Source organism: Heterodontus francisci, chromosome 7, assembly GCF_036365525.1.
Source record: "Heterodontus francisci isolate sHetFra1 chromosome 7, sHetFra1.hap1, whole genome shotgun sequence".
NCBI lineage: Eukaryota > Metazoa > Chordata > Chondrichthyes > Heterodontiformes > Heterodontidae > Heterodontus > Heterodontus francisci.
The window spans coordinates 40,537,932-40,682,110 of record NC_090377.1 but is presented as its reverse complement, the minus strand read 5'-3'; the positions used below and the strand labels follow the sequence as shown (position 1 = coordinate 40,682,110).

Genomic DNA, 144,179 nt, shown 5'->3' with positions numbered 1-144,179 from the left:
GAGAATTTGAGGCCGGAGCTCGAACCCTGTCACCTGGTCCCGCCCCACGAGCCGCTCTCCCCCCTAAGCCGCTTGCTCCAGACCTCGCTGCTCCCCCCCCACTCCCCTGGCTGATTGTTCCTCGCTTCGCGTCACCACACTCTCTGGCCGCTCGCTTCCCGGTTCCCCGTCGCCCCTCCTCCAGCCGCTAGCTCTGGGCTACGCCGCTTCCCTCCTCTCGGCCATTCGCTCCTACGTCGCCCTGTCACCCCTTGCGACCCGCCTTGTTTCTTCAGGAAGCGCGCGGAGACTGATCAAATATGGGAACGAGTGGTCGAGTGGAGGGAAGCAGCGCGATCTAGAGTTAGCGGCCGGAGGGGGCTGGGGAGTGGGGAACAATCGGCCAGGGAAGTGGGGGGAGCAGCAAGGTCTGGAGAGAGCGGCTGGGGTGGGGGGGGGAGAGCGGCCGGTGGGGAGCAGGGGTAGAAAGCGAGTTGTCGAAGTGGGAGAGCGGTCAGTGGGGCGGGAGCTAGTAGCTGCATTCGGGTGAAATCAGTCCTGGTCAGTCATATAAAAGAATCACAATAACGAATTGGCAGCACATTTTATACTCTGCCTGATTTTCTTTTCCATCAATCGGGGTGCCAATTCACTTCCAATGGAAATTCAATCATAAAATTCCTTTCTATTTAATAGGGTACTGGAATATTAAATGGATCTGATGATTACAGTTAGAATCCTATGGCTACATAGTAGCATATTATTGGGCTGCCATACAATTTAATGTAAGGTTAGTTTGCTAGAACAATCTAGCCATAAGCATTTCCTGTGATAATTGAGCAGTGGCATCTTTAATCCTGGCAGCTGCCTGAACGTTGCAGACACTGACGTTCCAGTTGCAAAGCCTCCATTTGCGCATGTGCAAGTACTAAGCCACATAGTGGTTGCGTTGTCAGCCAACGCAGCCTTTAAACAACCACCACCCCCCACACCCCCCCACCCCACTCCCCTGCTCTCATGCCCACATCTCTGTCCTGGGAAAGCTGCAGTGTTCCAGTGAACATCAACACAAGCTTGAGGAGCAGCACCTCATTTACCAATTAGGCATGCTACAGCCTACTGGACTAAACATTGAGTTCAATAATTTCAGAGCATGACTGACCGCTCTTTATTTTTTTTTTAGTTTTACTTTTTTTTTAGTCTTACTTTGTATTTTTTTTTTTATTTCATTTTATTTTAGTTTGTTTCATCATTACACTTTTTTTTAACCATGTGCCTGCCCACTTTTTTCATGTTTTGCTTTTGGCTAGGGCTTTCATTATTCAGTCATTTAACACCCTCTCTGCACTAACGCTTTGTATTTCAACACACCATTAACACATTCTTTGTCTTTGCCTTTGCCCCATGACCTCCTTGTCAGTTATTCTCTGTGCCCCTCTGTCCTATCAACACCTTCCCAATTGTTCTATTTTGCCCCACCTCCATTTCATTTGCTTAAAACCTGTTACATTTCTAACCTTTGCCAGTTCTGATGAAAGGTCACTGACCTGAAACGTTAACTTTGCTTCTCTCTCCACAGATGCTGCCAGACCTGCTGAGTATTTCCAGCACTTATTGGTTTTATTTCAGATTTTCAGCATCTACGGTATTTAGCTTTTATGTTGTTTCAAATAGGGAAATAGTTCAAAGATGTATAATTTTGTATAAAATAGCTGAATTGCAATTGAATCTGTTTGTTGGAGCAACAACCCATGAATAAAGGTGGAATATTTAACACTACTGAAATGTACAGGAGCTTTCTTGAACTAAAATAATTGGGAATAGGAAATTCTTTAGTAATTTGGCCACCTTAACCTTACCATAATGTAGGAGAGTGGGGAATTAACAAGCAATAGTGTAATGCAAAAGGGAATGGGAAGTATATTGCTACATATTCATATGAACCACCTTAAACTGGCAAAATGCACATCTCTACCTACAAATATGCGCACTCTCAATTCTCAGTCTCAGATGAGTCACCTGAAGGAAATACAAGCAGAATTGACAAATGAGGCATTCTTGAGACAGTGGAAGGTAGGAAAGTTAAGGAGATGAAACCGCATGGCCCTTGCACATGTCCTAGTGGGTCAATTAAGAACAGAATTGGCAGAACTGCAGTTACAGTTTCCATACAAGCAATTTTCCCTGTATCATGTGATACAGGGAACCTGAAGAATTGAAGAAACACTAGAAAATTGGATAGACATGTTATGACCAATAAGATCAAGGACGACAAGTGAGATGATAGATTGCTAGTGTGTTCCTCACTAGTCGATCTAACTGAATCTCAGCAGGTGATGGCAATCCAGAGTCTAATGGCATTGCACGAAGATGCAATAACACAACTTGGATATCTTGTCTGTTTTCCAAACACTTTTTGATCAGCGATTTGACTGTCCTGAGCATGCGTTCATCCATCCCATTCGAACGACTATATTGGGGTGATGATGTGACATAGTTGAGGGACCATCGTTCACACATATCCTGGAACGGTTTCCCATGTATTGTGGACCGTTGTCAAATACCACTTCTACCGGGGCATCAAAAAGACTAAAGAGAGCACAAACAGTATTGGCCACTGCTGTACTCAATATGTCTCAAAGCTCCTGCACAATAAGAAATTTGGAGTGATAGTCAGTCACCAGCAGATGGTCTTCTCTGCCCACAGAGCACAAATCTGTTGCTATCTTAGTCCATGATGATGACGATATGTTACGTGGTTGGAGAGGCTCTTTCTGTTCACTAGCTTGGCGTTCCTGACACGCATCACAAGATCTCACCAGCTGGTCAATGTCCTTGCTGATGACGGGCCAGAACATTTGTGATGGAATATAGGTATAATCGGCTTCTTTAAGTAGAATTTGGAAATAGTGTATTATGCCTTTAGAGTTAAAAATTGAATATATGGTTAGTTTTCAGAGCTCACTAAAGTGTCCCTTTAAGATGGTAGAGTTAAATATTTCAAGGTCTCTGTTTAAATAGAATCTCTATTGTCAGGGGCTTTGGAGATAAGCACACATTGAAATATCCTGTCAGTAAGAGGTAGAAACAAACTTAATTGCTTTGTTCAGGTTGGCTCTGGAGGTTGCTGTGGGTACTATGGAAAGGGTAATTAACAATAAATGGAATGTACTCACAGGAACAAGAGAGGTCAAGTAAATACAATTATAAACATTTTGACCAGATAAAAGCTCACTACTTCAAATTCCACTAAAACATTAAATTATCTCTCAGTAATATTTGATATTGTGATATACTTATCCACTTAAGAAGATTATTGCATGTTGAATTCTTTAATAAATATATAAAAGTTAATAAATTGTCTCATGTAGTATTCTGTATACAACTCTGTGTCTCTTTAAGTGGAAAGATACGCATTAAAGAGAGTTTCCCAGACCCTTATAATATCTGGGATATTTATAACTCAGCCATAAAATATTAGAAATAGGCTATCCGAAAGATAGTCAAATTCTCTGTTGGTTTTCTTTCTTTGAGGAAAAGTTAGTGCAATTCTTTGGATCCAAATTAGTGTCTGAGAATTTCTCTGGTTTGAACTTGATTAAAGGAGATTCGTGGGGATGTGCTCCTGATTTGGTTTAGTTCCTTCAAGGGGGTAAAGTCATAAATCACTTCAGTGACTTGCGAGCTATTCATTGTCCTTTCTATACCCATATGTCCTTGGTGGAGCTGTCCAAGTATGTCAGACCGAAGTGCTGCCGGAATAAGTACTTGGCATCCTTTGAATGGTACTCCATTGGGTATACCGATTTTGTCACGTTATGGCCAATACATTCGCAGATCCATAGGGATGTCCTGAGAATAGTCTTGGGCCAACCCTCTCCAACAATCTGCCACAGAGCTCAGAGTATGGGGTCTTGAGAAGTCTCCCTCTGGAGTTCCTCTCTCTTGTTTTGACTGAAGCACATGAGATCTACATTGTAGACATCCTCCAAGCTTGCACAGACTTCATCCACCTGGAAATTGAGTGGGAAGTCTCATGCTTTCCCAGGGTTGGGCAGTCTACTTAGAGTGTCTGATAGGATCAGCTGACTACCAGATTGGTATCTGACATCACAGTTGTAGCCCTGAATGTTGATGAGTAACCTCTGGAGTCGAGATAGTGCTCGCGTGAACGGTTTTCTCCAGATCATCTTCAATATCTTACAATCTGTCTCTACTGTGAACTCCTTCCCAAATAAGTATATGTGGAACCTAGTGATCCTAAAGACAAGAGCGAGAGTTTCTTGTTCGATATTGGAGTAATTTGCTTGTGCTGGTGACAGAATTTTTGAACCAAATGTTACAGGCTTGCCGTTTTGAAGAAGATATGCACCAAGACTTTTCTGTGATGTGTCCACAGCTAATGTCGTTGCCTTCCGAGAGTCATAATATTGAAGACATGGCTTGGCTGACAGTGCTTGTTTCAATGCATTGATTGCCTGTTGGTGATCATCCTGTCATAGGAATGGTATGTCTTTCTTCAGCAATTCTCTTAGTGGAGGTTCCTTCTCTGAGATGCTTGGTATGTACACAGCAAGGAAGTTGAATAGACCTTGACACCTTTGGAGGTTGTCCTTGTCCTGCGGTGTCAGCATTAACCGGATGTCTTTGATATTCCTAGGATCTGGGCGGAAACCTGAGCTTGAGTAAATGGCACCGAAAAAATTTATGTAATCTGTCTTAATGGAGCACTTTTTACTGTTGATAACCAAACCTTCATGTCTGGCAGTCTCCATTAACAACTGTAGGTTTCTGTCATGCTCTTCTTCCGTACGTCCTACTACAGCGATGCTGTTGGAAATACACACACAGTTTGGGACTCGTTCCATTATCTGGTCCATATGCTGTTGAAATATATTCTGGCTGACTGAGAGCCCAAATGGTAAACAGAGGAAACAGTACCTGCCAAAAGGAGTTCTGAACATTGTTAGCTCTTGCGACTTTCTTGACAAGTGCATGGACCAATATCCGTTTTTTACGTCAAATTTGGAAAAGAGTTTTGTTTCAGCCAATGTTGGGTTTAACTCTTCTAGCATTGGCATCTTATGAGGACATCTCTTTAAGGCTTTGTCCAGCCTCCTTGGGTCTAAACATAGTTGAATTGAACTGACCTTGATTGCAGTAGTGATGGAACTGCACCAGTCCATGTCATGTTGCACTTGTTGAATGATGCCTTGTTTTTTCATTCCATCTTCAACTTCTCTTGAACGAGAAAGCTGCATTTTCACAGTGGGTCAATTGACAGCGTTTTACCTTCTTTACAGTGTATTCCCCATGGGAATTCCCAGCTGTGTCAAACTGGTCTGGGTACAACCTCTGGGGGTCTTGTACCGATCCAATGGGTGTGCACCTGTTTTGACTGCTGTGGTTTTCTGACTGGGATAGCTCATGGATGATGACCATATTAAGTTCTTTGCATGCCAGCAGCCCTGCTTCTGCAATTCTGACACATCCGTTATATAGAATATCTGAGTAGACCACATTGACTCTTTGTACCTGCATTCCAGGCCTAGAGAACCCAGGCACTTTAATGTGTAGCCATTGTATGCCATAAGCTTCACACTTGTGGGTTGGACCACAGACGTCCATGCCTCATGATACGTGTCCTTGAGAATGCGGAAAGCTAGAGTGTTGCCACATTAAAGGCCTGCTCGGGTCTGCAAAAAAAATCCCAACCCGAGCCCAACAGAAACTCATCTGACCCGAGCCCAATCCGGCCCGAGTCCTTTCATTTTTTTTCCTGTGCCCGACTCGACCATCAGTTAACTTACCTTCCATTTTTCACTTTGGTGCTGATCTAACCAACAAAACCACCTTTCTAGTCCAAAAATTAAATTAACAGTGGAGCCACTTACCTGTGATAGAGCGAGTCCGACCCGACCCAACCCGAACCTGATAATAAAGGATCAGTTTACAGCAGAAATACAGAAGGCAATGCCATGTGTTTCTTCCAGAAATTTACAATAGCAGATCTACAATATGAAAATTTTTTGTTATTCATTCTGGGATGTGGGCTTTGCTGGCTAGGCTCTTTTTGCAAACAGAGCCTCAGCGACCTCCCTTATGCATCAGTAGCTGGAAAACTGGGAGATGTTGCAAATATTGTCTGCTCCAGCCTGGAAGGAGCCCAATGCATGTAAATTCATGACCACATTTACCTTCACAGGCACTGGCAATGCAATCCTCACCCCTTTCTGAGGCTGCAATTCTGGCTACATTTCTGGCAGATTTTAGTGAGCACTTCCTTAGTGAAGTGGAGACATTTAACACACAATTCCTCACTGAGGCTGAGGTTGGAGAATAACTCCTTGAAGTCCCTGGGCATTTATAACCTCCTGCTGAGAGCCCATCTCACCCTCCTTCTCCTCCCTATTTTAACAGCTTGACCTCTGCTCATTCTCCCTCTCATGCTCTAGTGCAAGGGGATGCAAACTAGTACACTCATGTCTGGGAGCAAGTGGTCTGAGCAGAACCCTTGAAGATAGGGCCAAGTTCTTCAGCATGTGCCACACCACGACCTGTAGACTACAGCAACTTTAAATAGCTGTGCAAACTACCAAACACTTCTACAAACTCAGTGACAGTCAGTAGAAAGCAATAATCAGCAGAAATCAATCAGCAACTAACCAGTGAGGTGCTCACTGAAATTTGCCACCTGTGGCAGCCAGAACTGCAGCCTCAGATCAAGTGGAGGACAGAGTTGCCAGTGTCTGTGAAGGTGATGTTGTCATGAAAGTAACTGATGTTCCCTTTAAATTGCAGTGGGGACAGTCATTCCTGCTGCTGAAAGCATATTCAGCTCTGAAAGGTTGAGAGAGGGCATTAGCTGCAGTGTTGAGGTCAAAAAAGGCTACACTGACATCAAATCAGCATTATATGCCAAATAGCATCATGATCTACCTACTCTGCATACTTTCAGTGTACAGTCCCTGAATCTGCAGTAACCTCTTCATCAAAAATGGTGTCTGGTATGGCCAGCATCAGAAGTGTGCATGCATCGCAGTTGCCATTTTGGAACTGAAATAGTGCCTTTGGCTCTGAAAATGCGGTCGCCACACAAACAAATTTTGCAGCCTCCATATCTTCCTAGAACACTGTACCAAACACCAGACTGTGCAGAAATTCATCAATGAGAACCTACCAGGCGTCAATACCAGGTATGTGAGGGATCTATTCCCATTGTTCAGGCTTGCTAGTTAAACCTAGAAAGACATCCAAGTCACAAACACTCTTACTTCACTGGCAGAAACTTATATTTAGTTAGTTAAAAATATTTTGCAGATGTCACCGATGTTATTGACATACTGGCAGCACTTATGCTCCAATTTAAAAGATTGTGAGTTGAAGTCTCATTTCAGAACTTGCTCACAAAGTCTTGGCTTACATTTCAGTATGATGCTCAGGGAGTGCTGCTTGGTCATTCAACAAGGCTGCATTTGCTGAAAACACAACCGCTAGGTGGTGCTGTACTAGCACATGCGCAAATGCAGCCTCATCGACTGTAACATTACTGTCTGCGACATTCAGGCAGCTGCCAGGATAAACGATGGCGCTGCTCAATTTATCACAGAAAATGGCAAATGGAATTTAATGCAGACAAGTGTGAAGTGATGCATTTTGGGAAGTTAAACCAGGGCAGGACATATACAGTGAATGGCAGGGCCCTGGGGAGTGTTGTTGAGCAGACAGACTTTGGGGTGCAAGTACATAGTTCCCTGAAAGTGGCAACACAGGTAGACAGGGTGGTGAAGAAGGCGTATGGCATGCTTGTCTTCATCGGCCGAGGCATTGAGTCCAAGAGTTGGGACGTCATGTTACAGTTGTACATAACGTTAGTTAGGCCACATTTGGAGTACTGCGTGCAGTTCTGGTCGCCGCACTAGGGGAAAGATGTGATTAAGCTAGAGAGGGTGCAGAAAAGATTCACAAGGATGTTGCCTGGTTTGGAGGGCTTGAGTTATCAAGAGAGATTGGATATGCTGGGTCTGTTTTCCCTGGAGCTAAGGAGGCTGAGAGGGGACATGATAGAGGTATGTAAAATTATGAGAGGCATAGATAGGGTAGATAGCCAGAGTCAGTTTCCCATGGTAGGGGTGACTAAAACTAGAGGGCATAGATTTAAGGTGAGAGGGAGGAAGTTTAAAGGGGATCAAAGGGGTAAATTTTTCACACAAAGAATAGTGGATATCTGGAATAAGCTGCCTGAGGAGGTGGTGGAGGCAGGAACAGCAGCGACATTTAAGAGGCATCTGGACAGGTACTTGAATGAGCAAGGCATAGAGGGATATGGAATTAATGCAGGCAGGTGGGATTAGTATAGATAGGCATTATGGTCGGCATGGACGCAGTGGGCCGAAGGGCCTGTTTCTATGCTGTACGACTCTATGACTCTAAAAACAACTTCAACCCATGGCAGCACACAATGGACATGTTTGATACACGGAGATCATTGCGCTGTTTAAAGTCTCATCAGAAGGACAGCAGAAGGGCAGTGCTGCACACCCTATGCAATTCTGTGAGATTTCAATGCCATCCCGCTCTCCCGCTGCTCACTCGCCACCCCCCCATTCCCGCTCTCCGTCCGCTTGCTCCCCGCTTCACCCCACCCCCCCCATCCTTCCGGACACTAAGGGCTGGATTTTAGGTTGGGCGGACGGGAGCTGGCCACCGACATAAAGATCACTGCCTAGCCTGGGGATCCATCCCTCATTTCTGGGTCCCCAGTCTTTAACTGTTCACGGCAGGACTTCCACCCGCTTGAGGGAGGAAGTCCCACCTCATTAAGCTGCTGGCCAAGCAGCGAGGACATGGAGCCAGGAGTCTAGGTAAGTTGGGGTTGCCTCGCCGGGGGTAATTGGTTGGACGCCGGCGAGGCAACGGTGGTCGGTTGGGTGGAAGGGGGGCATCTTGGGCCCTGGGGGTGGTTGGGGAAGCAGGGGTGGCCCTCAATTGGGCACCTTGTGCCTGATTGTCAGGGCCCACGTCAGGGCACTGAGAGGCCTCCAGCTTTTCCTGGGCGGCCTATCCTGGCTCCGGGACGTCTGCTTGCCACAAGTAAAATCTGCGTGGAGGTGGGTGAAGGCCCTTAAGTGGCTGTTAATTGCCAACTTAAGGGCCTTTATTGGCGTGGGGTGGGCAGCCCGTTCCCCACCCACCACCCCCCTCCCTGCCCTACGTAAAGTGGGGCGGAGGCGGTAGCGGGTTGGGAAGGCCTCCCACTCCATTTTACGCCACCATCCAGCTCGTTGGGGTGGCATAAAGTTCTGGCTTAGCTCTAGGCTGCTTCCCTCTTCTCGGCAACCCGCTCCTACATTGCCCCGTCACCCCTTGTGGACTGCTTTGCTTCTTCGGGCGCAGCAAGTGGCCAAGAGGAGGGAACCGACCCGTGGCCTAGAAATAGCATCTGAAGGGTTGGGAGGGAAAGCGGGGAGCGAGGTGCGGGAGAGTGGGGTGGGGAGGAGTAGCAAGGGGCCGGAGAGCGAAGGGGGAGTGAGGGACCAGACAGTGGGGGATGGGGGGGAAGCGAGAGGCTGGAGAGCGGCGGGGAGGAGGAACAGAGAAAGGGGAGTGGGGCAAGCGAGGGGCTGGGGAGTGGGGATAAGTGAGGGGCTGGGGCGTGGGGGCAAGCGAGGGGCTGGGGAGTGGGGGGAAGTGAAGGGCTGGGGAGTGGGGGGAAGCGAGGGGCTGGACGTGGGGGGATGTGAGGGGCTGGGGGGGAAGCAAGGGGGGGATGCAAGGGGGGAATGCAAGGGGCTGGGGCGTGGGGGGAAGCGAGGGGATGGGGAGGGAAGTGAGCAGCCAGAGAGTGGGAGGGAGTGGGGAGCGAGCGGCCTGAGAGCTGGTGGTGGACAGGTGGAGCAAGCAGCCGATGGTGGGGGTGAAGCGAGAAGTGAGTGGCCGAGGGCGGGGGGTGGGGTGGGTAGCGAGCGTGTTTTCCTGTGCATGCAAGTCCTAGAACCGCAAGATGTAGGCTGCGCATGCGCAGCATCTGAACACAAGAGACTGCGCATTTGCACAGCTTGGAGTGATGACGTCAGGGGCCCGTTGGATTGTCAGAAGTCATTTTATTAAAGGAATGACCCTTTCTGCCTGGTTAGATAGATGTTAAAAACCAATGCAATTAATGAAAAAGAGCTGGGAGTTTTCCCAGTTCCTGGGCAACACTATCTGATTAATTGGTTATTCACTTCTTTGCTGTTCTTTGGGATTTTGCTGTGTACAGAATGGTTGCTGTGCTTGCTAAGAGGACAACATCTCATAAAGTGGATGAAAAGCAACTGGGTCTTTCAACATGCTACTGGTAGAGGGAACCAAGATGAAGCACTGAGTGATGCTGGAACAAAGAAGAAAGAACAGTACAGCACAGGAACAGGCCATTCGGCCCTCCAAGCCTGCGCCGATCTTGATGCCTGCCTAAACTAAAACCTTCTGCACTTCCGGGGACCGTATCCATCTTTTCCCATCCTATTTATGCATTTGTCAAGATGCCTCTTAAACGTCGCCATCATACCTGCTTCCACCACCTCCCCCGTCAGCAAGTTCCAGGCACTCACCACCCTCTGTGTAAAGAACTTGCCTCGCACAGCCCCTCTAAACTTTGCCCCTCTCACCTTAAACCTATGTCCCCTAGTAACTGACTCTTACACCCTGGGAAAAAGCATCTGACTATCCACTCTGTCCATGCCGCTCATAACTTTGTAAACCTCTATCATGTCGCCCCTCCACCTCCGTCGTTCCAGTGAAAACAATCCGAGTTTATCCAACCTCTCCTCATAGCTAATGCCCTCCAGACCAGGCAACATACTGGTAAACCTCTTCTGTACCCTCTCCAAAGCCTCCACGTCCTTCTGGTAGTGTGGCGACCAGAATTGCACGCAATATTCTAAGTGTGGCCTAACTAAAGTTCTGTACAGCTGCAGCATGACTTGCCAATTTATATACTCTATGCCCCGACCGATGAAGGCAAGCATGCTGTATGCCTTCTTGACTACCTTATCCACCTGCGTTGCCAATTCAGTGACCTGTGGACCTGTACGCCCAGATCTCTCTGCCTGTCAATACTCCTAAGGGTTCTGCCATTTACTGTATACTTCCCACCTGCATTAGACCTTCCAAAATGCATGACCTCGCATTTGTCCAGATTAAACTCCATCTGCCATTTCTCCGCCCAAGTCTCCAACCGATCTATATCCTGCTGTATCCTCTGACAATCCTCATCACTATCCGCAACTCCACCAACCTTTGTGTCGTCCGCAAACTTACTAATCAGATGAGCTACATTTTCCTCAAAATCATTGATATATACTACAAACAGCAAAGGTCCCAGCACTGATCCCTGCGGAACACCACTAGTCACAGCCCTCCATTCAGAAAAGCACCCTTCCACTGCTACCCTCTGTCTTCTATGATCGAGACAGTTCTGTATCCATCTTGCCAGCTCACCTCTGATCCCGTGTGACTTCACCTTTTGTACCAGTCTGCCATGCGGGACCTTGTCAAAGGCTTTACTGAAGTCCATGTAGATAACATCCAATGCCCTTCCTTCATCAATCATCTTCGTCACTTCCTCATAAAACTCAATCAGGTTAGTGAGACACGACCTCCCCGTCACAAAACCATGCTGCCTCTCGCTAATAAGTCCATTTGTTTCCAAAATGGGAGTAAATCCTGTCCCGAAGAATCCTCTCTAATAATTTCCCTACCACTGATGTAAGGCTCACCGGCCTATAATTTCCTGGATTATCCTTGCTACCCTTCTTAAACAAAGGAACAACATTGGCTATTCTCCAGTCCTCTGGGACCTCACCTGTAGCCAATGAGGATGCAAAGATTTCTGTCAAGGCCCCAGCAATTTCTTCCCTTGCCTCCCTCAGTATCCTGGGGTAGATCCCATCAGGCCCTGGAGACTTATCCACCTTAATGCTTTGCAAGACACCCAACACCACCTCCTTTTTGATAACGATATGACCCAGACTATTTACATTCCCTTCCCTGGGCTCATCATCCACCAAGTCCTTCTCTTGGTGGATACTGATGCAAAGTACTCATTTAGTACCTTGCCCATTTCCTCTGGATCCACACATAGATTCCCTCCTCTGTCCTTGAGTGGGCCAACCCTTTCCCTGGTTACCCTCTTGCTCTTTATATACGGATAAAAAGCCTTGGGACTTTCCTTAATCCTGTTTGCCAATGACTTTTCATGACCCCTTTTAGCCCTCCTGACTCCTTGCTTAAGTTCCTTCCAACTGTCTTTATATTCCTCAAGGGATTCGTCTGTTCCTAGCCTTCCAGCCCTTACGAATGCTTCCTTTTTCTTTTTGACTAGGCTCACAATATCCCTCATTATCCAAGGTTCCCAAAACTTGCCAAACTTATCCTTCTTCCTCACAGGAACATGCTGGTCCTGGATTCTAATCAACTGACGTTTGAAAGACTCCCACGTCAGATGTTGATTCACCCTCAAACAGCCACCCCAATCTAAATTCTTCAGCTCCTGCCTAATATTGTTATAATTAGCCTTCCCCTAATTTAGCACCTTCACCCAAGGACGACTCTTATCCTTATCCACAAGTACTTAAAACTTATGGAATTATGGTCACTGTTCTCGAAATGCTCCCCTACTGAAACTTTGACCATCTGGCTGGGCTCATTCCCCAATACCAGGTCCAGTACGGCCCCATCCCTAGTTATACTATCTAAATATTGTTTCAAGAAGCCCTCCTGGATGCTCCTTACAAATTCTGCCCCATCCAAGCCCCTAGCACTAAGTGAGTCCCAGTCAATATCGGGGAAGTTAAAATCACCCACCACTACAACCCTGTTACCTTTACATCTTTCCAAAATCTGTCTACATATCTTCTCCTCTACCTCCCGCTGGCTGTTGGGAGGCTTGTAGTAAACCCCCAACATCGTGACTGCACCCTTCCTATTCCAGAGCTCCACCCATATTGCCTCGCTGCATGACCCCTCCGAGGTGTCCTTCCGCAGTACAGCTGTGATATTCTCCTTAACAAGTAATGCAACTCCCCCACCCCTTTTATATCCCGCTCTATCCCGCCTGAAGTTCTAAATCCTGGAACATTTAGCTGCCAATCCTGTCCTTCCCTCAACCAAGTCTCTGTGATAGCACCAACATCATAGTTCCAAGAACTAATCCAAGCTCTAAGTTCTTCTGCCTTACCTGTTATACTTCTCGCATTGAAACAAATTCACTTCAGCCCACCAGTGCCGCTGTGCTCCACAACATCTCCCTGGCTGCTCTTCCTCTTAGTCTTACTGGCCTTATTTACTATATCCCCCTCAGTTATTTCTCCTGCTGTCCTACTGTTCTCGTTCCCACCCCCCTACCACACTAGTTTAAACCCCCCGAGTGACGCTAGCAAACCTCGCAGCAAGGATATTTGTGCCCCTCCAGTTTAGATGCAACCCGTCCTTGTACAGGTCCCATCTGTTCCTGAAGAGATCCCAATGATCCAGATATCTGAAACCCTCCCTTCTACACCAGCTGTTCAGCCATGTCTTTAGCTGCACTATCTTCCTATTTCTAGCCTCACTGGCACGTGGCACAGGGAGTAATCCAGAGATTACAACCCTAGAGGCCCTGTCTTTTAACTTTCTACCTAACTGCCTAAACTCCCCCTGCAGGACCTCGTCACTCTTCCTGCCTATGTTGTTGGTACTGATATGTACCACAACCTCTGGCTGTTCACCTTCCCCCTTCAGAATACCCCCTGTCCGTTCAGAGACATCCTTGACCCTGGCACCAGGGAGGCAACATACCATCCTGGAGTCTCTTTCATGTCCATTGATGCGCCTATCTATGCCCCTGACTATAGAGTCCCCTATAACTATTGCTCTTCTGCGCTTTGTCCCTCCCTGCTGAACAACACTGCCAGCCATGGTGCCACTGCTCTGGCTACTGCTGTTGTGTTCCCCTGATAGGCCATCCCCCCCAACAGTATCCAAAACGGTATACTTGTTAGAAAGGGGGATAACCACAGGGGATTCCTGCACTGACTGCCTGCCCCTTCTAATGATCACCCATCTATCTGCCTGCACCTTGGGTGTAACCACTTCCCTAAAACTCCTGTCAATGACGCTTTCTGCCACCTGCATGCTCCTATGTGCATCCAGTTGCTGCTCCAATCGATCCATGCAGTCTGTGAGAAGCTGCAACTGGGTACACCTCCTGCAGGTGTAGTCGTCCGGAACGCTGGAAGCGCCACAGACCTCCCACATCTCACAGGTGAAGCACTTTACCCCTCTAACTGGCATTTCTAGCACTAATTAATAACATAATTTAAAATAAATAAATACTTATTAAATCCTAACTAAATTATGTTACAATTAACGATATGGTCCCTAGTGCTCACCTTGCTGCACACCAGGGAGTGGTCGGTGTCGCAGTCCGCACTGTGGAAGCTGCGTGTGATTTGAATACAATTTAAGGAGGCTCGCCTTGTGACGATGATGTCCAGCTGGTGCCAACAATGTGATCTTGGGTGCCTCAAAGAAGCCTGGTGACAGGGTTTAGTGTGAAAGAACACGTTGGTGATGCAGAAGTTATGATAGGTACACAACTCCAGCAGTCTCTGCCCGTTCTCATTCATCCTTCCAATGCCATAGCACCCAAGGTAGGAGGGCCATGAGACATGGTCGGCCCCAACCCTGGCATTAAAGTCCCCCAGCAGGAACAGATGTTTGGTATTGGGGATGCGACTAATGATATTATGGAGTTCCTCGTAGAACTGGTCTTTATCTTCAGGTGGGGAGCAGGGTGTTGGAGCATAGATGCTGAGTAGGTGTACTGGACCAGAGGCGGTGAGCAGTCGGATGGACAGTATGCGTTCTGAGCCATTTGAAGGTGGCTCCGCCCTCCGAGTCTTCTCCGTGGATGAAGGCCATGAATCCCCGAGGCAAGTTTTTTATACTTACAGGTCTGGAACTCCGCCCTCCGAGTCTTCTCCCAGGATGAGGAAAGGCACAGAGTGTGAAGAAGGGAGTTTGGTAAGTGAGGGAGGTCGATAAGGAGGGGAACTATAAATTAATTAAGAGAAAATAAATTAAATTACATATCATTTAATTAAATTAACACAATAAAGATGGCAGAACAGGTGATGTGTCGTGGCTGCAGTATGTGGGAGCTGCTGGATGCCACAGCAATCCATGGCAACCATGTCTGTAGGAAGTGTCTGCGGCTCTAGGAGCTTCGGCTCAGAGTGATTGAGCTGGATGCCGAGTTGCAGACATTGCGATGCATCAGGGAGGGGGCAAGTGACCTGGACACTTTGTTCCAGAAGTCAGTCACACCCCTTAGGTCTGTTTGGTCTGTGGTCAGGGACAGGAGGGCATGACTACAAGTCAGGCAGGTAAAGGGATCGAGAAGGTGGGAGTGGAGGAGACTCAGCCCTTGCAATTGAGCAACAAGTTCAAGGTTCTTGCAGCTTGTATGGACAAGAGTGAGGGCTGTAGTGTGGGTAAGCAGACTGACCATGGCACCTTGGTACAGGAAGCCATTCAAGTGGGGGGTGCCAAAAGGAAAGCAGTGGTAGTAAGGGACAGTATAGTGAGGGGGATTGACACTGTTCTCTGCAGCAAAGAGCGAGAGTCCAGAAGGTTGTGTTGCCTGTCCGGTGCCAGGGTTCGGAACATCTTCTTAGGGCTGGAGAGGAACTTACATTGGGAGGGGGAGGATCCAGTTGTTGTGACCCATGTAGGTACCAACAACATCGGCAGGACAAGGAAAGATGTTCTGCATCGTCAGTATGAGGAGCTAGGAACCAAATTAAGAAGCAGAACTCAAAGGTAATAAGCTCTAGATTATTACCTGAGCTATGTTCAAATTGAAGTAGGGCAAATAAGACTAGAGAAATGAATGCGTTGCTCAAAGATTGGTGTGGTAGAAGTGGGTTCCAGTTTGAGGGGCACTGGGACCAGTACTGGGAAAAGTGGGGGCTGTACCATTGGGAGTGTCTATACCTGAACCGTGCTGGCGGTAAAGCCGTGTTCTAGCGAGTCACAGAACTAAGGAAGTAGAGAGGTTTTAAACTAAATGGTGGGGGCAAGGGATCAAATTTGGGAGGATGTGGTAAATCAAAGAGTAGAGACAAGATAAGAGAGAAAGGTATGATTATGGGAAAATATAAACAAACTGTGACAGGAAGGGCCAGTGATTACAAATCCAAGAGTAAATCAGTAGACAAGGCTAGAGGTTACAAAAATAGTAGAAGAACAAAATTAAAGGCTCTGTTTCTGAATGCATGTAGCATTCAAAACAAAACAGATGAACTGATAGCACAAATAGAAATAAATAAGTATGATCTGATAGCCATTACAGAGACATGGCTGCAGGATAGCATAGATTGGGACCTGAATATTGAAGGGTACATGACATTTAGGAAGGACAGGAAGCTAGGAAAAGGTGGAGGGGTGGCTCTGTTAATTAATTATGGTATTAACACAAAAGAGAGGGATGACCTAAGTTCAGGAAACCAGGATGTAGAAGCAGTTTGGGTCAAGGTGAGAATTGATAATGGCAAGAAGTCACTTGTGGGAGTGGTGCACTGGCCCCCTAAGAGTAGCCACACAGTAGGGCGGGGTATAAAAGAAGAAGTAATGGGTGCTTGTCAGAAAGTTACAGCGATAATTATGGGGGATTTTAATCTACATATAAATTGGAAAAATCAGATAGGTAGCCTAGATGAGGAGTTCATAGGATGGTTTCTGAGAACATCATCTTCTGGAGCCAACCAGAGAGCAGGTTATACTAGACCTGGTATTGTGTAACAAGATAGGATTAATTCTTGACCTCATAATGAAGGGGCCCATAGGCAGCAGTGATCAAAATATGATTGAATTTTACATTCAATTTGAGGGAGAGAAGAGTGGGTCTAAAACTAGTATTTTAAACTTAAATAAGAGCAATTGTGAGGGCACAAAAGCAGAGCTAGCAAGAGTGAACGGGCAAAGTAGGTTAAAGGATAGGTCAATAGAGATGCAGTGGTGACATTTAAGGGGATATTTCAGAATATACAGAATGTTTACATTCCAATGAGAAAGAAAAATTTCAAGTGGAGGAACCATCATCCGTGGTTGACAGAAAAAGTTAAAGATAGTATCAAACTTAAAGAGAAAGCATATAATTGTGCAAAGATGGCTGGCAGGTGAGAAGATTGGACAGAATATAAAAAGAAGCAAAGAACGACTAAAAGATTAAGAAGGAGGGAAAATTAGAGTAGGAGAGAAATCTAGTGAGAAATATAAAGACAGATAGTAAGTTTCTATAGATATTTATAAAAGAAAAGAGTTAACAAAGTGAGTGTTTGCCTTATGGAAAGTGAGTCTGGGGAATTACTAAGGGAAGATAAGGAGATGAAAGATGATTTGAACAGGTATTTTGCATGTCTTCACCATAGAGGATACAAGTAACATCCCAGAAATAGCTGTAAATCAGGAAATGGAAGGGAGGAAGGAACTCAAGAAAATTGCAATTACCAGGCAAGTGGTACTGAGCAAATTGTTGGAGCTGCAGGCTGACAAGTCCCCAGGTCCTGATAGACTTCATCTAGGGTCTTAAAAGAAGTGGCTAGTGAGATAATTGATGCGTTGGTTTTGATTTTCCAAAATTCCCTAGATTTGGGGAAGGTTCCAATGGATTGGAAAATAGCCAATGTAACTCCTTTATTCAAAAAGGGTGGGAGACAGTAGGCAGGAAACTATAGGTCAGTTAGCTTAACATCTGCCATAGGGAAAATGTTAGAAGCTATTATTAAAGACGTTGTAGTCAGGCACTTAGAAAAGTTCAAGGTAATCAGGCAGAGTCAACATGGTTTTGTGAAAGGGAAATCATGTTTAATCAATTTATTGGAGTTCTTTGAGGGAGTTACATGTACTGTGGATCAAGGGGAACCAGTGGATGTACTGCATTTAGATTTCCAGAAGGCATTTGATAAGGTGCCACATCGAAGGTTATTGCGGAAAATAAAAGCTCATGGTGTAGGGGGTAACATATTGGCATGGATAGAAGATTGGCTTGCTAACAGGAAACAGAGAATAGACATAAATGAGTCATTTTCTGGTTGGCAAGCTGTAACGAGTGGTGTGCCATAGGAATCAGTGCTGGGGCCTCAAGTTTTACAATTTATATAAATGACTTGGATGAAGGCACCGAAGGTATGGTTGCTAAATTTGCTGATGACACAAAAATAGGTAGGAAAGTAAGATGTGAAGAGGACACAAGGAGGCTGCAAAGGGATATAGTTCGGTTACGTGAGTGGGCAAAGACCTGGCAAATGGAGCATAATGTGGGAAAATGTGAAATTGTCCATTTTAACTGGAAGAATAAAAAAGAAGCATATTATTTCAATGGTGAGAGATTGCAGAGCTCTGAGATGCAGAGGGATCTGGGTGTCCTAGTGCATGAATCACAAAATGTTAGTATGCAGGTACAGCAAGTAATTAGGAAAGCTAATAGGGTGGCGCAGTGGTTAGCACCGCAGCCTCACAGCTCCAGCGACCCGGGTTCAATTTTGGGTGCTGCCTGTGTGGAGTTTGCAAGTTCTCCCTGTGTCTGCGTGGGTTTCCTCCGGGTGCTCCGGTTTCCTCTCACATGCCAAAGACTTGCAGGTTGATAGGTTAATTGGCCATTATAAATTGCCCCTAGTATAGGTAGGTGGTAGGGAAATATAGGGACAGGTGGGGATGTGGTAGGAATATGGGATTAGTGTAGGATTAGTATAAATGGGTGGTTGATGGTCGGCACAGACTCGGTGGGCCGAAGGGCCTGTTTCAGTGCTGTATCTCTAAACTAAACTAAATGATATCATTTATTGCAAGGTGAATTAAATACAAAAGTAGGGAGGTCATGCTTCAGCTATACAGGGCACTGGTGAGACCACATCTGGAGTACTGTGTACAGTATTGGTCTCCTTATTTAAGGAAGGATGTAAATGCGTTGGAAGCAGTTCAGAGAAGGTTTACTAGACTAATACCTGGAATGGGCGGGTTGTTTTATGAGGAAAGCTTGGACAGGCTAGGCTTGTATCCACTGGAGTTTACAAGAGTAAGAGGTGACTTTAATTGTAACATATCAGATTCTGAGGGGTCTTGACAGGGTGGATGTGGAAAGGATATTTCCACTTGTGGGAGAATCTAGAACTAGGGGTCACTGTTTAAAAATAAGGGGTCACCCATTTAAGTCAGAGATGAGGAGAATTTTTTTCTGTCAGAGGGTCATGAGTCTTTGGAACTCTTTTCCTCAAAAGGCAGTGGAAGCAGAGTCTTTGAATATTTTTAAGGCAGAGCTGGATAGATTCTTGATAAGCAAGGGGGTGAAAGGTTATTGGGGATAGGTGGGAATGTGTAGTTGAGATTACAATCAGATCAGCCATGATCATATTGAATGGCGGAGCAGGCTCGAGGGGCCGAGTGGTCTACTCCTGCTCTTAATTTGTATGTTCATATCAGAGGAGAAACAATGTGCACAGAGGACTGGGAGAGACAAACAGCTTTAGAATAAAAAGTCATTCAGAAATAGGAGAGTTCAGACAGGCTGGAAATACAAAGCAGACTAAGGCAAGTTAGGAGTGCATGCTTGTCAATGCACAGACTGAGGCAAATAAAGTTGGTGAGCTGCAGGTACAAATTTGCACAGGAGCTTATGATATAGTAATGGCAATAACAGAGACCTGTTTCAACTAAGCAGAGGAACGACAATGTAATCAGGAGAAATTGGGAGAAAGAAAGACTGGGCTGTGATAGTATTGATCAACGATACTGTTGCAGCCCTTCAAAGGAGTGATGGCCCAGATTTTGAGGTACTAACAAAGGTGAGGCTATCAGAACTCACCAACTCACTTATGGGTTAAATCAGACAGCAACTTCTGGCATCTGCACATGCGCAGTTAAACATGGAAATGTGGAAGTTGCTGTCAGAGATACCCTGCTTCTCCATAGATGCAAGAAAGAGGTGACAGGTGCTCTTTGTGCTAAGAGAGGGGCCTTCATTGTGTTCTTTCTGAACATAGAGAAGCAGGTGGAGTGTGCATGTGGTTTTGCCAGGATAAAGGGTTTTCCCATGGTGCAGGGTGCCATTGACTGCACACACATGGTTTTCCGAGTGCTGCATCTAAATGCTGCGATGTATCACAACTGCAAATGTTACCGCTCTCTGAATGTGTGACCACGTTCAACACATCATGCTGGTAACTGCCTGCTTTCCTGGCAGCAGTCATGATGCATTCATTTTGTGACAGTTTGCTGTTCCCTCAGTATTTGAGCCACCACGTCGAACAAGAGGGTGGCTGCTAGGCAATAAGGTCTATCCATCTTACATCTGGCTCATGACTCAGCTCCATAAGTAAACCGCAAGCAATCAGCATGCGTACAATGAGAGCCATGCTGCCACACAAAGCGTCATATAGCAAATCATTGGGGTGCTGAAGGCACGGTTCCACTGCCCGGACTGCTCTGGAGGAGCACTTCTATACTTGTGGTGGTCTGTGGTCTGATTTATCCTCCACAACCTGGCCATCATGAGGGCACAGCCCTTGCCAGTAAAAGCTCAGGAGGAGGTGGAAGAGGAGAAGGAGGATAGGAGGAGTAAACCGACACATTCCCTTTCCAGCTGTCTGTCCGTGATCATTCACTCGACTACGGTTTCACTGAACACAATGCCAAATCTCCACTTACCAACAGTTTCACACCTCACTATTCCTCTTTTGCAGATCATCACAGTGTCTTCTTGGCCACAATCCTGAAATAAAAGCAGCCACAAAATAACCATTCTAAACCAAATTTATCCAACAAATCATTCAATATTCCATACCAAAGTCAACAAATTACCCTTGTGCATTCCCTTAGTGCCTGTCATGCTATTGCATTTGCCTGGCCTATTGCTCCTTGGCATTGTTTACCCCTATGGCTGCAGCATAGCTGGAGGAAAGTGGCTGACCTTCAGTGGGTGGGAAGATGCCCTCGAGCAGCTCTGGCCTGAGAAATCCTGGCTTTGGACTCCACCACCTCGACATGGGAAGCAGCAGTCTGGGCTGACTGACTGACAGGCAACAGCGGGGCAATGGCGGTGAGGTAGTGGTGGAAGCCAAAGTTCCCTCAAAGTTGTGCAAGTGTGCGGCAGTGCAACAATCCGAAACGTACCACTCAGGGAATAAATAGGTTGCGCACAGCCAATGTTCCCATTAAAGTACACGAATAGACAGCCACAGCAATCTTAAAAGGACCTCACAGTGCAACTAACAGACAATGCACAACAGAGAGAAATTAGAGGGAATGTTGGTGGGCGGATGAATGCTGTCACCCTGAAAGAGGAAAGAAGGCACCACGAACCGCTGGCACTCTCCCCAGGTGCTTCAGCAATCCCTGTAATCTGCTGGAGCACTTTGCTGGACTGCTGTGAGAGCCTGCATGTGCTATTCAGCGCTGGTATCCGCAGCCATGATGGCAGCAATCTGAACCTTCATGGCATCAAGCTGGGCTTGCATGACAAGAAAATAAAATGTCATGGCCTCAGTCTGAACTTCCACTGCAACACTTAGATATTGGGTTTCTTCTGTTTTCGCTACATTGGAAGCTGAGACATTGACCTTTAGATACTGCACCATAATCGGATCCGCCCCCAAGTGCTCTCATGGATTTGGTCACCACTTCCACTCTAGAAAGGATGGATTCCAAGCTCTTCCCAAAGTCCTGTGCCAAGTTCGAGTCAGACATCTCCATGCTCCTTGGCAGTGACAGCAGGCTTTCCGACAGTCCCGCCTCTCCACCAAGCATTTCTGCGTGCATGCCTGTCAGCCTTCTTCTGTATGCCAACCCATCAAAGTCCTCATCTGACGCCTCTGCAGCAGATGTTCTGTGCGGCCTCTCTCTTCAGGGAGCTGGCCTATCCTTTCCCCCAGCCTGGCTATAGCCCACTCACACCCGGCTGAATTTTGTACGACCAGAAAGAGTGGGAGTGGAGGCTTAGGGGCCCAAAAAACCTGAATGGACGCCTGAAAACCCAATGTCGGTTCCGGATCCTGTCAGCAGCAGGAAACTCCAAGGAGGCATGTGCCTTCTGATCCCTGGCTGTTTAAAGGTGGTGGCACTGAGGCAAAGCCTCAGTAATGCTATGAGAAGGCAGCCATGGGGAGCACTGGATAAGGGAAGGGAGGCAGCAGAGGCCATTGTTGGCCTGCAGTGCTGGGCACACTGCTTGGGTAGGCAAACTCTCGGGTGTAAGGATCAAGTGGGCTATATCAGGCTATCTGCAAGTATGGGCATTGAGGTCCATTAGGGCATATTTTGTGGGGATTAGCAAAGGGAAAGGTGTCAAGGCAACCATCTCTGCAAGGACAGCACTCTGGAGGGCTATTGATCAGATGGCACGAGTCTCATACATCCTGTCTTTGTGGACCCCTGTGCCATGCATGGCCCATGGGAGGGCCAGGATCTACCTGCACTACCCATGCCAGAGACTGTACCGGTCTTGACTCAGCTACCTCCAAATGTCCGAGCAGCAGTGTCAGCAAAGACTGAGGCACTCCAGGGAGGACCTCATCAACTTATGTGTTCTGCTGCAGGATGAACTGCAACCCATGGGCTTCAGTGGATACCCAATGTCTGTGGCCCTTAAGATCACTGTGGAACTGAACTTCTATGCCTCTGACTCTTTCCAAGGCTCCACTGAGGACATGTGTGGGGTCACCCAGGCAGCAGCCCACTGCTGCATCAAGGAGGTGACTAATGCTATGTTCAAGAGGGCTGGTGACTATGTGCGTTACCGGACCAATCATGACAGTCAGACTGAGAGGGCCATCACTGGATTCCCCCAGGTACAAGGTGGATGCATGCATGTGGCCGTCAAGGCTCCTGCACACCACCCAGCCACCTTTATCAACAGGAAGGGCTTCCATTCTACTAATGTTCAACTGGTCTGCTCACTGTCTTCTGCTTGTTGCCTCTTCTCTTTCTGGATTCCGTGCCTAGTGCCCAGCTTCACCACACACTTTGGCACATCTAAGATGCTTACCAAAGGTGACCTGTGCCTGTGCAATCCATTAAAAGAGTAAGGGTGAAGGCAGCTTTTCCCAAGTCAGGCATGGAAGAATGAGCATTTTACAACAATGAATGTGAACTCATAACAACAATTGCAGAAAATAATATAAAGGACAAATGTAATATACTCGTGAATCCCCAAGTGCATCCAGGTGCTCTTTATACGTTTCTGTGTGTTTCTACGAGGTGTGTTCACTGTCCTAGCAGCTGAGATGGAGGCAGGCTGCTGATCAGGCTGTCCCATGGCCTGAGGTGACTTTGGTGGCTGTCTTCTGGCTGCCTGAGGCCTGGAGGGCCCTGGCTGCCTGAGGGGTTGCTACTGGAGCTGGGCTCACTGGCGGAGGGGCTGAGGAGCTGCTGTCCACACTTAGAGTGTCCTGAGGGAAGCCCCCAGATGTGGAGAACAGCCTCTTCTCCTTTCCTTCAAGGCTCACTTGAATCTCTCTGCTGATCACAGATGGATGAAGACCTGGAGAAGACACCAGGTGCCTTGTACTTCTCTCGCATTGCCACTCTGAGTTGAGCTCATGGCCAAGGTGATGGTGTGCAGGTCTGCGCACATCTGTGGGATCTGGCTCTCCATGAGGGTCACCAACCTCTCGATGGAGGAAGCTATACACTCACATGTCTGAGACATGGCATCAGTCATGGCATAGATGGACTCCTCCATCGTCAGCTCATGGCCGCACATTGCCTCTGACAGTTCTGCCAGATGTTGCCTTACCTCTCTCTGCAACACCAGCATGCCCTGTGCTGTCAGTATCAGAGGCTCGAGATCAGCCTGGGGCTCAATATGGGCCTGGCCACCCACAATCATCCGACTGCCAGTGGCCTTGGCTACCTCAGCTTCCATCAGCTGCTCAGGCATGTATGTAGTGCTCTCACTAGTTTGTGACCCTGAATCTAATCCCAAGCACATACCCACTAAGATGAAAGTATTTGTGCTGGTGAAAGGTGCAGGAGAATAATGTGACGGTGCATCTTCTCACTGCTTCTCCTCCTTCTCAGAAGTTGATGGTAGGCTCCCTGTCGCAGAGGCTGCGCTTGCTTCTGGTGTTCGACAACTTGCATGAGAGGACACAAAGATTTGTGATTTAGGTTGTGCAGATCTCCTCATGCCATCCATGCATGATGTGGTTCTCCAGAAGTGTGGTGGAGGTCATATTAATAAAATCCTCATTCGCCTATGTGCACGTCTGCCCTGGGCCCCTGCTAGTTCCAGTGCCTCCTCCTCAGCCGATGTTGGAAGATGAAGATCAGGAATCCCTCCGCCAGTCTTCGAGATCTCGCTGGTGTTATGGGCCCATTTGTCCTGCAAGTGGAAAGACGGACATAGTAAGACTTTGCAGGAAGAACAACAGAGCAGTTATACTTGTGGCAGCCCCTCATCCGCTGATGGGGTTTCCAAAATGGCTCCTCCCCACAACCATTCTCAGGGGCGTGATGGGGCTGAGCTGTGAAAAAAAGTGGCGTGTCACCAAGAAGCACCAATGTATCTTCCAGGATGTGGTGATGCCTCACCCCCTTGCCAGTGCCTTTGTGGTCACTACTTCCCCATGCCATACTCCCTCCCACGTAGCCACATGCAAGCCCTAAAGAGGAAAAAGGTATGGAGGACTCACCTTGGCAGAATGAAGGTCATTGGCTGTCTTCTGATACTGGACCCAGATCTGGGGGTGACCCCATGACTGCAATCTTTATTCAGGCTGGCTTGGTCAGGTTTGTTTGTTTTTAGGATGTGGGCGTCGTTGGATTAGCCAGCATTCATTGCCCATCCCCAATTGCCCTTGAACTGAGTGGCTTGCTAGGCCATTTCAGAGGGCAGTTTTTTAAAGAGTCAAGCACATTGCTTTGGGTCTGGAGTCACATGTAGGCCAGACCAGGCAAGGATGGCAGATTCCCTTCCTTAAAGAATGATAGAGAGCCAGATGGGTTTTTATGACAATCAATGAGAGTTTCATGGCACCGTATTGAGACTTTTTTTATTCGTTAGTGGGATATGGGCATCGCTGACAAGGCCAGCATTTATTGCCCATCCCTAATTGCCCTTGAGAAAGTGGTGGTGAGCTGCCTTCTTGAACTGCTGCAGTCCATGTGGGGTAGGTATACCCCACAGTGCTGTTAGGAAGGGAGTCCCAGGATTTTGTCCCAGCTAGCTTTCAATTCCCCTGAACAAATAAAAAAAAATCACTTGTAGGCGAGACCAGGTAAGAATGGCAGATTTCCTTCCCTAAAGGACATTAGTGAATCAGATGGGCTTTTACAACAATTGACAATGATTTCACGGTCACCATTAGACTAGCATTTTAACTCTAGATTCATTATTTAAATTCAAATTTCACCATCTGCTGTGGTGGGATTCGAACCCAGAACATTAGCCTGGGCTCTGAATTTCTAGTCCAATGACATCACCACTACGCCAAAGCCCCCCCATTATCATGGCTTGGAAAGAGGACCAACCAGCCTTTCCCTTGCAGCCTGGAGGAGCATCTCCAGAGACGAATTGCTAAATCATACGACCACCCAGTAGCTTGCCTCGAAAATGGTCCCAGTTCAATCAAGGTCCATTCAGACGGTCGGCAGTCCTGGTGCAGCGGGGAGTCCAGGAGTTACAGTCCCAGCAAACAGCTACAGCTGTGGTGCAAGGGGTCCAGCAGTTCAAAATATCAGGCAGGTCCAGCAGAACTCCAGATTCACTGCCTCACTGAAAGGCAGCTGTACAAGCAGGGCTGGCAGTGCTTTAAAAATGGCACCAGTATCTACATTGGAGATATCTGATGCCACAATCAGCACCTCGGAGCCTATTCTGCTGTGTAATTGGATGGGCCCTGTGCCTCTATTATGTTAACTGGCTGGCCACTGAGTGATCACGGTTGGCCAGCCGTACACATGACTTGCAGCAACAACACCCGCTTCTGGGTCCGCCGCCAGGACCCAGAAGCGGGTGTCGTTGCTGCAAGTCATGTGTACGGCTGGCCAACCGTGGGACGACCAGAACAGTACACAGTACTCCAGCTGTGGCCTAACTAACGTTTTATACAGCACCATCCTAACCTCCCTGCTCTTATATTCTATGCCTCGGCTAATAAAGGCAAGTATCCTATATGCCTTCCTAACCACCTTATCTACCTATGCTGCTGCCTTCAGTGATCTATGGACAAGTAAACCAAAGTCTCTGTGACTCTCTGTACTTCCTAGGGTCCTACCATTCATTGTATATTCCCTTGCCTTGTTAGTCCTCCCAAATTGCATCACCTCACACTTCTCAGGATTAAATTCCATTTGCCACTGCTCCGCCCATCTTACCAGACCATCTATATCGTCATGTAATCTAAGGTTTTCCTCCTCACTATTTATGACACCACCAATTTTCGTGTCATCTGCGAACTTACTGATCATTCCTCCTATTTTCACATCTAAATCATTAATGTACAGTACAAACAGCAAGGATCCCAGCACTGATCCCTGCAGTACCCCACTGGTCACAGGCTACCAATCGCAAAAACAACCCTCGACCCCTGTATCCAAATTGCCAAATTGCCCTAGATCACATGGGCTCATACCTTCTTAACCAATCTCCCATACGGGACCTTATCAAAAGCTTTACTGAAGTCCATGTAGACTACATCAACTGCTTTACCCTCATCTACACACCTCGTCACCTCCTCGAAAAATTCAATCAAATTTGTTAGACATGATCTCCCCCTGATAAAGCCATGCTGACTATCTCCGATTAATCCATGCCTCTTCAAGTGGAGATTAATCCTGTCCCTCAGAATTTTTTTCAATAATTTCCCTACCACTGATGTCAGACTCAGTGGCCTATATTTACCTGGTTTTTCCCTACTACCGTTTTTGAATAATGGTACCACATTCGCTGTCCTCCAGTCCTCTGGTACTTTTCCTGTGGCCAGAGAGGATTTGAAAATTTGTGTCAGAGCCCCTGCTATCTCCTCCCTTGCCTCACATAGCAGCCTGGGATACATCTCATGTGGGCCTGGGGATTTATCCACTTTTAAGCCCACTAAAACCGCTAATATCTCCTCCCTTTCAATGCTAATTTGTTCAAGTATATAACAATCCCCCTCCCTGATCTCTACACCTACATCGTCCTTCTTCATCTTGAACACAGATGAAAAGTAATCATTTAAAACCTCACCGACCTCCTCCGGCTCCATACACAGATTGCCACCAATGGGCCCTACTCTTTCCCTGGTTATCCTCTTGCCCTTAATATAATTTATCTTGCCCGCCAGTGTTTTTTCATGCCCCCTCTTGCTTCTCCTAATTACTTTTTTAAATTACTTTTTGCCCTCCTACACTTTCTATACTCCTCTAGGGCCTCTGCTGTTTTCAGCCTTCTGAATCTGCCATAAACCTCCTTTTTTCCCTTATCCAATCCTCTATATCCCTTGACATCCAGGGTTCCCTGGACTTGTTGGCCCTGAACTCTCACTATTTCCTTTTTGAATGCCACCCACTGGTCTGATGTAGACTTTCCTATTGTCTACATCTACTGAGGTAGACTTTCCTATTGCTCCCAGTCCACTTTGGCCAGATCCTGTTTTATCATATTGAAATCTGCCTTCCCCCAATTCAGTACCTTCATTTCCGGTCCATCTTTGTCCTTTTCCATAACTACCTTAAATCTTACAGAGTTATGATCACTATCCCCGAAATGCTTCCCCACTGACACTTCTACCACTTGTCCGGCTTCATACCCTAAGATTAGGTCCAGTACTGCCCCTTCTCTTGTAGGACTTTCTACGTGCTGGCTCAAAAAGCTCTCCTGGGTGCACTTTAAGAATTCTGCCCCCTTTAAGCCTTTTGAACTAAGACTGTCCCAGTTAATATTGGGTAAGTTAAAATCCCCTACTATTATTACCCTATTATTTTTCCACCTTTCTACTTGTCACTTTTCTGTTCATCTGACCAGTCCATTGATATCTTCCTGCAGTGTACAGTTTCTTCCTCACTATCAACCACACGGCCAATTTTCATATCATCTGCAAACCTCTTAATCATGCCCTCTACATGTGAGTCTAGGTCATTGATATATACCTTGAACATCAAGGGACCCAGTACCGAGCCCTGTGGAACCTCACTGGAAAGTTCCTCGAGTCACAAAAATAGCCGTCGACCATAACTCTTTGCTTCTTGCCATTAAGCCAATTTTGTATCCAATTTGGTCACTTTTCCTTGGATCCTTGAGATTTTAATTTTCTGACTAATCTGACATGTGGGACCTCATCAAAAGCCTTGCTAAAATCCATGTAGACTACCCCAAATGCGTTACATTCATGACCTTCTTCATTACCGTTTAACTTGTTAATCTGTGCTGTACTGGGCGTTTCAAAATTTTACGATTAAAGTCCATCCAGAGCAAATATTGTTCAAGGCAAGGTCTACATCCTGCTTTTGATAGATAACAAAATTCAGAGTGAATGGAACTGTTAACCTTTCCTAACTGCAAGAAGACAGCAATGGAGCCACCCAAAAAAGACCTCTCCTCAGACCTCAGCCAATATGTGAAGTCTTTTAAACTCTTCTTAGAACGCTCCAATGAACATGAGTGCATGGAAAAATTCATTGATGAGAATCTGCCAGACATAGTAGCCAGGTATGGCATGTTTAGTGTCCTGTTTAAAACTGAGGAATCTGAAATAACTATGAGCTATGTAAACTCTTCCTTCATCAGCAGAAACTTATGTTCAGTTGTTTATCAATATTTTTCTGTTATTTACACATAGGCTCGTGACAGTTGGTAATGCTCCTGTTCTGAGTTTACAGTCTATAAATTCAGATATGCAATGCTTGTTTGTTGGGTGCTAACAGGGATGCTAACCCCTCAATATAACAGGCAGGAAGAGCACGCACATTTCCAGCTGAAAGTGCACTGCCTGCCACATTGGGAAAGAAAAAGAAATTGTTATAGAGTGCTGAAAGCCTGTTTGAGGCTCCCGACTACAAGACTGGTTTGCTCTGAGGCAGCTGACTGTAAAACCAGAGTTTAGGATCGCCTGCTACAAAAAGAAAAGGTTTGGAAATTTACTTACCTGAATGTGGAATCTCAAGGATTGAGGATGAGTCTAGTGGGAGCGAGGGATTCAATTTTCAGTTTCACCTCACACTTTTGAGCTACATTAATATTTAGACATTTTATCTCCCATGTCATGCAGGAAATTACCATCATCAGGTTGTCAGCTAACTAATATTTTAAGTTTTACTGTTATTAAACTTGTGAAGCAAAAATAATAGAGTAAATTGATATAAATTTTGTAGCAGCCTCATTTAACTTCTTCTTTTATTTAATGAATACATTTGCACATGTGCATTGCATCAAATTATCACAATTTTATTGAACAAAAAAATCATCAAACCAGTTCCATTAAATAACCATTCTTTCTATTTATTTTATGAATGCTGAGCAGAAACCCATTGCAATAAATGACCACTATTTTTAATTAATGTATCAATTTACAGGGCATATCTCCTTTCTTCCAACTTCCTCGTGGCAGCAGAGTGGATCCCAACGACATTTACTCCAGACCTCTCTTGTGGATCTGGTGTCAAGTGCAGGTTCCCACATTGCTATAGATGCCAGAGGAGGGAAATGTGGAAAATAACAGTGGAAAGTCACTCACTCATCTGTACCACCAGCCAGGAAGTTTTTTTTTGCAGTGGAATCTAATCAGCTTTGCAAGGCAGTCGATTTTACAGAACAAATGGGCAGTGTGATTGGGGCTCCAAGTGGGCCCTGCTTCTGCTACTAAGCAGAACTGTATGCCAATTTTCTCCGTGTCAGAGAAACCACAACTGAGGCGACGCCCACCATGGGATTACCCTCCCTCTTTCCCCAGCCATTCCCCCTCTGATGACATAGGGCACGTTAGGGGCAGATAGAGATAATACCTGAATAACTTCTCAACTCCTATTGATGCTCGTGCTGGAAACTTTTGAAAACTGTACATTCTCAGCTTATACAGATGTGTTTGAAACCTTTCACAGTTTTTGTGAGGTTTTTAAATCCTTCCTAAAATGCAACATCCAAAACTAAATGTAATATTTTATCTGTAACCTAATTAAAGTCTTCAATAAGTTTAAAATCTCTTAACTCTGTCAATGCACAATATGGTCCCTCTGCTTCTCTACTCCATTTCAAATGTTACCATTTAAGGCATATTTCGTTTTGCTGTTCTTTCTTCCTTGATGTATCACAGTCTCTGCCTGTAAATTCCAAGTCATTTTTCACACATGCTCCAGTGCTTTCCCTTTGTGAAATTCTGGGGTGAATAGAAGCAGGAAGTTCAATGTGGGAGAGAGACTGTTGATGCAATTTTTGGGGAACTGATGTTCTTATCAGACTGTTGAAAATCTAATTATCATGTTGCTTTTACTTCTCTTTAAGATTAAAATTTAATCAATTGGAAGTCTAAAAGTGCATAAAATTAACCAGAATAATTCAACTAACGTGTAAAATCTCTAAGAACACCCTCAGTTCCCCTTAGAAATGTACCATCTTCTGCCTTCAACACTGCATTTCACTGTTTAGGCTTTTAACTGCTGTTACGAACAGGTGAGAAGGGGGTCTAGGGGTTCCCTCTCAGCCTTTGTCTGGTTTCACCGAACAGGATTTAACTTTTAAAACACCGTGTTTTTAGCCCCCTCAGTGAATCCTTGTTCACTGCCTTCCAATTGTAAGGCAAAGAAATCAGACAAGTTTTCTTAGATTTAAATAAGAAAAGTTAACAACTGTGAATACGCAATGCGACCACGCTAGCATGCATATGTGATAAACACACACGCAGATAGAGACAGAAAAAGTAGAAGGAATAAAGGGAAAAAGTTTGAGGCAATATCTAGTAGTTATAGTCCCTTGAGTTTGATGTCGAATCTTTGGTTGCCGGTAGGTCTTGCTGTTTGTTGGGCCAAACTTTAACTTGTTTCAATGTCAGAGTTTTTTCTCTCTTGAGGTTTACATGTCTCCATGGCTTGGTAGAAAGCGAGAGAGAGAGAGAGACAGCCAGGAGAGAGGATTTCTTGTTCCAGCTTCAGTTGCAAACTCTGCCATCTCAGTTCAAACAGTCCTGTGTCTAGTTCAAAAGCCTGAATCAGCCAGTCAGTCATGTGACCAGCTGGTTTAACTTGTCCTGCTTTGTGTATTGTATCATCTTAGCAGACACTGGAATGCATGCTTCCTTACACCTTCAATGTCTGGTGATCAAAATCCATTTGGGTTAATTGGACCAGGGAGTAGTTCTTTGTTTCCACAAGCACCGTCTCTTAGCATGCAAATGTCCTACAGTCAAAGGTCTGGTGATCTCTGTAGCAATTCATTTCTTCACTCCAGCAACAGTTTAAAATTTCAAAGTGATTCCTGACAACGCAGCTGGCCACTGACGTCATCAGACTGTGCCAAGGTGCACACAGGCGCAGACGGTCTTCTGCTCTCTGCGTGTGCGCTGCATTCCAACTTGCCAGGACTGGTTAGCACATGCACTGACGACGTCATTGCGTGACGTGTGCATCTTCGGGCAACGCGCCTGGTTGGCCTCTGCGCATGCACTTTACGCATATAGCAATGCAACGCGAATGGGTATTCACCCATGCGTCAAGCTCCGCTGCCCGCTTGCTGCTCTCTCCGGCTGCTCCGCTCTTTCGGTCGCTCCGCTCCCCCCCCTCGCTGCTCTCTCTGGCTGCTCTGCTCTTTCTGGCCGCTCTGCTCCCTCCCACCCCACCCCCGTCCCCGGCCCACTTGCCCGCCTCCGACCCTGGCCCACTCCCCCACCACCACCCCCGTCCCCGGCCCGCTCACCGCCACCCCCGTCCCCGGCCAGCTCGCCCCCCCCCATCCACAAATGGTTTCAACTTGGTATGTCCATTTAAGGGAGGCACTCCACCAAAGTCATTCAATTAGGAATGTTCCAGAGGCTTGAGATACTTCTGAGTCTGGACCAAAATTTCAAAAGTCACCTGAGCCTCAGCAGTCATCTTATGACTTTTAATGTCCATTATAGTTCATTTAAAATGAAAATTCATCTCCAAAAGATTCAATGCTGAATACAGTCCATGTTTAAATATATGAATAGGACATGCCTCTACTGGAGATGAAAATGTTATCTACATCTGTTGCTTGAGTGCACAGACTTGAGTGAAGCTGGGAGTTTGGTGAGTGAGGAAGTTCGGTGAATAGGGGGACTATAAATTAATTAAGAAAAATACATTTAATTTAAGTAACACAATAAAGATGGCAGAACAAGTGATGTGACATGGCTGCAGCATGTGGGAGCACCTGGATGCCACTGCAATTCATGACAACCAAATCTGTAGCAAGCGTCTGTAGCTTGAGGCGTTTCGGCTCAGAGTTGAGGATCTTTAGGCCGAGCTGCAGATATTGTGATGCATCAGGAAGGGGGAAAGTTGCCTGGACACTTAGTTCCAGAAGGCAGTCACATCCCTTAGAATAGGGTCATCTGATTTGGTCAGTGGTCAGGGACAGAAGGGTATGACTGCGAGTCAGGCAGGTAAGGGGATCATGAAGGTGGGAGTGGAGGGGACACAGCCCTTGCAATTGAGCAACAAGTTCGTGGTTCTTGCAGCTTATATCAACATGAGTGAGGGCTGTAGTGTGTATGAGCAAACTGACCATGGCATTATGGTACAGGAAGCCATTCAAGCGGGGGGAATTAAAAGAAATGTAGTAGTAGTAGGGGGCAGTACAGTCAGGGGGATAGACACTATTCTCTGCATCCAAGAGTGAGCATCCAGAAGGCTGTCTTGCCTGCCTAGTGCCAGGGTTCAGGACATCTGCTCAGGGCTGGAGAGGAACTTGCGGTGGGAGGGGGAGGATCCAGAGGTCATAGTCCATGTAGGTACCAATGACATAGATAGGACTAGGAATGTGGTTCTGCATAGAGAGTATGAGGAGCTAGGCACTAAATTAAAGAGCAGAACCTCAAAGGTAATAATCTATGGATTATTACCTGAACCACATGTAAATTGGCATAGGGTAAATACGATTAGAGCAGGGCTGTCCAACATCCGGCCCATGGGCCAGGATCCTGCCCGCCAAAGGTTTCCATCCGACCCGCACACTCTCTGATGAAAGGTCACAGACCTGAAACATCAAATACATAAAATTAGATAACATCAAAATTATTTACATATGGATAGAGATTGCGAAATTTACAAATATAGATGCTCAACAATCCATAAATCGTCTCGATGGTTTGACAACTCTTGCTCGAGGAGTTTGCATCTCATCTGTTGATATTCTTTCTAAAGTTTCTCCCTCTCTGAATTCAGTTTCTGTTGCTTGGCCTTCAGCCTGCTAACATACTCTGTTGCTTTTCTCAAGATGATCACACTTTTGGGCCTTGTCATTCTTGCAAAGTTCTGGCACTTCATATCGACGATCCAATAGACAATGCTTTAGCTCATTCCACCTCTGCCTCTTAAGGACATTGTGTGTCCTTTGCCTCTCCTCATCCTCCTTGTCTGAAGGCTTGGGCTCAAGGTCGTGAACTTCTTGGGGGAAGAATACTTTTTCTCATGGAGGTACCTATTCGTTCTGGCTCGTAATGCCGGCGGTTCTCTATGGAGCAGAAGTGAAGGCGCGGCATAATTGTTCTGTTCCTGGGTTTGCAGACTGCACCGTTTGATGCTGGTCAGAGTCTGCGATGGGTTCCGGTCCTTGGAGATTTCCGCTTGGCAATGCTCTTTTGGATGGTGGTGATGTTGAGGAAATAAAGGTACTGAATTGGGGAAAGGCCGATTTCAGTATGATAAAACAGGATCTGGCCAAAGTGGACTGGGAGCAGTTACTTGTAGGAAAGTCTACATCAGACCAGTGGGAGTCATTCCAAAAGGAAATAGTGAGAGTTCAGGGGCAACATGTTCCTGTAAAGGTGAACGATAGGATCAACAAGTCCAGGGAATCCTGGATGTCAAGGGATATAGAGGATTGGATAAGGGAAAAAAAAGGAGGCTTATGGCAGATTCAGAGCGCTGAAAACAGCAGAGACCCTAGAGGAGTATAGAAAGTGTAGGAGGGTACTTAATAAAGTAATTAGGAGAGCGAGGAGGGGACATGAAAAAACACTGGCGGGCAAGATAAGGGAAAATCCCAAGGCGTTTTATAAGTATATTAAGGTCAAGAGGATAACCAAGGAAAGAGTAGGGTCCATTAGGGACCAAAGTGGCAATCTGTGTGTGGAGCCAGAGGACATAGGTGAGGTTTTAAATGATTACTTTTCATCTGTGTTTATTATGGAGAAGGACGAGATAGGTGTAGAGATCAGGGAGGGGGATTGTGATATATTTGAACAAATTAGCATTGAAAGGGAGGACGTATTAGCTGTATTAGTGGGCTTAAAACTGGATAAATCACCAGGCCCGGATGAGATGTATCCCAGGCTGCTATGTGAGGCAAGAGAGGTGATAGCAGGGGCTCTGACACAAATTTTCAAATCCTCTGTTGCTACAGGATAGGTACCAGAGGACTGGAGGACAGTGAATGTGGTACCATTATTCAAGAAGGGTAGCAGGGATAAACCAGGTAATTACAGGCCAGTGAGTCTAACATCAATGGTAGGGAAACTAGTGGAAAAAACTCGGAGGGACAGGATTAATCTCCACTTGGACAGGCAGGGATTAATCAAGGATAGTCAGTATGGTTTTGATAGGGGGCGATCGTGTCTAACAAACTTGATTGAATTTTTCGAGGAGGTGACTAGTTGTGTAGATGAGGATAAAGCAGTTGAAGTAGTCTACATGGACTTCAGTAAGGCTCCGCATGGGAGATTGGTTAAGAAGGCAAGAGCCCATGGGATCCAGGGCAATTTAACAAATTGGATCCAAAATTGGCTTAGTGGCAGGAGGCAGAGGGTGATGGTCGAGGGTTGTTTTTGCGGGTGGAAGCCTGTGACCAGTAGTGTTTCGCAAGGATCAGTGCTGGGATCCTTGCTGTTTGTACTGTACATTAATTATTTAGACGTGAAAATAGGAGGTATGATCAGTAAGTTCACAGATGACACGAAAATTGATGGTGACGTAAATAGTGAGGAGGAAAGCCTTAGATTACAAGAAAGATATAGATGGATTGGTAAGATGGGCGAAGCAATGACAAATGGAATTTAATCCTGAGAAGTGTGAGGTGATGCCTTGTTAGTCCTGCCAAAATGCCAGGGAATATACAATGGATGGTAGGACCATAAGAAGTACAGAGGGTCAGAGGAACCTTGGTATACTTGTCCATAGATCACTGAAGGCAGCAGCACAGGTAGATAAGGTGGTTAGGAAGGCATATGGGATACTTGCCTTTATTAGCCGAGGCATAGAATAAAAGAGCAGGGAGGTTATGATGGAGCTGTATAAAACGCTAGTTAGGCCACAGCTGGAGTACTGTGTACAGTTCTGGTCGTCCCACTATAGGAAGATTGCACTGGAGAGGGTGCAGAGGCGATTCACCAGGATGTTGCCTGGGCTGGAGCGTTTTAGCTATGAAGAGAGACTGGATAGGCTAGGGTTGTTTTCCTTAGAGCAAAGAAGGCTGAGGGGGGGACCTGATTGTGGTATACAAAATTATGAGGGGCATTGATAGGATAGATAGGAAGAAACTTTTACCCTTAGCGGAGGGTTCAATAACCGATGGGGAATAGATTTAAGGTAAGGGGCAGGACGTTTACAGGGGATTTGAGGGGAAAAAAATTCACCCAGAGGGTGGTTGGAATCTGAAACACAGTGCTTGAAGGGGTGGTAGAGGCAGGAACCCTCACAGCATTTAAGAAGTATTTAGATGAGCAGTTGAAATGGCATAGCATACAAGACTACAGGCCAAGTGCTGGAAATGGGATTAGAATAGATAGGTGCTTGATGGCCAGCACAGACACGATGGGCCATAGGGCCTGTTTCTGTGCTGTATAACTCTATGACATTATGACTCCTTACACGCTGGTAGTCCTGCCACTGCTGGTTCGCTTGTGCCTACAGGGTAAAATGTTTGTGGTTTCCAAGCCAACTTACCATAGCTGCATTGCATTATTAGTGTGCCACTGCAAGGGATGGGTGACCCATTATATGCAGATAGCTTGGTAGTTGTCGGTTGTATCATTGACTTCCAATGACTCCGGTACTCAGAGTATCGTTGGTCTGTGGAATTCTCTTCCCTGGAAAGCAGTGGAGTCAGGGTCATTGAATATTTTTAAGGCTGAGTTAGATAGATTCTTGATTGACAAGGGAGTCAAAGGGTATAGGGGGTAGACAGGAAAGTAGAGTTGAGGCCACAATAAGATCAGCCATGATCTTATCAAGTGGCAGAACAGGCTTGAGGGGATGAATGGCCTACTCCTGTTCTTAATCTGTATGTTCGTATGTATTAGGCTTACTGCTGAGTTGCCAGTTTGTAGGTAATGCTGCAGGTGTTGTGACACTGTTGGTCAGTGCCTGCCAGTTTTTCTGGTTTTGCATGTGTGTCCCTGATGTTGATGTGGCAAGGAAACAGTATAACCTGCGCAAGTGACACCAGAAAATATTCTGGGCCTTTGTCTCTAGCACTGAAAATAAAGCAAATATAAAATTTTGAAGAGAAGATATTGGATGCAACATAGTCATTCTCCAATATAAAAGCAAAATACTGCAGTTGCTGGAAATCTGAAACAGAAACAAGAAATGCTGGAAATACTCAGCAGGTCCAGCAGCATCTGTGGAGAGAGAAGCAGAGTTAACCTTTCAGGTCAGTGACCCTTCATCCGAACTGGCAAAGGTTAGAAATGTGATAGGTTTTAAGCAAATAAAGCGGGGGTGGGGCAAGAGATAACAAAAGGCAAGGTGTTGATGGGACAGGGTCACAGAGGATAACTGACCAGAAGATCATGGAGTAAAGGCAAACGGTATGTTAATGGTGTGTTGAAAGACAAAGCATTAGTGCAGAGAGGTTGTTAGTGGACAGAAAAATGAACAGCCCTGGCCCAAAGCACAAACATGAAAAAAACAGTGGGAAGGCACATGGTAAGAAAAATGAATGATGAAACAAACTAAAATAAAATAAAAAGAAAAAAATAACTGAAAATAAAAAGGTGGGGGGTGCTGTCATGCTCTGAAATTATTGAACTCAACTCCATTTTCCAACTGGCTACACAGGATGATGTTTCTTTAAAGATCTTTTTATAACAAGTTTATTGGCAGCCACATGGGTTACTGAAGAATTCCGAATGGAGCAGGATCAAAGGGCATCCTTCAGTAGGTACTCAGCCCCAATAGGTGTCCACCTGGGATGTCCAAAAAGTGAGTCCTATGAATTTAGCAGTGGGATCAATGCCTGAGCAAGTTGTGTGCAGGCAATCCCAGTACTAAACTGGTATACTTGAGACTTGTTTTACACCAGCACATTAAAATAAGCACATTACATCCCATTTTCTACCCAATACCAGTGCACGGCTGTCCTCAGACGTCATGGCTGCTGGAGCTGGACTTACCAGCTGAGGAGCCAGTGTCTACATTGGAATCATCCTGAGGGGGAACCCCAAATATGGAGCGCTGGCTTGCCTCCTCCCTCTCAAGGTTCATAGGAATCTCACTGCTTTCCTGCAAAGGACCTGCAGCAGAGACACTCTCCAGGCCCCTAGTCTCTCTCTTGCCTAGCCACTGCTGCGTCCAGCTCATGGCCAAGGCGAGAGTTTACAGGTCTGCGCGCATCTATTGAATGTGGTTCTCCATGAGGGTCTCTATCCTCTCTATGGAGGAAGCCATGCGCTCATATGCTTGGGACATGGCAGCTGTCATGGCCTGATGGACTCCCCCATCATCTGCTCAAGGCTGCGCATGGCCTGTGGTATCTCGGCCAGATGTTGCCATACCCCTTCCTGCAACTCCAGTATGCCCTGTGCTGTTGACACCAGAGGATCAGCATCAGCCTGGGGCTCAGCATTGGCCTGGTCACCCATTGTCCTCCGACTGTCAGAGGCATTGCCTCTCTCAGCCTCAGCCAGCTGTTCGAGCGGGTATGTGGTGCTCTCATCAGCTTGTGACCCATACTCTAAAGCCGAATGGATTCCCACTGAGTTGAGTATATCTGCACTGGTGGAAGGTATGGGAGTGTTATGGGACACTCGTCCTTTGAGTTTGTCTCTTCCTCTTGGTACTGGAAGTCTCCAGGGCCTCCAATGCCAAGTCTGAGTGTCGCCCTGCAAGATGCAATGTGAAGAGCACAGTTTTAGGTTTACTAGTGTACATATCATGAATATGACAGCATTGTGTCCAAAAATGAAGTGTTTCGAGTAATCATTGTGTTTGTCAAAGAGATGCATGTTTACCCGGGACCCCAAGCTTCACACCTGCAATGGCATGTCCTCCCTGGCTGCCACCTAGCTCGAGGGCCTCCTCCTCAGCCTGTAAAAGTTGTCTTATTTCTGGCACCCCTCCGCCAGTCCTGGAGGACTCCCTCACATTGTGCGCCCTCTTTGCCTGGAAGAGCAAGGATGCAGATGTATAATATTGCCAAACAACATGGCACATTTCACAACAGGGGCGCTGCGACAAAAGGTGGAGGACAATCAGTGTGTAATACAGACTCAGCCTGTCATGTAGATGCTATGTTCTGGGGTGCAAACGGGGGTGAGTTCTTTCACACATGCAGCCACTCATGTGGCATGAATCTTCCCCGCCTGACTTCCCTGTCTTTAACATGGCAGTGGCACCCATGTGCCACTCTGTGTGGGGACACCCAGGTCAAATTGAGCCATACAAAAAAGTGCCACTTACCTTTGCCGAGCGCATGAGATTATTTGTCCTCTTGCAGCACTGGACCCAGTCTAGGCAGGTAATCCCACGGCAGCTTACCTCCTCTGCAATCTCTGTCCAGGCTTGCTTGGTCATGCGGGTGGGCATCTTCTTACCATCACTGGGGAAAAGGACCTCCTGCCTTGCCCATGCAGCCTGGAGGAGAGTGAGCAGGGGGGCATCGGTGAACCTTAGGGCCACCCTTCCTCGCATCTCTGCCATCTCCTGTGCCTTGCAGGGGTACTTGTTTGGCAGCTGCAGCTGAATAACTTCAGTGCTGGCTGGTCTGCTCCAAGAATAATATTTTCCGAATGAATGCAGAGCTGGCTGCCGTTTAAATATGGCGGCAGCACCTGGTGACTTGTCAGTTGACGCCGCTCACGGCGTCGTGCAGTCTTCCCCCTCCACGTCATTGGCGGGTTTGGGTGGGGGGCCCAACCTGGGTATGCGAATGAGCTGCGGTACTTAGGATCGCAGTGGCTCCACGATGTGCGACCTGCCCATGCAGGCCGCCATTTTCTTCGCCCACTGCCAAAATCAGCGGCGGGCTCATAAAATTCAGCCCATTATATATGATTTCATGCAGAAATCTTCCAACAGCTTCTTACGCAATCTGAAGGATGAGTTGTTAAACCTCTGCAGGTGTCAACTGTCAGATGCACAAACTGAACATTAATGAACACTATCTGCATTAGAGTCATATGTCATTATGGCACAGAAGGTGGCCATTCAGCTCATCGAGTCCATGTCGGCTCTCTGTAGAGCAATCCAATCAGTCCCATTCCCCATTCTATCCCCGTAGCCCTGAAAGTTTACTTCCCTCAAGTACCATTGTTTTGCTTCGTACCCCAAACATGAAGAAACTGGACTCTCAATTTCTGTGTGTGTAGGCTTTATTCAGTTGGCTTCCTGGATCTGTCTTAGTTTCACTTTTGGAATCACACCCCCTTAGGGTTGACTACATGTTACAAACACAGCATAGAGCAATCAATCACTGAGCAATCAAACACAACATCCGTCCAATTTCCTTTTGAAATCATTCATTGTCTCTGCTTCCACCACCTGCGTTAGCAGCAAGTTCCAGGTCATTATCACTCGCTGCGTAAAAAGATTCTTCCTCACATTCCCCCTGCATCTCATGCACAAAACCTTAAATCTGTGTCCCCTCGTCCTTGTGCCATCAGATAATGGGAACAGCTTCGCTCCGTCCTTGACATAAATGTTTCTCTATATGATTGAAATAAATAAATGTTACTGTATAAGCGTATATAATGCACATTTTTGATATTTTTACCTTGATTGTATTACTATATCACATAACACTACTCATTGTGCAGTCATAACAATAATACAAAGGAAGCTGGAAGCAGTATGGCTGGTTATAGAACTGAAATGCTAATAGGGTCCACTCAATGTATCAGCAGGAGAGCAGTGTGATGCAGTTAAAATCAACATATTACAAATATAGTCCTGTGGAACAGTGCTCCAAAGTTCTGATCATCATAATTTCTGACATGTTTGGTCAAATATCGGTGAGAAGAAATGTTTCAATTGATTAGTTGAGAATCTTTTCTTAATGTTAAAAGTCACAAGCCTGAATTTTATTCTCCCGCTCCTGTAAATTTGACCTCTCCCCCTAAAAACTGCACAAAGTGCAGAGATCACCCTGTCCCCACACTAGAAATGCAGAGTTGGGCCACCACCGAGCCTCACTGCTGCCGGGAGATCAGGCCCGGCAATCCCAGAGTCGGGCTCCGTGGCATGCCGCTGCCACTGCGATCTTCCAGCACCACCCCGCCCCCCCCCCCCCCCCCCACCACCCCACCATGGAGCCCGAGGTCGGGAGCTCAACAAAACTCGGGCCACAATCTTTGCTGTTTGTAAATGTCACAATATAGTCCAAGTAATTAGTCTGAGTTTGGTGGTTTTGCAAGAACTGAGTTAACAAGCAAGTTAATGAGTTACACATTTATCATCTGTGTGTCCATGAAATCTTGCTCAGTGTTTGAATTATTGATCTGAAACTCAAAGGGAGCAATTTATCTGTCAGTTTAAATCTGAACACCAGGAGGGGATTTCACAGGTCCATTATGTACTGTTGTGTACTTGAACCAATTAATTTTAGGACCTTCTCATAGGTGTCCAGAGCACCTGCTTAAAATCAGATGGTGACTTTTTTATATGTGCAATTGAGGGTCCTGTGTTCGTTTAAGGCAACAAGAGCCATTTTCAACACCTTTAACATGCTATTCATCAGTTTTCCAACAAACTCACAATTTGTAGGTGGGAATTGTTTAGAAGGCACCATTTCCAGCATTAATTTTAGGGAGCATCACCTGCTCTTGGATAAATCACCAGTTTGTTCATATTGACTGCCAGTGTGCTGCTTTTATTGTTATATACTGGCTGTTTGAGCTGAACTCAAACTTTCCAAAAAGCTTGGCTGAATTGGCACTGGAATTTTGAACCATGGACTTCTGGCAAATATCACAATGCCATTGTGGCTAGAAGAGGAGGAGGAACAGGTGAAGTCTAGAAACCTCTAGCTCTGGAGAGAAGGGGCAGAAGGAGGGAAGCTCACGGAAGACCTTAGCCCATAGAGTTTCTAAGACAAACTATTACCCCAAAATTGGACAAAACACAATTGTCATTGTCTATTTTCAATTATTACAGCCATACATTTTTCATCTCTGTAATGGTGTTCATGCCAGAAAAATAATACGTTGGATTTTGCAGTCAGCGGTGAAGCAATGGCGCTCACCACTGACCTCAAAGAAAGAAGCTGTCCGCAAATTTCTATCGATTTCTATAGCACAGATTTCTTTTTTCCCAATGTCAGTTTGAATCTGGTGCTAAGTCAAGCAGATCTCCAGGTGTCCAGTAGTAGTGATGTCGTCAAGCGCAGTAAACAAGAAACCAGGAAGTAAAAACCATGAATCCCTTAACTTTTAAATTTTACGGGGAAATAAATCATTTGGACATACATATGGGATAAAGGTGAAAGCTAAAATATCATAAGCTTTAAAATATTACTTAAAATATTGGAAATTCTTATCATAGTAGAGAAATTTGGTATTCAATAAATATAGACTTAATCTTTAAGGGCCAATGAGGCTGTTTAGCAGTAATTATGAATTTAGTACTCGGTTAAAAAAAATCTAGTTATACCTCATTCAACAAGGTGTAAATTTTTCAAGGGTTTTAAGTGGAAGAGTAGAAAGTTCTATCAGTTCAATGATTTCTGATTGTTGTATTGTGGATTGAACTCAACTACAGCATATTCTCTGGACAAGTACAGAATCAATGACAGCTATTTCTGGATTTCTGCATTTAACTGTGCATGTGTGGACTCCAGAAGTTGCTGTCAGTTTCAGAGGAGTAACGATGGTGAATGCTGACAGTTTCACCTTCATAAATACTGCAAAATCCAGGCCATTTTCTTCTTATTAGTTAAAATAGTTCAAATGATTGGCAGATGAACAAATTAATTGCTAGGCTTGTGCATATTAAAATTAAGATATACATAGCTGTGGGTTAGTGAAGCAGTTTGTTACAATATCATTGCAGTTTGGTTCATGTCACTTCAAAGTAAAACTGTTCTTACTTTGCAGCATTGGGACAAAAGGAGTCTCCAGTCTTAATGTCCTGGGGGTAGGTAGTGGTTCAGGTAGGTCCTGCAGTGTCCATTGTTCTGTAACTAATGATTAAGAATTATATTCATGGTTCATGTATTTTGTCATCCTACACAGTGTATTTAATCAAATGCACTTTTGCTCCTACAAACTAAGAAAAGAGATCAAATATTGAATGTTGGTGGATCCTCTATATTTTATTCTGTAGCGAACACAAGAATAATGTCTGCTAGATGTCCAACGTGGGGTATTGTTACAAGAGAATAAGCAGAAAATTGCAAATAGAGTGTAAGATAATGATTGTACTGGAAAATCTTGCATTGCCGATCCGTTCACTTCAGGCTCATTGCTAATTTTGGGTTACGTCTCTCTCTAATTACTATTTTGCATCTCATTGGCATCGTGGTCGTGTCACTGGACTGGCAATCCAGAGGCATAGGCTAATGCTCTGGGCTCATGGGTTCAATTCCCACCAGGGAAACTAGTGGAATTTAAACTCAAATAATAATTCTGGAATTTAAAAAAAGTTAGTCTCAGTAATGGTGACCATGCAACTATTATTGATTGTTGTAAAAGCTCATCTGGTTCACTAATGTCCTTTAGGGAAGGAAATCTGCCCTCCTTACCTGGTCTGGTCTACATGTGACTCCAGACCTAGAGCAATGTGGTTGACTCTTCAATGTCCTCTGAAATGGCCTTGCAAACTACTCAGTTGTACCAAACCACGAGAGGAAAGTCTAAAAGGAATGAAACTGGACGGACCACCTGGCATCAACCTAGGCACCGGAGACAACACCGACAAACCCAGTCCTGTTAACCTGCAAAGTTTTCCTTATTAACATCTAGGGCTTGTGCCAAAATTGGGAGAGCTGTCCCACATGCTAGTCAACCAACAGCCTGACATAGTCATATCTTACAGACAATATCCCAGACACCACCAACACCATCCCCGGTATATCCTGTCCCACCAGCAGGAGAGACCCAGCAGAGGTGGCGGCACAGTGGTATACAGTTGAGAGGGAATTGGCGTGGGTGTTTTCAACATTGACATCGGACCCCATGAAGCCTCATGGCATCAGGTCAGACAGGGCATGGAAATATCCTGCTGATTACCACTTACCCCAAACCCCACCCCTCCAGCTGATGAATCAGTGCTTCTCCATGTTGAACACCAATTGGAAGAAGCACTAAGGGTGGCAAGGGCACAGAATGTACTCTGGGTGGGCGACGTCAATGTCCATCACCAAGAGTGGCTCGGTAGCACCACTACTGATCAAGCTGGCCATGTCCTAAAGGATATAACTGCTAGACTGGGTCTGTGGCAGGTGGTGAGGGAACCAACAAGAGGGAAAAATGTATTTGACATTTTGATCTCATTAATCTACCTGTCATAGATACATCTGCCCATGACATTATTGGTAGGAGTGACCATCGCACAGTCCTTGTGGAGACAAAGTCCTGTCTTCACATGGAGGATACCCTCCATTGTGTTGTGTGGCACTACCACGGTGCCAAATGGGATAGATTTCAAACATATCTCACAACTCAAAACTGGGCATCCATGAGGCACTGTGGGCCATCAGCAGCAGCAGAATTGTATTCAACCACAATCTGTAACCTCATGGCCTGGCATATCCCTCATTCTACCATTACCATCAAGCTGGGGGATCAATCCTAGTTCAATGAAGAATGTAGAAGGGAATGCCAGGAGTAGCACCAGGCATACCTAAAAATTAGGTGTCAACCTGGTGAAGCTACAACACAGGACTATATGCATGCCAAACAGTGGAAACAGCATGTGATAGACAGAGCTAAGCGATCCCACAATCAACGGATGAGATCAAGGCTCTGCAGTACTGCCACATCCATTCGTCAATGATGAGACAATTAACCAACTAACAGGAGGAGGAGGCTCCACAAATATCCCCATCCTCATTGATGGGGGAGCCCAGCACATCAGTGCAAAAGACAACCAGAAGTGCCAGGTGGATGCTCCATCTCGGCCTCCTCCTGAGGTCCCCAGCTGAAGGCACTGGATACTGCAAAGGCTATGGGTCCTGACACCATTCCGGCAAGAGCATTGAAGACTTGTACTCCAGAACTAACCGGGCCCCTAGCCAAGCTGTTCCAGTACAGCTACAACACTGGTATCCACCTGACAATGTGGAAAATTGTCCAGGTATGTCCTGTCTGCAAAAAGCAGGACGAATCCTACCTGGCCAATTCCCACCCTATCAGTCTACTCTTGATCATCAACAAAACGATGGAAGGGGTCATCGAGCGGCACTTACTCAGCAATACCTTGCTCACTGACTCTCAGTTTAGGTTCCACAGGGCCACTCAGCTCTGACCTCATTACAGCCTTGGTCCAAACATGGACAAAAGAGCTGAACTCAAGAGGTGAGGTGAGAGTGACTGCCCTTGACACCAAGGCAGCATTTGGCCGAGTATGGCATCAAGGAGCCGTAGGAAAAATGGAGTCAATAGTAATCAGGGAAAGCTCTCGACTGACTGGAGTCATAACTAGCACAAAGGAAGATGAAGGTTGTGGTTGTTGGAAGTTAATCATCTCAGTCCCAGGACATCGCTGCAGGAGTTCCTCAGGGTAGTGTCCTAGGCCCATCCATCTTCAGCTGCTTCATCAATGACCTTCCCTCCATCATAAGGTCAGAAATGAGGATGCTTGCTGGTGATTACACGATTTTCAGCACCATTCGTGACCCCTCAGATACAGAAGCAGTCCATGTGCTTATGCAGTAAAATCTGGACAACATTCAGGCCTGGACTGATAAGTGGCAAGTTACATTCACGCCACACAAGTGTCAGGCAATGACCATCTCCAACAAGAGAAAATCCAACCATCTCCCCTTGACATTGAATGGCATTACCATCACTGAATCCCCAACTATTAACATCCCGAGGGTTGCCATTGACCAGAAACGGAACTGGACCAGCCATGTAAGTACGGTGGCTAGATGAACAGGTCAGATCTGGGAATTCTGCAACGAGTAACTCACCTTCTCGCTCCCCAAAGCCAGTCCAACATCTAAAAGACACAAGTCAGGAGTGTGATGGAATACTCTCCACTTGCCTGGATGAGTGCAGCTCCAACAGTACACAGGAAGCTCAACACTAACCAGGACAAAGCAGCCCACTTGATTGGCATCCCATCCACCACCTTGAACCATCTACAAGGTACACTGCAGCAACTCACCAAGGCTCCTTTGACAGCACCTACCAAACCTGTGAATTCTACAACCTAGAAGGTCAGGGGCAGCAGATGCATGAGAACATCACTGCCTGCAAGTTCCCCTCCAAGCCACACACCATCCTGACTTGGAACCATGTCGCTGTTCCTTCATCGTTGCTGAATCAAAATCCTGGAACTCCCTTCCTAACAGGACTGTTAGTGTACCTAGACCCCAAGGACTGCATTAGTTCAAGAAGGCAGATCACCACCATCTTCTCAAGGGCAAATAGGGATGGGCAATAAATGCAGGCCTAGCCAGTGATACACACAGTTCATGAAAGAATAAATACATGAAAGGAATCCTGTCAATTAAACCGAGACTTGATATAAAACGTTGTTATCCATATTTTTTATAAAGTCCTTAATCAATGTTATATATACATAGCACAAAAAGCAACTCAATTTTGAGTTCTAAGCAGAAATCATTAAAAATGCACAGCAGATGAAATTTTCCTATTAACACTTGCACTCTTCCACTTCTGCAAATCTTCTCTTGATGAGTATTGACTCAAAACTGACTCTAAGCACAAAGTTTTATAGAAATGAACCCACTCGCAGCCGGGGAGTGGGTGTGCTGGTGGGGTTGTGTGTGTCTTCAGCGTGTTTGGACCCCATTTGCTTCATTTGCGGGCTTTGCCATGGCTCTGTAACTCAGCCGCAGCATTAGCATCTCACTTTTGGGTTTCCCAACCAATGAAAGAGTGCAGCCGTGATGACGATTCAGGGACCCCAGCAGGGGTCAGAATAGCTGCAGTCAACATTGCTGCTGAAGACAGAAGAAAGAAGGATGGCGGGAAGACATCATCAGCCAGGTCCTCAGAAAATAGCCCTTGTCTCCAAGGAGCCACCCACTCACTCTGCGGTGCAAAAAGCTGTGGCAGAATGAATGAATCATAGAAGCTTGCAGGATATCTTGCAGACATGCATGATAACCTTCTGGTGGTCACAAATGAGCTGAACATTGAGGGAGTGGAGTCCATTCCGAATGATTGATGAACACGCCAATCTGATCTGAGGGAGCTTTGATCACCACGTGTGTACACCTAATGACTCCCTGTACCTGTGGGAATCCAGGAAATTCGACAGACCCCTGTATCTGATTGGCCTCATCCAAGTTGAAGTGGACATAAGTGGCAGACTTAGTAGACAAGGCATCAGAGGGTGCACTTGTGCACAGCAGACTGTGAGATCCTGGAGATTCCACAAACAGATCCCTGGAAGGAGACGGAGGCAAAGAAATTCAGGGCCGTGGTTAACATCATGGCCACTGGCAATACGTGCCCACCTGGTATTCTTAGAAGGAGGTCTTGTTCCGTGACACTGCAGATGTCTGAAATGACCGCACCTAGTGTACTGCGTACAGTTTTGGTCTCCTTACTTAAGGAGGGATATACTTGCATTGGAGCAGTTCTGAGAAGGTACACTAGGTTGATTCCTGGGATGAAGGGGTTATCTTATGAGCAAAGGTTGGGCCTATACTCATTGGAGTTTCAAAGAATGAGAGATGATCTTATTGAAACATATAAGTTCTGAGGAGGCTTGACAGGGTAGATGCTGAGAGGATGTTTCCCCTCGTGGGGGAAACTAGAACTAAGGGCCATGATTTCAAAACAAGGGGTCTCCCTTTTAAGACAGAGGAGCCCTCAGAAGGTTGTTAATCTTTGGAATTCTGACGAGATCCATGGCAGTACCTACAATTGTCTTCAAACATATACAACCGGAATTCTCCCATCCGCATGGAGGCAGCTTTGGAGATGGGGGCGTGGGGAAATTCTGAATGAGTGCATCGGGCCAGCTGCCTGATGTGTTCCCTGCTCAGTGTGCTTTTCCCAGAAAGGGGGGTGGGGGGTGTGGCGTGGGTCCCAGCGGTAGCAGCTATCCACCTGGCAGTGGTGAGAAGCTAATCAAGTTTGTGGATGAGTCAGTGAAGGTGATTTATTTCCAGGCCATTCTAACTTTTCCTGGAGGTAACTGGGACCCCTTCTGGGTGCTTGGCTTGCCTGCTTCCAGGAGGTGAGTGCACAGTGGGAGGACCCAGAGGCTTGATCTTCACATGTGATCTGCAAAGTATATGATGAAAATGGGAAGGCTGCTTTCAACAGTAAACAGAGGCCTGCTATTGTAGCACGCTCCCATGGAGCCTGCTGCCACTGCATGTGCTGGGGCTTAAGAAAAGCCTTCCAGCTCCCTCATAGTCAGCTCCATTTCATTGTGGTGCTCCCTCTTGTGCCCCAGTCACTGTAGCTGCACTGCCACTACAGCCAGATTGCAGTCTGCTGGCCTCCTTCACACTCGGCTTCTGATTGGCCACCCCTTCTCCAAAGCCTGCCTGCTGCCCTGAATGGGCTGGTGAACGCAGATGCAGTTTGTTAATTGGTTGCCTCCCATAAGATCACATTGAAGGGCTGACCACTGACAAGAGCGGGGTCAGGACCTGAAAATGGTCCCAAAACTTCAGAATTTTATAAGTCTGGAAGATTCAGGCCTATGTTCCCACAGTCCAATCCTTCAGGATTGTTCTGGAAGGTAATGATTGGAAGATACAAAGCATTTCTGTCCCAATGTAAACAGGCTTTCTGCTGACTTCCTATGAAGTTACAGTAGCAGAGTAACAGCAGCTGTGAGGAAATTCCTGACTATATGTTCTAGTTCAGTGCTTACCATGATTGGGTTGAAGAGGAAAGCAATGCTGCAGAAACTCTATACCTCCAGCTGGTGAGATCACTGTTCACTGGGCTTGATGTACATCCTTGTGATGGCCAGGAAGTTGACGGAAATGTACTCACACTTTAAGTTGAGTTGCACTATTTAACGTGATGCTGTTGAGGATTTCCCAGTACCTGCTCTGCAGCTAGTGCCAACTCAAATTTATACTCAAAACCATGAGTAACTAATGGCAATCCTACTTGCGGGAAAATAAGCATATCCCTTTGGAGTTGAACAGGCACCAAAATGGCTGGCGAGGAAAGATTGGAAGCATGTCAACCATCTGTGGCAGGTCTAGCATATTCCATGTACAGTTGATGGACTGGAATCATATAACCTAATGATGTCACCTCAACTCCTTCATGTATTAACATTCAATATGTTTTATTCTAGATAACTGATGAACTGTGTAACTGAATATTTTAACTCACATTATAAACAAAATGCAAATAAAATGTTATTTCCTTGAATATTGTATTTAATCAGTGGTTGTTTCAAAATGTATGTTTCAAATAAAAACTACATTTTTTTTCTGCTATACAGAAACCTCTGTGATAAAATATTGATCTATTTTCTCCTGAATCTTTTAAATGAATTAAAAAACTGCGTGTGATAGAGTGTAAGAGATACGGCATAGAGGCTGTACTACTCTACAGAAAACAATTAATTAGCCAAATAATTAAGAACATGGTGTTATGTCCAAATGAATAATTAAATGTCGCTTTCCAATATGAAAAGCAGATGAACTGTGTCTCATCAGCACTGACGTGTTCATTGACTTCAGTTTGATTTAGAATGATTCCAGAGGACAAATTAAATTTGGATAAGGGTTTGGAAATCATTACACAATCTTTCCCTAGAAGAGAGCAGACTGCAAATAAACAATGGCAAATTCAAAGAATAATGATGGAATTATGTTTGACTACGAGAAAGGAACGTTGCTTATCTGCCTATCATTTCCCATGTCCAAGAACCTCACTGCAAGTTTGAGAAGAAGCAAAAGCAACCAGTTCAAGCAAAAGGATTTTGTTCTGATGGCCATTTTCCATCACTTATCCAAATCAACAGTGTATTGTCCTATTTCAATGTATTAATTTTATTTCTTTAAATTAAACAAGTAATAGACTTGCGAACTAATTGAAAAAGTCAATGAAAATACAATTAGGTAGTATCATTTCTGCAAAAATAGCAGTACTTGCAGTTCAGTGAAAATTGATTTGGAAGGTAAAGGAAAATTACAATGAAAAGTAAACAATTTCAAAGAGCAAGTGAAATCTTAGCAGTTTTAATGTAGCTTACTTATTCCTATTGAAGATGTACTGTAATGAATTCATGGAAAGAAGCATTTAGAAGTGTCCTGTTTTTCCATTTAGGTAAAATAGACTTTGAAATACTTGGCAAAATTCAGTCCAAACATCCAGGCCTTTCAATTCATAATGAGGTGGTGGAGCCTAATCCTGAGCAAATCTCCAGCTACAAAGGTATTTTTTTCAACTTAAATATTTGCATGCACCATGTGTTTCCAGGTGAAAATGACAGTTTTGTTTGAGGTGTTAGCTCTTCTTTGATCTGTTTTTGGTATTGACCATGTGAGGGTGAGACAACACTATCCTTTTGATAGATCACAGAACCAGTAGTTTGTACTGACCTATGTAAAGATGGCTGGGGACCATGTTTCTGCAAAAATAAGTTCATCCTTTATGAATTATAATCATCTATGATTATTTTGTCATCATGATCTTTAGTTTTTTTTTGGATGAGTTTTTGTGCTCACTGGGGTGAGATCACTTTTTTTCATTCTTTCATGAGATGTGGGTGTCCCTGGCAAGACCAGTTTTGTTGCCCATCCCTATTTGCCCTTGACAACTGAATGGTTTGCTAGGCCATTTCAGTTAAGAGTCAACCACATTGCTGTGGGTCTAGAGTCGCATTTCGGCCAGACTGGGTAAGGATGGCCAATTTTCTTCCCTAAAGGATATTAATGAACCAGATAGATTTTTACAACTACCTATGATAGTTTCATGGTACCATTGCTGAGACTGGATTTTAGTTCCAGATTTTTATCAATTAATTGAATTTAAATTCCACCAGCTGCCATGGTGGGATCTGAACCTGTCTCCCCAGGGAAATAGCCTGGACCTCTGGATTACCAGCCTAGTGGTATTACCACTATGCCACTACCTCCCTGTGTATATCTAAGTGCAAAGAAACAGAAATAGAGCACAATGTTGTTGAATGAAGAACATTAACACTCTGAACTGAAAATCAATGATCAAAATCAGTTCAATCCTGGTTTCTGAGCTGAACCATCATCAGAAGTGAACACTGCAATGTCTTTCTGAAGGCGAGAAGGAAAATTGCAAGGGAAAGTCATGTCTAATAGCAGTTTCCAAAGTTTCCTGGCAGATACTCAGCAGCAATTCCAATGAACAGGCTCCAGACACATTCATCTGAAAAGTGTTTTTAACGCAGTGAATTATGATGACCTGGAATGCACTGCCTGAAATGGTGTTGGAAGCAAATTGAATAGTAACTGTCATGTGAAAAATGATCAACTGGCAGAGGAAACTGTGGCAGGGATCTTGTCTATCTAATTCAATTTTTCTGTTTATTTAAAATCAATGTATGTAATTAACAAGGGATTCCAGCACTTCCTATTACATTCTCTGATTGATGATGTATACCATTTGATAAAACAATTAATGATTTTCAATATTACATTACAATATGTGATACGTTGAAGTGTAAACAATTTACTTCGGTGTTTAAATATATGCTATTTTCTCTAGGCTAAACCTAACATATCAATGCTTTCTTTTAAAAGCAGTAGGTAATGAAATGTGGGTCTCTGTGAGCTCCTAGGAACTGCATATGATGAAATAACAAAACAAGTAGTGTTTCCATTCACTTTATTTCCAAGAGTGAATTCCTTTTAATATTACCTGTGTTCCAGAGCTTGTGAAGGAAAAGAGCCAGGGTCTTAATATCTCCTTCACTTGGAACCAGATAAGCTCAGAAGAATATGAAAAGCAAAGGAAGGAAAGAAATGAAAGCAAGAAGTTTGATTTCATTCACATGATCGAGGTAACTGCAACTAAAGATATCTTACATCCAGCAGACAGGGGAGATGTTCAACCCATCAGTCTGCACTCTATGTGAACCCAATTCTAGCAAACAAAAACATAACAGTACCACCTAGTGCCAAAATATTGGTCATTGTATGTGGTTGGCATCCTTCCATCTACGAAAGATGAGTGGACATGCAGCAAACAATCCATTGAGGTGAGGTGTCTTCTCTTGGTGCACCTTTGTTGATGGCTGTGAAGGCCAATCCTTGAGAGACAGGTTCTACCTCAAGTGCTGCATGTGAAGCTGCTAAGTGACACTGTGAGTTGTTGTTTTTGACATTGGTGCTATCGCCAAGCTGCTGCAGTAACTGGTCACAACTGGTAGTGCACACCAGTCCAGAGGATATGCCGCCATTTCCCTCTTTCACCAGCTAGTGACTCCCAGATGCAATAGTTGATATTTAGGGCCTTCATGTCAAACTTACAAACATCCTTGATGCGGAGCTTTGGGTGCCCCAGTGGTCATCTGGTCCCGCTACCGCACCATACAGAAGACCCTTGTGTATGTGACTGTCTTCCATTCTGCAGACTTGCCCAATCCACCGAAGCTGCCTCTGTTTGATTAGTGCCAACACGCTCGGGAGCTCTGCCTTTGAAAGGACTGCTGCATTGGTGATGCAGAGGTTGATTTCAATGGACTGCAGCATCAATTGATGTTGTTTCTTTGAGATGGTTCACTTGTAATCGAATTTCTCAATTATGGAGTGCATTTTTCTCAATTTAACCATGAGTTTTCAAACAGTCCTGGGTGGACAATGGAAAATAATGGCATTGGGGGACCTTCCACTAAATCTCTAGTCCTACAAACGGCTGCAATTATTTTCCTCAGATCCAACTGTTTGTTGTGCATGCTGCTGTCCCAACCCTAAATGCATACTTTGGTTCTGTCTTCACAAAGGAGGACACAAATATCATACCAGAAATGTTGGGGAACACAGGGCTTAGTGAGAGAGAGGAACTGAAAGAAATCAGTATTCATAGAGAAATGGTGTTGGGGAAATTGATGGGATTGAAGGCTGATAAATCCTCAAGGCCTGATGTTCTGCATCCCAGAGTACTTAAGGAAGTGGCCCTAGAAATAGTGGATGCATTGGTGGTCATCTTCCAAGATTCTATAGACTCTGGAACAGTTCCTACAGATTGGAGGGGAGCAAATGTAACCCCACTATTTGAAAAGGGAGGTAGAGAGAAAGCAGGGAATTATAGACCAGTCAGCCTGACGGCGGTAGTGGGGAAAATTCTAGAGTCCATTATCAAAGATTTTATCGTAGAGCCCTTGGAGAACAGTGGTAGATTCGGACAGAGTCAGCATGGGTTAACGAATGCTTGACAATTCTACTAGAATTCTTCGAGGATGTAACTAGTAGAGTTGATGAGGAGGAGCCAGTGGATGTGGTTTATTTGGACTTTCAGAAGGCTTTCCCAAAGTCCCACATAAGACATTAGCATGTAAAGTTAAAGTGCATGGGATTGGGGGTAGTGTATTGCGATGGATAGAAAATTGGTTGGCGGACAGGAAACAAAAAGTAGGGATAAGTGGCTCTTTTTCCAAATGGCAGGCAATGACTAGTTGAGTACTGCAGGGATTGGTGCTAGGACCCCAGCTATTTACAATATACATTAATGATTTAGATGAAGGAACTAAATGTAATATCTCCATATTTGCAGATGACACAAAACTGGGTGGGAGGGTGAGTTGTGAGGAGGATGCAGAGAGGCTTCAGGGTGATTTGGACAAGTTGAGTGAGTGGGCTAATGCATGGCAGATGCAGTATAATGTGGATAAATGTGAGGTTGTCCACTTTGGTAGCAAAAAACAGAAGGCAGATTATTATCTGAATGGTTAAAACTGAGAGAGGGGAATATGCAGCGAGACCTGGGTGTTCTCGTACACCAGTCGGTGAAGGTAAGCATGCAGGTGCAACAGGCAGTAAAAAAGGCAAATGTTATGTTGGCCTTCATAGCGAGAGGGTTCGAGAACAGAAGCAGGGATGTCTTGCTGCAATTATACAGGGCCTTGGTGAGGCCACACCTGGAATATTGTGTGCAGTTTTGGTCTCCTTATCAGAGGAAGGATGTTCTTGCTATAGAGGGAGTGCAGCGAAGGTTTACCAGACTGATTCCTGGGATAGCGAGACTGACATATAATGAGAGATTGAGTCGGTTAGGGTTATATTCACTGGAGTTCAGAAGAGTGAGGGGGGATCTCATAGAAACCTATAAAATTCTAACAGGACTTGACAGGGTTGATGTAAGAAGGATGTTCCCGATGGTGGAGGAGTCCAGAACCAGGGGTCATAGTCTAAGGATATGGGGTAAACCTTTCAGGACAGAGATGAGGAGAAATTTCTTCATCCAGAGAGTGGTGAGCCTGTGGAATTCGCTACCACAGAAAGCAGTTGAGGCCAAAACATTCAATGTTTTCAAGAAGGAGTTAGATATAGTTCTTGGGTCTAAAGGGATCAAAGAGTATGGGGCAAAAGCGGGAACAGGCTACTGAGTTGGATGATCAGCCATGATCATACTGAATTGCGGAGCAGGCTCGAAGGGCCAAATGGCCTACTCCTGCTCCAATTTTCTATGTTTCTATGTAACCCACACCTAAAAGACAATGGGAGGGCAGGGATTGCTGGAACATCCCATTTCACTCCATAAATACCTCTAAAAACAGCGAAGAGAGACTTTCAGCTTGACTGAGACCAGATACAAAATTGGTATGGTGGCCTCGGCACTCACTCAACACAGTGGCTTCAGATTGTTCTTGGTAATCCTGCTCATTATGCACTTTTATAAAGGATTTAGCAGGGCTCAACCCAGGGCTCAGACCTCCTGCAAAAATGGAAAGTCCACAGGAGCTCAGAATAATTCCTTCCAACATTCTCTATCTCTATTAGGATAAGTGCTGCTGAAGTATCCTTACTGGAGTGGTTTGTCTGCCCTGCATATATATACATAAATGGCACCATTATAACAATTTTGGATGGGGACTGGGTTTTGTACTCAGGCAGACTTAGGGTCTTTTCCATTACTCTTCCACTGATGTAGCATCTCTAATCTCTACAGGCAGTTTGGGGCCAGAATATTTAGTAGTAGCATGAACTGCTATTTCACATAACAAAGTAACTAAAACTGTTGACCCTCATTGTCCCAACAATTCCCAGATCAACAGAAGACTGGACTATCAGAGCATTGCCAAGCTTCTCCAGTGACAGAGTGAAGGCCTGAAAGGAACCACAGGAGAAAAAAGCTATGAAATCTTTAGCCCTCTCAGGGGATGTGGCGTGGGGGTAGTTGATTCCTGCTGGGGTTCATTACCTTGGGCTTAAGATTTGGGGCCTTTCCAAAGGCTATAACAGAACACAGCAACTCTCTGCTGTGGCCTCACAAGTGTATACTGGATGCATTTCCCATGGTATACAAAACACACCCAGATGTAGTTGTTTGGGGCAACAGCAAATTCATCCAGAATTCCCATGATTGGAAAGTGACAAAATAGGGAAAACAAAGTGTAATCCTGGCAGAAGCAGATTCTGCCCCAACTTCTGGTCCTCCAATCAAAATTCTTGCCAGGATTTCACCTTGGTCCTAACCAAAATTTCAAGGCTAGTGTCTTTAGACACTGTGGGCAGAATTTTATCCAGTTAATGGCACATGTGGATCACGTGCCTTTAGATCCCCAGCTGTTTCAAGGTGGCAGGACCAAGGCCAGACCTGGCGGTGGAAGGCAGCCATGATGAACAATGGAGACGGGGGAGCAGAAGCCATTGACAGCCTGCAGTTTTGGGCTTTCTGCAAGACTGGGCGCATTCTTGGATGCAAGGCTGGGCTCAGTCTCCAATGATGGGCTATTTGTAATGGTGGGCGCTGACGGGCATTACAGCATCTTCAGAGGAGAGTGGCAATGGGTAGGTCCCAAGGCAAGATCGTCTCTCCACGGACAGTGCATGGGAGGTGGAGTGTGGGCATCCAGGTGTATCAACAGCAGTAGAGGGAAGGTCCAGGATTATCAGCAGCAGTAAAAGTGGGGAGGGGGGGGAGGGGTGTTCAGGAGTATCAGCAGCTGTATAGGGGGGTCCGGGGGTAACAACAGCAGTAAAGGGGGGAGGAGTGGTGCAAGGGTATTATCAGCAGTTGTGGGGGGGCGGGGAGGGGGGGTGTTTGTCGGCAGCCACAGAAGCAGTAGAGGTGGTGGTGGGTGGGGGAGTGTCCAGGACTTCCAGTCGCACTCCAGATTCACTGCATCAGTGTAAGGCAGCGTTACAAGCAGGGCTGGCAGCTCTTTAAAGATGGTGCCAGGACCTACATTTTCATCAGCTGATGCTGCCATCAACGCCTAATAACCCGCCCCTGTCCTGCTAAAGGACAGGCCCTACATCTTGGTTATTTTAATTGGCCGTCCACCATGTGATCGAGGTTGGCTGGCCGCACACAGAACATACGGTGATGGCACTCGCTTCCAGTGCTGCTGCCGGGACCAGCAACCCGCTGATAAAATTCAGCCCTGTGAGGCATGTAGCACAACTAATTTTGAGATAAGGGTGTAGTTTATAGGGGAATATATCTGTATTTCTCAGTGGGTTTTTTTCTTGTCTAGATATTGTATTATGTAGAAAGTGTGCATCATACCATCAAGTACTTCCACAGCCTTCTGGAAACTAATGGCGAACTTCTAATAATATACGCTTCAGGTAGGTGATTGTCAAGGGCTTCGGATATGCTAACATTGAGGATGTGCCTAAACAAACTGAAATTCTACAGGGAAAATGATAATATTTTTTGTCTTTGCTTTTCAACTTCTTCCTAATATTTAGTTCTGTACAATCTGGTATGTGTGCAAAACAGATTATGTCTATCGAAGCAGCTCATGGAATAAAGTAAAACAATTGCACGGTACATAATGAATTGACTAAATAATAGAAAATGGAGAATAGCTGTCAATGCTGAGCATTGTATGTGAGCAACTATGATCACTGAAAGCTTCTAGAGATTGGCCTTAAAACGTCTGGTCATTGATATCGATTAAATATTAAAAGTGGTAAGTGGCCTCAAGAGTCTAAAGAAACTGCACTTGTAGATGGTGTTGTAAGGATAACATTAAATGAGTAATTGAGTATGAAGGCGTAGCGCCAAAGATTACATGAAAGTTACATGATCTGTCACCTCTTGCCATATGCATTCCCCAGTTTGCTACAGCAGCCTCTGTCAATCCGAGTGGAGGAAGATGTCTTTCACAGCAGTCAGAAAACCTTGTGCCTTCAGCAGCTCATGATTTCCTCCATCAAGCATCACCCGACCCATACCCACTGCCTCACTAATGCCACCACGTTAAAATTAATTCACAGAGGTAATGTAGAAGTTGAGCAAAAATCATAATTATATCACAATCAGGATATTGTGTGGATTTGGGGATTCTGTTATACGGAGGATATAATAACCATGGAAACGGTAGAGCAGAGATTTCTTCTGGTGGTGATTTTGATGATGGGTTACAGTTAGCAAGCAAGACTTCAGAAGTTAGTGCTTTTTTCACTGGAGCTGAGAAGTCACGATCTGATAAAAGTCTTCAATATTATAATAGAGTAAATAGAGATTAAATTTTTCCATTAGCGAGATGGTAACAAGAAGCCACATATTAAAGATAATCACAAAAAAACAGAAGTTTCGAAAAAATTACTTTATATAGAACATGCAATGCGCTGCACAGACCATGGGAATTAAATGTTTGAAAAAGGAGAATGTAAAAAGGTATGAGAAATGTGAAGGAATAGAATTAGATGTGGGAAGAAACACTTGATAGATTGAATGGCTGGATGGATTCATACCTAGCACAAGGCAAGGTAGTTGTGGTTTTTGGAAGCCAATCACCTCAGCTCCAGGACACCACTATAGGAATTCCTCAGGATAGTGCCCTAGGCCCAACAATCTTCAACTGCTTCATCAATGACCTTCCTTCCATCATAACATAAGAAGTGGGGATGTTCACTGATGATTGCACAGTGTTCAGTACTATTCACAACTCCTCAGATACTGATGAAGTCCACATGCAGCAAGACCTGGACAACATTCAAGCTTGGGCTGACAAGTGGCAAATAACATTCATGCCACACAAATACCAGGCAATGACCATCTCCAGCAAGAGACAATCTAACCATCACTGAATTTCTAATCATCAGCATCCTGGGGGTTATCGTTGGCCTTAAATTTAACTGGACCAGCCATATGAATGCTGTGGCTAAAAGAGCAGGTCACAGACTGGGAATTCTGCAGTGAGTAACTCACCTCCTTTCTCTCCAATGCCTGTCCAACATCTACAAGGCACAAGATATAAGTGTGATGGAATACTCTCCACTTGCCTGGATGGGTGCAGCTCCAACAACATTCAAGAAGCTCGACACCATCCAGGACAAAGCAGCCCGCTTGATTGGCACCCCATCCACAACTGTATAAAGTCACTCCCTCCATCACTGGCGCACCTTCTCAAGGGCAGTTAGGGATGGATAATAAATGACTACATCGCAAGAACAAATTTTTAAAAAGACTTGTTTTCTCTGTTGCAATTTTCTATTATTTCTTTGGAGAAACAAAGACAACAGTGTGTCCCTTTTAAACTCAGCAAATCAAAATTAATAATATTGAAACAATGCACCAATTGACAAATGCTTTCCTAATGTATGCTAACCATTAAATATATATAGGAAATAAGTTGCTTTGAGTAGCATGACATACATATGTTAGAAGAGGGTATCTTCTTTCCCAGGGAGCATAAATATTTTTAAAATAATATCAAGATATAAAGAAATAATTTACAGAGGAATCATACTTAACATAACAATTTTGGCATTATCAGCATTTCCATCAAATAAATATGTTTCAATTATCATTATTAACAGGTAACAGTGGATGGCATTCACTTCAGAAAAGATTTGCATCCCAGTTTCCTAGCAATAGTCTTTTCCCTGATTTCCGCAAAATGCTTGATGAAATGGGAATGAAGCATCGGATCTACGAGCTTTCCTCTGACTTGGATATCACCGAGTGTTTCATTGAAGGAAATAAAAATGGGGAGCTGCTAATGGATTTCCTCACAGAAACATTGCAATTCATGAAAACTGCTCCTGCAGATCTGAAGGCTGAGGTTCTTCAATACCTACGTCAGCCTCAGTGCTCAAGAGAGGAAAATGGGAAAATTATTTTCAACAGTAATTTGCAGGCAATAGTGGTTGACTGTTGATTTGATTTCTATCAATCAGCCATTATCCAGCTAGCTTCGCTTAGAATTTACTTAATACTTATTTGAATAATCGTTTGGTGGTACAGAACTTGAGTATTGTTGAAAATAGAGACATGTTGTCGAAGCTTTTCATCTGGCACTCATCAGGACAATCTGCAAGAATACTGATGTAAGGGAAAACAACAAATTTATACTGTATGAGAAGAGTGTAGTGATTGATTAGCAAGTGAACTCTGATTGGTAGAGGTGTTGCCATGGAAAATGCACCAGTTTAAGGTGACTGACAGTTAACTGCCAAGCTTTGTTTGAAATTTAAACCAGGCAGTTTGATTGGTTAAGGCATTGCCCTGAGGAATGAGCCAGCTTATATAGGTTCCAGTACGTGCCACACTGCAAGCCCTACTGGCAATCTGAAATTGCAATGGGCAAGGTACAGGCCATGACCAAACAGCCCATGCTTGCAAAACTCAAAGTACAGTGCCCAACATTAGATGTGATTCCACGATTGGACAACATTTGCTAAATAATCCTCAGTGTGCTAAGAATTACACGGACAACCAATTTAAGATTGCCAATTGGGCTCGCTATGTAGCGCATTTGTGCATACTAGAAGCTACAAATATTAATACATAGGGCCCTGTTCTTGGCAGACAGAAAGAACATGTACACACTGCGCCTGTTTCAGCTGAACAAAATAAGCGACAGCCATTCGCTGATTTATTCCTCAGGACAATGCCTTGACCAATCAAGAGTCAAGCTGCCCTGTTTAAATTTCAACCAAAGCTTGGCAGTTAACTGTCAGTCACCATAAACCAGTGCATTCTCTATGACAATGCCTCTACCAATCAGCCCTCTCTTATACAGTATAAAGTTATTGTTTTCCTTTACATTTGTATTCTTGCGGTTTGTAATAATGCTTGCAAGACGAAAAGCTTTGACAACATGTCTTTATTTTCAGCAATACTAATACTTATTTCTTTTCGCTCCAGATTTATTGGTGTTAAGATCAAGTAATTATTAGATTGTGCTTGTATCAATGTTTTGAATTAATTCAGTATATTCAATATGTGTGCAATTCTGGTCGCCACACTACCAGAAGGACGTGGAGGCTTTGGAAAGGGTACAGAAGAGGTTTACCAGGATGTTGCCTGGTCTAGAGAGCATTAGCTATGAGGAGAGGTTGGATAAACCCGGATTGTTTTCACTGGAATGACGGAGGTGGAGGAGCGACATGATAGAGGTTTACAAAGTTATGAGTGGCATGGACAGAGTGGATAGTCAGAAGCTTTTTGCCAGGGTGGAAGAGTCAGTTACTAGGGGACATAGGTTTAAGGTGAGAGGAGCAAAGTTTACAGGGGATGTGCGAGGCAAGTTCTTTACACAGAGGGTGGTGAGTGCCTGGAACTTGCTGCCGGGGGAGGTGGTAGCAGGTACGATAGCGATGTTTAAGAGGCATCTTGACAAATACAGGAATAGGATGGGAATAGAGGGATACGGTCCCCGGAAGTGCAGAAGGTGTTAGTTTAGTCAGTCATCAAGATTGGCGCAGGCTTGGAGGGCCAAATGGCCTGTTCCTGTGCTGTACTGTTCTTTGTTCTCTTTATTCTTTGTTACTCTTGAACTTATAAAATATTTCTTTACACAATTAAAAATTAAAATGCATGGGTAAAGTGCTGGAGATTTAAAAATATCTTCCTGTAATTGAATCATTTTTATGAATCTTACACATGACCATTCATTCCCCTAGTGTCGATACCACAATCACCTCATGGCAAGCTCATTTTGATTCATGTAAAAACTGGTAGCAGGGTTTCTTGTTGCAGCAGAATGCATTTATTTGTTCTCTTTTTACTTCTGGCATTTTTCTCCTTCTTACCAGCTGCATTCTAAGATAGAGGCTAATTTACTCTGATATTTTTGATGCAAGGATCAAAAACTGAAATATACATTGCTATGGACTTGTGCACTTTGCATAATGTTCTATATATAGGCAGAGAATATATTTGCTGGCTAGCAGAATTACTTTGTACCATTTCACCCTACCTGATATATATTTGTTTTATTGTCTGAGCATGTGCATGTAAAGTATCAGAGCTCACCTAACTCCATATAGTTTTGAAACATTTTCAGGAATCAGTTGGAACTGTAATACACATTATTCTGGTCTATCTTTGTGCCCTTGCTTGAGGTTCACTAGCCAGATGGAGAATATTTTTTTCTGGCTAGGTGGGTGACTTGCTATTATTTAACTCTAAAAGTCTTTGCAAAAAGATTATCATTCAATTGCCAAATGATAAACATTTAAGTGGAGTAGCGTAAGTTTATAACTATATATTGGTTTTATTGTCTCGATATGCCTATGTAAAGTAAGCAGAGAAAAGCATACTTCCAATAGTTTTGAATCACTGCTGCTTGTTAGACTGAGTTTTGTGATATGCACAAACATCCAAATTGTTTTATGTGTAGAGTTTGTTTGTTGGCAATTGATTTTTGACAGGATTTTGATTAAAACAATTTGCTTTGTAGAATGTCATAAGTATCACAGTCTTTGCAAAGCATACACCTGCAACCAGTAGAAACCACCCCCCCAGCCAAAATACTTCATTTAAAAACGCTAATCTTGTGGCCCCTCAAACAAAATACTTTGGTGTAAGTCTAGTATCCAATATATCATAATTAGATTCAGCAGTGATGCACTCACATTTCAATTACATCTCTGTGTGAACTGCATCTCCAAAACTGAAACACCAACCTTGATCATAGTAACATGGAATAATAATGCAGCGACACTGAAGATTGTGAGTTGTTGTGCTCTTTTCTGACACTATCAAGATGGAACATAATACACAGCAATATGAATGCAAAATTTCCTGTTTCTTCATTCTTAACCTTAACCAATAAAAATTGCTTTACACAATTTTTGGGTGTGGGTGTCCCGATTCGTGATATGTGAATGCCTGATCCCGTTGAAGCAGGCAGCTTGCAAACTTTCTGCTGCCTCCTCCTTTGCATCATTGTAGTGTGCAGCTGAGTGGCTGACTGCTCACTCAGCAGAGGCTTGAACAGTGTGTGAGGGTGGCATGTGTTCCAACTAGCTTCCAGCTCTGAAAAGCTATCTGTCCCGCTTAAAGTGGGGCCACATTGACAGAAAGGAAGCTTCTGCTGACTGTTAGTACTCTGACTGGCTGTATTTGATAGCAGAGAAAATTGAGCATCAGGGCAGAGAGAGGGGTTCATGGACATGGCTCTGGAGGCTTTAGACATGGAGGTTGACAGGAGGGTGTAGCCCTGTTTCCGTAGAAAATAGAAAATTTACAGCATAGAGGAGGCCGTTCAACCCATTATGTCTGTGCCGGCTGAAAAATAGCTCTGCAGCCGAATGCTACTTTCCAGCTCTTGGTCTGTAGCCCTGTAAATTATGGCACTTCACATACATATCCAAATGTTCTTTAAATGTGATGAGGGTTTGTGTCTCTAAAACCTTTTCACGAGGTCAGACCCTCACCATGCTGTGGATGGAAGTATTTCTGCTCAGCTGTCCTCTAATCCTTCTGCCAATTACTTTAAATCAACACCCCATGGTTATTGACCTCTCTGCTAAGGGATATAAGTCCTTCCTATCCACTCTATCTAGGCCATTCATTGTTTTATACACCTCCATTAAATTCCTGCTCAACCTCCTCTGTTCCAAAGAAAAAAAACCCAGCCTATCCAATCACTTCTCATAGCTAAAATTTTCCATTCCTGGCAACAGCCTCATCAATCTCCTTTGTACCTTCTCACGTAGGATCATATCCTTCCTCTAATTCAGTGACCGGAACTGTGCGCGGTACTTAGCTGTGACAGAGCAACACTACACCTTCTTCTGGCAGGGCAGGAATCCTGAAGAACCAAGACAGCATGGAGTGGGCTTCGCCATCAGAAACTCCTTGCTCAGCATGATAGAGCCATGATATGGCTCGGAACGCATACTGTCCATCCGACTGCTCACCACCTCTGGTCCAGTACACCTACTCAGCATCTATGCTCCAACACCCTGCTCCCCACCTGAAGCTAAAGATCAGTTCTACGAGGAACTCCATAACATCATTAGCAGCATCCCCAACACCGAACACCTATTCCTGCTGGGGGACTTTAATGCCAAGGTTGGGGCTGACCATGACTCATGGCCCTCCTGCCTTGGGCGCTATGGCGTTGGAAGGATGAATGAGAACGGGCAGAGACTGCTTGAGTTGTGTACCTATCATAACCTCTGCATCACCAACTCTTTCTTTCACACTTAACCCTGTCATCAGGTTTCATGGAGGCACCCAAGATCGCGTCGTTGGCACCAGCTAGACCTCATTGTCACAAGGCGAGCCACCTTAAACAGTGTTCAAATCACACGCAGCTTCCACAGTGCTGACTGCGACACCGACCACTCCCTGGTGTGCAGCAAGGTTAGACTCAGACCAAAGAAGTTGCATCATTCCAAGCAGAAGGGCCACCCGCGCATCAACACGAGCAGAATTTCTCACCCACAGCTGTTACAAAAATTTCTAAATTCACTTGTAACAGCCCTTCAAAATGCTCCCACAGGGGCTGCTGAGACCAAGTGGGCCCACATCAGAGACGCCATCTATGAGTCAGCTTTGACCACCTACGGCAAAAGTACGAAGAGAAATGCAGACTGGTTTCAATCTCATAATGAAGAGCTGGAACCTGTCATAGCCGCTAAGCGCATTGCACTGTTGAACTACAAGAAAGCCCCCAGCGATTTAACATCCGCAGGACTTAAAGCAGCCAGAAGCACTGCACAAAGAACAGTCAGGCGCTGCGCAAATGACTACTGGCAACACCTATGCAGTCATATTCAGCTGGCCTCAGACACCGGAAACATCAGAGGAATGTATGATGGCATTAAGAGAGCTCTTGGGCCAACCATCAAGAAGATCGCCCCCCTCAAACTAAATCAGGGGACATAATCACTGACCAACGCAAACAAATGGACCGCTGGGTTGAGCACTACCTAGAACTGTACTCCAGGGAGAATGTTGTCACTGAGACTGCCCTCAATGCAGCCCAGCCTCTACCAGTCATGGATGAGCTGGACATACAGCCAACCAAATCGGAACTCAGTGATGCCATTGATTCTCTAGCCAGCGGAAATGCCCCTGGGAAGGACAGCATTACCCCTGAAATAATCAAGAGTGCCAAGCCCGCTATACTCTCAGCACTACATGAACTGCTATGCCTGTGCTGAGACGAGGGAGCAGTACCCCAGGACATAAGATCATAAGAACTAGAAGCAGGAGTAGGCCATCCGGCCCCTCAAGTATGCTCCGCCATTCAATAAGATCATGGCTGATCTTTTCGTGGACTCAGATCCACTTACCCGCGCTCTCACCGTATCCCTTAATTCCTTTATTGTTCAAAAAGATATCTACCTTAGCTTTAAAAACGTTTACTGAAGAAGCGTCAACTACTTCACTGGGCAAGGAATTCCATAGATTACCAACCCTCTGGGTGAAGAAGCTCCTTCTTAATTCAGTCCTAAATCTGCTCCCTCTAATCTTGAGGCTATGCCCTCTTGTCCTAGCTTCACCTGCCAGTGGAAACATCCTCTCCACTTGTATCTTATCTATTCCCTTCATAATTTTATATGTTTCTATAAGATCCCCCCTCATTCTTCTGAATTCCAATGAATATAATCCCAATCTACTCAGTCTCTCCTCATAAGCCAACCCTCTCAACTCCGGAATCAACCTAGTGAACCTCCTTTGCACCCTCTCCAGTGCCAGTACATCCTTTCTCAAGTAAGGAGACCAAAACTGCACACAGTACTCCAGGTGCGGCCTCACCAGTACCTTATACAGCTGCAACATAACCTCTCTGCTTTTAAACTCAATCCCTTTAGCAATGAAGGACAAAATTCCATTTGCCTTGCTAATTACTTGCTGTACCTGCAGACCAACCTTCTGCGATTCATGCACAAGGACACCTAGATCCCTCTGTATTAGCAGCATGCTGCAACTTTTTACCATTCAAGTAATAATCCTTTTTACTGTTGTTACTCCTACCGTAATGAATGACTTCACATTTATTAACATTGTATTCCATCTGCCAGACCTTTGCCCACTCACTCAATGTATCTATGTTCCTCTGCAAAGTTTCACAGTCATCTACACACTTTGCTCTGCCACTCATCTTAGTGTCAGCTGCAAACTTTGACACCCTACACGTGGTCCCCAACTCCAAATCATCTATATAAATTGTAAATAATTGCGGTCCCAACACCGATCCCTGAGGCACACCACTAGTGACTGATTGCCAACCAGAATAGCACTCATTTATCCCCACTCTCTGCTTCCTGTTAGTCAACCAATCCTCTATCCATGCTAATACTTTACCCCTAACGCCATGCATCCTTATCTTATGCAGCAGCCTCTTGTGCGGCACCTTGTCGAAGGCCTTTTGGAAATCTAGGTACACCACATCCACTGGGTCCCCATTGTCCACCTTGCTCGTAATGTCATCATAGAATTCCAAAAGATTTGTCAAGCATGACCTGCCCTTCATGAACCCATGCTGCGTCTGCCCAACGGGACAATTTCTATCGAGATGCCCTGCTATTTCTTTCTTGATAATAGACTCAAGCATCTTCCCCACTACAGAGGTTAAGCTAACCGGTCTATAATTCCCCATCTTTTGTCTACCTCCCTTTTTAAACAGTGGCGTCACATCTGCTGTTTTCCAATCTGCTGGGACTACCCCAGAGTCCAGCGAATTTTGGAAAATTACCGCCAGTGCACCTGCTATTTCTCCCGCCATCTCTTTTAGTACCCTGGGATGCATTCCATCAGGGCCAGGAGACTTATCAATCCTTAGCTCCATTAGCTTGCCCAACACTACCTCTTCCATAATAATGATTGTTTTCAGGTCCTCACCTACGTTCGTCTCTTTGTCAATTAGATTTAGATTAGATTAGATTAGAGATACAGCACTGAAACAGGCCCTTCGGCCCACCGAGTCTGTGCCGAACATCAACCACCCATTTATACTAATCCTACACTAATCCCATATTCCTACCAAACATCCCCACCTGTCCCTATATTTCCCTACCACCTACCTATACTAGTGACAATTTATAATGGTCAATTTACCTATCAACCTGCAAGTCTTTTGGCTTGTGGGAGGAAACCGGAGCACCCGGAGAAAACCCACGCAGACACAGGGAGAACTTGCAAACTCCACACAGGCAGTACCTGGAATCGAACCCGGGTCCCTGGAGCTGTGAGGCTGCGGTGCTAACCACTGCGCCACTACTGGCATGTTATTAATGTCCTCCACTGTGAAGACCGATACAAAATACCTGTTCAATGCCTCGGCCATTTCATCATATCCCATAACTAAATTCCCCTTCTCATCCTCTAAAGGACCAACGTTTACTTTAGCCACTCTTTTTTGTTTTATATATTTATAGAAACTTTTGCTAACTGTCTTTATATTCTGTGCTAGTTTTTTCTCATGTTCTATCTTACTTTTCTTTATAGCTCTTTTTGTGGCTTTCTGTTGACCTTTAAAGTTTTCCCAATCTTCTAGTTTCATGCTGTTTTTGGCCACTTTGTATGCCTTCTCTTTCAATTTGATAGCCTCCCTTATTTCCTTAGACACCCATGGCAGATTACCCCTTTTCTTCCAGTCCTTCCTTTTCACTGGAATATACTTTTGCTGAGCACTTTGAAAAATTGCTTTGAAAGTCCTCCACTGTTCGTCAACTGTCCCACCATAAAATCTTTGTTTCCAGTCTACTTTAGCCAAGTCCTCCCTCATTCTATTGTAGTCCCCCTTGTTCAAGCGCAGGACCCTGGTATTGGATTTTATCTTCACACTCTCCATCTGTATTCTAAATTCAGCCATACTGTGATCACTCCTTCCAAGAAGATCCCTAACCATGAGGTCATTAATTATTCCTGTCTCATTACACAGGACTAGATCTAGGATAGCTTGCTCCCTCGTCGGTTCCATTACATACTGTTCAAGAAAACTATCATGGATACACTCAACGAACTCCTCCTCAAGGCTACCCTGACTGAGCTGGTTCGACCAATCTACATGTAGATTAAAATCCCTCATGATAATTGCCGTACCATTTTTACAGGCATTAGTTATTTCTTTGTTTATTGCCCGCCCCAATGTGATGTTATTATTTGGTGGCCTATAGACTACGCCTATCAATGACTTTTCCTTCTTCGAGTTTCTAATTTCCACCCAAATGGATTCAACCTCATTCTCCATAGAACCTATATCATCTCTCAGCAGCGCCCTGATGTCTTCCTTGAATATCAGAGCTACACCACCTCCCTTACCTTCCTGTCTGTCCTTCCGAATAGTCTGGTCCCCCTGGATATTTAACTCCCAGTCGTGACCAACCTGTAACCATGTCTCTGTAATGGCTACCAAATCATATTCATTCGCGATGATTTGTGCCGTTAACTCATCAACCTTGTTACGAATGCTACGAGCATTCAGGTAAAGTGCCTTTATGCTAGCTTTCTTACCCTCATGATTCCCAACATCTCTAATAATAACTCCCGAGTTGTCCTTCCTTTCTGCTTCTTTCATAGTCTGCCTTGAACTTAAACCCTCCTGCACACATGTTAACCTGCTGCTTACCTTTTCATTTACCATCATACTCCCTGTCGTTTTCCCTTTCCCTTCCCCCTGACTCACTAGTTTAAAGTACTAGAGACCACCCTATTTATCTGTTTCGCTAGAACACTGGTTCCAGATCGGTTCAGGTGGAGACTGTCCCATCGGTACAGATCCCCCCCGGTTCCAAAACTGATGCCAATGCCCCATGAAATGGAACCCCTCTTTCCCACACCACTCCCTTAGCCAAGTGTTTACTTCCCTAATATTCTTATCCCTAAGCCAATTTGCACGTGGCTCGGGCAGTAATCCAGAGATTATGACCCTCGAGGACCTGTTCCTTAATTTCGTTCCTGGTGCTTTATAATCCCCAAACAGGTCCTCCATCCTAGCCTTGCCTATGTTGTTAGTCCCAACGTGGACCGCAACAACTGGATCCTCCCCCTCCTGCACCAATATCCTTTCAAGCCGGTCAGAGATGTCCTGCACCCTGGCACCGGGCAGGCAACACACCATGCGGGACTCCTGATCCGGCTTGCAAAGGATACTATCTATCCCCCTAATTATAGAATCCCCTATAACTACCACTTGTCTTTTTGCTCCCCCCTCTTGAATGGCCTTCTGCACCATGGTGCCATGGTCAGTTGGCTCATCCTCCCCGCAGCCCTTTTCCTCATCCACACAGGGAGCAAGTATCTCGTACCTGTTGGATAAGGTCAAAGGCTGAGGCTCCTTCACTCCTGAACTCAGGATCCCCCTACCTGCCTCACTTGCAATCACACCCTGTTGTCCCTGATCACTAACTGAATTTGAATTACTCAACCTACCAGGTGTGACTGCCTCCTGAAACAAAACGTCCAGGTAACTCTCCCCCTCCCGGATGTGCCACAGTGTTTGAAGCTCAGATTCCAGATCATCAACTCTGAGCCGGAGTTCTTCCAGCAACCAACACTTGCTGCAGATGTGGTCTCTGCCGTTCACAATGGGGTCAGCAAGCTCCCACATCATACAGCTACAGCACATCACCTGGCCAGCCATCTCTACTTAGTTAATTACTTTATTACTTTATATAAATTTATGAGTTAAATACTTTCTGATACTTCTCTGCTATGTTCTTTTTCAAATAACCAATTAATAGATAAATCAAAAAAAGAAAGTAAAAAAAGAAAGTAAATTTTTAACCAATCACACGATACAGAAGAAATAAAAAAGCTTACATTATCAACACACCAGAGTCTTTTTTTTTGGTTGGAGGAGGAGGGCGGGTCGGAGACACGACACGTGTAGTGTCTCGGGTTCAGCCACTGCCCAAATATATAGGTTTTTATTTACCCAGCAGTCCCCTGGTCCGCCGAAACAAAAGATAATTTACTTTAAGCTGAAACTGACCGTCCCAGCTGATAACTGGCTCGCACTATCTCTGCTTCCGAAAAAGCTGCTGCAACATGCGCGATGCCAATATCATCACCCTCTAAAAACAAAGGTGACCGCCGTGACTGCAACAACTACCGTGGAATCTCCCTGCTCAGCATAGTGGGGAAAGTCTTTGCTCAAGTCGCTCTGAACAGGCTCCAGAAGCTGGCCGAGCGCGTCTACCCTGAGACACAGTGTGGCTTTCGTGCAGAGAGATCGACCGTTGACATGCTGTTCTCCCTTCGTCAGATACAGGAGAAATGCCGTGAACAACAGATGCCCCTCTACATTGCTTTCATTGATCTCACCAAAGCCTTTGACCTCGTCAGCAGACGTGGTCTGTTCAGACTACTAGAAAAGATTGGATGCCCACCAAAGCTACTAAGTATCATCACCTCATTCCATGACAATATGAAAGGCACAACTCAACATGGTGGCTCCTCATCAGATCCCTTTCCTATCCTGAGTGGCGTGAAACAGGGCTGTGTTCTCGCACCCACACTTATTGGGATTTTCTTCTCCCTGCTGCTTTCACATGCGTTCAAATCCTCTGAAGAAGGAATTTTCCTCCAAACAAGATCAGGGGGCAGGTTGTTCAACCTTGCCCATCTAAGAGCGAAGTTCAAAGTACGGGAAGTCCTCATCAGGGAACTCCTCTTTGCTGACGATGCTGCTTTAACATCTCACACTGAAGAGTGCCTGCAGAGTCTCATCGACAGGTTTGCGGCTGCCTGCAATGAATTTGGCCTAACCGTCAGCCTCAAGAAAACGAACATCATGGGGCAGGACGTCAGAAATGCTCCATCCATCAATATTGGCGACCAAGCTCTGGAAGTGGTTCAAGAGATCACCTACCTAGGCTCAACTATCACCAGTAACCTGTCTCTAGATGCAGAAATCAACAAGCGCATGGGAAAGGCTTCCACTGCTATGTCCAGACTGGCCAAGAGAGTGTGGGAAAATGGCGCACTGACACGGAACACAAAAGTCCGAGTGTATCAGGCCTGTGTCCTCAGTACCTTGCTCTATGGCAGCAAGGCCTGGATCGCATATGTCAGCCAAGAGCGACGTCTCAATTCATTCCATCTTCGCTGCCTCCAGAGAATACTTGGCATCAGGTGGCAGGACCATATCTCCAACACAGAAGTCCTCGAGGCGGCCAACATCCCCAGCTTATACACACTACTGAGTCAGCGGCACTTGAGATGGCTTGTCCATGTGAGCTGCATGGAAGATGGCAGGATCCCCAAAGACACATTGTACAGCGAGCTCGCCACTGGTATCAGACCCACCAGCCGTCCACGTCTCCGCTTTAAAGACGTCTGCAAACGCGACATGAAATCCTGTGACATTGATCACAAGTCGTGGGAGTCAGTTGCCAGTGATCGCCAGAGCTGGTGGGAAGCCATAAAGGCGGGGCTAAAGTGTGGCGAGGCGAAGAGACTTAGTAGTTGGCAGGAAAAAAGACAGAGGCGCAAGGGGAGAGCCAACTGTGGAACAGCCCCGACAAACAAATTTCTCTGCAGCACCTGTGGAAGAGCCTGTCACTCTAGAACTGGCCTTTATAGCCACTCCAGGCGCTGCTTCACAAACCACTGACCACCTCCAGGCACTTACCCATTGTCTCTCGAGATAAGGAGGCCAAAGAAGAAGAAGAAGACTAGTGTTTTATATAGTTCTAGCATAACCACCCTGCTCTTATATTCTATGCCTCAGCCAATAAAAGAAAGTATTCCGTATGCTTTCTTAACCATTTATCTACCTGTGCTGTTACCTTCAGGGATGTGTTGACCTCCAATCCAAGGCCCCTCTGTTCCTCTTCATTTCTCAGTATCCTACCATTTATTGTGTATTCCCTTGCCTTGTTGGCCCTCTCCAATTGTATTACCTCACACTTCCCCAGATTGTTTGCCACTTTGTTGCCCACATGAGCAAGTCCATTGACATCTTCTTGCAGTCTGCAGCTTTCTTCTTCACGATCAAGCACACGACCAATTTTTGCATCATCTGCAAACTTCTTACTCATGCCCCCTATAATTAAGTCTAAATATTGATATATACCCACCAAGCAAGGGACTTAATACTGAGATCTGAGGAACCTCACTGGAAACTGTTCTTCAGACACAAAACCACCCATCGACCATTACCCTTTGCTTTTTAGCACTGAGCCAATTTTAGATCCACTTTGCCTGTTTCCCTTGGCTCTCACTGGCCTTTACTTTTCTGACTGGTCTGTCATATCGGACCTTGTCAAAAGCCTTGCTAAAATCCACATAGTTTTTTAAATTTGTTTTGTGGGATGCAGGCGTCGCTGGCTGGGCCAGCATTTATTGCCCATCCCTAATTGCCCTTGAACTGAGTGGCTTGTTTGGCCATTTCAGAGGGCATTTTAAGAGTCAACCACATTGCTGTGGGTCTGTATTCACATGTAGTTCAGACCACATAAGGATGGCAGATTTCCTTCCTTAAAGGACATTAGTGAACTAGATGTGTTTTTACAACAACCAACAATGGTTTCATGGTCACCTTAAACTAGCTTTTAATTCCAGATTTATTAATTGAATTCAAATTTCACCATCTGCCGCCGTGGGATTCGAACTCATGTCCTCAGAGCATTAGCCCGGGCTCTGGATTACTAGTCTAGTGACAACACCATTACGCTACCGCCTCCCCTATAGACTAAATAACGCGCTACCCTCATCGACCCTCTTTGCTGCTTCCTCAAAAATTTCAATCAGGTCAGTCAGACACGACTTTCCCTTTACAAAGAAAGCGATGATAAGAACATCTACTATTTCCTCCCTTGTTTATTTTAGCAGCATTGGATACATTTTATCTGGTCCTGACGATTTAGCTACTTTCAAAGATGCTTAATCCCTTAATAATTCTTCTCTCACCATGTTTATACCATCTGATATTTCACACGCCTCTTCCTTAACTACAGTGTCTCCATTGTCCCCGTCTTCTGTGAAGACAGACACAAAGTATTAATTAATCAACATACCATCGTTTTCCGACTCCACACAGGTTCCCATTTTGGTCTCTAATAGGCCCTACTCTTTCCTTAGTTATCCTACAGTCATAGAGTCATTTACAGCACAGAAGGAGGACATTCAGCCCAACAAGTCCATGCCAGTTCTCCACGGTGCTTTCCAGTCAGTCCCACTCCCCCACTCAAGCCCTACAAGTTTATTTCCTTCAAGTGGCTGTCCAATTTCCTTTTCAAGTCATTGATTGTCTCCTCTTCCACCATCCTTGTGTGCAACAGTTCCAGGACATTATCACCAGCTGCATAAAAACATTCTTTCTTATATTCACCCGCATCTCTTGCCCAAAACCTTCAATTTGTGTTTCTTAGTTCTTGTATCATTAGTTAATGGTAACAGTTTTTCCTTGTCTAACTTATCTAAACCCATCATAATCTTATACACCTCTATTAAATTTCCCATCAATCTCCTTTGTTCGAAGGAGAACAAACCCAGCTTTTCCAACCTAACCTTGTAACTAAAATCCCTCATCCCTGGAACCATTCTGGTAAATTTCCTCTGCACCATCTCAAGGACCCTCACATCCTTCCTAAAGTGTGGTGACCAGAACTGTCCGCAATACTCCAGTTGGGGCCTAACCAGAGCTTTATAAAGGTTCAACATAACTTCCCTGCTTTTGTCAGCACGTGGTGAGGTCAAGTGCATGATGACATCAACACATGCATGCGCGGATTACTGCTGGCAAGTTGGCAAGTGTTGGATGCACTTCGGATGACATGCGCCATCAGTCTGCCTTGTCAGGAGATACAGTGTTAGTTCAGAACCCTTTTGACTTTGCAATTCATGCTGGTCAGGTTGTCTGTTTACTGTACACCTATTTACAGCACAGCTTCCTGTATTTTATTTCAATTATAGATACACCTGGGTTGGATAGCATCGCAAGTCTCAACCACAAATTTTGATTAAAAATAATATTACCGTCTCTTTCAGCAAATTTAAGGACCTGTTCAAAACTGAGGAATTTGATAGAACTAGGAGCTATGTAATCTCTTAACTAATTGGTAGAAATCTATGTTTAAACCTACGTTTATTTAGTTATAAATGATTTTCTGTTATTTACACATTGGCTTGCGATATTTGGTAACTGTCTTGCTCCGAGTTAAAAGATTGTGGTTGTAGTGAACTGCAGCCATTCCATGAGTTCTTTTATGTTGTCTGATGCAACATAAATAAGATGTGTGGAGTGCGGTTGGTTGAAGATCTCAAATAGGTTTATTACAACGAACTATTAATAAACAGAACAGAGCTAACTATTTACAGAACCTTCCTCTAGGTGTTACAGTTACAGAGAGACTCTGGCTCTGAGTCACATGACTATGTCTTGGCACTTAGCTCATGAGCATACTAAGATCTTAAAAGGACATCACTCTTAAAGGAAATCATACAACATCCCCCTTCTTTCCTAAGATAAGTCTTGTATGCTAAAAGTAAAAGCACATAACATCAGATAACATCAAAACTAGTTAGACGGGATATAGATTATAAAATTTACTCGTATCGAGTCCATATATCGTTTTGGTGGTTTGACAACTCTTGCTCAGAGAATTTGCATCTCTGCTGTTGCTGTTTTTTCTGAGGTTTCTCTCTTTCTGCATTCAGTTTCTGTTGCTCTGCTTTCAGCCTGCTTTGTTGCTTTTCTCAAGATGACCACATTTGAGGCCTTGTCATTCTTGGAAATTTCCAGCAATCATCTCGAAGAACCAACAGACAATGCTTCAACTCCTCTGCCTCTTCAGGAAATTGCATGCCCTTTGCCTCTCCTCATCCTCTTTGTCTGAAGACTCAAGGTCGAGGACTTGTTGGGGAGGAGGTCTTGTCTTCATGGAGGTACCTGTCTGTTTTGGCTTGTTATGGTGCTGGCGGTTCTCTAGAGAGCAGAATTGAAGGCGTTGCATAGTTGTGCTGTTGCTGGGTTTCCAGGCTGCACCATTTGATGCTGTTCAGAGTCTGCGGGCGGGTTCCCGTCCTTTGGAGATTTGTCAGCAACTTGTCCACCGCTGAGCCCCCATGATATTTCACACGGCAGCTCATTTAAATGGAGGGGGCAGAACGCTCTCCCCTGGTGACGTAGGGGGAGCAGCCACTCCATCTAGGGCAATGGTGTCCGGCACCACCGTTCAGGTCCCATATTTAAAGGGCTTCAAGTCGTTCAGCAGCATTCAAATTTTTAAAGCTAAAGAATGTTGAAGACTAAAGTTATACATTTAATAACACTTTCACTCCCCTGACCCACATTCCCAAGGAATAATCAATTCATCAGTTGCCCATTACCTGCCAAAAAACTGTTATTCAGATCCCAACCTTTTCCCCGCCGACCTTTAATAACTTGAACCCTCAATCCCTTCCCACCATCCCCCCACCAATCAAAAGAGTTTTCCCCGCTTCCCCCCACCCCCACTCCTGGTCTGAAAATTTCACTCCTCCCCTCTCCCCACCAGCGTCACACCTCAGATCTCTGAACGGAGATCTGACGGCATGGATGTTTTGGCCAGCGGCCGGCATGTCACAGCGGGACATGACTTCTGGCTATGTCTTTAGAGTCAGAATTCTTGCATAAGCGGGCCCAGTGTCCTTTTGTAATGCACGCCTTTCATAGGTCTATAAATGCAGTACAACTTTGTAATGAGTGAGACCAACTACACTTACCACAGAATTTGCTTGATCTTTTTGACCTGGTTATTGTGCTGATACTGTTGGCTGCTACCTAGTGCTTGCAGGTGCTGTTGTACAACTACAATGGCTTCATATTTCCTGCCATCATCCAGCAGTGCATCAATGCTGTGACCTTTCTTTTTCCCCAGTAGGTCTTTCTGAAATGCTTTAATGGGTGTTGGTACAATCACCAGTTCCATTATTCGGTCTGACAGCTCAGTTTCTGAGAGGTTGCAATTGTTGCCCTTACTACAGCATCTACTGATGAACTGGTCTATTGATTCCTGTGGCTGTTGCCTGTAGGACACCAATTCCAGGTGGTGAATTGGAAAATTCACTCTTAATCGGAGTTGATCTTCCAGCACTTTTGATATCTTTGTGGGATCTTTCTGGTCCTCTTGAGATAAGCCTGAGGTATTTATTCTGTGCAATCCCTCATTTCCAACTGCTAATAGTATTTTTACAGCTTGCTTTTCTGGTTCTAGAATTACTTGGACTGTGAAACATAACTGCATTTTTTGTTTGAACAGTTGAAACTTGGATAGGATATCCAATGCCTTCCAGTTCCTACTGGGAAATGTGGAATCCATTTTCTGCTGTTCTTTTGCTTTAAAACTTGCTTTATGTCTCTTCACTGGTTCCCCTTTAAGAAACTTTCTGTTATTTAAACTGGATGCTTTGATTGACAGGAGCAGGTATTTGTCAGTGCTTGTCAGTTTATCTAGCTTTTAACACTGTAGCTGGTCTGTTTACAGAGCTATGCAATAGGTATTTCAAGTGTTTTTTTCTCTGCTAGAGTTTGTTTATACAACTGTTCAATAGACAATTCTTCACACTTGAGTGGTTTTATGAGTTTTTTTAAAACTTTGGCTGAGTGAGTGAAAGTTCTTCATGCTCAAGTGGGTTGATTTTCTTTTAAGCTGAAGCTGTGAGCTGCATGAATGGAGGATTCCTGTATTTTTTGCTGTTGGATGCCTCCTGCAATGGTGATAACCATGATCAGCTCAAGAGAGGAACTGCCCCCCCACCACCCCCATGTTTTCTTTTTGGAGCCTTCAAAAGAAATCTACATTTAAGCACTTCAGAACTTTTTTTTAATTAGGATTCCTCTGCCGATGGCACACTGACTCACCTGAAAACAGTGACTGATTTGGGTACTTAGGGTAGACTTTGGGTACTAATTCATATGCTCCGAGGATGGCATTTTTTGTCAGTTCATAATTTGATGAACTCTCATCTGACAACAGGGAATAAACCTCATAGCTTTTCCGGAGTTTGCATTGCAATAAAAGAAGCCAGGTCTCAGCTGGCCATTTTAGCTGCCTTGACAGTTTCTCAAAGGGCACAAACAATTCTTACATATCTTCCTCATTGAATTTTGGAATTAGTTGAGCTAGTTTTTACAATTTTGTACCCAGCTCTGAATTATGCCTCTCCATATTGGCCATGCTTTCACTGGGGTTACTCTGTCTTCCCCTAGTTAACTCAAGCCAATTCAGCTCTCTTTCTTCGCATTCCTTCCAGAATATTCTTTCTCTCTCTCTCTCTCCTCTCTCTCTCATTCCTTCTCCTGTCTTTCTCTCTCTCTCTCTCTCTCCTCTCTTTCTTTCTCTTCACATTCCTTCTGGAAGGCTCACTCTTTCTCCCTCTCCTCTAATTCAAGTTTCCTTTGTTCCAATTGTATCTTTGCTAGCAGTACCCTGTCTGGGTTTACTTCTCAGCCATTTTTCTTAACTCCTCCATAGACAGTTCTTTTAACTTATCCCAAGTTACTTCACCCTGGCCTGGAGAGCTACTCCTTTCAGTTGCAGACATGTTAGTATTCAAGCACACCCAACCACAAGAAAACCTGTATTGAAATCTTTTCTCTTTTGTATGGGATCAATTTGGTTTCCCACTTCCAATTTCTCTCGTTTGTCTGTGGGTCAATCCTGGATGAGCCCCCAAATTTCTGTTACGACCAGGTGAGAAAGAGGTCGAACATTCACATTCAACCTTCACCTGGTCTTACTGTAACAGGCTTTTATTTTAAACACACCGTGTTTTTAGCTTCCCCTTGGTGAATCCTGGTTCACTGCTTTCCACTTATAAGGCAAAGAAACCAGCACACACACAGGCTTTCTTAGGCTTAAGGAAGAAAGATTGAAATTTATTAAACTTAAGATAAACTCTAATTCGTTTAATGCCTACGGATACATGACACACCCAAGCTAGCATGCACACACGATACACACATGCAGATAGAGACAGTAAGACCAGGTGAAGGCTGAAAGGGAATCCTAGACTTCTTTCTCACCTGAATGAAACAGTATTAAAAATGGTAAATGGTCTCAAGAGTCTCACCATACTGCATTCATAGATAGTGCTGTAAGTGTAACGTTACATCACTAATTGAGTAGGAAAGGGTATCACCAAAGGTTACATGAAAGTTCCTTTATATGATCTGCTGCCTCTTGTCATGCATGTTCCTCTGGCATTTCAAATGGAGAGAGATGTCCTTCCACTCCCTAGGAACTTGCACAGCAGTGCCAGAAACCTCGTGCTTTCAGCAGTTCACGGTTTCTTGCATCAAACATTGCCCAACCTATTACCTATTGCCATACTAATATCAGTCCTCAAAGGTAATATAGAAAAATATTGATTAGGTCGCAGTTTGGGGGCATTCCATTATAGGAAGGAGACAATAACAATGGAAAAGGTACGGCAGAAATTTGTTTGGGTGTGATAGTTATGATGGGTTACAGTTAGGCAGAAAGACTTCAGAGTTTAGTGCTTTTTTCACTGGAACTGAGAAAAGATGATCTGGCAGAAGTCTTCAAAGTTATGATAGAATAAATAGTAATGAAATGTTTCCATCAGTGAGGTGATAACAGGAGGCCACATATTTAAGACAATTACAAAAATTAAGGACTAAAAAAAATTACTTTTTATCAAATGTGTAATTCTCTGCACAAGCCATAGTTGAAGCAGAGTCAATCGGTACTTTCAAAAGGGAATTAAATGTTTGAAAAAAGGGAATGTTTAAGGGTATGGGAGTGAGCAGGAATGGAATTAAATGTGGGGAGAAACACTTGATGGGTCAAATAGCTTTTTTTCTGTGCTACAACTGTTGTGATATTGCATTTGTTAGTATGTTAAATAGAATCATTTAAATATATATTTATGCTAATATGTATGTCATCACAGGAAGTGATGCAATATCACGTGATTCTGGTCTCTTGCATAGTCAATTATCAAGTGCAAGTTGAAGTAACAAGAAGACTCCATTAAAGCTTTATGTTCAACCTCTATTCCTACCCTTCAGCTTCGTTTGGGTTAATCTAGAAAGAGATAACATAATATGGTGATAGAAATAGTGAGTTGACAGCATTAATCAGCCGCTGAAAAAGATAATATAAGTCAGAAGCCCTACCTGAAGCACTGTGACCAGATCACAGCTGTCAGATCGGGAGAGTGATAGTGTGAGTAGTGATTGAAGGCGATTTGGGTATATTCCCGGTTTTGCCCCAAGCCAGCAAGACAAAAACCAACGGTAGTTTCACTACAGAGGTTAGTGCAGCGTCATGTTTTGGCAAGGATTCCTTCCTTCTTTTGCTGCACTTGTGCACCTTTAGCTGACCCTGATGCTAGGGTCCCTCCTGCGCCAGGTTCACAAGCCCGTGCTGCAGCAACACAGCTCAGGCATGGATCCTGCTGTGATCTGCAGACATCGCCACTTGCTGCAACTTTTAAAGCCAGGTTTGCTTCTCGGGGGAGAAAATAGTAGGAGGTTTCGGCAATGGCAGCCAGATTTCCAGCAATGGACTGGAAAGAATCTGATGCCCCAGGCAAGTTCAAACTGTGAACTATGCTTCCTAGACCATGAGGCTGTGGATTTTTCATTTTTATTTATTCTTTCATGGGATGTGGGCATCGCAGGCCAGGCCAGCATTTATTGCCCATCCCTATTTGCCCTTGAACTGAGTGGCTTGCTCAGCCATTTCGAGGGCATGTAAGAGTCAACCACATTGCTGTGGGTCTGGAGTCACATGTAGGCCAGACCAGGTAAGGACAGCAGATTTCCTTCCCTAAAGGACATTAGTGAACCAGATGGGTTTTTACAACAATCGACAATGGTTTCACGGCCATCGTTAGACCAGCTGAAGAGAAGTAGGCTATAAAAATTAGGTTCATCATAGGATACAAAGGTCTGTTGTTACGACTGATCAGGACAAAGCCCCCAATCTGATTGTGGTGGGAGCAATCAGTCCTGTCGCTCCACAGATCACACTATATATCTTTAAGCTTTCCAAATCGAAGAAAGCAGCAGCCAAATTGAACCAATCTAGTAACCCCCAAATGAGGCGAAGTGGCGAAGTGGACCAAGTATCTTTAGATATAAAAAAAATAAGTGTTTACTAAAAATGAAACTAAAATCTTAAACACTACTGAGAGAAACCAATATCTAAAGAGCTTATAACTTTTTATTTAAAAAAACTAACTAATTCGCATACATATACTCAAACTAACAGTAGATTGTTTTTTAATTAGCTGCCTGAAAAAATAGAAAAAACAATAAAGTTTTTGCAGATTACATTTCCGGTGAACAGTTTTCAAATTCAACACAGTCCAAGTTCACTTACAGCTTTTGTGAATTTTGAGGGAGAGAATATTTTAGAGAGCTCTCTTTTCTTCCTTCATGTGCGAGAACAGCCTGTGGCTGTCTCTGCAACACCAGTTTTTGCCAGCCAGTTTCAAAGGCGTATAGAAAGTGTAGGGGGGTTTACTTAAAAAAGTAATTAGGAGAGCGAAGAGGGGGCATGAACAAACACTGGCAGGCGAGATAAAGGAAAATTCCAAGGCATTTTATGAGTATATGAAGGCCAAGAGGGTAACCAGGGAAAGAGTAGTGCTCTTAGGACAAAAGTGGCAATCTGTGTGTGGAGCCGTAGGACGTAGGTAAGGTTTTAAATGATTACTTTTCATCTGTGTTCACTATGGAGAAGGGCGTAGTAGGTGTAGAGATCAGGGAGAGGGATTGTGATACACTTGTGATACACAAATTAGCATTGAAAGGGAGGAGATATGAGCAGTTTTAGCAGTCTTAAAATTGGATAAATCCACAGGCCCAGATGAGATGTATCCCAGGCTGCTATGTGAAGCAAGGGAGGAGATTGCAGGGGCTCTGACACAAATTTTCAAATCCTCTCTGGCCACAGGAGAGGTGCCAGAGGACTGGATGACAGAGAATGTGGTATCATTATTCAAGAACGGTAGTAGGGATAAACCAGGTAATTATAGGCCAGTGAGTCAAACATCAGAGGTAGGAAAACTATTGGAAAAAATTCTGAGGGACAGGATTAATCTCCACTTGGAGAGGCAGGGATTAATCAGGGATAGTCAGCATGGCTTTGTCAGGGGAGATTGTGTCTAATAAATTTGATTGAATTTATCGAGGAGGCGACTTGGTGTGTAGATGAGGGTAAAACAGTTGATGTAGTCTACATGGACTTCAGTAAGGCTTTTGATAAGGTCCCGCATGGGAGATTGGTCAAGAAGGTAAGAGCCAATGGGATCCAAGGCAATTTGGCAAATTGGATCCAAAATTGGTTTAGTGGCACGAGGCAGAGGGCAATGGTCGAGGGTTATTTTTGTGATTGGAAGACTGTGACCAGTGGTGTACCGCAGGGATCGGTGCTGGGACCCTTGCTGTTTGTAGTGTATATTAATGATTTAAGCGTGAATATGGGAGGTATGATCAGTAAGTTTGCAGATGACAGGAAAATTGTTGGTGTCATAAATAGTGAGGAGGAAAGCCTTAGATTACAGGAAAGATATAGATGGGCTGGTAAGATGGGCAATGCAGTGGCAAATGGAATTTAATCCTGAGAAGTGTGAGGTGATGCATTTGGGAGGCCTAACAAGGCAAGGGAATATACAATGGATGGTAGGACTCTAGGAAGTACAGAGGGTCAGAGGGACCTTGGTGTAGTCGATAGATCACTGAAGGCAGCAGCACAGGTTGATAAGGTGCTTAGGAAGGCATATGGGATACTTGTCTTTATGAGCCGAGACATAGAATATAAAAGCAGGGAGGTTATGATGGAGCTGTTATAAAACGATAGTTAGGCCACAGCTGGAGTACTGAGTACAGTTCTGATCACCGCACTATGGGAAGGATGTGATTGCACTGGAGAGGGTGCAGAGGAGATTCATCAGGATGTTGCCTGGGCTGGAGCATTTCAGCTATGAAGAGAGACTGGATAGGCCGGGGTTGTTTTCCTTAGAGCAAAGAAGGCTGAGGGGGGACATGATTGAGGTATACAAAAGTATGCAGAGCCTAGATAGGGTAGATAGGAAGAAAAGTTTTCCCTTAGCAGAGGTGCCAATAACCAGGGGGCATAGATTTAAGGTAAGGAGCAGGAGGTTTAGAGGGGATTTGAGGGAAAATGTTTTCACCCAGAGGGCGGTTGGAATCTGGAATAGACTACCAATGTAAAAAATAGAAATTGAAAAAACAATAAAAAACATTTCCTACTTATACAGATATACACTTTTTCTAAAATTGTAAGACTACAGCAACAAGTTCCATCAAAACATTTTTGGCTTTAAATTTTACAAAGGTTGTCCCAAATAATCCATTTCAACCTTCCAAACATTGTCTCCCAGTTGTTTCGTGTTCCAAGTGTCCCTATTATCCATCACCTCGGCCAGGTGAACTGCACAGCTCAGAACATTGGCCAGTAATGGGTTCACTATTCTCTGAAAAGTTTCTCAAGTACCCCTGGTGGAAATGTTATATCTTTCCCCAGCACGAGGGTTTGGTTTGTTCCTGTATCCCTAAGTATAATGATGAGTTTTACTGCTTCACTTACGGGATATGGAGTTACTTACCCTTTGATAAAAAATTCATTATAACTTTTGGGTATTTTATTCTTAACCTCTACACTCCTTTTAGTTTTTGTATCTGGTTTTACAGCTTTCATTAAAGCTAAAGCCTGTTCTGCTATACTCTCAATCAGTGTCTTTTCATCTGCACTAGCTTTGTGTACCTACCCCAACAAGTCCTATGGGTTTACCTCGCAATTTCTAGCACTCTGAACGAGGATGACTCATTTTGTGGCAATGATAACACTTCAGCTTGTGAATCTCATTTCTACCCTCAGCACCTTCCTTTCTGACCTGAGGAGGTGATCCTGGGGCATCCCCAGCTGTTCCTTCTTGTCCCTGGTTACTTGCCTTCTTTTCACTCTCCCACTTGCTATCCTTCTCAGATTTACGGGGGTGATGGAAAAAAGAGATTGGCTTATTTACAAGCTCAAAATCATCAGCAATTTCCGCTGCTTGCCTAGTTTTCAAAACTTTCAGGTTATCTACATGAATTCTCCCTACTGAAGGAATGGAGTTTTTAAACTCTTCGAAGAGAATCTACTCTCAAAGGTTTTCATACATGGTTTCCATCTTTAATGCCAGCATCCAATGGTCAAAATTAATTTGCTTCATCCTCTCAAATTCTACATATGTCTGCCCAGATCCAAAACTTCTCACAATAAGCTTCAGGGCGTAACTCATACATAGCGAGAATAGCCTTTTTTGCCATCTCATAATCTGCAGAAGCCTCTTCAGGGAGCATGGCATAAACTTCATGAGCTCTGCCGACTAACCTGCTTTGCATAAGCAGTGTTCAACTTTTCCTCGGCCATTTCATCTGTTTGGCTATTTTTTCAAATGATATGAAAAATGCCTCTATGTCCCTTTCCTCGAACTTAGCATGTCTAAATTCAACTTTTTGCTGGGTCCTGAGCTGAATTCAGATTCTTCCTGACCCAAATTTTCCCTGGATTCAAGACTACCCCTTTGTCTTAGTTCCATCTCTTTCAACTTAAATTTCCTTACTTCTCTTTCACTTTCCGAAATGTTCTCTCTTTCTCCCTTTCCTCCAATTCAAGTTTTCTTATTGCTATTGCTTTTTCTTTTTCCCTTTCCTCTTTTTTCCAATTCAAGCTTTTTAAATTCTTTTTCAGCGTTATGTTTTTTTCGTTTCTAACTGAATCCTAGCCAATACCATTGCATCACTCTCTGACCTATTACTTTATTGTTCCTCACACTCCCCTTCTTCTTCTTCTTCATCTTCTTCAAATTCCAGATGTTTGGCTATTATGTCAATTATCTCTACTTTTTTGGCACGTAATTTCAATTCTAACCCCAATTTTGCCGCCAATTCTTTCAATTTGTTCTTAAAGTTATCAAGTCACTGAGGGAAATACTCTGCTTTCCCCAAAACTCTGCAACAACCACTAATGCCATTACCAAGGTATAGACAGTGCCTTAGTATACAAGAAACCTAGTTCCTTTTATTTCTTTGAAACTCGTGTCAGATTTAAATCCCAACAATCAAGTTTCCAATTGATATGATCCCAGATGTGAGCCGCTTAATTAATCACAGAATCACAGAATCACAGAATAATACAGTGCAGAAGAGGCCCTTTGGCCCATCGAGTCTGCACCGACGCATTAAAGACACCTGACCCGTCTACCTAATCCCATTTGCCAGCACTTGGCCCATAGCCTTGAATGTTATGACGTGCCAAGTGCTCATCCAGGTACTTTTTAAAGGATGTGAGGCAACCTGCCTCTACCACCCTCCCAGGCAGGGCATTCCAGACCGTCACCACCCTCTGGGTCACAAAGTTCTTCCTCAAATCCCCCTTAAATCTCCCACCCCTCACCTTAAATTTGTGACCCTTCGTAACTGACCCTTCAACTAAGGGGAACAGCTGCTGCCTATCCACCCTGTCCACGCCCCTCATAATCTTGTACACCTCAATCAGGTCACCCCTCAGTCTTCTCTGCTCCAGCGAAAACAACCCAAGCCTATCCAACCTCTCTTCATAGCTTAAATGTTCCATCCCAGGCAACATCCTGGTGAATCGCCTCTGCACCCCCGCCAATGCAATCACATCCTTCCTATAATGTGGCGACCAGAATTGCACACAGTACTCCAGCTGTGGCCTTCCCAAAGATCTGTACAACTCCAACATGACCTCCCTGCTTTTGTAATCATTGCCTCGATTGATAAAAGCAAGTGTCCCATATGCCTTTTTCACCACCCTATTAACCTGCCCTTCTGCCTTCAGAGATCTATGGACAAACACGCTAAGGGTCCCTTTGTTCCTCGGACCTTCCCAGTGTCAGGCCATTCATTGAATACTTCCCTGTCACATTACTCCTTCCAAAGTGTATCACCTCACACTTTTCAGCGTTAAATTCCATCTGCCACTTTTCTGCCCATTTGACCATCCCGTCTATATCTTCCTGTAACCTAAGACACTCCACCTCACTGTTAACCACTCGGCCAATCTTTGTGCCATCCGCAAACTTACTGATCCTACACCCCACATAGTCATCTATGTCGTTTACATAAATGACAAACAATAGGGGACCCAGCAGAGATCCCTGTGGTACGCCACTGGACATTGGCTTCCAGTCACTAAAACAGCTGTCTGTCATCGCTCCCTGTCTCCTACAGCTAAGCCAATTTTGAATCCACCTTATCAAGTTACCCTGTATCCCATGTGCATTTGCTTTCTTGATAAGTCTCCCATTAAATATAATTCGACCGCGGACGAGCCCCCAGTTAAATATATATGTTACGATTGCTCAGGACAAAGCCCCAGTCAAAATATGATTCTGATTGTGGTCAGAGCAATACACTGTCAGTTCAGTCCCTTCACTCATCAGGTTGCATTATATATCTTTAAGCTTTTCAATCGAAGAAAGCAACAGCTGAATTGAATCAATCTAGTAACCCCAGAATGAGGCGAACCAAACCAAGTAACTTTAGATATCAAAAAATAAACTGTATATTAAAAAGAGCTAAAATCTTAAACACTCCTCAGATAACCCAATATCTAAAGACCTTATAACTTCTTAACTTAAAAAAAAACTAACTCCCGCATTCGCATCCATATACTCAAACTAACAGTAGTTTGGTTTTTAATTAGCTGCCCAAATAAATAGAAAAAACAATGAAGTCTTAGCAGATTATGCTTCCGATGACCAGTCTTCAAATTTAACACAATCCAAGTTCACTTGCAGTCTTCCAAGGTCCGATGAGAATAGGATCCTTCCAGAGGAAGGGAGTTGGGAATTCAACAGTTCAGTCTTTTAGTTGCAGTATTACACTCTTCTTTTTCCAGCGATGAACATAGCAGATCAATAATTTGTTATTTGTTCAAGGAATTAATCTGGCTTGAAGCTTTTTAGAATTTTGAGAGAGAAACTACACAAATTGACTTAGTGAGCTCTCTTTTCTTCCTTCATGTGCTAGAACAGCCTGTGGCTGTCTCTGCAAAACCAGATTTTGCTGGTCAGTTTCAAAGTCAAAATTGATACATTGGATGACTGTTCTCTGTCTCTGTGTGGCTGTAGCTTAGCAACCAGAATGCACCTTGGCTCACTGAGCTTCTGAAGAGATCTCTTAAAGATGTATTGATCTCTTTACACTGTGCAGAATCAATACCTCAGGTTTATCTGAAGCTGAGCAACAGGATCCATCGAAGCTATGGGCAATATTAGAAAATCAGCTTAAGATTAAAGTCAATTTCAGAGTATACCACCTGGAACTCATGTGATATAAACAGAAAGCCAATAAGAGTTTGGACGAAATAAAATGCTTGAAATACTCAGCAGGTCTGGCAGCATCTGTGGAGAGAGAAGCAGAGTTAACGTTTCAGGTCAGTGACCCTTCATTATAACTGGCAGAGATAGAAATGTAATAGGTTTTAAGCAAGTAAAGTGGGGGTGGGGCAAGAGATAACAAAAAAGAAGGTGTTGATAGGACAAGGTCACAGAGAATAACTAACCAAAGAGAGTTTGGACGACTTTGTTAACCAATGCAGAGAGAAAGTAAAAGAATGCAACTTCTCTCATGCTGAACTCTAGGGAAGAATTATGGAGTTGGTTATCACCTCCACTCCTATTGAGGCATTCCAGAAAGACTTGGTGTGGAGAGCATACGACAGGTTGGATGCAGATACGAGGCAATTATTGCAGGAAGACTGTGTTTGCAAGCCTTAGGGTCGAAAACACCTGTTGGTACAACATCCAAGGCACCCAGAAAGAATGCGGTGTGCGGTAACTGTTGGCTCTCCCACCGACCCGTAGATGCCGGCATATGCAGACATGTGCACAGCATGTGGGCTTAGAGGGCACCAGGCCAAACCTTGCAGAAGGTCCAGCAGTAGGAATGTGGGGAGAAGCCAGAGCAGGCAGTGCTCAAACCACAGAAGTATGCCACCCAGAGGCAAAGAGAGGTGAGACACTTGCAGGTATTGCCAAAAGCACAGACCCAACTACAAAATGGGTGAATTCCTGACCAAAATAGATGAGGTGGATCGAGGTGAAGGCACTACAGGTGAACAGCTATTTTACATGGTCACCTTAGTGGAACAAGTCCATTCCATTAAAAAAACAGAAACTTTTGCAATACTCCAGATCATCCGCCCCAATAAGGCTGAACGGCACTGACTGACAGTGGAGATTGACACAGGTGCAAGTGCTAACACTCTACCTTTCCGCATGCTCAAGGACATGTACCACTAGGCATGGAAATCTGTGGTCCAACCCACAACTGTGAAGCTTACGGCATACCATGCTTGACAATAAAGTGCCTGGTTCCCTAGGTCTGGAATGCAGGTACAAAGAGTTACAAATGGTCTGCTCAGGTATTCTATATAGTGAATGTCTCAGGACCAGCAGTAGCAGGACTGCCAGCATCCAAGGAACTTAACATGGTCACCATCCATGAGCTGACCCAGTCAGAAGACCAGAGCAGTCAGAACAGATGCACACCCATTAGATCAGTACAGGACCTCCAAAGGCTGACACAGTTGGAAATTTCCATGGGGACGCAGTCCTACACTTTGAAGAAGCTGCAACACCATCAATTGACCCACTGCAAAAATGCAGCATGCACATTTGCGAAATGTGGAAGATAGAACTGGATCGAATGGAAAAACAAGGCATCATTTGACATGTGCAACATGTTCCCATCACGACCGCAATCAAGAAGGATGATTCAAATTAACTACGTTTAGACCCGAGGAGGTTAAAGAAAGCTTTAAAGAGATGTCCTCATTAGATGCCAGTGCTAAAAAAGTTAAACCAACGTTTGCTGGAGCAGAACACTTTTCCAAATTCGACGCAAAAAATGGATATTGGTCCATACACTTGCCAAGAGAGCCGCAAGAGCTAACAATGTTCGGAGCTCCCTTTGGCAGGTACTGTTTCTTCCATTTACCATTTGGGCTGTTGGTCAGCCAGGATATATTTCAACAGAATACAGACCAGATGGATGACATTGCCGTAGTAGGATGCATGGAAGAAGAGCATGCCAGAAATCTACACTTGTTAATGGATACCACCAGGTGCGGAGGTTTGGTTTTCTATTAAGGCAGATCACATGAATATTTTCGGTGCCATTTATTCAAGCTCAGGTAGCTGCCCAGATCCTAGGAAGATCAAAGAAATCCAGTTAATGCTGACACCACAGGACAGGGACAACTTCCAAAAGTGTCTAGGTCTATTCAATTTCCTTGTTGTGTGCATACCAAGCATCTCAGAGAAGGCACCTCCACTAAGAGAATTGCTGAAGAAAGACATCTATACCCATGGCAGGACGATCATCAATGTGCAATCAATGCATTGAAACAAGCACTGTCGAAACAGATCATAAGCCGCTGGAGAAGATCTGAAGAAAATCGCTCATGAGTGCACTGCCTCAACTCCAGAGATTACTCATCAAGATTCAAGACTATAACTGATGTCAGATACAAACCCAGTAGTCAAATGGGCCTATTAGACACTCTAAGTAGACTGCCCAACCATGGGAAGGTGCGAGACATACCACTCGACTTCCAGGTGAATGAAGTCTGTGCAAGATTGGAGGATATCTACAACATAGATCTCATATGCTTCGGTCAAAACAAAAGAGAGGAACTCCAGAGGGAGACTTCTTAAGACCCCATACTCTGACCTCTGTGGCAGATCTTTGTAGATGGTTGGCCTGAGACTATTCAGGAGATCCTTACTGATCTGAGAACATATTGGCCATAGCAAGATGAAATCAGTATATCCAATGCAGTACTATTCAAAGGATGTCAAGTACTCATTCCAGCAACACTTCACTCTGACATACTTGGACAGCTTCACCAAGAACACACGGGAATAGAGAGGATGAGACGATTAACTTGCAATGCAATGTTCTGGCCCGGCATCAGCAAGGACAATGACCAGATGGTAAGATCTTGAGATGCGTGTCAGGAATACCAAGCTAGTCAACAGAAAGAGCCTTTCCAACCATATAATATACCATCATCACCATGGACTAAGATAGAAGCAGATTTGTGCTGTGTGGGCAGAGAAGACGATCTGCTGGTGACTGACAATCGCTCCAAATTACTTATAGTGCAGAGCATCAAGACACATCATGTACAGCAGTGGCCAACACTATTAGTGCCATTTTTAGTCTTTTTGGTGCCCTGACAGTCAAATCGCTGATCAAAAGGTGTTTGGAAACAGGCCAGGAAATCCAAGTTATGTTATTGCATCTTCGCGCAACACCATTAGACTTGGATTGCCGAAACCTGCTGAGAATCTGTTTGGTTGACTGGTGAGAAGCACACTACCAAGCTATCATCTCACCAAGTTGTCCTTTATAACAGACCAGTTACGTCAGAAACAAGATAAGATGAACGACGCACAGGATGTGCATGCAGGTGCAGAATTGTCACCACTATTTGTTGACCAGATGGTGAAGGTCCTGCACTCGCAAAAACAGAAATGGATCCCTGCAGAGCTGTCCAAGGTGTTGTGACAAGATTTCCATTTTTTGTTAAAACTTAAGAATCTACATTTTTAAAATCTGAAAAGGATTTCATGGACATTGAATCATCTGGCAATGTCGAACTTTGTGGGTGTTTTTTTTAAAAAGGAAGGTCAACAAAAGGTTGACCAGAAACAAGTTTTTACTGGAAGACACATAATTTCAAGTAAACATAGCAGGGGGTTGTGTTGTGACAAATCAGGATTTATGATTATCATAGGACTTGCCTGGAAAAAGTTAGTTACATTTTGAACTGTTAAAAGCCAGCTGGTTTTTGGACTGAAAGAGGCAGTTAGAATTTGCTTATTGACCTACCAGGAGGACAGAAAATCCAGACCACTGTACCTATCTTTGAAGAATCCCTGCTCTTGAAAAGCAAACCCTGTATGAAGTTGTACAGTTTCTGCCTGTATTTTGAAGAAATCCTGAATGTTTGCAAAAACTTTGCATCAGATGTGTGAGAACTGAAACCTTTGTTTCTGCACACCGATGTGAAGCCTTCTGTAGCTGAAATTCTTTGAATGCCTACCTAAACAGACTGTTCATTAACCTCTCATGGCAAGATTCCTAGTGGCAGCCATGTATTCAACTTTGGGACACCTCTCCAAAACAAAGGACTTCCTTCCATATCTTCTCTGCAGTCTATTTTTTTTGATTCCTTCTATTCTTTGCAACGGGTGTAAACAAAAATCCCTTTTTTTCCCGGTTAACTGGTTGTGTATGTGAGTGTGTGTGTGAGAGCCAGAGAAAAAATAAGGGGCTTTAATATTTCAATTTGTTTATATGTTTACTGCATTATTGGCTAAGACTTGGTTTATAATAAATGGATAATTTTGTGGTTTATTAAAGATACATGGTTGGTGCGCTTTATTCTGGGGACAAAGTATCTAATTGAGTGTTTCAGTAAATGGGAAAATGTTTTGCTATATTGTAACCTGTGGAGAAGTGGGACTGAATTAACAGTGCACTTCTCCCACCTCAGTCATAGCAGTGTGCAAAGAACCACGTTCTTATGAGGTGACAACACCAAATGGTGTGGTACTGTGAAGGAATCGATCTCACCTCAGGGGACTCTGATAGCCATGCACAAGCCGACCAACCAGCATCGCCTACACATACCCACGTACATTTTGCAGATGAAAAGACAACAAGCAACACACTAACAACTGAGGACAATCCTACCAAACACAACTTTCAGAAGGAGAGGAGGACAGTTCGAGAGCACACCCACAGGTCATTGTCACAAGGTCTGGTCGAGTCAGCTGATGGCCAGTAGTTCCAAACATTGACAACACCTTGAAGAGGAGTGTTTCTAAATGTTCTTGTTACAGTTAAATGTTTTATGTAAATAGTGTTATGGTTGTCTAATTCTGTATATCTTATAAGGGTTGCTTATTCATATGCATATTAATGTTATACTATAGGTGTTTTTCATTTAAGGGCATGGAGATTTTGTGATAGTGTGTCAGTGTGTCAAATATAATCATTTAAATATGGCTGCGTTTGCTGACACAACACAACCACTAGGTGGCGAAGTACTCGCACATGCGCAAATGCAGCCTCATGCACTTTAACATCACTGTCTGCAACATTTTGGCAGCTGCCAGTAGCAAAGATGGCACTTGGGAGCTCATGTTCAGAATGAACACCAGCAGAGAGCTGCTTCTGTGTTGTAATAAGAGCCAAATCAACAACTTGATCCAGCATCACTTCAGTGAGCTTTGTGTTTAGACCTGAGCTCCAGGATAGCTGCATGTGTAGGATTGTGTCTGCATTTCAACCGAATCCGTGGCCTCGCCCCTTCTTCCCCCTCAGCCGTTCCCTTCCCCGCTCCCTCCCGCTTTCAGTCTCCCTCCCCTCTCCTTATCTTGTCACTTTCTCTCTTCTACGTTTCCCCTGTGTGAGGAAAAAAGGCTGCGATTGTGGGAGGGAGCAGGGTCCAGTACTGGGGACATTAAGCGGGAGGGAGCCAAGTGAGGCGAAGTGGAGAAGCCAGGAATGACGAGCGACGAATTACAAATTAGTCGTTATCGCGCGGCAAGCCGGGTGCTGACGTCGGCTGCGCGAGCGCAGCACCATACTGGCAGAAAACGTCTGTTCTGTGCATGTGCGAAACTGGGAGCTGATGACGTCAGCGGGGATCTGCATTGTCAAGAGTCACTTTGTTTAAACATATGTTTATGATATATGTAAACCATCACAGGAAGTGATGCAATATCATGATTCAGTTCCCTTGCACAGTTAGTTAGCACATGTAAGCTGAAGCAACAAGTCTCCATATTAAAGCTCTGTTTTCAACTTCTATGCCTGCCCTTCAACTTTGTTTGTGTTAATCTAGAAAGAGATAAAACAGCAGCAACTTTCTATAATTCTCCAATATATGAGTGCCTTACTTTTTAACTCAGCAAATCAAAATTAATGATATTCAAACACCAGACCAATTGGCAAAAACTTTCCTAATGTATGCTAACCATTACAGATATATATGCACTAAGTCTCCTTTGTTGCAGCAAGGTCTTTTCTTTCCCAGAAAGCATAAATAATTTGTAAATACTATCAAATGATAAATAAATAATTTACAGAGAAATCCTACACTATTGTGAGACTAGCTAAGAGGAAAAAGGAAGCATACATAAGGTCTAGGAGGCTGAAGAAAGACGAAGCTTTGAAAGAATATCGGGAATGTAGGACCAATCTAAAACGAGGAATTAAGAGGGCTAAAAGGGGTCATGAAATATCTTTAGCAAACAGGGTTAAGGAAAATCCCAAAGCCTTTTATTCATATATAAGGAGAAAGAGGGTAACTAGAGAAAGGATTGGCCCACTAAAGGACAAAGGAGGAATGTTATGCTTGGACTCAGAGAAAATGGGTGAGATTCTAAATTAGTACTTTGCATCGGTATTCACCGAGGAGAGGGACATGACGGATGTTGAGGTTAGGGACAGATGTTTGATTACTCTAGGTCAAGTCGGCATAAGGAGGGAGGAAGTGTTGGGTATTCTAAAAGGCATTAAGGTGGACAAGTCCCCAGGTCCGGATGGGATCTATCCCAGGTTACTGAGGGAAGCGAGAGAGGAAATAGCTGGGGCCTTAACAGATATCTTTGCAGCATCCTTAAACACGGGTGAGGTCCCGGAGGACTGGAGAATTGCTAAAGTTGTCCCCTTGTTTAAGAAGGGTAGCAGGGATAATCCAGGTAATTATAGACCGGTGAGCCTGACGTCAGTGGTAGGGAAGCTGCTGGAGAAGATACTGAGGGATAGGATCTATTCCCATTTGGAAGAAAATGGGCTTATCAGTGATAGGCAACATGGTTTTGTGCAGGGAAGGTCATGTCTTACCAACTTAATAGAATTCTTTGAGGAAGTGACAAAGTTGATTGATGAGGGAAGGGCTGTAGATGTCATATACATGGACTTCAGTCAGGCGTTTGATAAGGTTCCCCATGGTAGGCTGGTGGAGAAAGTGAAGTCGCATGGGGTCCAAGGTGTACTGGCTAGATGGATAAAGAACTGGCTGGGCAACAGAAGACAGAGAGTAGTAGTGGAAGGGAGTTTCTCAAAATGGAGACGTGTGACCAGTGGTGTTCCACAGGGATCTATGCTGGGACCACAGTTGTTTGTGATATACATAAATGATTTGGAGGAAAATATAGGTGGTCTGATCAGCAAGTTTGCAGACAACACTAAGATTGGTGGAGTAGCAGATAGTGAAGGGGACTGTCAGAGAATGCAGCAGAATATAGATAGATTGGAGAGTTGGGCAGAGAAATGGCAGATGGAGTTCAATCAGGGCAAATGCGAGGTGATGCATTTTGGAAGATCCAATTCAAGAGTGAACTATACAGTAAGTGGAGATGTCCTGGGGAAAATTGATGTACAGAGAGATTTGCGTGTTCAGGTCCATTGTTCCCTGAAGGTGGCAACGCAGGTCAATAGAGTGGTCAAGAAGGCATATGGCATGCTTTCTTTCATCGGACGGGGTATTGAGTACAAGAGTTGGCAGGTCATGTTACAGTTGTATAAGACTTTGGTTCGGCCACATTTGGAATACTGCGTGCAGTTCTGGTCGCCACATTACCAAAAGGATGTGGATGCTTTGGAGAGGGTGCAGAGGAGGTTCACCAGGATGTTGCCTGGTATGGAGGGCGCGAGCTATGAAGAGAGGTAGAGTAGATTAGGATTATTTTGATTAGAAAGACGGAGGTTGAGGGGGGACCTGATTGAGGTGTACAAAATCATGAGAGGTATAGACAGGGTGGATAGCAAGAAGCTTTTTCCCGGAGTGGGGGATTCAATTACTAGGGGTCACGAGTTCAAAGTTGGAGGGGAAACGTTTAGGGGGGATATGCGTGGAAAGTTCTTTACGCAGAGGGTGGTGGGTGCCTGGAACGCGTTGCCAGCGGAGGTGGTAGACACGGGCACAATAGCGTCTTTTAAGATGTATCTAGACAGATACATGAATGGGCAGGAAGCAAAGAGATACAGACCCTTAGAAAATAGGCGACATGTTTAGATAGAGGATCTGGATCGGCGTAGGCTTGGAGGGCCGAAGGGCCTGTTCCTGTGCTGTAATTTTCTTTGTTCTTTGTTCTTATCAGAATTTCAATTAAATAAATATTTAACAAATATATTTCCAATAATACTGTTAACAGGTGGCAGTGGATTCAATTCGCTTTGGAAAAAATGTGGATCCTGTTTTAACATCAGTTTTTTCCTTGATGTCCGCAAAACGCTTGATGAAATGAGATTGAAGTATCAGATCTATGAGCTTTCCTCTGACTTGGATATCACAGAGTGTTTCATTGAAGGAAATGAAAATGGGAAGCTTCTGTTGGATTTCCTCACAGTTGTAGTAGATTTCATGAAAACTGCCCCTGCGGATCTGAAAGCTAAGATTCTTCAATACCTACGCCAGCCTGAGTGCTCAAGAGAGGAAAATGGGAAAATTATTTTCAACAATAATATGCATGCAATCGTGGTTGAATGTTGATTTGCTTTCTATCAATCAGCCATTATCCAGCTAACTTCACTTAAACTTTTCTTAATAGTTATATCTTCTTGATTCAGATTTGTTGGTGTTAAGATCAAGTAATTATTCGATTGTGTTTACATCAAAATTGCAAATTAATCCATTAAGTTGCTCTTGAATTTATCAAATAATTCTTTACAAAATGAAAAATTAAAATTCATGGGCTAAATGCTGGAGTTTTCAAAATATCTTTCTGTGACTGAATTATTTTGATGAATCTTACACATGATCATTCATTGCTATATTTTTCTTTGATGTCTATGCCACAAATTCCTTGTGGAAAGCTCATTATGATTAATGTAAAAACTGGTAGCAAGGTTTATTGTTGCAGCAGAATGAATTTATTTGTTCTCTTTTTACTTTTAGTGTCTTTATCCTCAATAGCGTTACATTCTAAGATAAAGGCTAATTTACTCAGTGATAGTTTTGATGCAAGGATCAAAAACCGAAATATACATTACTATGGACTAGTTTTATGCACTTACATAAGGGTCTATAAGTACAATATTTTTGATGGCTAGCAGAATTAATTTGCATCATTTAATCCTACTTAATAAATACTGGTTTCATTGTCTGAGCATGTTTATGTAAAGTATCAAAAACATTTTCAGGAATCAGTTTTATATTATACATGATTTTATTTTTATTTCTATATATATATATCTGTCCTATATTTGTGCACTTGCTTGCTGTTCAATGGCCAGATAGGGAATATCTTTGCTTGCCAGTAGGATGACTTTCTATTATTTAGCCCTAAAAGTCTTTGCATATATATTACTGTGCAATGGCTACATGATAGAATTTGAAAAGAGTAGCAGAAGTTCATAAACATATATTGATTCATTCTCCGAGTATGCCCATGTAAAGTAGGCAGACGGCATCATTCTTCCAATAGTTTTGAAGGACAATGCTGCATGCTAGACTGTGTCTTTGTGATATAAATCAAGTGGAATGTTTTTGCTTGTCTGGAGTTTGTTGGCAACTGGTTTTGACAGGAATTGGATTAAAATAATTTTCTTTGTATGATGTCATAGTAATCAAAATTTTGCAAAGCATGCACCTACAACCAGGACCATAAAACAGCCCCAGAATATTTATTTTGAAAAGACTGTTCGTGTGACCAATCAAACAAAATATTTTGGTGTTGGTCCATCACACAGTATATCACAATTAGATTCAGCAGTACTGCAATTAAATTCACTCACATCTGAGTGTGAACTTCATTTTTAAGACTGAAGTTCCAAATTTGATCAAACTAACATGGGACAATAATATAGCAATATGACTTCTTTCTATTTGTTTCATGGGATGTGGGCGGCGCTGGCAAGGCCAGCATTTGTTGCCCATCCCTAATTGCCCTTGAGAAGGTGGTAGTGAGCTGCCTTCTTTAAACACTGCAGTCCATCTGGTGCAGGTACACCCACAGTGCTGTTAGGAGGGAGTTCCAGGATTTTGATCCGGCGACAATGAAGGAACGGCAATATATTGCCAAGTCAGGATGGTGTGTGATTTGGAGGCGAGCTTGCAAATGGTGGTGTTCCCGCATGCCTGCTGCCCTTCTCCTTCTAGGTGGAAGTGATCATGGATTTGGAAGGTGCTGTTGAAGGAGATGTGGTGAGTTGCTGCAGTACATCTCGTATATGGTACACACTGTGCCACTGTATGTCAGTGGTGGAGGTAGTGAATGTTGAATTTGGTGGTTGGGGTGCTGATCAAGCAGGCTGCTTTGTTCTGGATGATGCCAAGCTTCCAGAGTGTTGTTGGAGCCGCACTCATCCAGCCAAGTGGACAGTATTCCATCACTCTCCTGACTTGTGCCTTGTAGATGGTGGAAAGGCTTTGAGGAGTCAGGAGGTGGGTAACTCACTGTAGAATTCCCAGCCTCTGACCTGCTCTTGTAGCCACAGTATTGTTACGACCGAGGTGGGAGGAGTGCACTGTTTATTCTAGTCCCCCTTCTTCGCAGGTTACAACATATATTTACATGTTTTCTCACTTACCCATACAGTCAATCATATACTCTATTTTTCCCAGAATAAAACACACCAACCAGGTTTTTTTAAAAACAAAAAAATTATCAGTTTATTATAAAACAAGTCTTAGCCAGTAATGAAGTAAAGCATAAATACACAGATTGAAATATTAAAATTCCCTATTTACCTTAGCCCCTCACATTCACACATATATACCGGAAAAATAAAGGGATTTTTGTTTCTGGAGCTCTATTACAAAAAAAAACACTTGGGCAGAATACTTGCTCATTTATGGAGAAACAGTAGATGAGATATGTTGTGTTCCAAAACTGACATATGGTCTGGCATCCGAGTACACATACATGGGTCACTGTGATCTTCTGGAACAACTCTTTTCAGGCAGTGTTGAGAACTAATTTAGCAGGCTTTTCTTCAAAGACAGGAGATGAGATGAGTTATCCCACAATCTGGCATTTATGGCATGTTTTACAAAACTGCACCACGTCCTTGGAAAGACCTGGCCAGTAAAAATGTCGACTTATATGAGATTTGGACTTCCAGATCCCCACATGTCCCGCTATAGGAATTTCATGTGCTATCCATAATATTTCCCTGTGATACTTTGGCGGTACAACTATCTGATGAACTACTGTTCATTTTTCGTCCGCAGGTCTGTGAGGCGGTCTCCACTTCCTCATCAGAATCTCATCCTTAATATAATAGCATTCTGAACTCCTTTTGCCTCAGCTTATGTTCAAGCTGATTGTGCCACTTTATTTAAATCTGGATCAGCTTTGAGCCTTGATCAGACAAGACTTATGTCAGGCAAACCCCACCTGCCAAGACTGAGGCACACATTATTTCGCCACATGAACATTAAAACTTAAAATTGCAAGCCCTGACCGGAAAGACATTTCCATGGTAATAGACAATGTTGAAACAATGGGGATCCAGCAGTGGCCTCTCCAATACACAGAAGTGGTCAAACCAGTTCTCATCACATGTCTAGCTGGCTGCAACTTTTGGATTTGAACCTCCAACAAAGGTTGTTGAAAAGCCTGTTCCATGTAAGGAACTAGTTACATGACTGACCTGCGGGGCAACCTGGGAGTCTTTTTGAATTTGAACTCCCATCAAAGGAATTTGAACTGAGACAAAGCGTTTGCTGATGGAAAAACCTTCTCCTGTGACTGAGAACATCTCCTCTCCTGCCTGTCTGTCTGCCTGCCTTCATCTCTTCCCACGGAACTGAATCTCGTGAAAACACGTAAAACTAAAAGAGAGAAGGGTTTGCCATGTGAACAAAGTTTTAAGAAGATTACTGAGCCCTAACAACCCACAAGACCATATCTTCAATCAAGGGCTACAGCAAGCCCATGAAACAGTAACAAGATATTGCCTCAAACTATTCTACTTACCTTTTCTTCTGTTCTTTTATATTCCTATCTGCATGTTTATATCGCATGTGCATGCTAGCGTGAGTGTGTCGTATATCCATAGGCGTGAAACATAATAGAGTTTAAGTTCGTAAAGTTTTAATGTATTTCCTCTTTCTGCTTTAAACCAAAGAAAGCCTGTATGTGCTCAGTTCTTTGCCTTATAATTGGAAACCGGGAACACGGTTTCACAAAAAGGGGAGTTCAAAACACAGTGTGTTTAAAATTAAACCCTGTTATAAAAGAAAACAGGTAAAGACAGCCAAAAGACCCCTAGGCATTGCTCACCTGGTCGTAACACTTATTAAACATTTCCTTCAGATTATCCAAATCCCCCAAAAACGTTTCAGACATTCAGCTGTCTGACGGTGGTGCCAATTTTACCTCTGACAATCGAACTTGCTTAGCCATTGCTCAGGTTAGTACGCATGAAGGAAAAATTCCTGGAACCTTTTCCTTGCACCTATTCTGTCTCTTTAGCTTCACTTGGATTTTCTATGACTCCTGGAGAAGCTACTACTTTTGTTCCGGCCAAATCATTCGCCATGATTAGGGCAATGCCGTCGACTGGCAAACGATGGACAACTCCTACGGTTACAGTTCCAGACATTAGGTCATACTCTAGGTGCACTCAATACTAAGGTACGGGTATATATTCCCTGCCGATATCATTCACTAAAACCTTGGCATTCAGTGCGCTCTCTGGTGGAAAGGTCATGCCTTTCCCAGCAAAAGAGTTTGGGTGGCCCCTGTATCACTAGGTATAACTATAGGTTTGCCTGCCTCACTTGAGGGATCGGAGTTACTTTACTTTCTGACAAGAATTCCCTATAACTCTCAGGTATCTTATTCACAACCTCTGCAGTCACAGTGCTTTTTATATTTAGCCTTACAGCGTCAGTCAGAGCTACAGACTGATCTGCTGTACTCTCGGTCAGGGCCCCTTCCTCTGCATGACTTTGTGTACCTCAATAAGTCTCATGGGTTTACCCAGCAACATCCCACCTTCTGACAATGGAAAAACTTATGCTTGCAGTCCTCATTTACACCCTCATCATTTTCCTTTCTGGCCTGAGGAGGAGATTCCAGGGCATTCCCAGCTGCCCCTTCTTGTCCCCAGCTCCTTGCCTTCCTTTCACTTTCCCAACTTCTATCCTTCTTGGGTTTTTGGGGGTGATGGACAAAGGGTTTAGGCTTATACACAAGTTCATAATCATCAACAATTTGCACTGCCTGTCCGGCCATTGAAACATTCGGGTTCTCTACATGGGTTCTTACTGACGGAGGGAGTGAACTTTTAAATTCTTCCAGGAGAATTAGTTCCCTAAGGTTCTCATACATGGCCTCCATCCTTAGTGCCCACATCCAATGATCAAAATTAATTTGCTTTACTCTCTCAAATTCTATATAAGTCTGCCCAGACAATCTCTGGAGGTTCCGAAATTTCTGTCAGTAAGCTTTAGGGACTAACTCACATGCAGCAAAAATAGCTTTTTTTGCCATCTCATAATCTGCAGAAGGCTCCTCAGAAAGCATGGCATAAACTTCTGCCATCAACCTGATTTGCATAAGCAGTGTCCAGCTTTCCTTTGAAAAATGCGTCGCTTTCCGCAAACGTAGTGAGGGCTTGTACAAATTTAAACAGTTCTCCACTGGGTCCTGGGCTAGAGCTAAAACTTTCCTCACCAGACCTTTCACTGGTGTCAACGCTACCCTTTTGTCTTAGTTTCGTCATTTTAACTTTGGAATTCCCTTCCTTCTCTTTCTCTTTGAAATACTCTCTTTTTCCCTTTTCTCTTTTTCAAATTCAAGCTTCTTCATTGTCAATTCTCTTTCAAGCTCAAATTTTTATCCCATTCTTTTTCCTGCTTTTTCTGTTCAAGCTTAAGTTTTTCTATTTCCTGTTCCTGCTCAAGTTTTTTCATTTGTAACTGAATTTTAACTAATTCAACTGCACTACCCACTGGTTTGCCTTCCTCCTCTTCCAATTTCAAATGATGTGTTATTACTTCAATTGTGTGTGCTTTTTTAGCTCCTTGTTTTACCTGTAACACCAACCGTTCTGCCAAATCCTATAGTTTATCTTGGTTAAGTGTCTCAAATCACTTAGGGATACATCTTCCTTTCCCAAGTCGCAGCAACTGTTAAAGACATTCCGGTGTTGTAGACTTTACTCTATTACACAAGAAACCGGGTTCTTTTTATATTTCCTTTTTCAATTATTATTACCCACTTACAATTGTATGTCGTCAGCGTTGGATTAATTCCACAAAGAGCCTCCAATTAAATGTTATGACTGAGGCAGGAGGACTGCACTGTTTATTCTAGTCCCACTTTTCCACAGGTCACAACATATATTTAAATTTTCCCACTTACCGATATATTCAATCATATACTCAATTTTTCCCAGAATAAAAGACACCAACCAGGTTTCTTTAATAAACAACAAAATTATCAGTTTATTATAAAACAAGTCTTAATCAATAATGAAGTAAAGCATAAACACACAGATTGAAATATTAAAGTTCCCTTTTTACCTTAGCCCCTCACACTCACACACACATTCATTGGTTAACTGGAAAAATAAAAGTATGTTTGCTTTTAGAGCTCAATTACAGAAATAAAAGAAGCACTTAGGCTGAATACTTGTTCATTCTTGAAGAAACAACAGATGAGATATGTTGTATTCCAAAATTGGCATACAGTCTGGCCTCCGAGAAAGCATAGACTGGTCACTGGGATCTTCTAAGACAGTTTTTTTTTCAGATGGTGTTGAGTATTAATTTAGCAGGCTTTTCTTCAAAGACAGGAGACAAAATGAGTTGGCACAGTGGACTTCTCAGGCTCTTTTAGAAAGGTGCTGGAAAGCTGAGCTAGGTTGTGGTCTTCTCTCCTTCCTTGGGATTTCTCTTCCCTCCTTGGAAGTTCTCCTCTTCTTCTGCAGGCTTTTTAAAGAGATGGAACAGGCTGAGCTAAGCTGGGGTTCTGTCCATCAGTATTATTTTTTAAAACTCCTACCTCTTTTAAACCGTTAATTCCCAACTTCAAACAATTCAAAAGTGAAGCCGGAAACAGAAAGTCCACCTTCTGACCTGTCAGTTCTCTGCACACATATTCCCCAGTTAGCAGGGTTTCTGTTCTATTTTTAACTTGAGTCATGTGAGAACCAGTAAATGTGGTTGTCAAATAAGCCCTTTCAGTGTCCTCATGATGACCCTCTTGATAAAAAAAGTGGCCCAACATTTCTTCAGTTTGACTCTGAATCCTCAAAAAATATTTTTTAACAAAAACAGAAGCACTTTAGTAACAGTATTTATGTGGCTGCTCCAGTTCAGTTTCTGATCAATGGTAACTCCCAGGGTGTTGATAGTGGGGAATCCAGTGATGGTAATGCTGTTGAATGTCAAGGGGAGTTGGTTTGATTCTCTCTTGTTGGAGATGGTCTTTGCCTACCACATGTGTGACACGAATGTCACTTGTACTTATCAGCCCAAGCCTGAATGGTGTCCAGGTCTTGCTGCAAATAGGCACGGACTGCTTCAGTATTGGAGCAGTTGCGAATGGTACTGAACATCGTACAATTATTAGCGAACCTCAGCACTTCTGACTTTATGATGGAGAGAAGGTCATTGATGAAGCAGCTAAAGATGGTTGGGCCTAGGACACTACCCTGAGGAACACCTGCAGCAATGTCTTGGGGCTGAGATGATTGGCCACTTACAACCACAATTTTCCTTTCTGCTAGGTATGACTCCAACCAGTGGAGAGTTTTCCTCTTGATTCCCATTGACATCAATTTGGCTAGGGTTCCTTGATGCCACACTCGGGTCAAATAAATGCTGCCTTAATGTCAAGAGCAATCGCTCTCACCTCACCTCTTGAATTCAACTCTTTTCTCCATATTTGGACCAAAGCTGTAATGAGGTCAGGAGCTAATTGGCTCTGGCAGAATCCAAACTGAGCATCGGTGAACAAGTTTGCTTTTTAAGTAATAAAAACAAGAAATGCTGGAAATACTCAGCAGGAAGGCAGCATCTGTGCAGAGAGAAGCAGAGTTAACATTTCAGGTCAGAGACCCTTCTTCAGAACTGACAAATATTAGAAATGTAAAAGGTTTTAAGCAAGTAAAATAGGGGTGGGGCAAGAGATAACAAAGGTGAAGGTGTTGATAGGACAGCGTCACAGAGAATAACTGACCAGAAGGTCATGGAACAAAGGCGAACGGTATGTTAATGGTGTGCTGAAAGACAAAGCGTTTGTAAAGAGAGGGTATGAATGATTGTGAAGCACAGAGCACTCCAAGCACTAACATAAAAAAATGCATTAAAAAAAACGAAACAGTGGGTAAGCACAGTGGAAACAAACTAAACAAACTGAAAAACCTAAAATAAAATAACCAAATAAAAAGGGAAAAAGAAAAAAAGAAAAAAATAAGCCTAAAAAGGGAGACCCATCATGCTCTGAAATTATTGAACTCAATGTTCAGTCCAGCAGGCTGTAGCGTGCCTGATCGGTAAATGAGATGCTGTTCCTCGAGCTTGCATTGATGTTCATTGGGACACTGCAGCAATCCCAGGACAGAGATGTGAGCATGACAGCAGGGGGTGTGTGTTGAAATGGCCAGCAACCGGAATCTCGGGGTCATGCTTACGGACTGAGCGTAGGTGTTCCGCAAAGCGGTCACCCAATCTGCGTTTGGTCTCCCCAGTGTAGAGGACACCACATTGTGAGCAGCGAATACAGAATCCTAAATTGAAAGAAGTGTAAGTAAATCACTGCTTCACCTGAAAGGAGTGTTTGGGGCCTTGGATATTGAGGAGAGAGGAGGTAAATGGGCAGGTATTACACCTCCTGTCATTAAAGGGGAAGGTGCCGTGGGAAGGGGACAAGGTGGTGGGGGTAATGGAGGTGTGGACCAGAGTGTCACGGAGGGAACAATCTCTTCAGAATGCTGACAGGGGAAGGGAGGGGAAGATGCGTTTGGTAGTGGCATCACGCTGGATGTGACGGGAGTGGCGGAGGATGATCCTTTGGATCTGGAGGCTGATGGGGTGGAAAATGAAGACAAGGGGAACCCTGTCGCAGTTCTGGGAGGGAGGGGAAGGGATAGAGGGAGAGGTGCTGGAAATGGGCCAGACATGGTTGAGGGCCCTGCCAACCACAGTGGGGGGGGGGAGTCCTCAGTTGAGGAAAAAGGAAGACATATCGGAAGCACTGTCGTGGAAGGTAGCAGCATCACAGCAGATGCATTGGAGACAGAGAAACTGGGAGAATGGAATGGAGTCCTTACATGAGGCAGGGTATGACGATTTGTAGTCGAGGTAGATGTGGGAGTCGGTGGGCTTATAATGAATATTCGTAGACAGCCTATCCCCAGAGATGGAGACAGAGAAGCCGAGGAAGGGAAGGGAAGTGTCGGAGATGGACCATGTGAAGGTGAGAGAAGGCTCTTGATAGCACTGTCGCTGACACCTTCCATCACTTTGCTGATGATCGAGAGTAGACTAATGGGGCGGAAATTAGTTGCATTGCATTTGTCCTGCTTGTTGTGGCTAGGACATATCTGGGCAATTTTCCACATTGTCGTGTAGGTGCCAGTGTTGTAGCTGAACTGGAATAGCTTGGCTAGTGATTGTGGCTAGTTCTGCAGCACAAGTCTTAGGTACTACAGCCGAGATGCTGTCAGGATCCATAGCCTTTGCAGTATCCAGTGCCTACAGCCATTTTTTAATATCACATGGAGTGAATCGAATTGGCTGAAACCTGGCATCTCTGATGCCACGGTCCTCAGGATGAGGCCGAGATGAACGATCTATCCGGCACTCCGACTAAAGATGGTTGTGAATTATTCAGCCTTTTTTTTTGCACTTATATGCTGGGCTCCTCCAAAATTAAGGATGGGGATATTTGAGGAACCTCCTCCTCCTGTTTGTTGTTTAATTGTCCACCACAATTCACAACTGGGTTCGACAAGATTGCAGAGCTTTGATCTGATCGTTGGTTGTGAGAGATTGCTTAGCTCTGTTCTTTGCATGTGGCTTCAACTGTTTGGCATGCAAGTAGTCCTGTGCTGTAGCTTCGCCAGGTTGATACATCATTTTTATGTATGCCTGTGCTGCTCCTGGCATGTTCTCCTGCACTCCTCATTGAACCAGGGTTGATCTCTTGGTTTGATGGTAATGTTAGAGTGAGGGGTACGGCAGGTTATGAGGTTACAGATTGTGTTTGAATACAGTTCTACTGCTGATGGTGGCCCACAGCGCCTCATGGTTGAACAGATTTGAGCTGCCAGATCTGTTCTGAATCGATCCCATTTAGTACAGTGGTCGTGCCACACATGATGGACGGCATCCTCAGTGTGAAGTAGGGACTTCGCCTTCACGAGGACTGTGCGCTGGTCACTCCTAGCAATACTGTCATGGACAGAAGCATCTGCGACAGGTAGATTGGTGAGGACAAGGTCAAGTAGGTTTTTCCCTCTTGTTGGTTCCCTCACCACCAGCCACAGGCCCAGTCTGGCAGATATGTCCTTCAGGACTCAGCCAGCTCGGTCAGTAGTGGTGCTACCGAGCCACTCTTCAATGATGGACATTGAAGTCCCCCTTCCAGAGTACATTCTGTGCCCTTCCCACCCTCAATGTTTTTCCCAAGTGGTGTTTATTATAGGGAAGTACTGATTCATTAACTGAGGGAGGGTGGTAGGTGGTAATCAACAGGAGGTTTCCTTGCCCATGTTTGACCTGATTCCATGAGACCTTATGGGATACAGAGTCAACGTTGAGGACACCCTGGACCACTCCCTTCTGACTGTATACCATTGTGCCGCCACCTTTGGTGGGTCTGTTTTGCCGGTTGGGCAAGACATACCCAGGAATGAAGATGGTGGTGTCTGGGAGATTGTATGTAAGGTATGTTTCCATGAGTATGACTACATCAGGCTGTTGTTTGACTAGCTGTGGGACAGCTCTCTCAATTCTGACACAAGTTGAAGATTGTGAGTTATTGTGCTCTTGTATAATGCCATCAAAATGGAACATAACATAATGCAATATTGTTATGTTTACGCTGGGTTGCTGGATATATTATGCATATCTGATTTATCTCAGAGCAATGCAGATATCACATTTGTATTAAATCACCAACTGGTTTATTTACGGAACTTTAAAATATATCAGTTCTTACAAGATCTCAGCACAATATTTTCTCAGATCAGTCAGTGTGTTTTCTATGCAAGGTTCTAGCTCTGTCTTTTAGTTTTAGTTTTAACTCTGAAGCTCCACCCATTGGCTTAAGCAATCAAACACAGTGAACACACATCAATGGACAGACTAATACAATCAAACCCAGATCAATCAAACATTACTTTTTCCCCCTTTTGACTAAAGACATTACTTTTGAATGAAAGCATTTTAAACAACAAACATACATACATCAAGTTATTTCTTGGTGTTCACCTTGTCTGTTTTCAATAAGTACAGAAATAGTCTCACAAAGGTCTTTGATTATATTTATGAATTTGAGGATGTGGATCTGTTTGATCAACTTGATGAGGCGGATGGTCAATATCACTCATAGGAAAAGGAAATGTATCCTCATAACCACTATCCTCAAAATATCCTGGTCTGCTTCCTATCAAAAGTCTCACATTCCACTTGCTGTTGTCATCTAAAAGATAAGCATTGGTACCAAGCAAACATTAAATCTGCTTTGGACCTGATACTGATGAAGCAAGTTTACGTCATGATTTGGCCGTTTGATTCAAACCCAATCTCTAACTTTAAATTGTGGTTCCCTTGCACCTGTATGCTTGTCATAGTATGCTTTTGATTTACCTTGTCACCTTGCGATTTCATCTGCTTTCACTCTGACATCCTCGTTAACTGGTAGCGATGGCTTAAGAACGGTCAGTGGGATGCGAAAGTTATGACCTATCATAAGTTCAGTTGGTGTCTTTCCGGTCAGAGAGTGTGTAGGCTTTACTCCAGCTGCTGTAATTCTGTAACCTAGAAAGTCAATCTCAAGTGCTGCAAATGTGGAGTTGTCCTTGTTGAGATTCAAATTATGTTTTGCAAGTCGAGTGAGCACTGCTGATAATCATTGATCATGTTCAGCTTTGTCCCTTCTGTGGACAATGACGTCATCAGGTAGGTTGAGCATCCCCTCATCATTCGATACGACTGAAGAAATGATCTTCTGGAATGTGCTAGGTGCTGAAGTTAGTCCATATGACATTCTGCGGTACTGAAACACACTCATTGATAACAAAAGCTGTAAGATATCGGCTTTGTTCTGCTAGAGATATCTAAAGATAACTCCAACGCATATCAAGCTTTGTGAAGACTGTGGAGTCATAAATTGATGCTCAGTTCTTGAATTGTAGGAAGTGGATACTTGTCTGGTAAATTAGCTTTGTGGACTGCCATTAGGTCAATGCATAGTCTAAGTTCACCATTTTTTCATCGTGCCATGACTAGATTTGATATCTATGGCGATGAGTCGATTCGCTGTATGATACCATTTGCTTCTAGTTGTTTCAGCTCATTCGACACTTCAGCACGGATTGCAAATGGCAACTGTCTCAAATATTGTGAAACTGGTTGAATTGATGTGTCAATGCGTGGAGCATGACAGTACCCCTTGATCTCCCCAAACCCAGTAAATAAGGAAGGATACTGGTGTGCATAATCTGCGTTATCAATCACATTAATGTGTGCTCCAGTGGGTCAGTGAGTTTGAATCCAAGCCTATCAAAAAGGTTTACCTCCATAAGGCTTCGGCTTTTAGTTACATAGAAAGTGACCCTGTCTCGGGTAATGTTTTTGTAGCATACTGGAACTGTGATCATCCCCAAAACTGAAATGATAGTGTCATCATAAGCTTGAGGAATGTCTGTTGCAGGAGGGAGGGAAAATTCTGAAAAATACAGATGGTAGAGTTTGTCACTCAAAATAGGTACTTTGGCGCCAACATCGATAAGAGGTAACACTGAGATGCTTGTGATCTCGACTGAGCACTCCTTAAAGTGACCTGGTGCTTTACTTTTTGTGATGGTAAATATATGTTGTACCTCACTCTCAGGAGCAGACTCCCTCACATGTCGAACCGATGAAGTCTTTTTCTTTGACACACCTTAGCAAAATGGATGAGCATTTCTACAATTTGGGCACAGTTTTGAAGGTCATTGACTATAAAGGGGCACACTTTGATGAGATTGCTGAGGTCTTCTTGTCCTTGACCTTTGCACTGAAGCTGGTTGGGAAAGCTGTGTCTGCAACCCTGAGGCTAAGGGCACATGCGTATGTAACCTCTTCGAATCTAACATGGCAAAGTTATGGCTTTTTCCAAGGTTAAATCATCCTCCTTCATGAGGAGACACTCGCTAATTCATGGAATTGAAGTTGTTTCAATTAATTAGTCATGAATTAGTTTGTTGGTTCGTGTGCCACATTTATATGTAGCCGCCAATTGCTGCAATGCTGTCCCATATTGTTCAATGGACTCACGGGGCCGGATTTTACTGAGGGTGGGGGAGAACCGTCCACCGGCCAAAAACTCAGTGGCGATCTCGCCTCCGCCAGGCCTGGAGATCCAGACTGTTTTTTATGGTCCCCAGGCCCTTAATTGGTTTTGGGCGGGACTTCCACCTCATTGAGGCAAGAAGTCTCTCCTAATGGAGCTGCTGGACAATCAGCGGGCCGGCAGCTCTTAGTCTCAGCAGCAGTACTGGGAGCGCTGCCACCCTGTGTAAATTGGCAGCAGAGGCGGGAGCGGGTTGGGAAGAGCCTCCTCCAGTCTCCCATTCCATTTTATGCCCCCCACCGCCACCAGCCCGATCTTTTGGGGGGCATAAAATTCTGGCCACCATATCCCTTGGATCTCTGGTGGAATGTGTATCATTCTATCATCACACTTTTCTTTGGCCCAATGGATTTTTTGAGATCACTTACCATCGTATCAAACATAGACATATCTTCCGTGAGCTGCTCGAATATGCACTAGCCTTCTGCTCCTAGACAAGTATCACTTTCTTACAGTTCGCTGCTATATCTGTGCTGTCCATCCCTGTAGCAAGCAAGAGGTCTTGTACCTCGAAATCCATTGCTCCCAGCACAAGGGAGGATTTCCTGGCGTTGGAAGAAAAGGTTCTGGAGCTGGTAACATTAAATTTTGTTAAGTTATCTTCATCATCACCTTTTTGTTATGTTTACACTGGGTTGCTGGATATATTATGTCTAACTTATCTCACAGCAATGCAGATATCGCACTTGTATTAAATCACCAACTAGTTTATTTGTAGCACTTTCTTTTTTGGCCTCCTTGTCTCGAGAGACAATGGGTAAGTGCCTGGAGGTGGTCAGTGGTTTGTGAAGCAGCGCCTGGAGTGGCTATAAAGGCCAATTCTAGAGTGACAGACTCTTCCACAGGTGCTGCAGATAAAATTGGTTGTCGGGGCTGTTACACAGTTGGCTCTCCCCTTGCGCTTCTGTCTTTTTTCCTGCCAACTGCTAAGTCTCTTTGACTCGCCACTTTAAATATCAGTTCTTACAAGATCTCAGTACAATTTCTTCTCAGAGCAGTCAGTGTGTTTTCTGTAGAAGATTCTAGCTCTGTCTTTTAGTTTCAGTTTTAACTCTTAAGTTCCACCCACAGGCTAAGCAATCAAACCCAGTGAACACAGATCAGTGGACAGACTAATACAATTGAACCCAGGTCAAACACTACAAATATGAACACCAAATTTATTGTTTCTTCATTTTTAAACCTTAAGATACTTGTTTGAATATAATGTCCAACCACTAGAGGAAGCTACATTGTTCCTGTGTAAGCTGTAAATGGATATTTTCCTGAACAGTTACTCAACACTTCATCACATCTTATATTATAGAGGAATGGGATTGGTACTCTTTGTTTTGGATTAACTTGTTCTTTCTCTTTGCTAAACTCAAGCCAGTGCAACAATGATATTTTAAGGATCATATTGCACATCCCCAGAGAAAAAACACAAGCAGAGTGTTATTTGCAGAAACTCTCTCCGACTTTATTTTACCAACCACTTTACATGATGCTGTTGAAGATATTTAGCTCGGTTTATTTGCTGATTATTGTCTGGAAAATGCATTGAACGATTGATCTATGTGGCCAATACCAGGTTTTTGGCATAGCATGACTGTATCTTTATTAAAATTGAGTTAATATGTGATTGTAACAGTATGTGTTTCAATCATAACACATGTTCATATATTACCAACAGCTGTAACTCTTTGTCTTGCTCAATCTCAAATATGGTCTATTGTATCAAAAATGTCAAACACTTACATTTATAGAGTGTCTTTAATATAGATAATTATCTTAAGGAAGCAAAGGAAGGGATAAAGAAGCATTTGGGTTTATTAGGGACAATTTCAAAAGTCTGTCTCCTGCTTGTGTACCTTCCATCTCAAATACCCCTATTAATGTAATTTATTGCATTGGCATCTCAACGATTTGCAAAAAAAGATTACCCTGTAACTTGCATGACAGCATTTCCAAATAGTACATTACACCACTGCTCTATATGCGGTTTATCTGTGTTCTTCCACTGCTGGAAATAAATTATTTTCATAAAAGTACTGACAAAATGATTACCTTCTTTTCCTTTCAGAGATGGCTGAAGGTGCATCAGCAAAATACTAAAGAGCATCAAATAAGCATTGCATCCAATTCAATATTTTCTTTGATGTTGACGTGTTTAGTGATTCTTCAATGCTTGTCAAGCCAGGTGTAACAGTTCACTTGGTATAGTTGAGTCAGCTTTCCTGTTAATACATTATGGATAAATTAGGCTTTATCACATGCAGAGCCAGATAAAATTCTTAAACCCAACCCCCCATCTCTGCTCCCTTTTTGAAGGAATTCTTCCTCTCTTTAAGTTTTTTTTTGCTTCATTCTTATTTCGTCTTCTGCTCTTTAGTTAAACTCCGACTGCCTCCTACCACCACCATCACCTTCAATATTGGGCCAGATCTTGCTGGTAAAATAACAACATGTTAATGATGTATAGCATGATGAATGTACAAGTGAATGGACAGTAAATTCAGGGTATTAAATGTGATGCTAAGTTTTGTAGATCTGCAGAACTTGCTGGTTAATTTATAACGTTCCAACACTCGCTTCACAAGAACAGCATTGTGCCTCCCTGTCATTTTTAAGAATTTGCTGGATTTGCACATTCATTGTCCATTAAATCCAACATAGAAAGTTAAGTCTAGTAACTAATCATGTATGTACCCTTTCCAGTACGTGATAATTGTTAATCCATGCCAATCAACCTCTCTGACCCAAGGTCCTTTTCCCTAGTGATGACAAGAAGAGGTCTTCTCACCTGACCAAGCAAGTCTGGATGGAGATCGCAGAGGGGGTCAGTAGCCATCAGGTTACTCGTTGAAACTGGGTCCAGTGCAGAAAGAGGGTCAATGACCTCCTGCGTTCAGCAAAAGTAAATGGCACGTTTCAAAATTGCTTGTTGTGATCTGATAGTCCACAGGTATTATGGCACATGGGTGCCAGAGCCATTCCCAGGATAGGAAGGTCGTAAAGGATTTTATTTTTATTCATTCATGGGATGTGGGCGTCACTGGCTATGCCAGCATTTATTGCGCATCCCTAATTGCCCTTGAGAAGGTGGTGGTGAGCTGCCTTCTTGAACCGCTGCAGTCCATGACAGGTAGGTACACCCACAGTGCTGTTAGGAAGGGAGTTCCAGGATTTTGACCCAGCGACAGTGGAAGAACGGCGATATAGTTCCAAGTCAGGATTGTCTGTGACTTGGATGGGAACTTGCAGGTGGTGATGTTCCCATGCATCTGCTGCTCTTGTCCTTCTAGTTGGTAGAGGTCGCGGGTGAGGAAGGTGCTGTCTAAGGAGCCTTGGTACGTTGCTGCAGTGCATCTTGTAGATGGTACACACTGCTGCCACTGCGCTTTGGTGGTGGGGGGAGTGAATGTTTGTGCATGGTGTACCAATCAAGCAGGCTGCTTTGTTCTGGATGGTGTCGAGCTTCTTGAGTGCTGTTGGAGCTGCACCCATCCAGGCAAGTGGAGAGTATTCCATCGCACTCCTGACTTGTGCCTTGCAGATGATGGACAGTCTTTGGGAAGTCAGGAAGTGAGTTACTCGCCACTGGATTCCTAGCCTCTGACCTGCTCTTGTATCCACGGTATTTATATGGCTACTCCACTTCAGTTTCTGGTCAATGGTAGCCCCTAGGATGTTGATAGTGGGGGATTCAGTGATCATAATGCCATTGAATGTCAAGGGGAGATGGTTAGATTTCTCTTGTTGGAGATGATCATTGCCTGGCACTTTTGTGGCGCAAATATTACTTGCCAATTATCAGCCCAAGCCTGGATATTGTCTGCATTTCTACAGGGACTGCTTCAGTATTTGAGGAGTCACGAATGGTGCTGAACATTATGCAATCATCAGCGAACATCCCCATTTCTGAGCTTATGATTGAAGGAAGGTCATTGATGAAGCAGCTGAAGATGGTTGGGCCTAGGACACTACCCTGAGGAACCCCTGCAGTGATGTCTTGGAACTCAGATGATTGACCTCCAACAACCACAACCATCTTCCTTTGCACTAGGTATGACTCCAACCAGCAGAGAGTTTCCCCCCTGATTCCCATTGACTCCAGTTTTGCTCGGGCTCCTTGATGCCATACTCGGTCAAATGCTGCCTTGATGTCAAGGGCAGTCACTCTCACCTCACCTCTTGAGTTCAGCTCTTCTGTCCATGTTTGAACCAAGGCCATAATGAGGTCAGGAGCTGAGTGGTCCTGGCGGAACCCAAACTGAGCATCACTGAGCAGGTGAGCAGGATATTGCTAAGCAAGTGCTGTTGATGGCACTGTTGATGACACCTTCCATCACTTTGCTGATGATGGAGAGTAGACTGATGGGGCGGTAATTGGCTGGGTTGGACTTGTCCTGCTTTTTGTGTACAGGACATACCTGGGCAATTTTCCACATTGCTGGGTAGATGTCAGTGTTGTAGCTATACTGGAACAGCTTGGCTAGGGGTGCGGCAAGTTCTAGAGCACAGGTCTTCAGTACTATTGCTGGAATATTGTCAGGACCCTTAGCCTTTGCGGTATCCAGTGCCTTCAGTCGTTTCTTGATATCACACGGAGTGAATCGAATTGGTTAAGTCTGGCATCTGTAATGCTGGGGACTTCAGGAGGAGGCCGAGATGGATCATCTACCCGGCACTTCTGGCTGAAGATTGTAGCAAATGCTTGAGCCTTATCTTTCACACTGATGTGCTGGGCTCCCCCATCATTGAGGATGGGGATATTTGTGGAGCCACCTCCTCCAGTTAGTTGTTTAATTGTCCACCACCAATCACGGCTGTATGTGGCAGGACTGCAGAGCTTAGATCTGATCCGTTGGTTATGGGATCGCTTAGCTCTGTCTATTGCATGCTGCTTATGCAATTTGGCATGCAAGTAGTCCTGGGTTGTAGCTTCAACAGGTTGACATCTCATTTTGAGATATGCCTGGTGCTGCTCCTGGCATGCCCTCCTGCACTCTTCATTGAACCAGCGTTGGTCTCCTGGCTTGATGGTAATGGTAGAGTGGGGGACATGCCAGGCCATGAGGTCACAGATTGTGGTTGAGTACAATTCTCCTGCTGCTGATAGCCCACAGCGCCTCATGGATGCCCAGTTTTACATTGCTAGATCTGTTTGAAATCTGTCCCATTTAACACGGTGATAGTGCCACACAACACGATGGACGATATCCTCAATGTGAAGGCGGGACTTCTTCTCCACAAGGACAGTGCAGTGATCACTCCTACCAATACTGTCATGGACAGAAGCATCTATGGCAGGCAGATTGGTGAGGACAAGGTCAAGTATGTTTTTCCCTCGTGTTGGTTCCCCCACCATCTGCCGCAGACTCAGTCTAGCAGCAATGTCCTGAGTACTCGGCCAGCTCGGTCAGTAGTGGTGCTACCGAGCCACTCTTGGTGATGGACATTGAAGTCTCCCACCCAGAGTACATTTTGTGCCCTTGCCACCCTCAGTGCTTCCTCCAAGTGCTGTTCAACATGGAGGAGTACTGACTCATCAGCTGAGGAAGGGCGGTAGGTGGTAATCAGTAGGAGGTTACCTTGCCCATGTTTGACCTGATGCCATGAGATTTCATGGGGTCCGGAGTCGATGTTGAGAACTCCCAGGGCAACTGTAGACCACTGTTCCGCCACCTCTGCTGGGTCTGTCCTGCCGGTCGGACAGGACATACCCAGGGATAGTGATTGCAGTGTCTAGGACAGTGTCTGTAGGTATGATTCCGTGAGTATGACTATGTCAGGCTGTTGCTTGACTAGTCTGTGGGACAGCTCTCCCAACTTTGACACAAGCCCCCAGATGTTAGTAAGAAGGACTTTGCAGGGTTGTCAGGGCTAGGTTTGCCGTTGTCATTTCCGGTGCCTAGGTCGATGCCGGGTGGTCTGGTTTCATTCCTTTTTATTGACTTCGTAGCAGTTAGCTGGCTTGCTAGGCCATTTCAGCGGGCATGTGAGAGTTAACCACATTGCTGTGGGTCTGGAGTCACATGTAGGTCAGACCAGGTAAGGACAGCAGATTTCCTTCCCTAAAGGACATTAGTTAACCAGATGGGTTTTTACAACAATCGACAATGGTTTCATGGCCATCATTAGACTAGCTTTTAATTCCAGATTTATTAATTAAATTCAAATTCCACCTTCTGCTGTTGTGGGATTCGAACCCATGTCTCAAGATCAATACCCTGGGTCTCTGGGTTACTAGTCCAGTGATAATACCACTACGCCACCGCCTCCCCCAGATTGCTGGCAGATGAATGGCTGCATATGTAAAACAAGTCTCCTTCATTTATACCTCAGCCCAAGTGAGACCCATTACAGGTTGAGCCAGTATGAGAGACAAAACTTTTCCCAGGTGTTGATGAGGGGCCCATGTTAATATTATCATGATGTTGAGACCTTTGGCAATGTTCAATATCTGCATCCTTGCTCTTTCAGAAGAGGCCCCAAAACAGGAGAGAGGCAGCCAGGACCAGTGGCGGGTTGCCTGACCTGCAGCTTTTAGGTCAGGCTGAAGAGGAGGCTCCTGGACCTAGCCGGTAGCTAAGGTGGATGTACCATCTCTGATGTGGAGCTCGGGTCCCAGCTCATGAAAGTGATTATTGCCAATGAGAGAACAATGCAATATTTATGTTGAAAGAGCTCTGCCATGCTGTCCTTAATGGAAAATGTGTACCCTAACCCACACATGTTTGTTGTTTCATTTATATCTTGCAGGTCACTGCTCCCAGGTCACTGTAGACACTGAGGCCGGAATTATACTCTCATCGGACGGGAGCTATCCACTGACCGAAAAGTTGGTGGCGATCCCGCCTCCGCCTGGCCTCGGGATCCAGTCCACATTTACGGTTCCCAGGCCCTTCATTGAGGCAGGAAGTCCTGCCTAATGGAGCTGCCAGCCAATCAGCGGGCCGGCAGCTCTTAGTTCTAGCACCGCCACCGGGAGCTGTGGCCGCTGCTGGGACTGCAACCCAGCTGAAGACTGAAGAGGAAGAACGGCCCCAGGAGAAGGTAAGTTTTGGGGCCTCAATGGGGGTGATCGGTTGGGCTCCGGTGAGGCAAGGGTGGTCGATTGTGGGGAAGGGGGACGTTTTGGGCATTGGGGGTGGTTGGGGCATCGGGGGTGGCCCTTTGTCAGGCACAGGGCGCCTGATCATGAGGGCTCCCCCCCACCACCACCCCCCCAGGACGCCGGAAAGCTGCCTACTTTTAACAGGTGGTTTTTCTCAGGCGTGGGCTGTCTATTTGCCACCAGTAAAATCCCTATGGCAGCGGGCAGAGGCCCTTAAGTGGCCGTTAAGTGGCCACTTAAGGGCATTGATTGGCCTGGGCTGGTGGGCTGGTTTTCGCTGCCACCGCCCCACGTAAAAGGGCGACGGAGACGGGAACGGGTCGGGAAGGGACCCCTGAGCCTCCAACTCCATTTTACGCACCCCCCTCACACCCCCATCACCAGCCTGCTTTTTTTGGGGGGGGGGTGTAAAATTCCAGCCTGAGAGATTCCCAACAACCTCTGAAGAGGTGGAGCACTCAGAGGATGCACCGTCCTATGACTCTCTGGCGCATTCCACCAGCACAGATACGTTATCCTCCATGGGAATCTATTCGGCTACAGAATTAGGCTCACAAGCTGGTGAAAGCACCATACATGTGCCCGAGCAGCTGGCTGAAGCTGTGACAGCTGAGGCCACTGACAGTTGGAGGACAGGCCCAGGCTGAGCCCCAGGCTGATGATGAGCCTCGGGTTTCAACAGCACAGGAAATGCTGGAGTTGCAGAGAGAGGTAAGGCAATATCTGGTGGAGATGCCGGAGGCCATGCCTAGCTTTGAGTGGACAAGGGTGGGGGAGTCCATCCATGCCATGACTGCTGCCATGTAACAGGCATATAAGCACATGGTTTCATCCATCAAGAGGTTGGCAACCCTCTTGGAGAGCCAAATTCCACATATGCACCATGACCTGCAAATTCTCGACTTGGCCACAAGTTCAGATCAACAATGGCAGGGCAAGAGAAGGACCAGACACCTGGAAAATGTTCCCTCACCTAGTCCTTCTCTGCTGAGCAGGGAAGTTCAAATAAGTCTTGAGTGGAATGAGGAGAGGATGCACTCCACATCCAGTGTGGATACCGGCTCCTCAGTCCCTCTTCCAGCAACTGCGACACCTAAGGACAGTCCTGCACAGTGCAGGAAGCCCTCAGGCAACCAGGGCCCTCCAGGACTCAGGCACCCAGAGGATGACTGCCGAAGTCATCCCAAGCCAAGAGACGTCCTGATCAGCAGCCTGTCTCCAGTCCAGTTACTAGTGCAGGGGTTACAACATGCAGGAGAGCCCGCAAATGAATTAAAAAATACCTACACGCACAAGTATTCATGGGTGGCTCAAACATGTCATGCTAACTTAAATTAAAAGTTCTTTAGTGCCAATCGTCAGCCCTCATTGTTAATCACATTCCAACATGTCTTAATTGTGACTCTTAAAATCCCATCATAAGGCTTACAGCATTGCCAATGTGATCACTGATATCATTATCATGGCAATGAGCGTAAGGTTTTATTGCACAAATGATGTCCCATGGGCACTGGCGCATATTGTTGCTGCCCTTCATTCAGGAGAGACAGAGAGTACAGAGGCAGGAGACTACATGTATGCTGGTGAGTGTATGAGGCGTTCATATTCAGTTGATAACAGGGTTGTTGAAAATGCATCATTATAAGGTTGTCCCTTGCCTCCCTTCCGTGTTGCTCACCGTGTCTTTCCTCCATCACCATGTTCTGATCTTCCATTGCTGCTTGGCCATGTCTGTCCTCTGGGTCCTCTTTGCTGGAGGATGTCTGATGCTCACGCATGTCTTCCTCATGTAAGGCACCCCCTCTGCAGTCTAATATTATGTTGAGCACAACAGGCCATCACAATATGTGCAACTCCCTCTGGGGCATACTGCAGGGTTCCGCCCAGATCTATCAAGGCATTGGAAGCTCATCTTCTGCAGCCCAATGGCCTGCTCGTTGCTCACTCAGGTGGAGCCGTGGCAAGTGTTGTACCTGTACTCTGCACCATTGTCAGTGTTGCTCAATGGCATCAGAAGCCAGGTCTTCAAGTGGTCGCCCTTATCCTTGAGAATCCACCCTGAAGGCGAGCGGGGGATTGAAAAACTGTGGCTGGGACTGGTGAAGTATGTAGGAGTCATGGCAGCTCCCAGGGAAGTGGGCACACACCTGCAGGAAATGTTTTCAGTGGTTGCAAACCAGTTGCTTGTTGATTGAGTGGAACCCCTTCCTATTGATGAAGACGGCTGGTTGATCCATGGGAGCCTCAATGGCCACATGCGTACAGTCAATTACACCTTGCACCTGTGGAAATCCTGCTATGGCCCCAAATCCAATGGCCCTCTTGGCCCGATTCTCAGGGTCTGTCTATAGTGCACATAGTCACCGGCCCTCTTGAATAGGGCATTGGTCACCTCCTTGATGCAGCGGTGCGCTGAGGCCTGAGAGACCCCACACATGTTCCCAGTGGATCCCAGGAATGATCCCGATGCATAAAAGTTTAGGGCCATGGTAATCTTGAGGGCCACAGACATAGGGTGACCACCAAATCCCAGTGGTCACAATTCATCGTTCAGAAGGCTGCATAGGTCTGTGATGGCCTCTCTGGACAGCCACAGTCTTCGCTCCAACATCTGCAGGTAGGCTAACCAAGTCCTGTGGGCTCACTGGCATACTTGGGCTCTTCTTGCCCTTGCTGGCTGCTGCTGTTCACATCTAGGAGCTTCGGCCTGAACTGCAGCTGCCTCTTGGCCTACCTCTGGTGGAGATGCCTCAACATGGCAAGGGGATCTGGAAAACAGGGTGAATCAGACCAATGCCTATTCCTCTGCGACCTTCGGCTTCCTTTCAAAGCAAAATGAACCTGTCTGGCCAAAAATTGTCAAATTTTGCTCTTCAGGATGCCTGATATGGCTCTAGATTTATGAATAATGTTGCTCTAACATCTTTTACTTCAGTGTGAGTCTTCAAAACCATGCCAACATCATGTAGAGTACCCTCTAATTACCCCACCCCGCACCCCGACACACAGAACCCATTCACACAGGCCCCTTGCAAAGCTCCCCCCCATTCAAACACAATCCCTTGTAGAGTTCCCCCCCACTCCATTCACAAACAGGCCCCTTGCAGAGTTACCCCGCCGTTCATACACAGGCCCCTTGCAGAGCTCCCCCGCGATTCACACACAGACCCTTTGCAGAGCTTCCCCCCATTCACACACAGGCCGCTTGCAGAGACTCCCCCCATTCACAAACAGGCCGCTTGCAGAGATTCCCCCCATTCACACACAGGCCCCTTGCAGAGTTCCCCATTGAAACCCAAGCCCCTTGCAGAGTTCCCACATTCAAACACAAGCCCCTTGCAGAGCTCCCCCTATTCACATGCAAGCCCCTTGCATAGCTCCCTCCATTCAAACACAAGACCCTTGCAGAGATCCCCCCTGCAGACTCAGCATCGCGGCAATGTCTGCTGCAAAGCCCCTAAAAAGATTCGGTGAGGTTATCTTCCCTTTCACAGCACCGAGGACTCCCACCTCAGTGGCGACAGCTTTTGAAAGTCGAGAAACCAAAGGCACATGAGCGCCCCACATCACGCACAAAACTGAGAATCCTTGGTTGAATCGCGGGGAATGAGATTCAAATTTATTTAAAGCAGCATTTATAAGCGGCACAGTGGCGCAGTGGTTAGCACCGCAGCCTCACAGCTCCAAGGACCTGGGTTCGATTCTGGGTACTGCCTGTGCAGAGTTTGCAAGTTCTCCCTGTGACCGTGTGGGTTTTCGCCGGGTGCTCCGGTTTCCTCTCACAGCCAAAGACCTGCAGGTGATAGGTAAATTGGCCATTGTAAATAGGTGGTAGGGAATATTGGATTAGTGTAGGGTTAGTATAAATGGGTGGTTGTTGGTCGGCACAGACTCAGTGGGCCGAAGGGCCTGTTTCAGTGCTGTATCAATAAATAAATAAACATTTAAATGATGATGCAGTCATGTCAGGCCGTCAGTGTTGCCACAGTAGTTCCCTGCTGCTGACAAAATCAGCAAACAGCATTACGGCACTGGGTTCTGTGGCAGACAGTTTCATGGTGATTCTCTAGTCCTGCATACCAATGAACACATTTCTGACAATCGACAAAATTCAGCCCTTCAGTCTTATTAAAACCATTTATTAATTTTACCGTATGGAAAATGATAGTTCTACTCAGTTGACATATTGCTTGACCAGGTCAGTTTTTGAAAGCTTAAATAATAATAGTAGTCAATGTTCTCTATAAAATGTAAACAGAAAATGCTGGAAATACTCAGCAGGGCAGGCAATACCTTTCGAGAGAGGAACGGAATTAACGTCTCAGGTCGATGAACTTTGTTAAAGGCTCCCTGACCTGCTGTGTATTTCTAGCACTTCCTGTTTTTTTATTTCACATTTCCAGCATTCACAGTATTTTGTTTTAGTTTCAATGCTTTATATTTCCCAAATTATATTTCAGAATTTTTCCTAATTCTGTATGTGATATAATATGCGTGTGAACTAGATTATCTAACAACAATTTGGAGTAGTTTCCTGCGTATCTTTGTTCATTACTCCAAATTATAAATTTCCGTGTAATAAACAAGGAATGCAAATGTTTCCTGCAGTAACAGTGCAATCACTCATTGTTAATATTGGTGTGGTATTCTAAAAACTGATGACATCAATTGTAACGTAAATCATTGCCTTGTCCTGCTGCTGAATCCACTTTTTCAGACCCATGTCTTTACTACATATATTTCCCATTAGCCATAATCTATTTGTAATTGAAATTCATTCTAATCTTTTTGTCTTTTATTACTATCATGACTCCATGGCTTACTGAACCTTGTCTGCATAACAAAAAATCCTATCCTATTAAAACTGACTGAACATTTGTCATTCTGATAATAAAGCTCACTGCATCCTATGGAATATAGTTAATAACTTAATATTTATTGTACTCTCATTCAAAGTGGCTGAAGTTAATACAAAAAATTGCCCAGCTACACAACCTTAATCTGTACCTTGTTATCTCAACTCAGTTTTCATGGATTTTGTAATTTGTTACGTCAAAAAATGTATTTATAAATTGAAGATGATGCATGAAGCTTTTGCACATCAAAGAGCATTTTTTGAAAATTGTCAGCAGTTGATCATCATCTAATACTTGTATTTAACCATATTCACACGCATTTTTATATTTTTGCCAGACTGATATATGTATGAGCACATTTTAAATCTTCATGAATAAAATATCTTTTTATCCAGGCTCTAAGTATTATTGCCTTGCTAACAGTAAACATCCTTTATTATTGCTATTTTTTATTAAAATGTTATGGAGAAATATTCGATTACTATATTGGATCTTTAGTGATAGATGATCATTAGGAGGACCTCTAAACATGAAAGGGGGTGTGTTGGTTGCCTCCTCCATTCCCCTCCTCCTCCTCCTCAGTTGCTCACTGTTGCTTGCTGGTGGCAAGGGCTGTGCCTTCATGATGACGAGGTTGTGCAGCATGCAGCAAATCACAATGAATCTTGCCACACTCTGTTAAGTGCTGCAGGGCTCCTCCATAGCGGTCCTGGCAGCAGGAGCATTGTTTAAACACCTCCTTTCCTGCTCCTGGATTAAAGCCTCCAGTGCTGCATTGGAGAAACTAGAATCCCTCTCTGTGGCCTGCTACTCCATTGTTCCTCTTTCTTCTGCTGAGTAACATTTTCGGAGACAGTTTCAACATCTGCTGCAGCCAAAATAATCTTCCCCTTTAAGACATGCAGGATGACTTTAAGAGCTGCAGTATAGCTTTATCTCATGCTAACCTCACATGTACCCAGGACCCCTGCTGAGTGTACAGATAGTCAGCAGCACATGTAGCACAGGGCTGCATGTTGCAATCATTCAGGTGAGCATATAGCATGAAGTTGCGCACTGCTTGCATCACCACGAATGGGCGTGGGATAATCGCTCATCATGATCCCCATGCTCAGTGAGTTTTTAACAGTGTTATAATTAGTGATGAACAACCACTCTGTCCCTGAAAAAATAATGTTACAAATATGGAGTCTCATTTCATCAGAAGAAAATTATTATTGAACAGTTAAAATTTTTTTTTTTACTTTTTCTGACTGTCTCTTTTATCTTTCTCCCTTAATTCCATATTTTCCAATCTTTATTTTACTTTCTGTGCATTATTTAAATCTAATTTATATCCTGTGCTTGATATGTCCTAGTTTGGACTCTGCATGTCTCAATGATAATTCTTCAATCTGATTGGTTGACGAGCCTCGTTGTTTCTTATCCTGTTCACAGATGCCACAAAGGCCCTGCAGAGGGCACTGTGCTGGAACAGAGCCAAAAGTCTGCAGTCAAAACTTTGTGAGCTGCTGTTAGCGAGGTGAATGCCGCATGGTGTTCCTTTACCACTGACTATAAAATTCAGTCTGATGTGCTTAAGGGTTCAAAGGTAGAATAAATTTGGCTAGAATTAAGGAGGCAGAAGAGGAGTTATTATACTGCTGGATGCATGACACAGGTCACCAAATGATGGGACAGAGATAGAGGAGAAAATTTTCAGGCAAATTTCAGAAAGATGTTAAAACAAGAGAGGAGTGATAATGGGGGACTTCAAGTATCCTAATATAGACTGGGGGGAAAACAGTTTAAAGGGTAAAGAGCCAGAGGAATTCCTGAAATATTTACAGGAGAAGTTTCATGATAAGTATACCAGCCCAATGAGGAATAAAGCAATGCTGGATCAAATTCAAGGAAATAAAGTGGAGCAAATGGAACAGGTGTCAATGGGAGAGAATTGGAGAAACAGTGATCACAACATCATTAGGATTAGAGTAGCTATGAAAAAGTACAAGAAACAATCAAAGGTGAAATACTCAACTGGAAGAGGGCCAATTTCAGTGAGTTGAAAAAGGATCTGGCCCAGGTGAAATGAAAAAAAATTGACAGATGTAACAGTAAATGAGCAAAGCAAAGCCTTCAAAAAGGAAATAATTCAGGTACAGACTAGATGCATTTCATTGAGAGTGAAGTGAAGGTCATCCAAAGTAAGAGCTCAGCTTCCTGGATAACAAAAAAGAAATAGAGGTTAAAATGAAACAGAAAAAGGAGACTGATGATAAAGACTCAGGGAACTTGGCTTGTCACAGGATGAAAGCAGCATGGCAACACCCTGGGAATCTGGTTCATTCTTGCATAAACCTTATCTTGCAGTTTCACACCAGCTGCACACTGATGCAATGGAACCCCTTGTGATTTAGGAATAGTCCTGGTTGATCTGGGAATGTGTGAATTGATAGTCAATATCGCCCTGCATCTGTCAGAAACTAGTCAGAGATGCAAAGCTGAGCTCTCACACATTATGATTGGTGTCATCATAGGTGAAGTTGATATAGTTGCCAGCCCTTCCCAGGCACCTTTCCTAGCTGGAAGGGCAACCAGCTTTCTGCCAGTGCCACTGTTATGACCAGGTGAGAAAGGTGTCTCGCGGTCTTTTCAGCTTTCACCTGGTCTTATTGTAACAGGGTTTAATTTCAAACACTCTGTGTTTTGAACTCCCCCTTGGTGAATCCTTGTTCACCACTTTCTAATTATAAGGTAAAGAAATGAGCATAAACAGGCTTTCTTAGGTTTAAAGGAGAAAAGTGAAATTTATTAATACTTAAACTTAAACTCTAATACGGTTAACGTTTATGGATATACGACATGCTCACGCTAGCATGCACATGCGATATACACATGCAATTAGGGACAGAAAAGAGCAGAAGGGAAATAAAGTACAGAGGTTTCAGGCATCTCAGAAGAGTTTCTTGCTTACTGTGCTTTGAGCTTTAGTCCTTTTGTAAGTATTCTTGCTTTTCGTTGGGGCCCAGTATTCTTTTTAAACCTTGTTCACTGTAGGAGACTTTTCTTTCTTGGGGTTCATGTGCCTTCAATGGGTCTTCAGTTCCATGAGAAAGAGAAGAGAACAGATAGGAGAGAGATCTTTTAAGTACAAGAGCAAACAACTTTCTGAGTTCAAAATCTCTGCGGCAAGTTCAAATTCAAAAAAACAGAATCCAGTTAGTCATGTGACTAAACTGGTCTGACCACTTCTTCGGTGTATTGGGGAAGCAAGGACTGGGTCCCTTGTTCCAATACTGTCTGCTATCATGCAAAAAACATCTTTCTGGCAAGGGGCGTAGCAATTCCTAGTGATAGGCCCTCTTTTCTCCCCAGCACCAATTTTAGGTTTTAATGTTCATGTGGTGAAATAATGTGTGCCTCGTTCTTGGCAGCTGGGGACCTGCATGACAGCCACAATATAACCAGTCACTAGGAGGTGTGTCTGAAGTTTTGCCTCTCTCTACATCACTATGTGGATGCTCTGCGCTTAGGTATTACCTGTTCTTCTCAATGTATTTCATAAAGGAAATAACTCTTGGAATTACACTAAAGAGTAGCATTTTCCGGCTGTTTTGATCAGACACAAAGTGAGTTAAGGCAGTTAGTTTCATATACTTAATTGTTACATTCCGGAATTTCTGGATTTCAAGACACTGGACATTGACGAAGCCATTTAAATGCTGGAAATATATCTCAAAAAATGTCAGGTGTGGCTCAGTTGGTAGCACTCTTGCCTGTGTCACAGAGTTCTGGGTTCACGTCCCACTCCAGGGCTTGACCACACAAATCAAAGCTGACACTCCAGTACAGTTCTGAGGGAGCACTGCACTGTCAGAGGTGCTATTTTTCGGATGAGTCATTACACCAAGGCCCCATCTGCCTGCTAAGGTGGATGTAAAAGATCTCATGGCACTATTTTGAAGAAGAGCAGGAGAGTTATCCCTGGTGTCCTAGCCAATATTTATCCTTCAATCAATATCACACAAAACAGATTATCTATCTGGTCAGCATAACATTGCTGCTTTTGTGAGTTTGCTGTGCACATACTGACTGTCATCATTCCTACATTACAAAATAACTACACTTCACAAAGTACCTCAATGGCTGTAATGCGCTTTGAGACGCCCGGTGGTTGTGAAAGGCGCTATATAAATGCAAGTCTTTCTTTTATAGCTAGTTGAAGCCAACCTTTTTGTTTTATATTTGCAAATACCAGATTAATTGGGTTTCTTCATTTTTTTTAGTGAATAACAAGCTGATATTTGTAAATTTGAGCATACTTATATTAAGAGAATATTTTGGGTTACTTTCTGTGGGTTGACTGCAAACAGTATCTCTTTGAAAGTCGAACAACAGTTGCTCCATTGATTTGCTCAATGTCATGAAATCTCAGGACCCTCAAGCAGTCAGATTAGTTTAACTCCACCACTCGTTCACTAGAAGAAGGCACATTAATGTCTTATATTTCTTCCAAAAATGGGGTGGGGCGCATTTAATATCCTGGAACTTTCTGGATTGCGCTTCTTCAACTTTACAGCTGTTCATTGAAATAGTGCAGAGGAATGTACCATAGAAACATAGAAAATAGGAGGAGTAGGCCATTCGGCCCTTCGGGCCTGCTCCGCCATTTAAAAAGGAGCACGGCTGATGGTCTAATTCCGTACCCTGTTCCTGCTTTCTCCCCATATCCCTTGATCCCTTTGGCATTAAGAAATATATCTATCTCATTCTTGAATATATTTAATGACTTGGCCTCCACTGCCTTCTGCGGTAGAGAATTCCACAGGTTCACCACCCTGAGTGAAGAAATTTCTCCTCATCTCGGTTCCAAATGGCATACCCCATATCCTGAAACTGTGACCCCTGGTTCTGACTCCCTAGCCATTGGGAACATCCTCTCTGCATCTAGCCTATCTAGTCATGTTAGAATTTTATAACTTTCTATGAGGTCCCCTCTCATTCTTCTAAACTCTAGTGAATATAGGCCTAGTCGACCCAATCTCTCCTCATATGTTAATCCTGCCATCCCAGGAATCAGCCTAGTAAAACTTCTTTGCACTCCCTCCATGGCAAGAACATCCTTCCTCTGATAAAGAGACCAAAACTGCGCACAATACTCCAGATGTGGTCTCACCAAGGCCCTGAATAACTGTAGTAAGACATCCTTGCTCCTGTACTCAAATCCTCTTGCAATGAAGGCCACCATACCATTCGCCTTCCTAACTGCTTGCTGCACCTGAATGCTTGCTTTCAGCGACGGGTGTACAAGGACACCCAGGTCTCGTTGCACTTCCCACTTTCCCAATCTATCACCATTCAGATAATAATCTGCCTTTCTGTTTTTACAACCAAAGTGGATAACCTCACATTTATCCACGTTATACTGCATCAACCATGCATTTCCCCACACACCCAGCTTTTCCAAATCACATTGGAGCCTCTTTGCATCCTCCTCACAGCTCACATTCTCCCCCAGCTTTGTGTTGTCTGCAAACTTGGAAATGTTCCATTTTGTTCCCTCACCCAAGTTATTAATATATATTGTGAAGAGCTGGGGCCCAAGCACTGCTCCCTACGGTACCCCACTAGGCACTGCCTGCCACCAGGAAAATGACCCGTTTTCTACTCTCTGTCTCCTGTCTGTCAACCAATTCTCAATCCATGCCAGTATATTGCTTCCAATCCCATATGCTTTAATTTTGCAGACTAACTTCTTATGTGGGACCTTATCAAAAGCTTTCCGAAATCCAAATACACCACATCCACTGTTTCTCCCTTATCTATTCTACGAGTTACATCCTCAAAAAACTTCAGTAGATTTGTTAAGTATGACTTCCCTTTCGTAAACACATGCTGACTTTGCCCAATCCCGTTTATGCTTTCTAGTTGTTCTGCTGTCGCATCCTTTATAATAGACTCGAGCATTTTCCCCAATACTGATGTAAGGCTAACTTGTCTGTAGTTCACTGCTTTTGCTCTCCCACCTTTTTTAAATAGTGGGGTTACATTTGCCACCCTCCAATCTTAGGAACTGGCGCAGAGTCAATAGAAGTTTGTAAAATGACCGTCAATGCATCCACTATTTCCAGGATCACTTCCTTTAGTACTCTGGGATGTAGATTACCAGGCCCTGGGGATATGTCAGCCTTTAACTCCATTAATTTCCCTAGCACTATGTTTTTACTAATACTACACTGGGGGACGCTGATATCGAGGAGGCCGTGCAGGCTGTGGGCTGGCCTGCTCGCCAGAGTCGCGATCCACTTGTTGACGAAGACGATGCAGATGGAAGCGAACAGGTTCACCAAGAGCCCGATTACCCTGATGAGGTCCTTTCTTAAGTGCATTACTACTAACCAATTAATGAAGGTACCCCACCAGCATTCAGATCACCAGAGGGCAATGGTGGGAGCTGATGAAATGTTTTATTACCTGCACCCCTTTCCTCCACCCTCTCCCCGCCCCCGCTCCCTCTTCCCAGATCCCCCCTCGCGACCCCCTCCCAGCTCACCCCCCTCGCGCTCCCTTCCCTCCACCCCCTCGCACCCCCTTCCCAGCTCCGCCCTCACACCATCTTCCCCTCGCACCCCCTTCCCCTGCACCCCCTCCCCTACCCCCCTGCAGCCCCCTTCCCAGCTCCCCCTCACACCCCCTTCCCTCCACCCCTTCCCACCGCACCCCTGTCCCCCCACCTCCTCCCACCGGCATCCACCTATCCCTGAGCAGGGGCCCTAACAACCCCACTGCCTTGTGGGTTGAGAGACCAAGGCTAATGGAGTAAACCCTAACAGAAAATCCGGAGCGGAACCCCGAAGGCGGTCATGTGTCATCCTTGGCATGTTTCCGGCAGTTCCTGCAGCCATACCGGTGCCAAATGTCGTGCTCTGCACTCCTTTGGACCCCACCAGAAAGGCCGAGAGGGGGGTTTTGATGCTTGGGCAACTCACAACCTCCATACATCGCCCAGGCATGCGCCATGGAGAGGTCACTCCATAGTCGCCTCACAGTGACCAAAACAACACGGAAGGCAGCAGTTACGGGTTATAAGTCCAGCTCAATTGGCATAGAGTTTGGGCGCCACGGGTTGCCTTTGTCGGTGGGAGAGGTCATTGCATCTCACTGGACAGCTGTCGCGCGCCTCAATCTGGGCAGCCCCCGGTTAGCAAGGTTCTGTCCCGCCACAGTACACCTGCTTCAATGGGTGCTTGGAACTCAGGGTCATTGTCTGAAAAGTGGACTGCAACACCACATCAAACAGCACGACAAAAAAAGGAAAGAAGGTACCAGCCCTTTGTTTTGCAAGCTGGAACGTCAGAACTATGTGTCCTGGCCTGTCGGAAGACCTTACACAAATCAACGATTCTCGGAAGACCGCCATCATTAACAACGAGCTCAGTAGACTCAATGTGGACATTGCAGCACTTCAGGAGACACGCCTCCCTGCGAGCGGATCTCTAAGAGAGTAAGACTACACCTTCTTCTGCCAGGGTAGGGATCCTGAAGAACCAAGACAGCATGGAGTGGGCTTCGCCATCAGAAACTCTTTGCTCAGCATGATAGAGCCACCCTCAGATGGCTCGGACCGCATACTGTCCATCCGACTGCTCACTGCCTCTGGTCCAGTACACCTACTCAGCATCTATGCTCCAACACCCTGCTCCCCACATGAAGCTAAAGACCAGTTCGACAGGGAATTCCATAATATCATTAGTAGCATCCCCAATACCGAACATCTGTTCCTGCTGGGATCTTTAATGACAGGGTTGGGGCCGACCATGACTCATGACCCTCCTGCCTTGGGCGCTATGGCATTGGAAGGATGAATGAGAATGGACAGAGACTGCTTGGGTCGTGTACCTATCATAATCTCTGCATCACCAACTCGTTCTTTCACACCAAACCCTGTCGCCAGGTTTCTTGGAGGCAACCAAGATCACGTCGTTGGCACCAGTTGGACCTCATCGTCACAAGGCGAGTCTCTTTAAACAGCGTTCAAATCACACTCAGCTTCCACACTGTGGACTGTGACACCGACCACTCCCTGGTGTGCAGCAAGGTTAGACTCAAACCAAACAAGCTGCATCACTCCAAGCAGAAGGGCTGCCCGCGCATCAACACTAGCAAAGTTTCTTATCCACAGCTGTTACATAAGTTTCTAAATTCACTTGAAAAAGCCCTTCAAAACACTCCTACAGGGGATGCAGAGATCAAGTGGGCCCACATCAGAGACACCATCTATGACTCAGCAGTGACCACCTATGGCAAACATGTGAAGCAGAATGCAGACTGGTTTCAATCTCACTTTGAAGAGCTGGAACCTGTCATAGCCACTAAGCGCATTGCACTGCTGAACTACAAGAAAGCCCCCAGTGAGTTAACATCCGTAGCACTGAAAGCAGCCAGAAGCGCTGCACAAAGAACAGCCAGGCACTGCGTAAATGACTACTGGCAACACCTATGCAGTCATATTCAGTTGGCCTCTGACACCGGAAACATCAGAGGAATGTATGATGGCATTAAGAAAGCTTTTGGGCCAACCATCAAGAAGATCGCCCCCCTCAAATCTCAATCAGGGGACACAATCACCGACCAACGCAAGCAAATGGACCGCTGGGTGGAGCACTACCTAGAACTGTACTCCAGGGAAAATGTTGTCACTGAGACTGCCCTCAATGTAGCCCAGTCTCTGCCAGTCATGGATGAGCTGGATGTACAGCCAACAAAATCAGAACTCAGTGATGCCATTGATTCTCTAGCCAGCGGAAAAGCCCCTGGGAAGGACGGCATTACCCCTGAATTAATCAAGAGTGCCAAACCTGCTATACTTTCAGCACTCTATGAACTGCTTTGCCTGTGCTGGGACGAGGGAGCAGTACCACAGGACATGCGCGATGCCAATATCATCAACCTCTATAAGAACAAGGGTAACCGTGGTGACTGCAACAACTACTGTGGAATCTCCCTGCTCAGCATAGTGGGGAAAGTCTTCGCTTGAGTTGCTTTAAACAGGCTCCAGAAGCTGGCTGAGCGTGTCGACCCTGAGGCACAGTGTGGCTTTCGAGCAGACAGATCCACCATTGACATGCTGTTCTCCCTTTGCCAGCTACAGGAGAAATGCCACAAACAACAGATGCCCCTCGACGTTGCTTTCATTGATCTCACCAAAGCCTTTGACCTCGTCAGCAGATCTGGTCTCTTCAGAGTACTAGAAAAGATCGGATGTCCAGCAAAGCTACTGAGTATCATCACCTCATTCCATGACAATATGAAAGGCACAATTCAGCATAGCGGTGCCTCATCAGAGCCCTTTCCTATCCTGAGTGGCGTGAAACAGGGCTGTGTTCTCGCACCTACACTGTTTGGGATCTTCTTCTCCCTGCTGCTCTCACATGCGTTCAAGTATTCAGAAGAAGGAATTTTCCTCCACACAAGATCAGGTGGCAGGTTGTTCAACCTTGCCCGTCTAAGAGCGAAGACCCATGTACGGAAAATTCTCATCAGGGAACTCCTCTTTGCTGACGATGCTGCATTAACATCTCACACTGAAGAGTGTCTGCAGGGACTCATTGACAGGATTGCGGCTGCCTGCAACGAATTTGGCCTAACCATCAGCCTCAAGAAAACGAACATCATGGGACAGGACATCAGAAATGCTCCATCCATCAATATCGGCAACCACGCTCTGGAAGTGGTTCAAGAGTTCACCTACCTAGGCTCAACTATCACCAGTAGCCTGTCTCTCAATGCAGAAATCAACAAGCGCATGGGAAAGGCTTCCACTGCTATGTCCAGACTGGCCAAGAGAGTGTGGGAAAATGGCGCACTGACACGGAACACAAAAGTCTGAGTGTATCAAGCCTGTGTCCTCAGTACCTTGCTCTGCAGCAGCGAGGCCTGGACAACGTATGTCAGCCAAGAGCGACGTCTCAATTCATCCCATCTTCGCTGCCACCGGAGAATCCTTGGCATCAGGTGGCAGGACTGTATCTCCATCACAGAAGTCCTCGAGGCGGCCAACATCCCCAGCATATACACCCTACTGAGCCAGCGGCGCTTGAGATGGCTTGGCCATGTGAGCCGCATGGAAGATGGCAGGATCCCCAAGGGCACATTGTACAGCGAGCTCATCACTGGTATCAGACCCACCGTCCGTCCATGTCTCCGCTTTAAAGACGTCTGCAAACGCGACATGAAGTCCTGTGACAGTGATCACAAGTCGTGGGAGTCAGCTGCCAGTAATTGCCAGAGCTGGTGGGCAGCCATAAAGGCGGGGCTAAAGTGTGGCGAGTCGAAGAGACTTCGTAGTTGGCAGGAAAAAAGACAGATGCACAAGGGGAGAGCTAACTGTGTAACAGCCCTGACAACTAATTTTATCTGCAGCACCTGTGGAAGAGTCTGTCACTCTAGAATTGGCCTTTATAGCCACTCCAGGTGCTGCTTCACAAACCACTGACCACCTCCAGGCGCTTATCCATTGTCTCTCAAGACAAGGAAGTCAAAGAAGAAGAAGAAGAAGACTGATTTCCTTCAGTTCCTCCCTCTCATTAGACCCTCACATTTCTGGGAGGTTATTTGTGTCCTCCTTTGTGAAGACAGAACCAAAGTATGTATTTAATTGTTCTGCCATTTCTTTGCTGCCCATTATAATTTCCCCCGTTACTGAATGTAAGTAACCCACATTTGTCTTCACTAATCTTTTTCTCTTCACATATTTATAGAAGCTTTTACAGTCAGTTTTTATGTTCCCTGCAAGTTTACTCTCATATTCTTTTTTCCCCTGCTTAATCAACCTCTTTGTCCTCCTTTGCTGAATTCTAAACTGCTCCCAATCCTCAGACTTGTTGCTCTTTCTGGCAATTATATCTGCCTCCTTTTTGGATCTTGTACTACACTTAATTTCTTTTGTAAGTCATGGTTGAGCCACCTTTACGGTTTTATTTTAGCGCCAGACAGGAATGAATAATTGTTGTAATTCATGCACACGTTCTTGAAATATTATCCATTGCCTATCCACCGTCAACCCTTATAGTAAAGTTCCCCAATCTGCCATGGCCAACTCACGCCTCATACCTTCATAGTTTCCTTTATTTAGATTCAGGACCCTAGTTTCTGATTCAACCACTTCACTCTCCATCTTAATGAAGAATTCTTTCATGTTTTGTCGCTTCTCCCTAAGGGACCCCGCACAACAAGTTTGTTAATTAATCCTTTCTCATTGCACAATACCCAATCTAGGACAGCCTGTTCTCTCGTTGGTTCCTCAATGTATTGGTCTAAAAAACCATCATGTACACACTCCAGGAAATCCTCCACCACAGTATTATTGCTAATTTGGTTTGACCAATCTATATGTAGGTTAAAGTCACCCATGATTACAGTTGTACCCTTATTGCATGCATCTCTAATTTCCTGTTTAATGCCATCCCTTACATCCCCACTACTGTTTGGGGGCCTATAGACAACCCCCACCAAAGTTTTCTGCCCCTTGGTGTTTCTTAGCTCCACCCATACAGATTCTACATCATGATTTTCTGAGCCAATATCCTTCCTCACTATTGCATTGATTTCCTCCTTTACTAACAATCATCCCCCCTCCTCCTTTCCCTTTTTTGCCAGTCCTTCCTAAATATTGAATACCCCTGGATGTTCAGTTTCCATCCTTGGTCACCATGTCTCTGTAATTGCTACTATATCATTACCGTTTATATCTATTTGCGCTGTTAAAGCATCTACGTATTGCGAATGCTCCGCCCATTAAGACACAATGCTTTTAGACTTGTCTTTTTAACATTGTTAGTCATCTTAGGTTTTTTTTTGCACTATGGCCCCATTTGTTTCTTGCCCTTGTTTTCTCTGCCTTCCACTTTTGCTTCTTACCTTTCTGTCTTTCATTTCTATCCTTGTTTCCCTCTCCTCTGTCTCCCTGCTCAGATTCCCATCCCCCTGCCATTCTAGTTTAAACTCTCCCTGACAGCACTAGCAAACACCCTGCTCACCCCCACCCACCACCCCCTCCCCAACCCGAGGAAATTGGTCCAGCTTGCACTGGTCCCAACTTCCCCAGAACTGGTCCCAATGTTCCAGGAATCTGAATTCCTCCCCCCTACACCATTTCTCCAGCCACGTATTCATCTGATATCTCCTGCTATTTCTGCTCTCGCTAGTACGTGGCACTGAGATTACTACCTTTGAGGTTCTACTTTTTAATTTTCATCCTAACTCCCTGTATTCAGATTGTAGGACCTCATCCCTTTTTATTACCTATGTCGTTGGTACCGATATGTACCACGACAACTGGCTGCTCACCCTCCCCCCTCAGAATGCCCTGCAGCTGCTCAGAGACATCCTTGACCCTTGCACCGGGGAGCTAACATGCCATCCTGGAGTCTCTTTTGTGGCCGCAGAAACGCCTGTCTGTTCCCCTTATGATTGAATCCCTTATCACTATAGCCCTTCTACTCTTCTTCCTTCCCTCCTGTGCAGTAGAGCCACCCATGGTGCCATGAACTTGGCTCTTGTTGCTTTCCCCCGAGCCATCTCTCCCAACAATATCCAATATCTGTTAGAGAGAAGGATGGCTACAGGGGATACCTGCACTACCTGCCTTCCTTTACTCTGCCTGGTGGTCACCCATTCCCTTCCTGCCTTTGCAGCATTTGCCTGCGGTGTGACCACCTCACTAAACGGGCTATCCACAACGATCTCAGCATCGCGGATGCTCCACAGTGAATCCACCTGCAGCTCCAGCTCTGTAATTGCAGCAGCCAGTCGCTGCAGATGGATACACTTCCCGCACACATGGTCGTCAGGGACACTGGAAGCGTCCCTGATTTCCCACATAGCGCAGGAGGAGCATATCACGGGTGTGAGCTCTCCTGCCTTTAGATTACTTAGTTACTCCCTTTAATTAAAAAATATTAATTACGGTAGTGGCCTTGTTCTACTCCAAACACTACCCACTACAATCTAAAGTCCTTAATAAATTACACTAATTTTTTTAAAAACACACTTTAGTATTACTAACCTTATTCAAAACAAAAACTTTCCCTTGATTTTTTAAAGCTATTTGCAGGCACTAACAACTGTTACTTACCCAACCTTGCAGCTTTCCCATGATGTCACCAGGGTGAGTATACAGGTAATCTTTTATTTTAATCTAATTTAAATCAAACATAGCATCAAACATCACAGGCAGGCAGGTAGGTGATTGGTTTGGGAAGAAGCTACCTGTTTGGTGAGTATCTGGTAAGTGATTACGGTCCATTCTAAATGTTTAAAATAGAAAAGGAACTAGTGGTAATACCAGTGGTATTCCTTGCAAAAAAAGGACATTCATTTAAATAATTGTGTTATATGATGTCTGCATGTTTAATGCTAATGCTGTTATCTACTTAAGCAACTATTTCACTGTGTAATTAGCTGGTTATACTTTGATGTTTGGAGAAATGCTTGATTGGGAAAAGGAATAAACCATTTTGTGACTCGGAGAAACTCCACATTAATAGACAGGTTCTATTTTCTGTGGATCCTTCCGTTCTCTGTAGGTTCCACATATTACGTTTCGTACGCACCAAGAGTAATTAAACACTGTGAAATCGACATTTGCGATCTTATATTAAAAAAGATTTATTATTAAGTAAAACTTTTAATTGGAGCTCTTTAGAAACTAAATTGTTCGTCATTCTTGTTTTATTCAAAGTTGTGCAATTTCAAGTACAGTTTCAACGGTTTAGTTTTAATTACGTTTCACGAATTTGTATGATGTTGGTAGGTGCATGTATTAAGATGTTTAAAGCTAGTGATTGACAGGAGGCTCATTTAGGTATGCAGATGGGTGTTAATGTTTGTTAGCTGCAGACAGTAGTGGAGTGTTTAAAAGTTTTATGATTCAATTCCAGCTCCACATTCTGCTTTCTACAGATAAGAAAATTCTATATTGAACTGCAGGAAACCAGAGATGGAATCAACCACGAAGTCCCTCCTCACAGACTTTGGTCATTTTTTGAAGACTTTTAAACTCTTCTTAGAACGCTCCACTGAGCATGGAAAAACTCATTGACGAGAATCTTGCAGATGTCGTAGCCAGGTATGGCACGTTTAGTGTCCTGTTCAAAACTGAGGAATCTGAAAAGTTTATTAGCTATCTAATCTCTTACTTAATCAGTAGAAACCTATGTTTAGTTACTTACAAACTTCTGTTATTTTGGTTTGCAAAATTTTGGTAACTCTCTTCTGAGTTAAAAGGTTGTGGTTTATAAATTCAGGTATACAACCCCTGCTTGTCGGCTGGCACCCAGCCTGCTAGCCCCTCAAGAAACAGGCAGGAAAAGCGCACACATTTCCAGCTGGAAGTACACTGCCCGTCATATTGGGAAAGGAAAAGAAATCGTTGTATCAGATCCAAAGCCTGCTTGAGGTCCTACGCTGTCTGTTTATGTGCAGTAAAAGTGTACTGCCTTGTGGCGACATCTCCTTCCATTACGTGCGGCCCTCTCGGACTTCAGGAGTATGCTGGATCGCCCCTGTGGCTGGTTGGGAGGGACCAAAATGTGTATGGTCACAGCTGCCCATGCTGATGATCAAGGTGTCACTGAGTGCAGAGTGATAGGATGTTTAAATGAAGGAAATGGCAACAGTGCAGCAGAAAGGCAAAGCTTTACTAGAATGGAAGGATCAACGAGCAAGGGCCATCTGAAATGTGTTTATATTAGCGTGTCAGGAGCCTCCCCTGTGCATGTCTCATTGCGCCTTTCCTGTGCTGCCTGGGGTCCTTCATGATGCATCACCTGGTCTGCAGCTTCCTCCACATCCTGATGAGGCATCGCGTTCCACAATATCCTCACTGTTCGGCGCCAGGTTTTGTAGAGCACAGCAGACCATCATGATATGCGAGACCCTTGCTGGCACTTATTGAAGGGTGCCATTGGATCAATCCAGGCACCTGGATCACATCATCAAGAGATCCAAGACCTTTTCAATGGTTGCTCGGGTTGCCCCATGGCAGGTGTTGTATCTCTCGTCTGTTTCTGTGCCTGGGTTCCTCAAAGGCATAAGTAGCCATCTCTTTAGTGGATAACCCTTGCCTCCCAGAATCCATCCTTGGACCCATGGAGTGTGCATCCTGATCCATGTGGGAATTCCAGGACACTTCTCATGCCCTGGACAACCACATGTACAGGAAGTGCGCCAGCTGCAGCAGCTCGAGCTCATACAAACATACAAATTAGGAGCAGAAGTAGGCCATTTGGCCCCTTGAGCCTGCTGCACCATTCAATAAGATCCTGGCTGATCTGTTTGTGTTTCGAATTCCACACTTCCATCTACCCCCGATAACCTTTGATTCCCTTGCCTATCAAGAATCTATCTACCTCCACCTTAAAAATATTCAATGACTCCACCTCCACCACTTTCTGAGGCAGAGAGTTCCGACCCTCTGAGGGAAAAAAATTCTTCCTATCTCTGTCCTAAAAGGGCAACCCCTAATTTTAAAACAGCTCTGGACTCACCCACAAGAGGAATCATCCTCTCCACATCCACCTTGTCAAGACTGTTCAGGATCTTATATACTTTAATCAAGTCTCCCCTCACTCTTCTGAACTCCAGTGAAACCAAGCCCAGTCTGTCTAACCTTTCCTCATAAGACAACCCACTCATTTCAGGTATCAATCTAGTAAACCTCCTCTGAACCACCTCCAATGCATTTACATCCATCCTTAAATAAGGGAGACCAAAACTGCACACAGTATTCAAGATGTGGTCTCACCAATGCCCTGTATAACTGAAGCATCCCATCCCTACTTTTATTTTCAATTCCTCTTGATATAAAGGATAGCGTTCCATTCACCTTATTTATTACCTGCTGTACCTGCATACTAACCTATTGTGACATGTAGTAGAGCAACTAGATCCCTATGCACCTCAGAATTCTGCAGTCCTTCTCCATTTAAGTAATACTATGCTTTTTTGTTCTTCTCGCCAAAGTGAACAACTTGACATTTCCCACATTATACTCCATCTGCCAGAGTTTTGCCCACTCACTCAACCTATTGTTACGACCAGGTGAGAAAGGCATCTCGGGTTCCCTCTCAGCCTTCATCTGGTCTTACCATAACAGGGTTTAATTTTAAACATACCGTTTTTTTTAGCTCCTCCTTAGTGAATCCTTGTTCACTAACTTCCAATTATAAGGCAAAGAAACTAGTCAAACAGGTTTTCTTAGGTTAAAAGAAAAAAGGTTGAACTTCACTAAACTTAATCTCTAATTCGGTTAACACCTACAAATATGCGACGTGCCCACACTAGCATGCATAAGCGATACACCCATGCAGATAGAGACCGAAAAGAGCAGAAGAAATAAAGTGGAAAAGTTTGAGGCAATATCTGAAGAGGGTTTTTGTTACGGTTCTTCGAGCTCACTGTAGAGTCCTTTATTGTAGGTAGATCTTGCGTTCTGTTGGGGCCCAGTATTCTTCTTAAACCTTGTTTGCTGTAGGAGACTTTTCTCTCTTGGGGTTGTGTGTCTTCAGTGAATTTGGAGTTCCGTGAGAAAGAGATGGGAGAACACAGACAAGAGAGATCTTCAGTCCAGGAGCATTCTGCAGTCTCTGCGTTCAAACTGTTTGTACAATTAAGAAAAATCAGGTTGCCAAGCAGTCTAGTCATGTGACCTGCTGGTCTGATCATGCTTGTTTGTGGATTTGGCCAACCCAGCAGTCATCCTGAAAGTTGAGCTCCGTCACCTTCAATGACTAGTGCTCAAAGTCCATTGTGGGTTAAATTGGATAAGTGAAGTTACCCCTTTGTCTTCACAAGCATTGTCTGTTAATATGCAAATGTCTTTCCAGTCAAGGGTTAGGTGATTTTTTTCAAACAAGTCCTTCAGCAACAGTTTTCAAATCAATGTTCATATGACAAAATTAATATGCCTCATTCTTGGCAGGTTGGAGGGGTGGTGGTGGTGGTATGCATGATACTATCGATATCTATCTACAAGCTCCTTATGTCCCCTTCACGATATACTTTCCTATCTATCTTTGTGTCATCTGCAAATTTAGCTACCGTGCCATCGCTCCCCTCATCTAAGTCATTGATATAAATTGTAAAAAGTTGAGGCCCCAGCACAGACCCCTGCGGGACTCCACTCGTCACATCCTGCCAATCAGAAAAGGACCCATTTATGCATACTCTCTGTTTTCGGCCAGCCAGTCAATCTTCTATCCATGCTAATATGGTTACCCCCTACACTATGAGCTCCTACTTTGCACAATAACCTTTTTATGTGGCACCTTGTCAAATGCCTTCTGGAAATCCAAGTACAGTACATCAATGGGCTCCCCTTTATCCACAGCACATGTCAGTCCTTCAAAGAACTCCAACAAATTGGTTAAACATGATTTCCCTTTCACAAAACTAGGCTGACTATTCCCGATTACCTTTAGTTTTTCTAAGTGCCCAGCTACAACCTCCTTAATGATTGATTGTAACACCGTACCCATGACAGACGTCAAGCTAACTGGCCTATAATTACTTGTTTTCTGCCTCCCAACTCCACCCCCCCCCCTCCCCCTTCTTGAATAGAGGGGTTATATTTGCTACTTTCCAGTCTGATGGAACCTTTCCAGAATCTAGCGAATTTTGAAAAATTCACACCAGTGCATCTACTACCTCATTAGCCACCTCTTTTAAGACCCCAGGATGAAATCCATCAGGACCTGGGGACTTAACAACCCGCAGCTCCATCACTTTGGTCAGTACCGCTTCCCTGGTGATTGTAATTTCACCAAGTTCCTCTCTTCCTTCCACTTCCTGATTTACAGCTATTGCCGGAATGTTTTTTTATCTTCTATACTGAAGGCAGAAGCAAAATATTTGTTCATTGCATCCGCCATTTTCTTATTATCTACTATGAGCACCCCATTCTCACTCTCTGGAGGACCAACACTCACTTTACTTACTCTTTTCCTTTTTAAATATTTATAGAAATACTTGCTATCCGTTTTTTACATTTCTAGCTATCTTCCTCTCATACTCCAATTTCTTTCTCCTAATTAACCTTTCAGTCATTCTCTACCGTTCTTTATATTCTGACCAATCATCTGAACTGTGACTCAACTTTGTGCAATTATATATGCCTTTTCCTTAAGTTTGATGCTTTCCTTGACTTCTTTAGTTAACCACATATGGGTGGGTCCTCCTCTTAGAATTTTTCTTTATAGTAGGAATATATTTATTCTGAGTATTCTGAAATTCCCCTTAGATCAATAGAGAAGCAGTGGCAGACATTTATCTCCAAGTCTAGTAACCCAGTTCACTTCAGCTAGCTCTGCTTTCATGCTCACATTGTTGCTCTTTTTCAAGTTTAAAATATTAGTCCTAGACCCACTCTCCTCTCTTTCAAACTGGCTGTAAAATTCAATCCTGCTGTGGTTGCTGCTACCTAGAGGTGTCTTTACTCTGAGGTCATTAATTAATCCTGTCACATTACACAATACCAAGTCTAATATAACCTGCTCTCTGGTTGGTTCCAGAATGTACTGCTCTAAAACTATCTCAAAAGAATTCTATGAACTCCTCATCCAGGCTACTACTGTCAATCTGATTTTTGCAGTTTATATGTAGATTAAAATCACCCATGATTATTGCAATCCCTTTATCACAAGCACCCATATACTTTGTCCTGCACTGTGATTACTGTTCGGGGGCCAGTAGACCACTCCCACTAGTGACTTCTTTCCTCTACTATTCCTCACATCCACCCAAAGCAATTCTACATCCTGATCTCCTGAACCAAGGTCATCCCTATGACACCAATGCCATCCTTGAGGGTACAATTCTAAAGTGGGTGTAGGAGCAGAGGGATCTGGGAGTATATGTGCCCAATTCATTGAAGGTTGCAGGAAAGGTTGAGAAAGCGGTTAATAAAGCATATGGGATCCTGGGCTTTATAAATAGGGACATAGAGTACAAGAACAAAGAAGTTATGATAAATCTGTATAAAACACTGGTTAGGCCTCAACTGGAGTATCGTCCAGTCCTGGGAAGAGCAGCTTAGGAAGGATGTTAAGACATTAGCGAGGGTGCAGAAAAGATTCATGGGAATGGTTCCAGGGATGAGGAACTTCAATTACATGGATAGGTTAGAGCCATTGGGACTGTTCTCCTTGGAGAATAGAAGATTAAGAGGAGATTTGATAGAAGTGTTCAAAATCACGAGTGGTCTGGACAGAGTAGATAGGGAGAAACTGTTCCCAATGGTGGAAGGATCGAGAACCAGAGGATACCGATTTAAGGTGATAGGCAAAAGAACCAGAGGTCACATGAGGAAAAACTTCTTTATGCAGCAAGTGGTTAGGACCTGGAATGCACTGCCTGAGACTGTGGTGGAGGCAGATTCAGTTGAGGCCTTCAAAAGAAAATTGGATAATTATCTGAAGAGGAAAAATTTGCAGGACTATGGGGAAGAGGCCAGAGAGTGGGACTAGGTGAGTTGTTCTTGCAGAGAGCTGGCACAGACAGGACAGGCTGAATGGCCTCCTTCTGTGCTGTAACCATTCTATGATGCTACCTGGCAGTGCCTTGGTATGTAGGTGCCATAGCTGCTTCCAGCCATGCACACAACTGCAGGATTCATTTGCCAGTGATGCTTACATCCCATGAACAAATATTTTTAAAAAACAGTGGCAGAATCCGTAGGGTCAGCATTGGGCGAAGTGAGTGAAGTTGAGGATGGGAAGGTCGGTGAGATTAGGATGGGGGAGTTGGAGCTGCTGCTCTCCAGCCAGTGGTAAGTGCCTTGATGGAGAGATGCAGAGGGAAACTGTAGGCTTATCTCTGAGGGATTCAAAACTGGAATCACAGGAAGAGAGTAGGAAGGTCGAGGGGTTCTGAAGGGTTGTGGGTAGGGATTTGTGAGGGCAGAGTACTTGAAGAGAGGAATTGAAAGTCACATGCTGACAGAAGCAAGTGATCTAGGAGGGGAAAAGAGAAAAGTAAAAGAAAGGGGAGAATAAAGTAGAAACAGAAGTGATGTACTGGGGCCCGAATTAACAAGCAAGTTAATAAATTGTAAAATTTATCATCTCTGCTGATGAAACCTTGCTCAGTGTTTGAATCATTAACCTTGAACTCAAAGCACAGTGGCGCAGTGGTTAGCACCGCAGCCTCACAGCTCCAGTGATCTGGGTACTGCCTGTGTGGAGTTTGCAAGCTCTCCCTGTGACCGTGTGGGTTTCTGCCGGGTGCTCTGGTTTTCTCCCACAGCCAAAGACTTGCAGGCTGATCGGTAAATTGGCCATTGTAAATTGCCCCTAGTGTAGGTAGGTGGTAGGAGAATTGAGAGAAGGTGGGGAAGTGGTAGGGAATATGGAATTAATGTAGGAGTAGACTTGTGGGCCGAAGGGCCTGTTTCAGTGCTGTATCTCTCTATGACACATGACTTTCAGTCGGCATCGCCTGTTAACCCTAAAAATCTGAATGGGATCTCAGCTGCCTATTTAGCACTGAAGTTCACATGACATTGTTCTGGATTGGGCCTCCTCATAAGTATCCAGTGAAACTGTTTGAAATCATTGGGAGCCTTTTTACAATATGTAAGTAAGGGTCCTGTGCTTGTTTAAGGCCCCAAATGCGATTTTCAACATTATTACCATACTATTTGTTAGTTTTGCATTGGATGCACAATTTGTGGATGCCAATATTTGAAAGGGCACCATTTCCAACATTATACTCAGGGATCATCATCTGCTCCCGGGTAAATCACTAGTTCATTCATTTTGACTGCCAGTGTGCTACTGTTACTATCTTTACTGTGCTGGCTGGAAATTAAAACTTTCCAAGAAGTTATTTGGCTAACTTTTGACCAGGGGCTTCTTGCAAACATCACAATGGCATTTTGGGTTTGGTGACTGGTATGCCATTGTGACAAGAAGAGGAGGCAAAACAGGTAAAGTCCAGAAACCTGCAGCTCTAAAGAAAAGGAAGAGAAGGAGGGAAGCTCACAGAAGATGTTAGTCCACTAGACTGCCTAAGCCAAACTGTAAGCCAAAATTGGACACAACAAATTTGTAATTGAATAGAAATTCTATATTTACTCTAGCTTCATTAGCCTATTTCCATTTATTACATGTTGTTATGGCAGGCTTCTATTTTTTTAAATATGCTTTTAAGGACTCATACTTAAATTCTGGAAATGGATTCATTTGGAAGCCTGAAGAAAGGCTGGGCTTTGTTTTCTTCACTGGGGTCATTGGAAGGACACTTGACTTACTGGAAGAACACAGGCCAATTTACCTACCAACCTGCAAGTCTTTTGGCTTGTGGGAGGAAACCGGAGCACCCGGAGGAAACCCACGCAGACACAGGGAGAACTTGCAAACTCCACACAGGCAGTACCCAGAATTGAACCCGGGTTGCTGGAGCTGTGAGGCTGCGGTGCTAACCACTGCGCCACTGTGCAGGAGTAGGCCATTCGGCCCTTTGTGCCTGCTCCGCCATTCATTATGATCATGGCTGATCATCCAACTGAGTAACCTATTCCCGCTTTCGCCCCATATCCTTTGATCCCTTTAAACCCAAGAGCTATATCTAACTCCTTCTTGAAAACATAAAATGTTTTGGCCTCAACTGCTTTCTGTGGTAGAGAATTCCACAGGTTCACCAGTCTCTGGGTGAAGAAATTTCTCCTCATCTCAGCCCTGAAAGGTTTACCCCATATCCTGAGACTACGACCCCTGGTTCTGGTCTCCCCCACCTTTGGAAATATCCTTCCTGCATCTTTAAACTGCTCCCAATCCTCAGGTCTGTTGCTTTTTCTGGCGGATTTATATGCCTCTTCCTTGGATCTAATGCTATCTCTAATTTCCCTTGTAAGCCATGGTTTGGCTACCTTTCCCGTTTTATTTTTGCGCCAGACAGGAATAAACAATTGTTGCGGTTCATCCATGCGCTCTTTGAATGTTTGTCATTACCTTTCCACCATTGTCCCTTTAAGTAATGTTTCCCAATCCATCATAGCCAATTTGCGCCTCATACCTTTGTAGTTTCCTTTACTAAGATTCAGGACCCTAATCTCAGAATCAACCATGTCACTCTCCATCTTGATGAAGAATTCTATCATATTATGGTTGCTCATCAAGTCGCATAACTAGATTGTCAATTATTCCTCTCTCATTACACAATACCCAGTTTGAATTGCCTGTTCTCTAGTTGGTTCCTCAACGTATTGGTCCAGAAAACCATCCCGTATACAATCCAAGAATTCCTCCTCTACTGTATTGTGACTAATTTGATTTGCCCAATCTATATGCAGATTAAAGTCACCCATAATTACAGATGTTCCTTTATCGCATGCATCTCTAATTTCCTGTTTAATGCCATTCCCAACATCACCACTACAGTTTGGGGGTCTATATACAACTCCCACTAATGTTTTTTGCCCCTTAGTGTTTCTCAGCTCTACCCATATAGATTCCACATCGTCAGAGCTAATATCTTTCCTCACTATTGCGTTAATTTCCTCTTTAACCAGCAATGCAATTCCACCGCCTTTTTGTTTTTTGTCTGTCCTTCCTAATTACTGAATACCCCTGGATGTTCATTTTCCATCCCTGGTCACCTTGCAGCCACGTCTCCGTAATCCCGACTATATCAGACCCATTTACATCTATTTGCGCCATTAATTCATCCACTTTATTGCGAATGCTGCTCGCGTTAAGGCACAAAGCCTTAAGGCTTGTCTTTTTAACATTACGGCCCCTTCCCACTATTTCTCACTGTGGCCCTGTTTGATTCTGGCCCTTGATATCTCTGCCTATCACTTATCTTATTCCCCTTACTGTGTTTTGTTCTTGTCTTTGATTTCCCTGCCATTTTAGTTTAAACATTCCCCAACCACTCGAGCAATTTATCCCCCTAGGGCATCAGTCCCGGTCCTGCCCAGGTGTAACCACTCCAGTTTGTACTGGTCCCACCTCCCCCAGAACCGGTCCCAATGTTCCAGGAATCTAAAACCCTCCCCCTCACACCATCTCTTCAGCCACGTATTCATCCAATATATCCTGCTATTTCTACTCTGACTAGCACGTGGCACTAGTAATCCTGAGAGGTCCTACTTTTCAACTTACTTCCTGACTCTTTTAGGACTGCATCCATTTTTTTTACTACGTCCTTTGTACCAATGTGTACCATGACCATTGTCTGTTCACCCTCCCCCTTCAGAATGTCCTGTAAGAGCTCTGAGACCCTAGCACCAAGGAGGCAACATACCATCCTGGAGTCTCTTTTGCGGCCACAGATGCCTATTTATTCCCCTTACAATTGAATCCCCTATAACTATTACATTCCCACACTTTTTACTCCTCCCCTGTGCAGCAGAGCCAACTGTGGTGCAATGCATTGGGCTGTTACTGCTTTCCCCTGAGAGGCCATTCCCCCCATCAGTATCCGAAGCAGCATATCTGTCTTGCAGGGGAATAGCCACAGGAGATTCCTGCACTGCCTGCCTAGTCCCCTTCCTCAGCCTGGTGGTCACCCATTCCCTTCCTGCCTGTGGGGTCTGAGCCTATGGTGTGACCACCTTTCTATATGTGCTATCCACGATACTCTCCACCTCGTGGATGCTCCAGAGTGCCGTCTGAGTGAGATTATTAAGCAGGTGAGTCTGAGTGAGATTATTGAGCAAGTGAGTCTGAGTGAGATTATTGAGCAGGCGAGTCTGAGTGAGATTATTGAGGTGAGTCTGGATGAGATTGTTGAGCAGGTGAGTCTGAGTGAGATTGTTCAGCAGCGAATCTGAGATGATTTTTAAGGTGCCTCAGTGAAATTATTGAGGTGAGTTTGAGTGCGATAACTGAGGTGAGACTGAGTAAGATTATTGTGGGGAGTCTGAGTGAGATTATTGAGCAGGTGACTGGTTGAGATTATTGATCAGTTGAATCTGGGGTGATTACTGAAGTGAGAACAAAAAGTGCTGGAAATACTCAGCAGGTCTGGCAGCATCTGTGGAGAGAGAAACAGAGTTAATGTTTCAGGTCTGCGACCCTTCAACAGAACACTCATTTCAGAGTTCCAGCATCTGCAGTATTTTGCTCTTATTTTAGTGGTTACTGAGGTGCCTCTGAGTGAAATTATTAATGCGAGTCTGAGTGAGATTATTGATGAGGTGAATGTGGAGTGATTATTAAGGAGCCTCGGAGTGAAATTATTGAGATTACTTAACAATCTTGTTGTGCGGGGTCCCTTGGGGAAGAGCAACCATAACATGATAGAATTCTTCATTAAAGATGGAGAGTGAGAGAGTTGATTCCGAGACTAAGGTCCTGAATCTAAATAAAGGAAACTTTGAAGGTATGAGACGCGAGTTGGCTATGATAGATTGGGGTACGTTACTTAAAGGGTTGACAGTGGATAGACAATGGCTAACATTTAAAGAGCGCATGGATGAATTAAAACAATTGTTCATTCCTGTCTGGCGCAAAAATAAAACAGGAAGGGTGGCTCAACTGTAGTTTACAAAAGAAATTAGGGATAGTATTAGATCCAAAGAGGAGAAATATAAAATGGCCAGAACAAGCAGCAAACCTGAGGATTGGGAGCAGTTTAGAATTCAGCAAAGGAGGACAAAGAGATTGATTAAGAAGGGGAAAATAGAGTATGAGAGTAAGTTTGCAGAGAACATAAAAACTGAATGACAAAGCTTCTATAGATATCTGAAGAGAAAAAGATTAGTGAAGATAATGTGGGTCCCTTACAGTCAGAAACAGGGAAATTTATAATGGGGAACAAAGAAATGGCAGACAAATTAAATACATACTTTGGTTCTGTCTTCACAAAGGAGGACACAAATTACCTCCCAGAAATGTTGGGGAACATAGGGTCTAGTGAGAAGGAGGAACTGTATGAGATCAGTATTAGTAGGGAAATGGTGTTAGGGAAATTGATGGGATTGAGGGCTGATAAATCCCCAGGGCCTGATAATCTACATCCCAAAGTACTTAAGGAAGTGGCCCGAGAAATAGTAGATGCATAGCTGGTCATTTTACAAAATTCTATAGACTCTGGAACAGTTCCAACAGATTGGAGGGTAGCTAATGTAACCCAACTATTTAAAAAAGGAGGTAGAGAGAAAATAGGGAATTATAGACCGGTTAGCCTGACATCAGTAGTGGGGAAAATGCTAGAGTCTATTATAAAAGATGTAATAGCAGAGCACTTGGAAAACAATGACAGGATTGGACAAAGTCAGCATGGATCTACGAAAGGGAAATCATGCTTGACAAATCTACTGGACTTTTTTGAGGATGTAACGAGTAGAATTGATAGGGGAGAACCAGTGAATGTGGTGTATTTGGACTTTCAGAAGGCTTTCGATAAGGTTCCACATAAGAGATTAGTGTGCAAAATTAAAGCACATGGGATTGGATAGAGAACTGGTTGGCAGACAGGAAACAAAGAGTAGGAATAAACGGATCTTTTTCCGAGTCACAGGCAGTGACTAGTGGGATACCGCAGGGATCAGTGCTAGGACCCAGCTATTCACAATATATATTAATGATATAGATGAGGGAATTAAATGTAGATTGCAGATGACATAAAGCTGGGTGGGACAATGAGCTGTGAGGAGGATGCAGAGAAGCTCCAGTGTGATTTGGACAGGTTGAGTGAGTGGGCAAATACATGGCAGATGCAGTATAATGTGGATAAATGTGAGGTTATCCACTTTGGTGGCAAAAACAGAAAGGCAGATTATTATCTGAACGGTGATAGATTGGGAAAGGAGGAGGTGCA

The 144,179-nt window shown here is 44.4% G+C and overlaps 1 protein-coding gene and 1 long non-coding RNA gene across 5 annotated transcripts; one reads left to right on the top strand and one right to left on the bottom strand.

Annotated features, from left to right (window-relative positions):
* The first annotated feature begins 28,502 nt into the window (after positions 1-28,502).
* On the top strand, positions 28,503-93,454 carry LOC137371930 (histamine N-methyltransferase-like). 2 transcript variants are annotated; one of them, XM_068035027.1, is made up of 6 exons: positions 28,503-28,687; positions 42,456-42,511; positions 49,806-49,913; positions 51,386-51,516; positions 56,155-56,248; positions 93,054-93,454. In XM_068035027.1, exons 1-6 carry the CDS (start codon positions 28,512-28,514, stop codon positions 93,389-93,391), a joined length of 903 nt encoding a protein of 300 aa, XP_067891128.1. In that variant the 5' UTR covers positions 28,503-28,511; the 3' UTR covers positions 93,392-93,454. The 2 variants fall into 2 exon arrangements, with proteins under 2 accessions (XP_067891128.1, XP_067891127.1); XM_068035026.1 differs by lacking the exon at positions 93,054-93,454 and adding an exon at positions 58,451-61,708.
* Positions 39,741-132,889, bottom strand: LOC137371932 (uncharacterized). Of its 3 annotated transcripts, XR_010975317.1 has the most exons (7): positions 131,491-131,701; positions 121,330-121,452; positions 108,465-108,634; positions 106,787-106,990; positions 104,672-105,752; positions 42,449-42,541; positions 39,741-40,071 (listed from the first exon to the last, which is right to left on the bottom strand). It is a non-coding gene; the product is annotated as an uncharacterized lncRNA (long non-coding RNA). The 3 variants fall into 3 exon arrangements; XR_010975316.1 differs by lacking the exons at positions 39,741-40,071; positions 42,449-42,541; positions 131,491-131,701 and adding an exon at positions 132,587-132,889 and having other exon boundaries at positions 103,697-105,752; XR_010975315.1 differs by lacking the exons at positions 39,741-40,071; positions 42,449-42,541 and having other exon boundaries at positions 103,697-105,752.
* Between the last annotated feature and the right edge of the window lie 11,290 nt (positions 132,890-144,179).

Excerpts from the sequence above, each read along its gene's own strand:
- LOC137371930 (XM_068035026.1), top strand. The coding sequence starts at position 28,512 with ATGGAACTGTTAACCTTTCCTAACTGCAAGAAGACAGCAATGGAGCCA. Across the intron at positions 28,688-42,455 it reads CTGCCAGACATAGTAGCCAG|CATTGGGACAAAAGGAGTCT; the intron begins GTATGGCATGTT and ends CTTACTTTGCAG. Across the intron at positions 51,517-56,154 it reads ATTTCATTCACATGATCGAG|ATATTGTATTATGTAGAAAG; the intron begins GTAACTGCAACT and ends TTTCTTGTCTAG.